The sequence below is a fragment of the Pelobates fuscus genome, chromosome 7, assembly GCF_036172605.1.
Source record: "Pelobates fuscus isolate aPelFus1 chromosome 7, aPelFus1.pri, whole genome shotgun sequence".
In the NCBI taxonomy this organism is placed as follows: domain Eukaryota; kingdom Metazoa; phylum Chordata; class Amphibia; order Anura; family Pelobatidae; genus Pelobates; species Pelobates fuscus.
In genome coordinates, this window is record NC_086323.1 from 32,790,902 (window position 1) to 32,935,080 (window position 144,179).

General features: G+C 44.4%; 2 protein-coding genes across 5 annotated transcripts; both read right to left on the bottom strand.

Moving 5' to 3' along the window:
* Positions 1 to 46,095: 46,095 nt before the first annotated feature.
* On the bottom strand, positions 46,096 to 55,487 carry DIRAS3 (DIRAS family GTPase 3). 4 transcript variants are annotated; one of them, XM_063427221.1, is made up of 2 exons: positions 55,452 to 55,487; positions 46,096 to 47,419 (listed from the first exon to the last, which is right to left on the bottom strand). In XM_063427221.1, the coding sequence occupies exon 2, from the start codon at positions 47,319 to 47,321 to the stop codon at positions 46,725 to 46,727; it is 597 nt and encodes a 198-aa protein (XP_063283291.1). In that variant the 5' UTR covers positions 47,322 to 47,419; positions 55,452 to 55,487; the 3' UTR covers positions 46,096 to 46,724. The 4 variants fall into 4 exon arrangements, with proteins under 4 accessions (XP_063283291.1, XP_063283289.1, XP_063283290.1 ...); XM_063427219.1 differs by lacking the exon at positions 55,452 to 55,487 and adding an exon at positions 47,806 to 47,891; XM_063427220.1 differs by lacking the exon at positions 55,452 to 55,487 and adding an exon at positions 47,792 to 47,820.
* A 17,170-nt stretch (positions 55,488 to 72,657) lies between these two features.
* WLS (Wnt ligand secretion mediator) lies at positions 72,658 to 118,903 on the bottom strand. The gene is made up of 12 exons (XM_063427904.1): positions 118,694 to 118,903; positions 109,888 to 110,160; positions 103,882 to 104,006; positions 103,185 to 103,346; positions 100,477 to 100,613; positions 99,736 to 99,904; positions 95,490 to 95,587; positions 94,541 to 94,604; positions 88,171 to 88,314; positions 86,893 to 86,976; positions 85,982 to 86,135; positions 72,658 to 73,141 (listed from the first exon to the last, which is right to left on the bottom strand). Exons 1-12 carry the CDS (start codon positions 118,797 to 118,799, stop codon positions 73,041 to 73,043), a joined length of 1,617 nt encoding a protein of 538 aa, XP_063283974.1. The 5' UTR covers positions 118,800 to 118,903; the 3' UTR covers positions 72,658 to 73,040.
* Positions 118,904 to 144,179: the final 25,276 nt, after the last annotated feature.

Consider the following 144,179-nt stretch of genomic DNA (forward strand, 5'->3'; position numbering starts at 1 on the left):
GCACTCATGCAGGCCCAGACCATGACACTCTCACCACCATGCTTGACTGTATGCAAGATAAACTTGTCTTTGTATTCCTCACCTGCTTGCCGCCACAAATGCTTGATACCATCTGAACCAAATAAGTTTATCTTGATGTCATCGGACCACAGGAAATGGTTTCAGTAATCCGTGTCCTTAATCTAATTGTCTTCGGCAAACTGTTTGCAGACTTTCTTGTGCATCATCTTTACTCAAGGCTTTCTTCTGGGACGACAGCCATGCCAATTTGATGCAGTGTGCGGCGTATGCTCTGAGCACTGACAGGCTAACCCCCCATCCCTTTAACCTCTGCAGCAATGCTGGCAGCACTCACTGAAAACAAATGTGAGCGTTTTAGAGCAGTAAAACATATAATGCTGATGACATTATGAGTGAAAAATATTTTTTTTGTCTGGCTACGGATTTGTTGAGTGTTGACTGCATATTAGCCATATTTCTAAGTCAAAGGAATGGTCCACAAAGTAAAGAGAAGAGATCGTTGCCCTTCACAAACAAGGAACAGGATACATAAAGATAACAAAGTCACTGAGTGTTCCTAGATACAATATTGGAAGCATCGTTCGCAAGTTCAAAGTTGAAAGAACAGTGGTTACATTACCTGGGGGTACCTGAGAGCAAATGTAGTTACAGTGTGTATTTTGTCATAGTCCCTCTCAGGTCCAGTGGGAAATGCCCCTGGAATACGTCACAGTAAACCCCTTGCTTGGTGACTTGCATATAAACTGGCCAGTTGGCCTGTTGTACCTTTGAACTAGTTTAGGCTGATGTTTGGGTATACATTTGATTGCTTGGAGAATTTACTTGGATACTGCATTATCTTCTGGAGAACGTTCGAATCAACACCCGAACTGCGAGCTATAATCACTCAGCCTTTAGCAGTTCGGGAGGAACCGGAAGCGAAAGGGTATCTGACATACCAGCGTTCCTAACATACCACTTTTGAATACCTTGTCTACTTTTGCAAATAGTAGGCCATTATGTAATAATTCTTATTTATGGGCTGCCATATGTTCTTATAGATAACATAACCTTGCAAATTTGAATGTGTAGATGGGCAACCCTTATACTTGACCCTGTAACTTTCCAAAACACTATAAAACTTTGACATGGTGGGTACTCTTGCACTTGTGAGACATCGCTGAAAGCAAATGTGAGTGTTTTAGAGCAGTAAAACATATAATGCTGATGATATTATGAGTAAAAAAGCAATTTTTTTTTGTAAAAAAATGCAAAAAATAAATATGAAAGGTAACTTTGGCCTTTGTGATTTTGTGACTAAATGGCTACTGGAAAGACTGGCAATACCTTGGGTTGTCAACTTTTGCAAATGGTAAGCCACGATGGGGTTAATTTTCATTCCTGGGCTACCATATGGTCCCAAAGGCTGCATAGGCCCAACAAATCAATTTGCAATGTGTTAAAACCAAAAATGGGGAAATCTCTTTATTTGACCATGTATGTTTCCAAAACCCCATAAAACCTGTACATGGGGAGTACTGTCCTACTCATGGGGCAAATATGTGTATGTTATTGGAGTAAAAGCTAACAGTGTTATGACATTCACAGTTAAAATGCCATGCAGAACTAAAAAAAAAAAAGAAACTTAATTTCTTACACTTGTTTTTTAGATTTTATTCATATTAAATTATGTCTCATATATAAATATTTGATGCCAAATGAAAACCCTGTTAGTGCTGAACAAAATGATATATAATAAGTGTGGGTACACTTTATATAAAAGATGTATATTGTGCAAATGCTACAGATCACTTGTCTGCAGCCCTTGCAAGCCATCCCCTTCTTCCTCCGCCCAGACTTTCTGTGGCTGTCCAATCACAGACTTCCCAATACAGCTCAATGAGAAGTCTTTGCAAGGCAGGTACTCTGACCAATTGCTGCCTCTTGCGTTTAGCTCCACTGAGCTATCAATACCAGGAAGTAACAGGACCTGTAAGCATTCTGACCAATTTATTTATGAAAGTGCCAATTACCATTTCTGTTGAAATCTGCACTTTTTGTAAAATGAAAAAGAAGAAATACTTTTCACACATAACGCAATTTAGCAAGGTAAAGTGCTTTAGTCATCCAGAGTGTCTTCTATAAGCGTACAATTATTTCTTTTTTCCAACTACTAGCAGTGATTGTCTAAGGTGTGAGTATGCCCACTCTCCCTTACAGTCAGGGCCTGCCTTAGAGGTGTGCGAGCTGTGCAGTTGCAAGGGGCGCCATGGCAGCAGGGGCCGCCATGTAGCTGACACAGCTCACACACTCCCTGGGTGAGAGGTGTGAGGGGGTGAACAGAAGGCTCTTATCATGTAGGTCGAGTTTGAGCTATATAGCGTGGCCGTACTGCACCCTGTGGGAAGGATTTAACTATCCTTCAGCAAGGACTGTCCAATAAGACAGGAGGTGGAGCTAAATTTGCTGATGGGCGGGGCTTCACTAGCAACAGGGGCGGAGCTACACAACGGAACCCGCTGCCTGGGAACTTGTGGACACTGTTGGGGAAAGCAGATAGTAGTCCATGTTCCACAGAAACCTATAGACCAGGGACTACAGTGCCCCTGCTCCCCCAGCCATCCAATAATGGAAGTGGGTACCTGTGTGTATGTGAGAGAGAATATTTGTAACTGTGTGTGTGTGTGTGTCTGTCTGTCTGTCTGTAATTATGTGTGTGAGAGAGAGGCTGTAATTAGGTGTGTGTGTGTGTGAGAAAGAGAGAAATACTGACTGTAACTGTGTGTGTGTGTATGTGAGAGAGAGAGACTGTCTGTAACTGTATGTGTGAAAGAGAGAGACTGTAATTGTGTGTTTGTGTTTAAGAAAGAGACTCTGTAATTGTGTGTGTGTGTGTGTGTGTGTGTGTGACTGTCTGTAAATGTGTGTGTATTTGTGTGTGAGAGACTATCTGCAACTGTGTGTGTGTGTGTATGTGTGGGTGAGAGACTATCTGCAACTGTGTGTGTGTGTGTGTGTGTGTGTATGTGTGGGTGAGCGAGAGAAAGAGACTGTAACTGTGTGTGTGTGTGTGTGTGTGTGAGAGAGAGAGACTATCTGCAACTGTGTGTGTGTGTGTGTGTGTGTGTGTGAGAGAGAGAGAGTGAAACTGTAAGTGTGTGTGTGTGTGTGTGTGTGTGTGTGTGTGTGTGTGTGTAAGACTAACTGTGTGTCTGAGAGAGACTGTCTAAGTGTGTGTGTTTGAGACTGTATGTAACTGAGTGACTGAGTGAGAGAGAGACTGTCTGTAACTGTGCGTGTGTGTGTATGAAAGAGAGAAACTAACTGTGTGTGTGTGAGAGAGACTGTCTAAGTGTGTGTGTGTGTGTGTGAGAGAGAGAGACTATATGTATATGTGCGTGTGTATGTGAGAGAGACTGTTACTGTGTGTGTGTGACTGACTATAACTGTGTGTGAGAGAAAGAGACTCTGTAACTGTGTGTGAGGGAGAGAGACTGTCTGTAACCATGTGTGTGGCTGTCTGCTGGTACCTGTGTGTGTGTGTGTATGTGACTCTCTGTAACTGTGTCTGCTTGTACTTTTGTGTGATACTGTGTGTTTGAGACTGTCTGTAACTGTATGTGTGTGAGACTGTCTGTAATTGTGTGTGTGTGTGTGTGTGTGTGTGACTGTCTTTACCTGTAACTGTGTGTGACTATGTGCCTGGGACTTTGTGCCTGTATTTGACAGTGTATGTGTATAACTGTGTGCATCTGACCGTGGTACTGTATGTGAATCTGCAAAAATACACACCTGCATTCACACATGGGCCTGCAAGCATATTTGTATCTGAATTAAATACCCATCATACACATCCAATAATCCCAGCACCAATATCACACACAGCCAGTGAAATATATGCATACATTTATCACACACAGCCAATACGCCCATTACAAATATAACACAGGCAGCACATAGCATACATATCACACAGAAACATCACACCTCTCGCACACATTTAATAAATCCCCTATACACTACACCCCTTTACATAAACTATACGTAAATGAGGGATATGACCGGAGAGGGGCGTAGTGATAATTTTTTGCACAGGGCATCTTAAGGTCTAAGGCCGGCCCTGCTTACAGTGTTTAAGTAAAGGAAAGTGAGAAGTCTGTTAGCATGCTGATGTTATCTCCAGTAAATATTGATGTACGTGATGTATATCTCAGGGGACATTGCACTCAGACCACTTCAATGAGCTGAAGTGGTCTGGGTGCCTATAGTGTAATTGAAATAAAATCACTTATCATTTTTTCATGATTTCGGTTTCGTATTTGACTTGTGTTTTCTGGTATCCTGACCTCGGCTTCATATTTGACTCTTGATTTCTGGTATCCTGACCCGGCTTTGTCTTGACTCTGAGTATTCCTGTTATTCCTGTCCTTGATTTATCTTGGCCCTGTTTCTTGTTTTATATTAAGTTCAGTCCGGCCATTCTAAGGCTCGGTAATACGTCTTCCGGATCAACCTTTTGTGGGTTTCCTCTCTCCTGCATGTTTGGGTACAACTCCCGTGACACCGAGGTCTCATAGCAGATATATTGCCTCTGCCGGCCTGCCTTCTTCCTATAGTGTATCCTGCTGCCATCTCTCCCCCAGGTAAATGACGCACAAGCACTCGGCCATCCACCTGATCTAAAAGAACACGTGATTCATCAGACCAGGCAACCTTCTTCCATTGCTCCATTATCCAGAGCTGATGCTCATGTCCCCATTGAAGGTGCTTTTGACTGTGGACAGGGGTCATTATGGGCACTCGGACCGGTCTGCGGCGATGCACCTCCATACGCAGCAAACTGCAATGCATTGTGTGTTCTGATACCTTTCTATCATGGCCATCATTAATTGTTTCAGTAATTATGTGATCATACCAGACGGGCTAGCCTTCACTCCCCACGTGCATCAATGGGCATTGGGCACCCATGACCCTGATGCTGTTTCACCTGTTGTCTTTCCTTGCACCACCTGTTGTCTTTCCTTGCATACCAGGAACACCCCACAAGACTTGCTGTTTTGGAGATTCTCTGACCCAGTTGTCTAGCCATCACTATTTGGCCCTTGTCAAAGTCACCCAGATCTTTCCGCTTGCCCATTTTACCTGTTTCTAACACATGAAATTCAAGAACTGACTGCTCACTTGTTGCCTTTGACAGTTGCAAATTTACATCAACAATCCTGTTCAACTCAGGCACAGCCATGGCACACAATTCAAACCAGAGAGCTAAATTCGTTAATTTCTCCTCTTCTCTGTAGGCTGAGCACTGCCAGGTGCAAGGGATTGTGCTCATAACAATGACTAATTGAGATCCAAGATGGAACTACAGTTACGGGACAGAAATAAATTCAGCGGTTGGGATTTCTACATTTAAATCTAATTTTTCATATTTTCATATTTGGTGAATGTGGAGGAAAGGTCAACATACAAATAATAAAACAAATACAAATAACAAAAAAAATAAGGAAATTTAACACAGGGTTAATCGCTAAGGTGGGATTTGTTGTGAATTTCAAATATTTCAAATATCTGAATTGAAAACATTGCTGACTTAGACTGTTGTTATAGTTGGACTATTTTGGACTTAACGTTGAACTTAAATTCAGTTTCAATTCACTTTGAATTCCTGGTAAATCTGTAAATAACCCTGGCAATGTTGAAATAACGTTTAAATATAATCTTCACAGTTTCTAGCCTGGAACTAGCTCCACATCCAGAGCCTCAAACAGACCACAATTTTTTTATGAAAAAAAAGTAGATTTTTTTTTTTTTTTTTTAAATCTATTTCTGCTCTCACTTTGCAGTAAACATACACAGAAAGAACTCTTACAGTCGGAGCGGGTATTTTGTGACAGGTGTTACTCATTTTCCGATGTCCTGGATAAATCAGTCAGCATCTCTATGAGTCAGTGTTTTTTTTATATAAAATGTTTCAGAAAATAACAGGGCTGAATTAAACCTTCTCCTTCCAGGGGAGGCTGTCACATCCGTCATGAAATATTGCTTGCTTTATCCGCTCACTCTCTCTCTTTGTGATTATTGAGTAGGAGTTAGAATAACATTGATGGGGATTCAGACAGCCTATTTACCATGGGTTTATTTAACTCCTCTCCCACGTTAAATCCCAATTGCGCACAGCTCAGTGTGCACATCAAAGGGAAATGAAAGAAATTATAATTCCAAAGGACAGATCTTCAGAGAATACATCCCAATTACTATCACTGTAGATTCTTTCCCTTCGGTTTAAAACTTGGATAGAGTTGGTTTAGATGTAGCAAAGAATCATAAAAAAAACAGAGACAACTTTATAAGAATAAGAATGTGTCAAAGAAAAAAAGCATTGCACAAAATGTAACCTGTGTTGTGTTTATTGTCTTTGAGGCCATGCTAATAGTGAAACCCAATTGATATATTTTATTTTATAGTGCCTGTGAATTCTAGAATGTTGGATAATATATCAAGGTTATAACTAACTTGACAACGTTTATGCTGGTTAAGCATCATGGGAAATGCACGTTCATACATACGTCTGTAGACATGAATGTAACCGTACAGTCCCACAATTTAAAAATACAGCTCCCCTTTGTTGCAATGGTAATTCTAAAGGATGTCTAGAATGGGGGTGGTTAGTGCATTGGATTATTTTAATCTCTTGCCCTATTACCGAACTGAATGGACGAGACAGCGTGTATTGAGTTTTGGAGACACTGACTACTTATTGTCACGGTAATATACCCCAACACGCAGGAATAGTTCACAGTCAAGAGACAAGAAACAGTGTTCGTCTTACCGGACCTTAGAATGGCCGGACTAGGACGAGAGAAAGACAGAGTCAGAACAAGCCGAGGTCAAGGGAACTGAGAGACAGCGTAACGTAGAACAAGCCGAGGACTGGTACACAGAGGACAAAACAGCGGATAAGCAAGCAAGGATAAGGAGAGAGCGGAGTCAGGAACAAAGCCAAGGTCAAGCACCAAAAAACCAACTGAACGATACAAGCACTAAAGGGAACTGGACAGAAACCACGATAGGGCAAGGAGCAAGGGGAAACAGGTGAGTATAAAAACCCTAAGGTTCACTTAGATTGGCTCCTGTCATATCCACGCCCCCAAAACGTGAGTGAATGGGGAATGTGGCCTGACAGGGGCCAATGGGAGACTGATTCTAATTTAGTCTCCCACTGTCCCTTTAAGAGCGCGCCCGAGACGCGCGGCGCGCTCTTAGTGTCGGGCGGGACATGTGACCGCTTCTCGCGGTCACTGCCCGCCTGACTGATCCCATCGTTGGCTGAGCCGCGCGCGGCTCGTGCAGGAGCAGGACCGCGCGCGGCGAGAAGGGAGGACCCCGGCCGGCCCCTGGAGAGGGTAAGTACCGCTACAGTACCCCCCCCTGAAGACACGCCCACCGGGCGGGGAGGAGCAGGCCTGGCAGGAAAACGAGCGTGGAAAGAACGCACAAGGCGAGGAGCGTGAACAGCGTCAGCGGAAATCCAACTGCGTTCCTCAGGCCCATAGCCCTTCCAATGTACCAGATATTGGAGGCGACCCCGAAGCAAGCGAGAGTCAATTACAGCCGCCACTTCAAACTCCTCATGGCCCTCCACCGAAACCGGAGGAGGAGGGGGGACATGCCGAGTAAAACGGTTGCACAGGAGGGGTTTTAACAAGGAGGTATGAAACACGTTAGGAATGCGTAGATTTTTAGGAAGATCCAATGCATACGAGACAGGATTAACCACATGCAAGATACGAAAAGGACCAATAAAACGAGGGGCCAACTTCATAGAAGGCACACGAAGACGAATATTGCGAGTAGAAAGCCAAACCCGGTCTCCCACCGCATAGGATGGAGCCGCCCTGCGATGCTTGTCAGCGTGAACCTTCTGGCGAGCAGCTGAGGCCACCAAAGAACACTGAACCTGCTCCCAAGTATTACGTAGACTAGCCAAATGTTCGTCCAGAGCTGGCATGCCCTGTAAGGAGAATGCAGCTGGAAGAACCACGGGATGCCGGCCATAAACAACGTAAAAAGGGCTGTTACCGGAGGATTCATGAGCAGCATTATTACGAGCAAACTCAGCCCAAGGAAGCAGGTCAGCCCAATTGTTCTGATGGTGGGACACGAAACAGCGAAGATACTGCTCCAGAGATTGGTTGGCACGTTCAGCAGCTCCATTAGACTGGGGGTGGTAGGCTGAAGAAAACGAGAGGGAGATACCCATCTCTGCACAAAACGCTCTCCAGAATCTGGAAATAAACTGGCTACCCCTATCGGACACGATCGAAGTGGGAATACCATGCAACCGAAACACCTCCCCGGCAAAGATAGAGGCAAGTTCCTTGGATGATGGCAATTTGACAAGAGACACAAAATGAGCCATCTTAGAAAAACGATCCACAATCATCAGGATGACAGTTTTACCATTAGAGGGAGGTAATTCAACAATAAAATCCATGGATATATTGGACCATGGCCTCTCGGGTATGGGCAACGGATGCAACAACCCACAAGGAACTCTGTGGGAGGACTTCATACTGGCACAAGTGCTACAGGCATTAACGTAATCGGTGACGTCCTTGCGCAAGGAAGCCCACCAGAAATATCTAGAAACTGCTGAGACTGTCTTAGAAATACCAGGGTGTCCAGCAGTTCTAGTGTCATGATATAATGACAAGATGTCTCGTCTCTCTGGTATATCAACGAATAGATTATCAGCAGGCCTCTCCTCAGGAGCCAAGTTTTGCTTAGCCTGAATAGTCTGTAAGAGAGAAGACGAAACAGAAAGAACAGTAGTCGCTATTATTCTGTCAGGCGGAATGACAGGGGTAACATCGACCTCGAGTTTGTCAGTAGTCTCGAATTGTCTGGACAGAGCGTCAGCTTTAGTATTACGATCACCCGGTCTGTAAGTGATTATGTAATTAAAACGAGACAAAAACAGAGACCACCTGGCCTGCCTAGAAGACAATCTTTTTGCTTCACTAAGGTATGAGAGGTTTTTGTGATCCGTTAAAATGAGGATAGGATCCCTGGTACCCTCTAGCAGATGTCTCCATTCCTTGAGCGCCAAAATGATAGCAAGGAGTTCACGATTGCCTACATCATAATTCCTCTCTGCTTTGGACATCTGTCTGGAAAAGAAGCCACAAGGGTGTAACGGCTTTTCAGGTGAATCTCTTTGAGACAAGATAGCACCTACCCCTATCTCAGAAGCATCAACCTCAAGAATAAAGGGCAGTGAAGGGACAGGATGCTGTAAAACAGGAGCAGAGGCAAATGTAGCTTTCAAGAATTCAAAGGCCTCGAGTGCTTCTGGTTTCCAGACATGAGTATTACCATCCTTCTTGGTCATTCTGGTTATAGGCGCTACAATGGCAGAAAACCCTTTAATAAAACGCCTATAATAATTAGAGAACCCCAGAAAACGCTGAATGGCTTTCAAACCCTGGGGCAGAGGCCATTCCATAATGGCAGACAGTTTCTTGGGATCCATACGAAAACCCTTGGCAGAGATTATATAACCCAAGAATTGGACTTCAGATTGATCAAATGAACATTTTTCGAGTTTGCAATAGAGACCGTTAACCAGAAGAGTTCTCAACACTAATTTAACATGCATGGGATGAGTCTGTAAATCATTAGAATAAATTAATATGTCGTCCAAGTATACTATAACGAATGTATGTATAAATTGACGTAGGACATCATTAATAAATTCTTGAAAAACTGCTGGGGCGTTACAAAGACCAAAGGGCATCACAGTGTACTCGTAGTGGCCACTCCTGGTATTGAAAGCAGTCTTCCACTCGTGATCCTTTTTGATACGTATGAGGTTGTAAGCACCCCTAAGGTCCAATTTAGTAAAAACTGTGGCCTGTTTAAGCCTATCAAAAAGTTCTGTGATCAAAGGTATGGGGTACGCATTTTTGACGGTGATTTTATTAAGGCCCCTATAGTCAATACAAGGCCTTAATTCACCATCTTTCTTAGACACAAAGAAGAACCCAGCCCCTGCCGGGGAAGAGGATCTTCTTATAAATCCCTTCTCTAGAGATTCCTTGATATATTCCTCCATAACCAGATTCTCCTGAGGAGATAAAGGATATATTCTCCCTTTGGGAGGCATCGTACCAGGTAATAAATTAATTGCACAATCGTAAGGCCTGTGAGGTGGCAATCTTTCAGCCTCCCTTTTATCAAAAACAGATTTAAGAGACAGGTACTGAGAGGGTATGACCGTAGGCACGGGAGGAATATGAGTAGAATTCAAAGGGGTGACTTTAACAACACAAGACTCTTGGCAAGAATCACTCCAAGAAACTATTTGTCCTGACTCCCAATCAATGGTGGGATTATGAGTACGTAACCAAGGATACCCTAACACGAGGTGAGAGGAAGGAGAAGTAATGATCTGAAACCGAATGGTCTCAGAGTGTAACACCCCTGTAGACATATGTAGGGGAACAGTCTCATGTGTGATAATAGGAGAGCATAATGGTCTACCATCTATGGCCTCAACGGCCAAGGGTGTCTCCTTCTCTCTGGTGGGTATGTTATTCTCCTTGACAAAACTGGAATCAATAAAGTTTTCGGCCGCTCCGGAATCAACCAGGGCTAGTATATTCCCTGCTATGCAGTTACTATCAAGGTGCAGGGAAACAGGAAGAAGTAACTTATTAAGAGGCAAATGTGAGGACTGTGATGTCACACCCAAGGCCAGTCCTCTATACGGTCTTAGGTGCGATAGTTTCCCGGACGCACGGGACATTCTTGTCTCATATGACCCCTCCTTTCTCCTATAAAGCTTTTCAGCGTCGGTAAGTTTAGCAACCCCTAACTGCATAGGTTCCTCCTCAGAACCTTTAGATCCCTCGGGAGTCTCAGCTCTGGGGGAGTTAAAGGGAACAAAATGTCTATTTCTAGACCTGGTATATAACCTGTCACGGATCCTGTTATCTATATCGATAAGATAGTCAATCAGGTCCTCCAGGGGTACAGGGAGGTCCTTAGCTGCTACCTCATCTAAGATAGTATCAGACAGACCTTCCATAAAGGCAGTAGTAAGGCCATTATTAGTCCAATCTACCTGTGAGGCAAGGGTCCGGAACTGAATAGCATAATTGGCTACAGATTTAGATCCTTGCTTTATTCTCATTAATGCCCTGGCGGCATTTTTTGACCTTTTAGTCGTGTCAAATGTTCTACGGAACGCTGTGAGGAAGCTATTAAAGTCGTGTACCATAGGCCCATTAGCCTCCCAAATAGGATTTGCCCATTCTAGTGCCTTATCCGTAAGCTGGTGCATAAGAAAACCCACCTTAGATCTGTCAGTGGGAAATGAACGTGGGTACATTTCGAAGTGGAATTCCACTTGATTAAGGAATCCCCTACATGTCTTAGCGTCCCCTCCATACCTAGGTGGCGGGGTTAGATGTGCAGAAGCATTAGACATATTAGCTGTGTCCGGTATAGGGTTTACAGGAGGCGTAGGTACAGGTACCGGAACAGATCTGGATAACAGTGTCTGGATGGCTTGAGCCATTTGATCCATACGGTGATCCTGTTCTGCGAATCTAGCCTCATGAGTGGCCATCTGTTGACCTAAACCTGCGGGGTCCATGGCCCTATCGTAATGTCACGGTAATATACCCCAACACGCAGGAATAGTTCACAGTCAAGAGACAAGAAACAGTGTTCGTCTTACCGGACCTTAGAATGGCCGGACTAGGACGAGAGAAAGACAGAGTCAGAACAAGCCGAGGTCAAGGGAACTGAGAGACAGCGTAACGTAGAACAAGCCGAGGACTGGTACACAGAGGACAAAACAGCGGATAAGCAAGCAAGGATAAGGAGAGAGCGGAGTCAGGAACAAAGCCAAGGTCAAGCACCAAAAAACCAACTGAACGATACAAGCACTAAAGGGAACTGGACAGAAACCACGATAGGGCAAGGAGCAAGGGGAAACAGGTGAGTATAAAAACCCTAAGGTTCACTTAGATTGGCTCCTGTCATATCCACGCCCCCAAAACGTGAGTGAATGGGGAATGTGGCCTGACAGGGGCCAATGGGAGACTGATTCTAATTTAGTCTCCCACTGTCCCTTTAAGAGCGCGCCCGAGACGCGCGGCGCGCTCTTAGTGTCGGGCGGGACATGTGACCGCTTCTCGCGGTCACTGCCCGCCTGACTGATCCCATCGTTGGCTGAGCCGCGCGCGGCTCGTGCAGGAGCAGGACCGCGCGCGGCGAGAAGGGAGGACCCCGGCCGGCCCCTGGAGAGGGTAAGTACTGCTACACTTATATCCTTAGATTGATAGAAATAACGCGTAGGTCAAATTCTAATGATGGGAAGAGGCAATTCAGGAAAATATCTCATAGTAAACCTAAAAAATTTCCAAAATGTCTGCCAGCAAACCTGTAATTTAAAACATTCAGGCATAGTTTCTTGGCCCGCATGCTAACGTTTGTGAAACTCGGTATTATACTATTCTAATCGTAAGGTGTAAATGAAGTCTTCAACCTGGAGTTGGGTTCTTCATCTCTGACACTCTAGATGAAGTTCTTCCAGTGTTACACCGGTTTCTTTGCTTCAAAAAAGTTATTGAGGATTAGAGTTGGGCAGTGGACCACCAGGGAACCTGATGGTTAATGCTTTCAGTGGTATCACAAAACCACACCTCCTGCCATCTTTGATCATTCTTTTCCTTCTGAATCTGCTTTCTATTCTATCAGTTGTCAGAATCGAAGCTGTAATTCAGTTAATTTATCATTGGCAGCAATCGCACCATATTCAATGGCATGCTCCCCAACTTGTAGATCAAGGTTTTCCAAACTCTGGCCCTTCAGATGTTACTGAACTACAACTCCCATGATTCATTGAATGTAATAGTAGACGTTTAGCAACATCTGGAGGGCTAGAGTTTTTAGAACCCTGATGTAGACCAAGGTGAACTCTCAACATGCCACTATCTGTATGTATCTATATATCCACACAGTTTCCTTTAATTACCCTAGTGGCTTATTGATATTTACTTGACCTATATGCAGGGCTAGACTGGGAGGGAAAAATTAGGTGAAGGAGTTTAAGCATGCATGGGAAAGGCATACGGCTATCCTAGACTTAAGATAAGGACAGGGGCTAATGAAATTACTGTATTTTTCGCTCCATAAGACGCACCACACCATAAGACGCACCTAGTTTTTAGAGGAAGAAACCCAGAAAAAAAATATTCTGAACAAACTGTCCCATAGTGTTTCTTACTATGGGACAGTTTGTTCAGAATATTTTTTTTTTCCCCTGTCCCATAGTCTTCTCCCGCCCCCTCCCATAGTCTTCTCCTCTCTCCCATAGTCTTCTCCCCCCTCATAGTCTTCTCCTCTCCCATAGTCTTCTCCCCCCCTCCCATAGTCTCCTTTCTCCCATAGTCTTCTCCCCCCTCCCATAGTCTTCTCCCCCCTCCCATAGTCTTCTCCCCCCAACCATAGTCTTCTCCCCCCTCCCATAGTCTTCTCCCCCCTCCCATAGTCTTCTCCCCCCTCCCATGTCTTCTCCCCCTCCCATAGTTTTCTCCCCCTCCCATAGTTTTCTCCCCCCTCCCATAGTCTTCTTTCCCTCCCATAGTCTTCTCTTCCCCCCTCCCATAGTCTTATCTCCCCCCCATAGTCTTCTCCTCTCTCCCATAGTCTTCTCCCCCCCTCCCATAGTCTTCTCCTCTCTCCCATAGTCTTCTCCCCCTCCCATAGTCTTCTCCCCCCTCCCATAGTTTTATCCTCACTCCCATAGTCTTTTCCCCCTCCCATAGTCTTCTCCCCCCTCCCATAGTCTTCTCCCCCCTCCCATAGTCTTCTCCCCCCTCCCATAGTCTTCTCCTCTCTCCCATAGTCTTCTCCTCTCTCCCATAGTCTTCTCCTCTCTCCCATAGTCTTCACCTCTCTCCCATAATCTTCACCTCTCTCCCATAGTCTTCTCCCCCCTCCCACAGTCTTCCCCCCCCACAGTCTTCTCCCCCCCTCCCACAGTCTTCTCCCCCCCACAGTCTTCTCCCCCCCCACAGTCTTCTCCCCCCCACAGTCTTCTCCCCCCCCCTCCCACAGTCTTCTCCCCCCCCATTCCCCCCCACAGGGCTTTGCTAACCATACATACCATGTGTACTAAAAAATAAAAATTATATTTTTTTTAAAGAAAAAGAGCACAACTCTTGCTAGCATTTTGTAAAACGCCTTACATACGATAGTTCTGCTTTAATGACGTTAGTGGAGACAAGTTATTTTCCTGCAAAAAGTAAGATAAGGTGCCAAAAAAGATTTACATCCTTATTACTTTTAATCCATCAATATTTCCTGGAATGTCTTTACTAAAAATGTACATAGAGCTAAAATCTATGGCTGCAGCTGACAGCAGAAGCACTGGTTCAGTCCATCTGCTTAATTAGGTATAAATATAACATTGAACTGCCAATCCTTTGTTCCCTTAACAAGTATCTTCTCAATTAGAACAATTTTCTCAAATTGATCAAAACGGCCTGAAAAAAATATTTCTGGTGGACCTGAAGAACAGAACAGCTGAGTAGTAGAAAATATGCTCCTACAACTGATAATGCCGGAGACATTACTATTTTTTCTAATACTCCTGAGAATGTTCCTAATCCTGTCTGTTCTAATATGTTTAAAGGACCACTATAGGCACCCAGACCACTTCAGCTTAATGAAGTGGTCTGGGTGCCAGGTCCAGCTAGGTTTAACCCTTTTTTCTATAAACATAGCAGTTTCAGAGAAACTGCTATGTTTATATTTGGGTTAATCCAGCCTCTAGTGGCTGTCTCATTGACAGCCGCTAGAGGCGCTTCTGCGCTTCTCACTGTGATTTTCACAGTGAGAAGACGCCAGCATCCATAGGAAAGCATTGTGAATATTTTAAATATCCCAAAGATATTGTACTTTAACATTTGTCCATTCTCATACTCAATGATTAAAATCTTGCAAATGCGAAAATCTTTTGTGTGGGGGCGTGGCCTGGACGCAGAGGAACATGGCAGCTTAGTCGGGGAGCTCCGACCCACAAGCACTCACAGCAAGCCTCCTTCAGTAGCAAGGCACGAAGATGGGGCGCACGAAACGCCCAGACAGCGCCCAGACACCGAGGGGCACCGGACCCTTAGAGAGGTTTCTGACACCCGCGACGAGCACGCTTCAGGAGGCCGCAGGCGCACACATGGCCGACTCACCCGCCCGCTCTGTGAGATCAGACGGTGGCGAACCCACGCTGGCGGACATCAGTGCCGACATCAGGGCACTTGCTGCAAACATGGTCACCAGGGAGGATCTCCGCGGCCTTTCTGACACCCTCCATGCTGCGATCCGCGCAGAGGTGACCACACTGCGCACAGACATGGCGGCGCATGACGGCAGGCTGCAGCGCCTGGAGGTAAGCTCACAGGCTCACACAACTCAGGCTGAGGCCTCTACCCTAGCCATAACCAGACAGGGGAACATGCTGCTAGCCCTGAGGCGCCACACAGAAGACCTGGATAACAGGGGCCGCAGGTCCAATATCAGGGTGCGCGGCCTGCCAGAGCCAGCCGGTGGGGAAGATGTGGAGGCTACCCTGTGCACACTTTTCAGGGGAATCCTGGGAGCTGAGGCACCGGCCACAATTGAATTTGACAGGGCGCATAGAGCCAACAGGTTGTGCACTACGGATGGAACGCCTCGAGATATAATTTGCTGCATGCACCAATAAAAATTAAAGGAACAGATTATGGCCAAAGCAAGATCCAGACCAACGTGGAGATACCAAGAGGCAGAAGTGGCCCTCTATCAAGATCTCTCGCCCTTGACCTTGGAGGCGCGCAGAGCGCTGCGGCCGATCACATCACAGCTTCAGGAGAGAGGAATCCCCTATAAATGGGGCTATCCTTTTGCCCTCCTAGCCAGATACCAAAATAAATGGGTCCCCCTGCGCTGGCCGGAAGAAGCACCCAGATTTCTGCAACGACTGGGGCTACCACCTACAAACGTCACCAATTGGATTCTTGGACCACCGGAGCAGAGAGCTGGCCCACAGACACCAAGACACCAACGACGCCACAGAGATGGCACACCGCCCGTAGGCAGCTGGCGCCCGCTGACCTGGAGGAATGAAAACGGCAGACCGGATCATCTCCCCTCCTGTCCTCCGCAAGACCCGACTCTGTGTACACCGATCCTTGGGAAGCCCGCAAGAGGAACCCAGTGGCCTCCGCCTGCCCGATGACGCCAGACACCAGATAAGTTTGAGACCGCACACACTTACAGACACTATCCTTGACACATAGGCTACACATCCCGGCACTCGTATGTCATTTGACTGGGGTACGGACTTTGGCTTCCTATCCCACGGCCCCTATGGATCCCTTTTGGGAGGGGGGACGGTTGGGGGGGAGAGCACCAATGGGAGGGTTACGAAGGCTTATCGGCACCTACACTACAGGGAACTTTTGGGGACAGGGACTGCCACTATTGCTAGAACGCTCACGTCCCCGACTCGGGCTGAAGTTCCAGGGAGACGCCAGATAAATTGGGTACTGCAGGAGAGATCCCATATGGCAGTTATGGCACACATCTTTGGGCGGGACTGACTGGAGGGGAAACCGGACATTCCTCAAATGTACTCTGGGACTATACGCATACATCTATGGTTTAATTGTGTTATGTAGGTTTATGTGCTGGACTAGAGTGTTGAGAGATATAGTGGCCTGACACAAAGGCAGCACACCATCACGAGGCCGTGGCGCTGGGGGGGGGGGGGACTGCTGTGTGAGGTTATGGGGTGTCTGGTGGTCTGTGGTCCTGGGGGGTGGGGGGGAGGGTGAATGATATGTACTAGAATGTGTGCAAGCTATGTTGATAATACGATGCTGCCCCCCCCACCTCCTCCGCGCCCGCGTCAGTTCTGAATGGCTCTCCTCTGCCTGGCCGCCTGGCTGCCCTGGCGTGCCTAGCTGGACGCGGCGGGCGCTCCCCTGTGCCCCCCCCCCTGCTGCCCTCCCACGGGCACTACTCCTGACCCGCTACCAAAAGTCACCACAAACTGCTCCGACAGATGACCACTGACAAGGCCTGACGGCCTCTCGCGACAAATACATACCCTAACGTGACCTTACAATAGATAAATAGAATAGGACTAGCTACCACTATTAGCTCACATAGGTGGGGTTCGGATCTCAACCTTGGGCCGACCATTCCTGACCTGACTAACATACCCACTCACACCTGCGAATTCATGAGAATTTGATAATCGGACCTCTCGTCACAATACCCCCAATTAGGACCTGTGCCTCACTGAACCACTGGAGGGAACAGATCCGCGGCCGCCCTAGGCAACTCTAGGTGACGGTGCGGTTCTGATACTCGTTCCAGTTGCACAGGTCGCCCTCATATTGAGGGACCTAGCTTCCTGAGAAAGACACCCACTGGGTGGATGCCCGGACCCGCCCGGACTCGGAAACCAGCCCCCACCCACCCACCCCCCTCCGCTCCCCACCTCCTTACCTACACACCCCCATCGCAACATTATTTAGCCTCTATACGAACCTCTCCCACAATCCGCACATAAGAGGGACCCACCCCATGCCGAGGGCAAATACACCCGGACCCCAAGCTCCACGGGGCCACAGCACCATGGCATTCACGGCCGCCCCCTTCCGAGTCATCACGCAGAACTGTAGGGGACTGAACACCCCGGAGAGGCGAACACACCTCCTTCAGGAACTGAAACACCACCGTGTTTCCATAGCACTGCTGCAAGAAACACACCTAAGAACGTCGGATACACGAAGGTTGACGGATAGGCACTTCCCGCACAACTTTCACAGCGCCCACCCAACGGCACGCAGAGCAGGAGTGGCGATTCTCCTGGCCCATAGCCTCCACTTCATCCAGAGTGATTCGATGGCTGACCCGAATGGCAGGTTCCTGTTTGTTAAGGGAACGATAGCCCAGAAGACATTCACTTTTGCGTCGATTTACGCCCCAAATACCAAACAGGCGAAATTCCTCTGCAATACTCTCCTCAAATTAGCAAGCTTCACAGAAGGAGCTCTCATACTGGGTGGAGATTTTAACACACCCCTAGACCCTATCTCGGACTCGTCCCCAGGACATAGCAGTATCCCGCAAACGGCCATCCGGACAATCCGGAGGACCCTACGCGACTTACGCCTGGTGGATGCCTGGAGGGCCCTGCACCCGGATGACAGGGACTACACGCACTACTCGGCGGTACACCGGAGGCACTCCAGGATAGACTATCTCTTTCTCCAACAAGAAGGCCTACAAAGGCTAATGGAGGCGGGTATCCACACCACTCCGTGGTCAGATCATAGTGCGGTACATATGCTCCTAGACTCGCCCCTGTACAGACCAACCCGGACCACCTGGCGATTAAACGAATCGCTCCTCTCGGACGTAACGATACAGGCACAGCTCATGGAACAACTGAATAACTACTTCACTGAAAACGACACTGCGGATATCTCTGCGCTGACCCTGTGGGAGGCTCACAAGTGCGTCCTCAGGGGGCTTCTCATCCGGATATCGGCACAAAAAAAGAGGGAGGCACAACAACAAATTGCGACACTAACGGAACAAATAGCAACACTGGAAACTCTGCACAAATGGACCCAATTGGAGGCTCACTACCACAACCTCCTGACTGCCAGGCGCCAACTGACTGACCTGATCGCCCGCAAGCGCCAGAGATCGAAGGCCTTTTTTTACAAAATCTTGCAAATGCCCCTAATCGCTATGCCGCGAGTATGGGAAATCTACTCAACGGACCTGTGGCTGGTCACTGTTGTAAAAAAACTCTCCCCTCCAATAAAGTGCCCTATGGTGGGGCACCTATTCAAATAATTAACTGGGGGACATAGTGTCCTCCTTGAACATCCACCAGTGCCCCGCATGTGGGGGCTATACAACTAAACGGTGACCTATTGTCCCCCGGTGAGCGGTGGGTGGGGGCCCTAAGTTACAGAGGGGGGGAACCACAGGCTGCTCACTGTGTAGTTGAACAGAGATGTTAAATTCCCTTGTTTACTAATACTATGTAATCTTTACTTAGTATTAGTAAAGTTGTATGAAAGACAAATTTTGGTCTTTCAGCCTATTAGTAGATAGCTTCCTAATCCTGTGGGAACAGGGGTCAAGTCCTGGGTAAAAAAGTGCAGGAACTCACCCAAGACCCACTCCCCGCCCCCTTCCCCCCGCCCCCCCCCTCACACCACAAAAAAATGATACGCTTGTATGCAGGGGCTGAGTAAGGGCACGGGGCTGAGGAGGGGGACAGGAGCTGAGGCAGAGGGACAGGAGCTTAGCAGGGGTGGGGGGCATGGGCTGAGGTAAGGGATGGGGGCTGAGGAAAGGGACAGGAACTGAGGGGCTGAGGAAAGGGACAGGAACTGAGGGGCTGAGGAGGGGGGCAGGGGCTGAGAAGAGGGAAAGGGGCTGAGGAAGGGGGACAGGGGCTGAGGAAGGGGGACAGGGGCTGAGGAGGGGGACAGGGGCTGATGCTCGTATGCAGGGGCTGAGTAAGAGCACTGGGCTGAGTAAGGTGGACAGGGGCTGAGTAAGGTGGACAGGGGCTGAGTAAGGTGGACAGGGGCTGAGGAGGGGGGCAGGGGCTGAGGAGGGGGGCAGGGGCTGAGGAGGGGGGCAGGGGCTGAGGAGGGGGGCAGGGGCTGAGGAGGGGGGCAGGGGCTGAGGAGGGGGACAGGGGCTGAGGAGGGGGACAGGGGCTGAGGAGGGGGACAGTGCTGTGGAAAAGGGACAGGAGCTTAGGAGGAGGGGGGGGCATGGGTTGAGGAAGGGGCCATGGGCTGAGTAAGGTGGCAGGGCTGAGGAAGAGGGACAGGAGCTTAGGAGGAGGGGGGCATGGGCTGAGGAAGGGGCCATGGGCTGAGGAGGGGGACAGAGGCTGAGGAGGGGGACAGAGGCTGAGGAGGGGGACAGAGGCTGAGGAGGGGGACAGAGGCTGAGGAGGGGGACAGAGGCTGAGGAGGGGGACAGAGGCTGAGGAGGGGGACAGAGGCTGAGGAGGGGGACAGGGCTTGAGGAGGGGGACAGAGACTGAGGAAAGGGACAGGGACTGAGGAGGGGGGCAAGGACTGAGGAAGGAGACAGGGCTTGAGGAGGGGGGCAGGGACTGAGGAGGGAGACAGGGACTGAGTAAGGGGACAGGGCTTGAGGAGGGGGGCAGGGACTGAGGAGGGGGGCAAGGACTGAGGAGGGAGACAGGGCTTGAGGAGGGGGGCAGGGACTGAGGAGGGAGACAGGGACTGAGTAAGGGGACAGGGCTTGAGGAGGGGGGCAGGGACTGAGAAGGGGGGCAGGGACTGAGGAGGGGGGCAGGGACTGCGGAGGGGGGCAGGGACTGCGGAGGGGGGCAGGGACTGCGGAGGGGGGCAGGGACTGCGGAGGGGGGCAGGGACTGAGTAAGGGGACATGACTTGAGGAGGGGGGCATGGACTGAGGAGGGAGACAGGGACTGAGGAGGGAGACAGGGACTGAGGAGGGAGACAGGGACTGAGGAGGGAGACAGGGACTGAGGAGGGAGACAGGGACTGAGGAGGGAGACAGGGCCTTAAATAGGGGGACAGGGACTCGAGAAAGGGACTTAGGAGGGGGACAGGGACTGAGGAGGGGGACAGGAACTGAGATGGGGGGACAGGGAATGAGGAGGGGGGACAGGGCCTTAAATATGGGGACATGGACTGAGGAGGGGGGACAGGGCCTTAAATAGGGGGACAGGGACTGAGGAGGGGGGACAGGGCCTTAAATAGGGGGACAGGGACTGAGGAGGGGGGACAGGGCCTTAAATAGGGGGACAGGGACTGAGGAGGGGGACAGGGACAGGCCTGAGGAAGGGGGACAGGGCCTTAAATAGGGGGACAGGCCTGAGGAGGGGGACAGGGACTGAGGAGGGGGACAGGGACAGGCCTGAGGAAGGGGGACAGGGCCTTAAATAGGGGGACAGGCCTGAGGAGGGGGACATTGACTGAGGAGGGGGACAGGGACTGAGGAGGGGGACAGGGAGTGGGGAAAGGGACTAAGGAGGGGGGCAGGAACTGAGGAGGGAGACAGGGACTGAGGAGGGGGACAGGGCCTTAAATAGGGAGACAGGGACTGGGGAGGGAGACAGGGACTGAGGAGGGGGGCAGGGACTGAGGAGGGAGACAGGGCCTTAAATAGGGAGACAGGGACTGGGGAGGGGGGCAGGGACTGGGGAGGGGGGCAGGGACTGAGGAGGGAGACAGGGACTGAGGAGGGGGACAGGGCCTTAAATAGGGAGACAGGGACTGGGGAGGGGGACAGGGACTAAGGAGGGAGGACAGGGACTGAGGAGGGAGGACAGGGACTGAGGAGGGAGGACAGGGACTGAGGAGGGAGGACAGGGACTGAGGAGGGAGACAGGGACTGAGGAGGGAGACAGGGACTGAGGAGGGAGACAGGGACTGGGGAGGGAGACAGGGACTGAGGAGGGAGACAGGGACTGGGGAGGGAGACAGGGACTGAGGAGGGAGACAGGGACTGGGGAGGGAGACAGGAACTGAGGAGGGAGACAGGGACTGAGGAAGGGGACAGGGCCTTAAATAGGGAGACAGGGACTGGGGAGGGGGACAGGGACTGAGGAGGGGGGCAGGGACTGAGGAGGGAGACAGGGCCTTAAATAGGGAGACAGGGACTGGGGAGGGGGGCAGGGACTGAGGAGGGAGACAGGGACTGAGGAGGGGGACAGGGCCTTAAATAGGGAGACAGGGACTGGGGAGGGGGACAGGGACTGAGGAGGGAGGACAGGGACTGAGGAGGGAGGACAGGGACTGAGGAGGGAGGACAGGGACTGAGGAGGGAGGACAGGGACTGAGGAGGGAGGACAGGGACTGAGGAGGGAGGACAGGGACTGAGGAGGGAGACAGGGACTGAGGAGGGAGACAGGGACTGGGGAGGGAGACAGGGACTGAGGAGGGAGACAGGGACTGGGGAGGGAGACAGGGACTGGGGAGGGAGACAGGGACTGAGGAGGGGGGGGCAGAGACTGAGGAGGGGGGGGCAGAGACTGAGGAAAGGGATAAAAAAAAAAAACCTAAAGTGCCTTCCCCCCTCCCTGAGGCTTACCTTGGGCCAGGAGGGGTGGGACAGGATCTGGAACCTGCAGCCTGCAGAGTAAGCCGGCCTCTCCTGATGATGTCAGGAGGAGGGGGCGTGACTTCCTCTGCTCCCCAGCGGTCCTGTGAGAAGAGCAGAGGAAGCCACGCCCCCTCCTACTGACATCATTAGGAGAGGCCGGACGACTCCACTGACTGCAGGGGGAGAGGTGAGTTTAGAAATCCGAGTCCCCAGTCAGAGGCAGGGGATTCGGATTTGTACTCCCCCTGCTCTGGCAGCCGCTTGTGCCAGCCCTGGGTCCTGCAGGACTAGTAATGGGAACGGCGTTCCTGCTGTGGAAAAAGTGCAGGAACGCCGTTCCCACGCGTTCCTGCAGGACTCGAGCCCTGTGTGGGAATAAGGTTGTTATCTACTAAGCGGCTGCAAGATGCAGCCTCGGCACTAAATGGCGCTAACTAATTCATTCGAATGAAATTCCGAATCTAACAAAGTACCGAATGTCATCCTTACACGAATGGACAAACTGTACTGATTCTGCTAAAACAAAATTCAGTCGTTTTGCCGCCATCCTGTCTATATGAAAACGGAGAATGAAGCAATGCGAGATCATGCAGGAGAGGGGAATATTGGTGGAAAATATCTTTGACCACAGAAAATGCAGCTCCTCCTTGGGTCAAAGCTGGTCTAGGGTAGGAAAAATACATAAGACAAAGTAGTCCACACGTTGTCCTGTGTTTTAAAGAAAACTAGATCAGAAAGATAGAAACGAAGAACAGATCCTGAGAGAGGAAGAGAAGAGGAAGCAATTGGGGAAAGGTGAGTTCCCTTTAAGATATCTTCTAATTGTGTGGTAATACAGATTTTTCCATAATGATTCTATCTTAATGAAAAGCTCAGAAGCAGAGCAGGATTCACTGTGAGCTGAACTTAAGCACCCACCTAGGGCAGGGGTCAGCATCCTACGGCACATGTGCCATGCACTGCACTCTAGGTGCTTTAAAATGGCACTTAAGGCTGCCATAGCTAAACTGGCTCTGTCCCATCAAGAGTCCTCAGTACAAACTGAGTGGTTAGGGGCGATCCTCAATCTACGCATTTCAGCACTAAAAGGAATTAACCTCAGATCACTTTATCCCAGTACTTGTGAATGGGAATCTGCACTGGATTAGAGCAGCCCACAGAAGATACTGCAGCTCCTGCCCTTGACCTGTACCTGGTCAGCCCTGTCCCCACTGACCGCAGGGAAACCACCCACACTGCTAGATATACACTGAACTTCCGAATAAGTCTCCCCCTCATACAAATAATACAATCATCCCCCACACACAAACACATCCCCTCAACACCACTGACAATCCACATACATGCACACAGCCCCACAAGCAGCCCCTCACATACACACACCAAACACACATTATGACATATTACACAAGCAACCCCCATACACAGCCCACTTTTACAGGGATCATATACAATACCACAAACTACTCATGAACGAATACTTTACAATATAATGGCTCACACATGCACAAGTACAATGCTACACAGTATCTGCAGCACCCATGAACAACACAAGGAAAATACGGCAACATATTACACACGTCAATATTAAAACAGAGGATCGGCACGCCGAGAGACTTCAAAATCTTATTTTGGCACAGTACTACGGAAAGCTTGCCTATCCATGACCTAGGGCTTTGGTGTTAGGGGTTCCAGAACCCTGAATTAACTCAGCCCCATTCACCATTCCTACGTAAAGTATGACAGGGGGCCCAAACCGATAACCTGCCTAGGGTTCTGTGGGATACTTCCCTGCTCCAATATAACAGTTTCACTTCATGTGTTTTTGGTAAAGGACATCATTTTAGGAACATAGATAGTTGTGATTAAACTGGCGAGAAAGATTTCCAGTTTTTGAATAAATTTTATGGTACTTGCACGTTTTGTCTGCTGAAGGCTAATAAAAAAAAAAAAATGTCAATGGAAAAAGTCTGGGGATAAAACTGTTAAATTCTTTGTTATGCTAATACAGACTTCTGAATGCGAGGCCAGCTGATTAACACGCTTCATCCAAATGACGCAGCCACAAGCAGGAAATGAAATTCTGATTTCCATGCCTCAAAGCACAGTTATTTTGGTTTGAAACAGAGATTTGTGCCTGTGGACACCCTAATAATCACCATGGAAAGGATTAGCCATTATTTTGGCACCTCTGAGATAAGCATAAATTACCGCCGTTCTGCTCTATAATCTGTAAACCTTATCCAACGAGAATCATTGCAAAATAATACAACATTCTATAAATATTTTCTGAGCAAGCTGCAATTCCATTTTTACCATGAATATTGTATCAGCTGTGACAGAAATGTATATAGATCCTCTCCTGGGGACAGATTATCACTTTATTGAAGGAAAGGCTTGTTACTCTGAATACAGTTTAATTTTTAAAATGGACCACTTGAACAATTGCTAAATAAAGAAATGAAAAGGAAATGCTTACCTACGAATGATACATGCCATTCATTGAAAGGCTTGAATTCAACGAAGAAATTGCTCTCACCCATACGTACAACCTAGGTGCAACTGAACCTACAGCCAGCACCAAGACCCAAAATGTAGTTTGTAGTCAAGAGAGGAGAAGATGGTCCAGATACTACCAAGGTTTAGAAAGGTAAATTTATTGGAACTCAAGTGTCCAGCACCAACGTTTCGACCAAATTAGTATTTTCCAATTTGGTCGAAACGTTGGTGCTGGACACTTGAGTTCCAATAAATTTACCTTTCTAAACCTTGGTAGCGCCTTGACCATCTTCTCCTCTCTTGACTACAAACTTGTTGAAAAACTGTCCGCTTAAACATAAGTAAAAATGTGTTTTTTTGTTAGAATTGTAACTTTGCTGCTGAGCTGGCAAAGTATTATGGGTGCTGTTCTACAACAGATGGACAACTTGAAGTTTATCTTCTGGCACATCTAATCAAGTATTGTCCTTCAGTACCCTCATTTCTTCATCAGCATTTTTCCCCCCCAATCACATTGCTCTTCTGCTGTGACATCACATTCAGTAATTACCCCCAATCACATTGCTCTTCTGCTGTGACATCACATTCAGTAATTACCCCCAATCACATTGCTCTTCTGCTGTGACATCACATTCAGTAATTACCCCAATCACATTGCTCTGCTGCTGTGACATCACATTCAGTAATTACCCCCAATCACATTGCTCTGCTGCTGTGACATCACATTCAGTAATTACCCCAATCACATTGCTCTGCTGCTGTGACATCACATTCAGTAATTACCCCCAATCACATTGCTCTGCTGCTGTGACATCACATTCAGTAATTACCCCAATCACATTGCTCTGCTGCTGTGACATCACATTCAGTAATTACCCCAATCACATTGCTCTGCTGCTGTGACATCATATTCAGTAATTACCCCCAATCACATTACTCTGCTGCTGTGACATCACATTCAGTAATTACCCCAATCACATTGCTCTGCTGCTGTGACATCACATTCAGTAATTACCTGTCAGGATCGGGACAGGGATCCAACACGCAGAGTACAAACAGTAGCCAGATACGTATACCGGACCTTAGAATGGCCGGACTAACGTAAGTAGTACCGTATAGAATGGTCAAAGACAAGCCGAGGTCGAGGGTAACGGAAGACAGGTAAGCGAGAGACAAGCCGAATCAAGGGTAACAGAGATAAGCAGAGTAAGGTAAACAAGCCGGGTCAAAACCAAAAGGGATAATAGAATACACAAGCACTGAGTGACTAGAACAAGCTAGAACCACGACAGGGCAATGAGCTAATGAAGGAAGCTCTGTTAAATACCCTGTTCAGAGCAGTAACCACACCTCCGAGACGTCCTGATTGGTCCTGCAGCAATTGACTGACAGGTCGATCCGGGGGAGTGTCCTGATGATGACTTCCTGCCTAGATGGTGTAAAAGGCAGTCACTCCCTCGCGGCCGGCCTTGCATGACCGGATAGACCGCGGGGAAGGGAGTCATCAGACCGTCTGGATGGTGGAACAGCTAAGTCTCTACCTCTTTTGGAGGTAGAGACCACAGGTACCCTGACATTACCCCCAATCACATTGCTCTGCTGCTGTGACATCACATTCAGTAATTACCCCAATCACATTGCTCTGCTGCTGTGACATCACATTCAGTAATTACCCCAATCACATTGCTCTGCTGCTGTGACATCACATTCAGTAATTACCCTCAATCACATTGCTCTGCTGCTGTGACATCACATTCAGTAATTACCCCAATCACATTGCTCTGCTGCTGTGACATCACATTCAGTAATTACCCCCAATCACATTGATCTTCTGCTGTGACATCACATTCAGTAATTACCCCCAATCACATTACTCTGCTGCTGTGACTTCACATTCAGTAATTACCCCCAATCACATTGCTCTGCTGCTGTGACATCACATTCAGTAATTACCCCCAATCACATTGCTCTTCTGCTGTGACATCACATTCAGTAATTACCCCCAATCACATTGCTCTTCTGCTGTGACATCACATTCAGTAATTACCCCAATCACATTGCTCTGCTGCTGTGACATCACATACTCTAATTAACTTGTCATTCCCCAATTTGACAAATACATTTTTGGATTATTTGTGGGAATTTTCACTTACTCTTGCAATTTTGGGGATAAATTTGAAAGTCAGTGTTAACTCTATGTGCTTTGTTTTTCTAGACTGGACCTTGTAGAGAAATAACAAGTGAATTGTAATATGAGGTCAGTAGTGGGGGAAAAAATAGCTGGCTTAGCCTTTAAGGGCTAAGTGTGCAATCCTTTTGTCAATTCTTCACCGTTCCCAAATTAGGAATCGATCCCATAGTAAATATTCTAATGCTACAAAGAGGTTACTTTATTTTATTTCAACTCAGCGCCCCTTGATGCCCCTGAGGGGGTTCACATTTATGTCTTTGGCGAGTGCACCCTGAAACCTTTTTATTACTGCAACACAGGATATAAGGACCTCTGTGAATAAAAAGCAAGCATCCATCTCAGATCAGTTAACTGATGTACATATAATCCTTTATAACTAGCAATGGTAGTCATGGTCGCCCGCGCATTCAAGGGAAGAGAAAGTATCAGAGCTTCAAAGAAACTACCGACAGCCTGATTGGAATAGTAATATAAAAAAATCCCAAGCGATGTTTCCTCTTTAAATACATTTCCTATAGCCTCTATTATCCAGTTTATATTTCCTGTGTTCTATGTTCATAACAAAATGCAAACACATTCTATGCATGGCATTGTTCCTCTTAACAATGAAGGGTTAAATGTCATGGATACATTTTTATTTAATTAGCTAGTAATAACTTTAGCTCAGCCTATTCCAAAACTACAAGTACAACTTTGGCCTATAATTCCCATTAAGCTTAGGAAGTGTCTGGATTAGGATAATAGGTGTTCAAGAGGACAGTAGACAGATTTCTGGAGTTTGGTATGTCAGTGAATATCATTGCATACATCTTAAAGGGAAACTATAGTCACTAAAACAACTTTAGCCTCATGAAGCAGTTTTAGCATATAGAGCCTTCGGCACTCCAGATGTTATGGACTACACTACAATGCTTTCCTATGGGGAGGTCTAATGTGCGCTCTTAGCCATTGCCGCACATGCGCATAAGGTCTCCCCCGCTGGCGGACGTCAGTGGGGGAGAAGCGTGGACGGAGCCTGACTTTTTCTAAACACCTTACACCCTGTTCCAAATTATTATGCAAATTCTATTTTTCTCATTTACCTAAATAATTGATAAATAACAGTCAATTGTAAATAACAGTCAGCATAATTCTCATGTTATCAACTATTAAGAGTACAGTTCAAATTTTATTGAACAAACCTGATAATGATAACAGTATTTTTTTTTAAACATGAAAAACTTACAATGCACTGTTCCAAATTATTACGCACAGTAAGTTTCAAAACACTTTATAGGTTGTAAAGAACTGAACATTGTCATTTGTTCTGTTTGCAGCATATTTACTGAAATCAAAAGCTATTTCAATCAAACTTATAACAACATTTTAACAGGTCACGTTACATTTTACATGCCACTGTAGTACCTATACTAAAAAAACCATCCCTCGACCCATCCACCCCCTCTAACTACCGTCCCATATCTCTGCTCCCTTTTTCCTCAAAGCTTCTGGAAAGACTTGTCTTTACCCGTGTGTCTCATTTCCTCAATTCCAACTCTCTCCTTGACCCCCTTCAATCTGGCTTCCGCCCTCTCCACTCTACAGAGACTGCCCTTATCAAAGTTACTAACGACCTAATCGCAGCTAAATCCAAAGGCCACTACTCCATACTAATTCTTCTTGACCTCTCAGCGGCCTTTGACACCGTTGATCATGCTCTCCTTCTTCAAACTCTTCAATCGCTTGGTCTCTGTGACTCTGTCCTCTCGTGGTTTTCCTCTTATCTCTCCCAACGCTCATTCAGTGTCTCTTTTTCTAATGATACCTCCTCCCCTTGCCCTGTCTCGGTTGGAGTTCCCCAAGGCTCCGTCCTTGGTCCCCTTCTATTTTCTCTTTATACTGCCTCTCTTGGCAAACTTATTACCTCTTTTGGATTTCACTACCACCTGTACGCTGATGACACCCAGCTATATCTCTCTTTCCTGGACCTCTCCCCTGCCGTCCTGCAACGTGTCACTGCTTGCCTTTCTTCCATCTCTGACTTGATGTCATCCCGCTTTCTGAAACTCAATCTCTCAAAAACTGAGCTCCTTGTCTTTCCTCCTCCTAATACTGATCCTCCTCTTTCCCTCTCCCTCCAAGTTTGTGGTACCAACATCAGTCCATCCTTGCAAGCACGCTGTCTTGGCGTCATACTTGACTCTGGTCTCACCTTTGAGCCTCACATCCAGCATGTTGCCAAATCCTGTAGATTCCATCTTAAAAACATAGCCCGCAACCGCCCCTTTCTTGCACCAGATACTACCAAGGAGCTTGTCCATGCTCTAGTAATTTCCCGCATGGATTATTGTAACCCTCTCCTGATTGGTCTTCCCAATAGCCGTACTGCACCCTTACAGTCTGTAATGAATGCTGCTGCTAGATTGATTTTCCTCTCTAGTCGTTTCTCTCACACCTCACCCCTCTGCCAGTCCTTACATTGGCTTCCTGTATGCTATAGGAGTCAATTCAAGGTACTAACTCACACCTATAAAGCACTGAACAACTCTAGCCCCTCTTATATCTCCTCACAGATCCATAGGTATGTCCCTTCTCGGTCTCTCCGCTCTGCCCGTGACCACCTCCTGTCCGTTGTCCGCACTCGTACGGCCAACTCGCGCTTGCAGGACTTCTCACGGGCGGCTCCCTTCGAATTGAATAGCCTGCCTACCGCCATCAGACTCTCCCATAGTCTTGCATCTTTTAAGAAGTGCCTTAAAACCCATCTCTTTAGGAAAGCTTATGGCCTCCAAGACTAACCCTTACCTCACATACCTGTCTCTTGCCCTCTCCTAAAGGGCAGCCCACCTTATTTGATTGTAAATTCCTGTCCTAATGTGTTTTACACCCCACCTCCTATAGAATGTAAGCTCGTTTGAGCAGGGTCCTCTTCAACCTATTGTTCCTGTAAGTTTATTTGTAATTGTCCTATTTATAGTTAAATCCCCCTCTCATAATATTGTAAAGCGCTACGGAATCTGTTGGCGCTATATAAATGGCAATAATAAATAAAATAAATAAACATAGGACCCCTTATTTGATAGCAGCTTCACAAGTCTTGCATCCATTGAACTTGTGAGTTTTTTGACAGTTTCTGCGTGAATTTGTTTGCAAGTGTCAGAATAGCCTTCCAGAGCTGCTGTTTGGATGTAAACGGCCTCCCACTCTCATAGATCTTTTGCTTGAGGATGCTCCAAATGTTCTCAATAGGATTGAGGTCAGGAGAGGATGGAGGCCGCCCCATGACTTTCTCTCCTTTTATCCCCATAGCAGCCATTGATGCGGAGGTATTCTTTGCAGCATGAGATGGTGCATTGTCATGCATGAAAATGATTTTATAACGGAAAGCATAGTTCTTCCTTCTGTACCAGGGAAGAAAGTGGTCAGTCAGAAACTCCACATACTTTGCAGAGGTCATCTTTACACCTTCGGGGACCCTAAAGGAGCCGACCAGCTCTCTTCCCATGATTCCGGCCCCAAAACATGACTCCACCACCACCTTGCTGATGTCGCAGCCTTGTTGGAACAGGGTAGCCGTCCACCAACCATCCACTACTCCATCCATCTGGACCATCCAGGGTTGCACGGCACTCATCAGTGAACAGGACTGTTTGAAAATTAGTCTTCATGTATTTTTCTGTCCAATACAGCCGTTTCTGCTTGTGAGCATTGGTTAGTGGTGGCTGAATAGAAGGTTTATGCACAGTTGCAAGACTCTGGAGGACTCTACACCTTGATGTCCGTGGGACTCAGAGGCACCAGCAGCTTCAAATATCTGTTTGCTGCTATGTAATGGTATTTTAGCAGCTGCTCTCTTGATCCGATGCATGGATCTGGCAGAAATCTTAATCAATGTGCCTTTATCTGCACGAACCCATCTGTGCTCTGAATCAGCCACAAATCTCTTAATAGTGCGATGATCACGCTTAAGTTTTCGTGAAATATCTAATGTTTTCATAGCTCGTCCAAGGCATTGAACTATTTCACTTTTTTCGGCAGCAGAAAGATCCTTTTTCTTCGCCATATTGCATGAAAATGGTGCTCTGCTTAATAATGTGGAACACCCTCCTTTAGTAGTTTTTCCTTAAATTGGGCTCACCTGGCAATCTAATTATCACAGGTGTCCGAGATTGTTTTCAGTGATCAAAAGAGCCCTGAGACACAATGCCATCCATGAGTTGAACTGAAAAACAAAATATTTAATCTTTGTGACACAAATAGAATTTGCATAATAATTTGGAACAGGGTGTAGACACACCCAGGTAATCCCTAAATCCTGGACTAGTAGGGGGTCCTTGAGGACTGGGTTGAGAACCCCTGCACTAGTGGAACTTCCGTGTTCTTAGAACACGAAAAGTGTTTTAAACTACGCTGGACGTCCTCACGCTATGCATGAGGACCTCCAGCATCACCGGAATCCCAATAGGAAAGCATTGAATAATGCTTTCCTATTGGGAGGTCTATTGCGCGCGCGGCCATTGCCGCGCATGCGCATTCGGTCTCTCCCGCCGGGGACATCGGTGCTGGATTCAGGTAAGTGGCTGAAGGGGTTTTAACCACTTCAGCAACATGGGGGGCGGGGGCAGGAGGGAGAGGGGCACTGTAGAATCCTCTAGTGCCAGGAAAACAGATTTGTTTTCCTGGCACTGGAGAGTCCCTTTAACTTCTACCGTGTCTTTATCTGTACTTCTGTACTGTTTCAGTTACCATTATTTTCCTTGCAATGTTAGACATTTTTTTCCAGCTAAAGATTATTCCATTAGATGCATGTTTATAGAGCGCCTGGCTGCGGAGTACCCAGGAGATGCTGTTAAGTGCATGGTGTTAGGGGATAAGATGTTGCCATGCAACCACAGATGCTACAAACTCCTATCATAAGAAAGCCACGGCACCTGATTCCCAAAGCAGAACAAGGACAGAGGTGTAGGGAAATAGGCCCCTTATGTGAACAGGTGATCGTTTTCATAAGTAGCAATCAAATGCAGGACAGGAGAACTGGCTTAGACAATTGTGTTATGCTGAATTCTGTGTGGTTAAGTTGATCTATTCAATAAACAGGGAATTGTGTTAACTTGAGAGCAGGTTAACATTTAGGCCCCCAAATTTTTTTGTTTCTTTCTTTTTTAATTCTCCAACTCATATTGCTTTTTTAATTTTCCAACTCATTTTGCTTATATTGTATATTCCCACAGGGGCTGTGTTCCCTTGTGTCCTGTTTCAGTACCTGTAAACTCACACGATGGGGCTTACTTACTAAACACTGAACTGTACTGAGCTAGAAAGGAATTGCAAAACTTTGGAAACATTCTGCCTCTCAGCTTGGCTACTTAAGTCTCAATTTTGCTACATGGTTATCAATTCGCTACAATATGTGTTTACTGAATAAATCCCACTGGGGCATGGAGCCCCTGTACAAGAGCATTACAACAATAAAACATAGAAGCAATGCTATATAAAGCCGGCTCTGTGTACCACTGTTCTGTGTACCACGGCTCTGTGTGTCACGGCTCTGTGTATCACTGCCGCGCAGGTGCATTAGGTCTCCCCCGCCGGCTGACGTCAGCGGGGAAGGAGCGTGGACAGAGCCTGACCCAGCGCCGAGGGACATCGGCGCTGGATTCAGGTGAGTCACTGAAGGGGTTTTAACCCCTTCAGCAACATGGAATGGGGGTGGGAGGGAGAGGGGCACTGCAAGGTCCTGCAGTGCCAACAAAACAGATGTTTTCCTGGCACTGAAGAATCCCTTTACGACTGTGAAGGTCGTATAAAGGTCCTTAATGGCAGAGAACTGAGCAGTTATACTACAGGGGCATGGTCTATATACCAAGTATCTATATACCAAAACCACTTCATTAAGCTAAAAGTAGTTTTTGTGCAAAGATAATTTTTCAAGTATGTTTTATAGCTTAAAATCATGTTCACTGTGTCACTGTGAACTTGTAAAAGTGGCAGGATTTTAGGTACTTAGCAATATACTTTTGAAAATGCTTATTGAAACGGATCACCTGGCACCCCGACTGGGTACCTCCGTTGATGGAGGCTCCTAGTGCTTCCCGAGGGTTTCAAGCACTCCACTTGACACCATAAGCACTGCAGACCCCATGAACCGCCGCAGCTTGGTTGGGTTCTCGCCGCCTCCTACCCACCCTGGACCTACGACAAGGCTCCAGGCTCCAGTGGGTGTACCTCTCTCTTCCTTCAGAGAGTGAAGCAGGAACAAGCTCTTAAAAGAGTTTAGTGATTATAGCGCGGGAGTATACAGCGTATAGCAATCCCCAGTGTAGATGCAGCCTTTTCCCCCACACATGAGACGAGGCTCTATGTTGAGGGTAAAAGAGGAACTCGGCAGTCTGAGGGTTTATTGTCTCTTATATACAGGTTTTTCCCACAACGTTACCACCCACGTGGACCTTGTGGAACACAGAATACAAAGTTACAAAGCCAATAAACAGGTTTGTACAGATAGACAATCCCAGATAATGTACACAAACCCTCCCCTCTGCCGGTGAAACAATTAACATACACAATGGACTAACTCAATTACCCACAGGCAGAAAACACACATTTTTCACAAAACACAGAAAACACCCCAAACACCACATATCCCCATATATCCCTGGATAGCCCTGTTCTGGGTGAACAACATATCTAAAAATCACCCACATCAGAGCAGGGGTTCAGGAAATTCCTGGAAGTCATATTTGACCGACCGCAAGCATGGCTTTCATGCCCAAAACAGTTCCACAGATTTAGGCTGTATGGCCGGTCTATCTCCTCCTCTATCCTGGAAATAATTGGCTTAAGTGGCTGTGGTAACTTAATTATCTCCGGTAACAGGAACTATCTCTTAGTCAAAAACTGTTACAAAAAACACATAAAAATACATAACTCTTATAATATAATGTTTAACCTATATGTCCAACATATCCTCAGATAGCTTGGATCTGAGCGCTCAATATGTCCAAAAAGCGCTCATATCTCACGAATACAGTTGGATCGCCATAGGGTTAACAATAGCAAGAGCTGATGGGAGATTGAGGAGGGACAAAACTGGTCTGGCAGTGTCCATGGGAAAACGCCCTGCTGGAGAACAATAGGACCGGAAAAGGGGGGGGGGGGGGGGGGGGGGGGAGGGGGAGAAAGAGGCACATTTCCCCATGGATTTAAAGGGTCAGAAAGAGTGTATTAAAACCCCATAAGCCCAAATAGGGTTTTTAAATGGCAATACCCCCAGGGGCCACAGTCCCAGGGCAGGAGGCTGGCAAGTAGTCCTCTCCAAAAACTGATGGCAATCTCCCTGAAAAGGGGGAGTTTGTCACACTTATTTTATGTGAACTACATTGTTTAGCTGCATTAAAAATATTACAATGCTAGACTTTCCCTTTTCTAAAATATATCGGGCAGGTAAATAATGGAAAATCTCTGATACTAACTACTCTGAAATTGTGCAGACATTTATTTTTATAAAATAAAGTAAACTTTTTATAAGGCAAATCACCAGTGGGCTCCAAAGCAGGATTAAATTATGTTAAATAAAATCATTTTATTTAACAAAGTAGGAGAGGAGTAAAAAGAATTAAAATAAATTGAAAAAAAAACAAAAAAAAAACAGTAACCAAAAGTCATACACAATCTATGTTTCTGTATATGATCACCTTAAAAGTACAAAAGTACAAACATTAAACGGGATAAGTTTGTAAAAAAGTGAAGGCACTCTTTGCAAAAATACTTTTTGCATCTAATTGCAGAAAAACTTCAAAAATGTTTTGATGTTATGGGACTAGCATATAAAATAATAAGTTCACCAGGGAATGCTGTAAACATGAGAGCAACTTAGGTAAGATGCTAAAACGGTACCCGGGGAAAACGCCACATTAGCAGGGATCTGTTATGTTCTCGATTAAGCTTTTAGAGCTGGATACAATCTATGTAGAATTTTGCAATTCTTTTTCTTCACTTCTGAATCCCAATATGTCTTTCCACTGCAGGCCTCCCAGTGTGCTGCCATTAATTTATTGGCATATGTGAATTTTCTGGGACAATGACCATAAACTAATTTCCCCTTTGTTTTAACATTGGTGTATGAAAATGCCATTCAGGCAAAATGTCATTCAAGCAACATATTTAATTTCAGTTCTTTGAATTTCCTTCTCTCTCCGACATTTCTCATTATCTACTTTATCTGCGGTAAAATGCACGCAGGTAGGTGAAACCGGAGGGGGAGGAGAGAAAGAGCCTAATGGGTGCGCGTCGCGCGTAAACATTGACAGTGGTAACCTGGAACGAGCAGGATTATTCTCTAATGGGAGAATTACTCAAAATTGAAAGTGAATTCAAAGTGAATTTCAAATTTAAGGCCGAAGGTAGCCAAGCTGTAAATGAAATTTACTTGGAAAATTATTGCAGTTTGGCTGTTTATGTCTGAATTTAGAAATTCACTTTGAATTCCTGACAATGCTCACTTTAGTGAATAACTCTGTAAGTGGTTTAGGTTGCCTTATAGTGGCAGCAATTTTTGACAGATTGCTATTCACTACTGCTGTAAGCTATTCTCAGAAATGAAAATGGGCTCAGTGTGGTCTAAGCACCAGTAATGTGAAGTGCTTATGGTGCTTAGACTCTAATTTCTGGGATGTGCATCAGGGTACCACAAAGGACAAATATGTAAACCGGTCTGAGATTTTATTATAAGCAGACAATGTGGGCTAAACACTCCAACTTTGCTAGCACAATCTATCTATATATGATCACTGTAAAAGTGCAAGCTGCCGGGGCACAAAAGCAGACATTGTGCTCACTTACTCATGTCTGAGCAACTATGCCAATTGTTTGAAAAATATTTACAGGGATATTCACTTAAAGTGGCACTATCACTGCCTGGGCCAAATTTGCAAAGGATCCGGGGAGAGGAGGTTAAAGGTGAGATTTACTCACCTGAACCTGTCCCTTATGGGTGCGGCCATCTCGTTCTAGGGGATCCTCTCCAGATCCAGAGCAGGCGTCACTGATGTACTCACGCGCATGTGTGGTAATAAAGCAATTAGGTCTATGGAGGATCCTGCAAGACCCTCCAGGGATAGAGCCAATTCCCTGCAGCTGTCACTGGTGACGCCTGTCGGGATTGACATTGTAACTCTGCCCAGTATCTTAAAAAAGTCTGGCGTAGTATCTTACTTTGTCTTTGTGGATCTCTTGACTGGGTTTGAATTTCAGTGTAATCCCAACGCAGTCAAAATGAGTATTTCATAGAGATTTTATTATTATGAAATACTTATTTTCTGGGGGGGGGAATGGGCGACAGTACTGCTTCTACTGCCAATTCCTGAGAAATTAAGGTGAATTCAAATTTCAAGTCAAAGTACCCAAACTTGGATAAATGGATCTTACCATATGTAATTTACTATAACACAGGTACTACAAAGGAAATGCAAATTTAAGGCCAGGATACATGACTTGAAAGTAATGGCTGAGGTGACCAATGTTTTCCAGTGCAGCCTAAAATGTACAATTCCTTTGTCAATTCTTCACAATTCCCAGTTTAGCGAATAAACGTCATATTAGCACTGAGATTTGAAAGACGTCTTCTCTCTGTCGTCTGACTGCTAGATTCCCCTCCCTTCTGCTCCTTTTGTTTTCCGAACAGGTGTCTGGGTGAGATTACATTCTATTTCTGAATTGATTTACATACATCCTGAAAACGTCGAAAATAAATATCAGTATTGCTTCAATTTCCTAAATTTCCACTAATGAATCAATGCAGCATCTCTAGTTTAATCCACACTCCGGATGAGCAGCAGTCACATTAGTTATCCATATGGAAGCTAAATATAAATCGCTTGTGTGGGTTGGTGTCTGCCTAGTTAGTACGTCTTAATCTCTTAAAGTGGTTCTGTCAACTCAAACGTACCTTTCTCCTATTGTTTCCTCTTCTTTTCCTCTCTCAGAATCTGTTCTTATTTTCTTCATTTCTCCTCTATTTCTCTTTGAATCATAAGACAAAATAGGGACTACTTCGTCTTATGTATTTACTCTACATCTGACAATTGTGATAAAAGGTTGGAGCTTAATGCATGTTCCACTTCCTTTGTCAAGCTAACTTTCTCACAATGCTCACCTCTATCCTGTCCTTCCTCCGTTGTGTAGTGAGAAGTTCGAGCACCGTGCAGGCCCAGTTCTATTTTCATCACTTGCGGCTTACTGGGCATGTGTGGCTGCGGCCATCTCCAATGTGTTCCCCCGTTGCATACCATGGGCAAGAAAAGACGGTGCCGTCATCTTCTAATTGCTGGCAGTGGGATTGTGTAATGTAGCAAAATGTAATTACATGGGGGTGAATAGGGAGCAAATACTGACTGGGGACACTGAGCTGTTAAGGAATTTGTTTTAAATATGTTTATTGGTTTCACAACATAAATTTCAATGCAAACTTATTTGTATTTAAGCAGGTAGGTGCCTGCGCAGAGGCGTAATTATCAATACATGTGTGGGTACGTGAGCTGTTGCCTGCGCAGAGGCATATTAATTGAGTCATTGGTTTTACAGCAAGTAGATTCATATTTAGTCATGTGCGTTTTGTAACTCTTGCTATGCTAGTTTCTTGTCTTTGTGTTCATGCTATCTGGTGTGGTTCGAAGTTATGCTTGTGTAGTTATCTTGTGTTGGCTGCTGTATGTGGTTGCTTTATGTTAGCCGGTATGTGCAGTTGTTTTGTGTTAGCTGGTTTGTGTAATTGCTTTGAGTTTGCTGGTTGTGTAGTTGTTGTTTGTGTAATTGCTTTGAGTTTGCTGGTTGTTAGCTGTTTGGATAGTTACCTTGTGTTAGCTGGTTTATGCAGTTGTTTTGAGTTAGCTGGTTGGTGTAAGAGCTTTATGTTAGCTGGTTTGTGCAGGTGCCTTGTGTTAGTTGATTTGTGTGATTGCTTAGGCGTAGTAACATACAATGCAGTAATTAGGCAGTTAAGTAGGCAGTTTTAAAACATGAAAAGCTTATGGTAATCAAAAACATGTCGTCATGTTCAGAACACATATATCAAACTGATTTGTGTTAGAGCAAGTAGTTGCCCACGCAGGGGCATATGCATTAGGGTATAAGTTGCGTTAGTACAATGAGATGGCTTTAGTAGTTTGGATCTGGTATGAACTTCAGCAGTTATATGTACTCAACATGTATATTATTGGACGGCTGTGTAACCGTTGTTTTCTGGCTTAAAATATCAAGCATAACTGGTCCCACATTCTCTGGGGGCAAAAAACGCAGAGAGTTGGAGGAAAAAAGTAACACGATAAAAGTAAAAGGTAAAATGAGGGTGAGTCACTTAGCTGGAGGTGGCGTTGTATCGCCTGGTGTATGAGAGCTGTCCGTCTTGGCTTTGTCCGCTTCCCGGGTGGCATTCGTTTAGGCTTCTCTCTGGCATATCTGTTTTACAGGCTTAGTTTAGACGGTGGGCAGGTAGTCCACAACCGAGTCCTCCCGGCACCCCCATCGTGGAAAACCCCCTTCAGTTCCCCCCAAGACGTGCTCCTGTCTGTCAGCGGGAGGCTCCACTGCACCGTGGGCACTCTGGGACAATGGCTGTCCAGCAGTCTCCACCCCTGAAAGTCCGCGGATCACCTGCCCCCTGCACCTCCCCAGCTCCTGCAGAACCTCATTTGGGCTCCAGCCCCGTTGCGCCTCGCCCTGCTCCGGTCTCATACATGGTGCCGGCGTGCGCCTCCCCGGCCACCGGTCCGCTTTTACTGATTTAAAATACATATATCTGTGTTTAGTGATGTCTCACGCGTACAATGATGCCCCCCATGTACAGGTTTAATGTTGGTTTGGAAAATTATAGGGTCAAATATAGGGCTTTCCCATTTTCGGTTTTACACGTTGAAATCTGCAGATTGGTTTGCTAGGACTAGGTTGCCTTTGAAAGCCTATAGCAGCTCAGAAATTAAAATTATTCCCATTATGGCATACCACCAGCTCAGAAATGAAAATTACTACCATTATGGCATACCACTGGCAAAAGCAGACAACCCAAGGTATTCAAAATGGGGAGTGGGCAGTTTGTTTTAGTAGCCAGTTAGTCACAAACCCTGGCCAAAGTTAGCATTTATATTTGCGTTTTGCATTTTTTACACAAAAACTACCCTTTTACTGATTATATTATCATCATTATAAATGTTACTGCTCTAAAACACTCATATTTGTGTTCAGCGATGTCTCACGAGTACACCAGTACCCCTACTGAGGTTTTGGAATGTTACAGGGTCAAATATAGGGTTTTCCACATTCAATTTCTGCTGGTATTGTCAGGCAGGTCTCTCAAATTACAATTAATAAAATCACATAATTATGTTAATACAAGAATTGATAAATATACATGTAGAATTAAATGATATACAAACTTTCAAAGCCAGTACAAACGTTCAAAATAAAGAAAAAAATATTCCCGCATATCCTTTCAAACGATGACCAGAGTGAGTACAACAGCTGCACCCCACCCACGCCCCTAAAATTAGAGTGTCCTTCTTTAACCATTTGAAATATTGAAAGGTCTGCCATGGGCTGCTCTGGGACCTCTACCTTGCTGTTTATTAACTAAACATTAAATTATGTTAAACTAAACTACTAATTTAAGAAAAAACAACTTATTTTAGAGGAGTCTCCAATTCGTGTATAGTTAAAGCTTGGCTAATTTAGGTTTTCAATTCACTACTTATTGCTGTTTAGCGAACAAACCCCGTTATGTAGCAAACCTTATTGGCATGTTCCAAGCTGTTTCACATTCATTTAACCCTATGGATGTTCAGCTGGTGAATAGTTAATTTACCCACAATGCACGTGACGTTGTGTAGGAGGGTTGGGATCTTCACTGTGCAGGCTGCGAGCCCCCCCAGGGACCCACCGCCTCAGTCTGCACAGTGTAAACAGATTAGTGTAGTCGAGCGTTTTTCAACCCAGCACTGAAATATTCAGACCAGCTTCGCATTTAATGAGCCATGAATAATAGAACCTTTTACGCCAGGCCTTTTTCATTTTTAGAATTGTAATAATCTTAGCTTCATTTCACACTATAACTCCCATCATCATCCTTACTAAAGCGTAAGGAGAGATATAGTTTATTAGACTGTAAGAATTTAATAGACCAATAGTCCAGCGTATCTTTTTTTATCAGTGATTGGCTTCACTTCTCAATTTCCATATTTTGCTAGATCATAGAATACAGTAAATTGCAGGTTTCTCCTAATGGTATGGATTCTTTTAAAAATCCTATCCCTTCCCTTGGGGAATAAAACTGACACATCTTGGTACCAATATTAGCTATATGGAATGTAACCTGTTGCATAGACCTGTTTGCTGAATGCAGAGAATAGGACAGAATCAGGGACCGCACAGCATTTATCTTAGACACAATTTATTTTCCTTGAAATCAGAACTTAACCAAAATGTAATTTATTTGTACTGATCATCAATTAAAACATTTATTTATGATGACCAATTCTTTAATAGGCAGATCAAATGTGATCAATCAGCAAAGTAAAAAGTAAGGGAAAAACTGTTGGAATTGTAGCAATTCTGCTAATACCCCACTCCCAATCATATATTATTAATACTTTAAACCCCATTACCCCAGAGGCAAAACTAAAATTAAAAGATCGATAGAAATGGACAAACAATTAGAGATGCCCTTCTATTAGTCCCAGTTTAGGACTCAAACAAGTTTTAACTCACCTGTGCAAATACACAGACGAGAACCTATGCCATTCACATATCAGACTGGTCTAACCCACGGGGACAGCCCAGAACTAAAGCCAGGGAGATCCTTCTGCACAAGAGATACAGCAATCCAAGACAATTGTGTCTATCTTCTTTGGACCTCATTAACAAGGTGCAGCTGATACAGGCACAGTGAGCATGGAGTCGATGTCTGGAGTATTCGTTAGACGTGGGGAGAACATAAAAACAGACACATAAGCCAAAACAGATTAATGGACTAAAGCGGAATATTTTACCCTATGGCAAGTTCACACTCAGGTCTCGAACGACGTCCATTACAGGGCTAGTTTTTGTTATAATGAGCTGATGAGCTTTGTTATAATGAGAAAGAATTGTGTAAGAATACCGCAAGAGAAAAAAAAAAATTATTTTTAGAACCGTACTTTTTTGTTTGTTTGTTTACAGTATAATTTTCTGTCTAAATTTCAGAAGTTGAAATGGTGTGGCACTCTTGGGAAAAGGGTATAGGAACCAATGCACTACTGGTACTGCACAGCAGAGGCCCACAACCTCTCAATAGGTAGAATACATAGAAACATAGAATGTAACGGCAGATAAGAACCATTCGGCCCATCTAGTCTGCCCAATTTTCTGAATACTTTCATTAGTCCCTGACCTTATCTTATAGTTAGGATAGCCTTATGCCTATCCCACGCATGCTTAAACTCCTTTACTGTGTTAACATCTACCACGTCAGCTGGAAGGCTATTCCATGCATCCACTACCCTCTCAGTACAGTAATACTTCCTGATATTATTTTTAAACCTTTGCCCCTCTAATTTAGGTCCTCTTGTTGTTATTTTCTCTTCTTTTAAATATAGTCTCTTCCTTTACTGTGTTGATTCCTTTTATCCACAGGTTCAACAGGTAGGTTGCAAAGTGTAATTTATTTAGACAGTGAACACAACAAACATTGTCTAAATTTCAAAGGATTTATTTTTCAAGATATCATTAAAAGCATCCTTAATTGTCTTTACCACCTCCACTTGGAGGCTATTCCATGTATGTCCAACTTTTCTTTAACCCTGTTAGGTTTTACTGCTTCCACAGGAAGGCTATATTTCAATCTTAATTTTCCCCTTTCTGATTTCAAACCATTTTTTTAATTCTATTCCTACTCTTTTTTTTTTTTAATTGAAAAATGGGACGCTATAAGCGGCAACAATCTATGCTTGTTTAGAAGATCTTCTAGTATGTAACAAGTGTCTTAAGCTGTGGTATTATAGAGTTAACCAAGACCCAAGATTACTAATTGTAATGTAGATTTTTTGACAGAACACCCCTCTCCTGATTGCCACCCCGAGGCCTAGCGGCCTTGTGGGAAATCTGGCCCTGGGGCCGTGCACTTGGTATCGTTGTATAAGAATAGAGAGACATCATGTTGGTGTGATATTGGAGGGTTGTGCATTCTTGGGGAAGTATCCCAAAGCTGGGCTTGTAATATCAAGAAAGGCCAGTGAAAAGGAGGGACTGTGGGTGAGGGTAACATACGTAACACACAGGAAGTTGCAGTGATGGCCGCCCTGTTGCTGGAGAAGAGATGAGTATTGATCCAACATCTCCTAAAGCAATTAAATAAATCATTTATCACTATGATAAATAATGTATTCAAAGTATAAAGAGATGTTAGAAGTTAAATTGAAATTGTCATGGCAGGTTCACTTTAAGCACAAGGGCTGCGTGCATCGTACCCACCTGTTACAATGAGGGAAGGTTATAGATTTTTCTAAGTGGGATTTAAATATGTGAAATGAGGTTTGAATGTGAAGTAGAGCTCTATATTGTAAATGCTGTAAAGGAGCAGATTGTGTGCATGTAGGAGGATGCGTACATATCGTAATTACAGGCTGAATGAGGTTGAGTCATCCTGATGGCTTTAATGGGGAGGTGAGGGGTTTAATGAAATTAGGGTGTAGGAGAAAAGTATATGGATTTTTACAAGAGACAGATACAGAGGATGGTCCTGAAAGGGTTGGTGTGGGAGAGAAAAAGAAATAGAGAGATGGATAAAGGGAGAAATAAATATGATAAAGAGAGAGAGGGAGAGTCAGAGAGACAGACTGGTACACATTGAGGAGAGAGAGTGAGAAAAGGCAGCGAAGAGGAGAGAAAAAGAGAGAGAAAAAATAAGGAAAGAAAACATAAGGAGGGGATTGGAGAATCTGAGAATGAAAGAGAGGTTCATCTATTCACTAAACAAGATATGGAGATGGATTGACAAGGAAGTCAGAAATTCTATGCAAAAATAGCCAAATTGAAAATATTCTCCAGTTATACATTTTTCAAGACAATTTTGGCTCAAAAGTTAATCAGGCTCAGACTGACCATACAGCCAGCAGGCTGCATTAGTCACTGGCTGGGGACCAGGAGAGCTCCCTATAAGGCTCGGCAAAAGTATACGTACATAAATTATCGCAAGCTAGATTATGCACTGCGTAACCACACTTTACTCTGTTGCCATCACAGAAATGCTGTAGGGACCATGCAAGTTTCTGCAAAAGCCTTTGCTCATTCCCTTCCAGCATTTCATACCGCTAAAGTGTATTCCCACAGTATCCGAAGTTAATTAAAGGGACACTATTATCACCCAGACCACTTCAGCTCAATGAAGTGGTCTGGGTGCCAGGTCCCTCAGGTTTTAACCCTTCAGATGTAAACATACCAGTTTCAGATAAACTGCTATGTTTAAATTTGGGGTTATGCCAGCCTCTAGTGGCTGTCTTCCGGACAGTCACTAGAGGTGCGTCTTCGACACTGGAGGCATATCATGCCTCCATCGCGCATAGCGTCCATAGGAAAGCATTGAGAAATGCTTTCCTATGGACACTTTGAATGCGCACGCAGCACTTGCTGCGCATGCGCATTCGGCTCCACTGACGTCAGACGGGGGAGCTGACGTCGGAGTGGGAGGAGAGGTCACCAGCGCTGACCCGGTGCTCGATTAAGGTAAGTGGCTGAAGGGGTTTTAAGGTGGGGGCACCCTCAGGGCACTATAGTATAGTATAGAAAACCACTTTGTTTTCCCGACACTATAGTCATCCTTTAATAAAGGCCCGTGCCTTTATTATGGGGGAGAGGACCCATTAGATCATCAGGGAAAGGTGGGTGTTGGAGGTGGTTGGGATTGCATCTGGGCTGAGCTGGTCAAAATTAGGCAGATTTTTGCTCCCAGTGCATAGTTATTGTCATTTATAGTCACAGTTCACAGGTTAGTGAGTAACACCAATGAAAGCGAGATGTGCATAGAAAAGATAGAGAGATACACTTTAAAGGGACATTATAGTCACCAAAGCAACTCTACCTTGATAAAGGAGTTTTAGTGTATAGATGATGCCATTAAAGTCTCACTGCTCAATTCTCTGCCATTTAGGAGTTAAATCACTTTTGTTTCTGTTTATGCAGCCCTAGCCACACCTCCTCTGGTTGTGACTGAAACAGCCTGCATGAAAACAAAATGGTTTCATTTTAAGTCAGATGTTACTTACTATAAAAAGTTCTCCTGCTCTGTAAATTTAACTTTAATTACATAAAGGATGCTCCTGCACCATCTATTAAGCCATTAACAGAGCAGGAGATAAAAAAAACCCCATCATTTTCAAAAAAGAAAGGTTAAACATTACATTTCTCCTTTCAGGAAGTATTTAGGACGGCAGTGCAAGTCACATGCAGGGAGGTGGGCCTAGGGCTGCATAAACAAAGTTATTTAACTGCTAAATGGCTGAGACTTGGGCAGTAAGACTGCAGGGACATGATCTATACACCAAAACTGCATCATTAAGCTAAAGTCGTTTTAGTGACTATAGTGTCCCTTTAAGAAAAAAATACTGAATTCTCACGTCCTGTGTGATGCAGGGGATTGTTCTGGCAGATTTAATAATAGTTGAACTGCACATTGGAATGAAATACAAGACATTTCAGTCCACATGCCAGCATTCTAGCAGTGCTCAGTGTATGAGCCGCCCTGCCTAGAGTGCGCATGCACATCAATAGAAGATGCCCCCTTTAAGGGAGGGCACATCATTATTGATGCCAACTGATACCATGTATTTAACATTACAGTTTATTACTCGTTACTGTATGGTCAATGATGTCACACAGGTTTCAAATGTTCTAAACTTTGGACTCCTCAGTCCTCCCCAATAAGTGCTTAGCAGACTGTGGCCTTCAATGTGTTATTAAACAAACCAGACTGTGACATCACTTACTGACAAGCGAGACAGTGATAATAATAATAAAGTGTTTAAAGAGAGTTTGTTACCAACATTTCTAATATAAATGAACCAACAATATATTTAAAGGAAAATTTATCACGTTACCATGTAATACCTAATCAATATAAAATAATAGATATTTGGCTGCAAGATTGACCACACATTTTTTTGTAAAGATAATTTAGCAGAATTTAATAATTTTTATTTTCAGCCATTTTTCTTTTATCTTGAGCCTGCTTTTAGGAATCCGTTTAACAATTTAAATTGCCAGAAGTTGAGCTACTCAAATTCTGTTGGCACTGAAGTAGTTATGATCTTTGTTTTGGACATTGCAAATTGTTTTAATCTTGCTAGTTAAGATGGTATTAGTCAATCAACAAAACATCTTTTGTAGTTATTGCTAGTTCTGAATAGGTCAATTCTGGAGATTAGTTTTAAGTGCTTGCACCACTCTTAAAAATCACAACAGAAGTGCGTAAGGGTATTTTTTATCTGGCATTAGAGAACAATAATAACATTATTATGCTCACAAATAAAGCCCTGAATGAATGAAGCCCTGAGATTTGTAAAAAAAAAAAAAAAAAAAACACGCTAGGAATGAGCATGCAATCTCATGTGTTCCTGCAATTTTTCTAAAATTGCAAATTTGACAAACCATAAAATAATCTTTTTCCTTTCAATTTTCATTATTTGTGTAATGTGAATATACTGACCTGACCCCCATCTCTCACCCTTTACAGCAGTTAAACCCAGCACACCCTGAAAGGGTTAAAAAAGGGAGTACCCAAATGGGGCTGCTTACAGCATATTTTTTTAATGAAAGCTATGAACACCAACAATAAGGGGGTTTATTCACTAAACACAGAAATGTAACCAAATTGCAAAACTTAAAATATCCACGCTGTGACTACAACTAAGCTGGTGAATTTTATTACAATTGAGTGAATAATCCACATTGGGCCTGCCTAATGCATACCATGCGATGCCAGGTAATATGATGAACACAGAACATTACCTGGCATACAGATACTTAAAAACTCGATTTAACACTAAACTTCTTCTACAGGTTGCAGTTTGGGTGCCTTGGTTCATTAAGGGGCGATATAACCACTGCAGCTTGCTCTCAAAAATACTGGTTTGGATTTAGTTATTACAAAAAACATTAGTGACATTTTTGCAAAATACTAGTTGAATATTTAAAAAAAAACTGTGAGCCCGTTCAAATTGTGACATATGTTTAATTTACAGCGGACACATTTTTCTATATTTGCAGTATACGTTGGAAGGACAAAAAGCCCACAATGGAGTTTTAGGAAAAATACGTAAACCGTGTCCTATAAGTTGGCCTCTTTATTAGTGCAATGCTTAATAAGCTTAATTAAAGAAAAACAACAACAACAACTAAAGACCTCATAGGTTCCACTATATGACATCATTTATTTAGGAAGGGCCCAACACACAAGTTAATTAATTGAGAATTATCTGGCAAACCCCATTAAAAACTTGTAAAGCACAGATAATTGACATTGTGCAATGTTCCTGGTTTATTGTGTGGGGACGTTATTAACCCTGTAAGCACAAAAGGATTCGGGACTACATAACTCACCCTCTTGGCCACAAAAAGTCTTAAAGGGAAACCCACATACTGTTAAATGAAATGTCACAGACACGTGTTCAGCGTTACTCCAATATAATATTTAATGGCTGCAGTAATGATCATTTTTGTTTTAAAAATGGTCATCTTCACCTTCATTTCAGGCCAAAAGTCTCATCTCTTTGCCAACCTCTAAGATGGTTGTGTTTGCCTCATGCAGCAATGAGAGTATCTTTATCCCAGAAAAGTCTCTTTACATTAATGAACATTTTCCTTTCAGCTTGTCTTTCTTCCTCTGCTGTTTGGATTTCTTTCCATCTACCTGCAGACTAACAGTTCTCCTCTTTTCCAAGTTTAAGAGTTCTTGGAAGAGTTCTTGGACATTATAGTTGAGCTTTGCAGACGTTTCCATAAACGAACACTTCCACTTGTTGGCTAGACTTTCTCCCTCACTAGCCTGTACTTCCCTGAGAGTTTCGTCACTCTTGTTACCCACCAACATGATAGGAATATTGTGTGTGTCACCTTTGATCTGGCAGATCTGTTCATATATTGGTTGAAGTTCTTCCATGGACTGCTTACTAGTGACAGAGTAGACTAGGATGAAAGCATGACCTTTCGAGATGGACAACCTCTGCATAGCGGGGAACTGGTGACTTCCTGTTGTGTCTGTAATTTGTAGAGTGCAGATGTTCTTGTCGCAGCTGATGACCTGCCTGTAAGTATCTTCAATAGTAGGGATATAGGTTGCCCTAAATGTTCCCCTCACAAAACGAAGAACCAAGGAACTTTTCCCAACTCCGGCAGCTCCGAAAACCACCACCCTGTAATCATTACTTTGCTCGGGCATGTTGCTTCCAAGTTGAACCTCTCCAAAGGTCTTCTGTGCTTCTAATCTTGTGTAAGAGATTCACAAGATCAACATTCCGCTTCAAGATATACGGAGGACTATGGAGAAAAACAAAAACATGAGATACCTTAAATCTGAAATCAAACAACTCACAAACAAAAATATTTTACTCTGCTCTACGCGGACCAGGTAGATTTTGAAAACTAATGGAAAGAACTAAGAGGAGATAGAAAAAATATCTAAGCTGTTACATGAACACAGTTATAAACAGTCTTTAGTGACACAGTTGAATCTCGGCATCCCTAATGCATTCAGTACTCTGTAAAGTAGGTGGATGTCCACACGCATGGATAGGAATAGTCCATAAATCTAGATAGTAGCATCCTTGGTCCATAGCTCCACCTGTCAAGAAGTAATGTACTACCATAGGGTGATGCTCCTGACTGAATGAAGGATACAGTTCATGTTACCTGATAAACATTACCTTGCTAGTCTCTTGATCCTGCTGTCTGGAGAAAGCTGGAAATGTAGATCTCGCACAAACAGAGCATCAAATTGTTCCCTCCCCACACTCTTTGTTTCTCCTTTTTTTTCTCAGTCTAGTATGAATGATGAAGATCAGTTTGTGCCACCTAGTGGATGTGCTGGAATTCTTCGGTTTGCTCGCATTTTGTCACTCTGAATGAAAAATACTGCTTTGCAATATTTCAGACAACTTTTTGGTAATGAAATTTCACCTTGATATTGTGTAGCATTTATGGACATATTACACTCTGAAAAGTCATAATGAACATAATAAACCCTTTGGTTTCAAGTATATTTTAGTTTTAAAGACACTTCATTCAAAAAAAATAAAAAATAATAAAACCTCAATGTTTTGTAGATTTGCCAGAACCATTGCTGGCTTCCAGAAACACCTGGGTTTGCAGCCCAAAAGTTGATGACCCATAGCTTCAGGCTCCACTGTAGGAGCCATATCCCCATCTGTGTACGCAAACCTTGCCAATATGCAAGCTGGTATGTCAAGGAAAAAAAATAACAGGAAAAAAAGAACATGATTCATTACTATCATTAATATTTATAAAGCGACAACAAATTCCGCAGCGCTGTACAATAGGTGGACTAACAGATACATATTTGTAACATGACGAGTTGGATGCACAGGAACAGAGGGTGCTGAGGGACCTGCTCAATGGAGATTACATTTAAGAGGGAGTGGGATAAAGTGGTACAAGGGATAAGGGTAGGATGTATTTCATATATAGGAAAAAGTAGGTTACAAGAATAGTTTAATATAAATGTTTCGTTTTTTAAATGACGCAGTTGCAGTAGAGGAAGCAAGGTGGGTTAGCTATTAACAGTTTAATTGATATGCTTTCTTAAAAACGTTTTGGTTTTTTTAATTATCTTTTGAAGGAACTTCAGACTGGGTAAGTGTCTAAAGCAGCAGGGAGGGGAGTTCCATAGTAACGGCACAGCTCTGGAGAAGTCTTGAAGGTGGGTGTCAGAGCTGCGAGTACGTACAGAGGATGGATGCAGATCTTTGACAGAGCTTACGGACCTGGACGGGACATACTTGTGTATTTAGGAGGATAGGTATAAGCATCAGAAATTCAAACTTAGTCCAAAATCTTACAGGAAGCCAGTGTTCGGACTGACAGAGGGAGGAGGAGTGGGAGGTGAGGGCAGACATGAAGATGAGCCTCGCTCAAGTGCAAGTGAGATGTGAGGGTGTAGGAGGTGAGGTGTCAGGGAACAAACCAGGTATTCAACGCAATGATAACTAGTCACACTACCTTAGCAATGGAGAAAGTTCACAGCCCAGCACCCCTGCCTAGCACCTCCTCCTGGCTGTCACTTGTAGGGAACAGTGCTTCCCTTTCAATAGCCTGGAGGAGCACTATATTAGTGGCCTTTCCCCTCCTACTATGGGAATCAGCTGCCTAATGTACAAAACAAACAAACAAACAATAATAAAAAGATCAAAACAACAGTATCCTGATGCCTTTCTACAACCTGCAGAAATCCAGTTTGATTCAGTCATTTAAAATTCAACTCCAAAGAGGATTCATGCGCAGTGCCGACCAGATAACATTGCAACTGAAGTTAGAGCCAGTTAGTTTGTGTCGGTGATGGAAAAAAGGTAAGTATTCCTTACGCTATAGTGTTCCTTTAAGCCGTAGGGGCATTTTTCAATTTTTCACTAAACCAATAATGATAACAATGTTGTTGAATCAGATCAGAAAATTGTGATTGGGATTGCACCAAAATGGCTATCCTCCCAACGGCAGCACTTAATTTATCAATAATAATCAAACAATGGATTATAATAGATGTTTTGCTCTGATTCATCAGTTTGATATTCATCCTATGTTTCAAATAAATGTTAAACTTTATTTTATTTTAGAACTTACTAGTGAAGGCATTAATATTTGCTTATGGTCCCAAATCTGTCTCTCTGGTTTGTGTTCAGCAAATAATACTAATAATAATTGTGTTCAGAGAACTCCGAAAATAAATAAAAAGATTCAGACTCAGGGAATATTATAGAAAGAGATTAGATGACGCTGATTTTTAGTGACAAAGTCGCTTCAAATGCTACATTTCTCACATACTGTTTATGTTGTGAAAGAACTGTAATATGTAAGCCAAACTCAGAACTTTTATTAAAAGACACAAACCTTGCGTAGTTCCCACACTCTGCTCCTGAACCTGCACTCACTAAATCCATTAATCCCTTCTTGTTGCAGCAAGATCTAAAAGCCTTAATAATAAATCAATAAGCGTTTACTTATCCACACCTACTCGTAAAAAAACGAACACTTTGAAGCTCCTGTCTTTCTAAACATCAAACACCACCTTTTGATAGAATGGGAAAAAGTGAAGATAGTTATAGGGAGAGTTTGAGCAATTATATAACTAAAGTAATACAAGTCATAATGAAATGAAAGCAACTAAAGTCATTTGTAGACATGTGCAATTCGTTTCGGTCCGAATAGGAATTCGGATGAATTTCGGGCAATTCGGACATTCGGGTACTTCCGAATGTCCGAATTGCTGAAGTGCCGAATTGCCGAGGTCCCAAAGTTCCGAAATTACCTAATTTCCAAAGTGCCAAAGTGCCGAAGTTCCGAAGTGTCAAAGTGCCGAAGTTCCGAAGCACAGTATTGCCTATGCCTAAGTACTAATATACTTACCCAGTGAAAGAAGAAGAACGTTACACTGTAACCAATTTTAAATAAAAAGTATACAAACATAGCCAGGATTCACCAGTAAGCATTTGCAACACTTACAACAATCAAGTAACATACATTCATATAAAATGTAAGTTACTTGGTCAGTCAATGTAATGACAGGAATGAATAAGTAGATAACTCCCTATCTACTAAAAGGCTGAAAGACCTAAATTGGTCTTTCAACCAAATTTACTAATACTAAGAAAAGATTACTTAGTATTAGTAAATTATGCCCCTACTCGCTATACCGCGAGTAGGGGCATGTCTATTAAACAGTGAGCAGCCTGTTGCTGCTGACTGTAAAAAAACAAAACAAAAAATAATAAAAATAAAAATATTGCTCCCGACCCCCACCCCTGAGCGGCGGGTGGGGGCCCTAAATTATAATAATGGGGGAGACCTAATGTCCTCCCCCCTGAGCGGTGGTTGGGGGCCCTAAACACTAGTAGGGGGGGACCTAATGTCCTCCCCCCGGCTCCCACCCCTGAGTGGTGGGTGGGGGCCCTACAGTAAAATAAGGGGGGGGCCTAATGTCCTCTCCCCTGGTCCCCACCCCTGAGCGGTGGGTGGGGGCCCTAAATACTAATAGGGGTAGACCTAAGGTCCTCCCTCCTGGCCCCCACCCCTGAGCGGTGGATGGGGGCCCTAAATACTAATAAGGGGGGGACCTAATGTCCTCCCCCCTGCCCCCCCCCATGTTCTTTGGAATTTTCGCACGCTGTGTAATTTGACTCATAACTCTCTGATTGGTTACTTAATCCACCAATCAGAGAGTTATGAGTCAAATTACACAGCATGGGAAAATTCCAAAGAACTTTCCCACGCTGTGTAAAATGACACAGAGCACTCTGATTGGTGGATTTCAAACCAACCAATCAAAGTGCTGTGACAGGTAAATGTAGAGACTTACCTGTCAGAGCACTCTGATTGGATGGCTTAAACCCACCAATCAGAGTGCTCTGAGCCTAATTGCAGGGTGGGGAAAGGCTTTATAAGCCTTCCCCCGCCCTGCAGAGCTCAGTCTGCGCGGAGCCCTCCATGGGTGAAGGAGGAATTTGTTTTTATTTATTATTTCTTTTAATTGCGTCGGTTATTATGTTTTTTTATTTGCCCTTTTTTGGGGGCTGAAAAAAGAAGATTTTAGAAGAAAGAAAACATCGAATGGTAAGTTATTTTATTTTTTTTACAGGTTCTTAGTTAAAGGTCCCCCCTCATTATTTTTAGGGTGAGGGGGGTAGGTAGAGGGATCATTTTTTTGGGGTAGGGGGTGATTAGGGGTTTGGGGACCCTTAGTCACTTGGGGGGACGACAACATTTTTTTTAGGGCCCCCACCTGCCGCTCAAGGGTGGGGGCCGGGGGGAGGACAATAGGTCCCCCCCCCTATTGGTATTTAGGGCCCCCACCTGCCGCTCAGGGGTGGGGGCCAGGGGGTAGGACATTAGGTCACCCCCTTATTAGTATTTAGGGCCCCCACCCACCGCTCAGGGGTGGGGGCCTGGGGGGAGGACCTTAGGTCCCCCCCATTATTAGTATTTAGGGCCACCACCCACCGCTCAGGGCCAGGGGGGAGGACATTAGGTCCCCCCTTATTCCAATTTTGGGCTCCCACCCGCCGCTCAGGGGTGGGGGCCAGGGGGGAGGACTTTAGGTCCCCCCCCTTATTAGTATTTTGGGCCCCCACCCTCCGCTCAGGGGTGGGGGCCGGGGGGAGGACATTAGGCCCCCCCCTTATACCAATTTAGGGCCCCCACCCGCCGCTCAGGGGTGGGGGCCAGGGGGGAGGACATTAGGTCCCCCCCCTTATTAGTATTTAGGGCTCCCACCCACCGCTGAGGGGGGAGGGCTATTTTTAAAAAAAAAATATTTAAACAGTGAGCAGCCGCAGGCTGTTTAATAGACATGCCACTACTCGCGGTATAGCCAGTAGGGGCAAAATTTACTAATACTAAGTCATTTTTACTTGGTATTAGTAAATTTGTCTGAAAGACCAATTTAGGTCTTTCAGCCTTTTGGTAGATAACTCCCTAATACCGTGGGAATTAGGGAGTTATCTACTAAGCGGCTGCAATAGAAGTCCCGAAATGCCGAAGTGCCGAATATCCGAAGTGTCGAACTGCCGAAGTGCGAAAATTCCGAATTTCGGAATGCCGAACTGAACCAAAAATGTTCCCCATGCACATGCCTAGTCATTTGGTCATGAAAAGTCATAATGAATCTACCCTACAACCAAACAGATGGCACAGCACAGATTCTGTAAGCTTGGTAAGTAGATTCGGTTGCTTTCTGAATTGAATTCAAATGGCTACTATAAGTGCTTCCTGGGGTAGTGCTGCACAGTGTGCAACACTGACATTCAGTGTCTCCACCCTCTGCATGGAGACACAGAACTTTCCTCATAGAGATGTTAGATTCAATGCATCTCTATGAGGAGATGCTGATTGGCCAGGGCTGTGTTTGACTTGTGCTGGCTCTGCCTCCTTGACAGTCTCCGCCAATCCAATGCTTTCCTATGGGAAAGCATTGTGATTGGCTTTGATCAAGACTTCTGATGATGTCAACCAAGCAGGCAGATCAGGGGCAGAGCCAGCAGCAGCAGCAGACTGGACTAAATGTATGATTTGCTATATTTAGGGTCAGGGTGGCTAGATGGTGTTTTAACACTATAGGAATACATGTTTGTGTTCCTGACCCTAAAGTGTTCCTTTAAGCTTATGGCAGCACTGGGTTACACATATCCTGGTTTCCCCTGATATTGCTGGAAGGTACACTTGTGGACAGCTGCTGCTATTAATTCAGCACCCAAGAGAGAAGCTAGGGAGACAGAATTGTGGCGTTTCTCTCTCCTCAGGGCTAAATTAAAATGACAAGAACTGCAGTTAGCTGGTCCAAAGGAGCACTATACCCAGAGTCAGATTACCCATAAGGCGACCTAGGTTACCTGCTAAGGCCTGAACTCACACAGGGGTGCAGTGGGCCTCTGTCTGAGCCTGGAGTTCTGGCTCTGATCAGGCTCCCCTTGAGCCAGCAGAGAGACCAAAAAATCTCCATGCACAGCCCCTTAAAAAATGACTCTGTGGTGGTCCGTGGTTCTGGCGCTCTGAGGGAGATCTAATGCAGGCACCGGGTTTCCCAGCCTGCGCTCTGACGTTCTCAATGAGTGCTGGGCTAGAAGGCCTCCTTTTGCTCTGGTAGCCCACTGGACCGCCAGGGAACCAACAGAGCACCAGCGAAACAGACCACCAGTGACCCCACTGGACCACCAGGGAATGCATTTTCCTGCCCAAGAGCAGGAGGGGCAAATGTTACATAAAAAAGGTATTATAGTGTGAGGAGACTGTGTTCAACACAGTCCCCCTACGTATTATCACTCCATCCACACACAGTTAGCCTACATTGTCAGTCCCTCACTCACTCTGCCAGTCATTCACCCATTCAGCCTTGTTACACTCACCACTCAATAATCCCTCAACCTGGTCACACTCACCACCCCTCACACATCCTGTCACACCTTACGCCGCTCACCCAGTTACACAAATGCCCCTCACTCTGCCACAGTCACCCCCTACGCACCCTATTACACATGAGAAATATTTTTATACCTAAGCACAGACATTAATTGTATAAATTTTGTATACATATTTTTACCCCATGGTCTCCACAGTTAGTCTGTAAGTGAGGGTAGTGGGGCTATGGGCAGTTACATTCTCATATCAACTACAGGCAACCATTAACTATGTGTGTCTAACATCATTCACTGTGAGCAGATTGCATACACAGAAAGAATCTGGGATTTTCAATATACCCCACTGTTAAAGAAGCTGTGAATATGTATGTTGAGAATCAATATACCTCGTAGGGAATTAAACTGTAATGCAGCTAATGCTTTGTAACGACATAAGGAGCCACGCTGTGTGTAAGCAGTGTGTGACCCCATGTCGGGAATATATAACTCCGTCTAACACGAAAATTTAACAGGAGGAGAAGTACACATGTGGAATATTTATCTTGAAAGGATTCATCACTTTTGGACAAGGCTGTATTTGGCCGTATTGCTCTGTTAGTGGACGAGAACACTTGATTGGCCTGTATGTGGCTTAATATTAAAGTTTTCTTAGAAAACATGTAGTTCCAGGTTACTGGCCAAGTCCCTAATGTGTTTCTGTGTCCCCAAGCTAAGTGTGGTAACCTGGATGTGTGGGTGCTCTGTGTGTGTCAGGAAGTTACAGACACTTCGTGGTCTCTGGTGACATTTGTAGTATATGATACTAAGTTACAGGTGGAGTCCCCTGTTCGTGGTCTCTGGTAATACTCCTAGTATATGACACTAAGCTGAAGGTGGGGTACCCTGTTCGTGGTCTCTGGTGACATTCCTAGTATATGACACCAAGATACAGACGGGGTCCCCTGTTTCTGACCTCTGGTGACATTTGTAGTATATGGCACTAAGTTACGGTTGGGGTCCCCTGTTCATGGTCGGTGGTGACCTTCATAGTATATGGCACTAAGTTACATTTGTGTCACCCTGTTCATTGTCTCTGATGACATTCGTAGTATATGGCACTAAGTTACGGTTGGGGTCCCCTGTTCGTGGTCTCTGGTGACATTCGTAGTATATGGCACTAAGGTACAGGTGGCACAAATGACTAGTGGCATTCATTATGTGACTCTAGGTACCCGTTGGGTATACTCTGTGTGTGTTCCAGGTTACTGACGGACTATTCTCTGTATAGGACAGGCAGCGTGGCCCCTAGTGATCTATTCTGCCGTATGTCCAGGTTACATGTGGAATACCCCGCATACCCGATATACAAATCTCTTACGTGGCCCCAGGAAAAAGGTCCCTCTCAGCCCAGGACCCCATCACACACCATTCACCATGTGGAGTTCACTTACCTACACGAGCCGGCTCAGATGCTAAATGCAGGGTGGTAGGTTTCCCAGTTACAAAGCAAAGACAGGACCATTCCATAGTGGGCTCACTGTACAGGGGGAGACGTGTTACACGAAATCACAGCACATGCATTAAATACTCCCTATTTTCAATGTTATTGCTGCCCATCACTAGTGAAATAATAAGGTTTGATTATTCTAATAAACATCTCCTTCTGTACAGCTGAGAGCTGAAGCTTTATTTTACAGAGATTGCTTGAATCCCCACACATTTCATTCATGTTTTAACCAGATGGAGTATCCCATTCATAGACCCGCAGAGAGAAAATCACCTTAACACATTCACTGCTGATGGGAATGAAGTACAATGAAAAACAGGGTTTATTTACAGTGAACTGTGTGGAATAAAATTTTTTTTAAAAAATAATTTAAAAAAACAACCAAAACCCACACATTACAGCTTTATATCAGGACTGCACAAATGTTGCTCGGTTACAATTTCACCAAACGCAAATGTAATCCAGTAACAGATAGCTAAGGCTGGAGACCCAAACATAGACAGATGGATTTGGGTAAATACAAAGCTAATCCCTTTCAAACAGCGATCAGTAAAGGGATTTCTTCTAGAGTACTATTACTAGTAACAAGATACAATTAACAAAAATGAAATGGATATATGATCAGCACAAAAACTAGACACAATTTACAGCATTTTATGGACACAGATCAATAAAGCGACCAAATGCACCTATTCTTTTCTAGGTGAAACTCTTAGTAAATGGCTTTGGTTTTGAGAATGCCAAGCCAGCTGCCCCCTGCATGACATGGGTTCTCCATCAGATCATGTGAGATGGGGACCGGTGTGTGCCGGCCATACAAACTGTTGTACACTCAGAGAAGGAACTATAAGCTCCTCCTCGGACGTATACAACTATAGGTTTTACTTATAGCGTCAGTGAATTCTGCAAATCACTACTGTGATTACAGACAGCTTTGTGCGTTAAAAGGATGACAGTCGGGGCGGGGCCAGGCCGCCGAGCAAGATGGTCGCATGTCAGACCAGCTCCTGAAAACGTAAACGAAACGAGCAAGAAACTCAGGCTTTTGGCATAAAAACGGCGGTACACCTCATCGGGTGGAGAGTACCAAACCCAGGGTGAGGCTGGCCTGACTGGTTTCAGTCCCCTGGTGGAAGAATCCTCACTGGCGCCAACGAGGCCTATTCCGGCGGTGAGTGGAGCAGACGGCCGCTGCTCCGCTATCCTGCCCATCGGTGCTCAACCAAGGGCCAGACCAGTTGGGAAATGGCCCCGCTCCCCCCCCTTGGGACCGGGGGGGTGATCCCGGTCCTCACCTCAGCATGCCCAGACCACCCAGGGAGCAACAACAGGGCCGCCCTGATCTGACATTAAGACGCAGCAGTCAAGATGGCGGAGGCCATAGGTGACGGCGCCAAAATCGGCAGCGAGGTCCGGAAGTGGCCCACTCAGCTCCCCCTGCAAAGAACATACCTGCGGGCCGACCTGGTAAGAGGCAACACTTTCATGCTGTGGCCGTCAAGGTGCATCCAGCAGGAATCACTCGCGAGAGACCCACATCCAGAGCCACAGATTACTCACCGACACAGAAACCGGTCCACGCTGAGACACCCAAGCCACACACTGCCGGTCCGAGGGAACGACAACTCACATCACGGCAGCACAGACCGGCACAGGGGGCTCCCACTCATCCCCTAAGAGGCACTGGCTGATACCAAAGAGACTGGGACGCTATGGGCTGAGTGCTCGCTACTGCTCAGGTTCCTCCACTATAACTGGACTCCCTTGCTGTCTGCCGCCATTACCTTTTCCCTCTCGGTTTCCTAGCCTGCTCACACTGGGATATGCGGGGAGAGATGTCACAGATAGGTTCAGGCTTGCTTGGATCTGAGCCAGTCCGGGCATAATTATTCCCATGTACAGCAGAGAAACTATTTATGATTTTACTGTCTGCATTCTATGTCTCATAACATGCATGTCTATATTAAGCTTTTTGCAGCACAGGAGGTCAGATAAGCATTTTATGTAGTACCATGGGCGAACTGAAAGCAAGTTAACATGCCAGCATGTACTGAAAGCGGTAAAGCTCCTGGCATATCTCTGTTGTTAACAATGAGCATACCACACCTTAAACATAAAAGCTTCCTCATATAACGATGCACCTCTATATACCTTTAAGCCTCAGCGCAACTAGCCTTGTTATGCACCTGTTTAGCCTAGCATGCTGAAAAATGTAAAACACTGAAGTCTAATTGCCTGCTATCCTTATGTTATGTTATATAAAAAATGTGCTGTCAAAAATGCCACACTTTGAAATGTTGTGAAAAATGCATGCGGATGCTGTCGTGGCTCTGCACGCTCGCTGTTAATCTTTGCACAATAAAAATAAAGAATTTAAAAAAAAAAAAAGGATGACAGTCATTACATTTTTATTTTTTTAATATAATCTTTATAATATACAATCTCTTTATTTTTTTTAATTCTTTATTTTTTCGTGCAATAGGGTTTACAAACAGGCCTGAGGTGCCACGATAGCAGGACAGGCTTATCAACAGGTACATTGTCGTGACAGGATTGAGTTGCACATTTTAGTTTTTGAAACGAACATAACATTGAAGTAGAAACATATCTGTGTAACGTAAATCCGCAGCTGAGGTAACAACGTATATGTTGGACAGAAAGCTTGTGCTCGGCTGAGGAGCCTGGGGCTAAATCTCTTTATTTTTATTCATGAATACTGAATTTTTTTAAAGATATCATTTTCCCAACTTTCCCACTCCCCCTTGACAGCCATCTTTATGCACCTTGGGTCTGACGGTCAGTTCTCAGCCAATACACACTATTATTTTGCTAATACCCATTGCTAAGATATTACCAATTCCAAGGACCGTTATCCATTAAGACAGGAAGCTCCTTGTGCTATAACCTTTGCAATAGGCGGAAGATGTTAATGGTGGTCTTTAATCCCTTAAGGACATGACGGAAGTTTTCCGTCATGTTGGCCTTTCACAGGCAACTGCAGTGGCTGAAGCACCACAGTTTGCATACGGCTATATATGACTAGGGTACAATATAGCTAGCCCCCATCATACAGCTTGTTATTCTTCTCCCAAAGAAATGGAAAAAACTAGATTTGTCCTCGATTCCCTCAAAGAGGCCCTGCAACAGCCAATCAGACGCACGTCAGGGCCTGTTGCGCACTCTAAAATAATTATCATTAGTACGGGACATCAAGCAAGGTGCCACAGCCTTATCAGCAGCATGTGTGCAGGTTACACAGCTGTGTGCATGCTCTCTTGCAATCTGTCAGGTTCCATGAATTACACACATTGTATGAAGTCATTACCCATGACGCTGCCAATTCTATAAATAGGATGCCTACATCTGCTGACAATTCTTCGTGCAGGAAGTAATTGTCTTGGTGAATTGTACATTAATATATTTCCCCTGAAAGGCTCTGGAAATGCATACAAAACATGCAGTGTAAACAGCCTCGCGTCTCCACATGCAAATACGTCGATCTAAAAAGGATAATGACTTTTAATATATATTTTTCTACGAAACAATACGGCATTAAGAACCCACGTATTTGACATCACGTACGCCATCCACTTACAAAGCAGAGAAGCTGAGCAAGATTTAAGAAGAACAAATCAATATTTTAGGACATAATTTATAACATCATTATGTTAAGTGATTTTTTTTAGCCCATTCTATATTAAATTTTAACGGAAATAAAATAAAACTGCTCATCAAATGGTATTTAAAGGACCACTATAGTGCCAGGAAAACAAACTTGTTTTCCTGGCACTATAGTGCCCTGAGGGTGCCCCCACCCTCAGGGTCCCACTCCCGCTGGGCTGAGGAAGGGGGTTAATTCCTTACCTTTTTTCCAGCGCCGGGCTCCCTCAGCGCTGGGACTCTCCTCCCTTTTCTGATGTCATCGGCTGAATGCGCATGCGTGGCAAGAGCCGCGCGCGCAGCCAGTCCATAGGAAAGCATTCTCAATGCTTTCCTATGGACGCTGGCATCTTCTCACTGTGAAAATCATGCTAGGTTTACAACAGAAAGGGTTAATCCTAGATGGACCTGGCACCCAGAAAAAAAAATATACAGATTCTTCTACAAACACACACTGTCATCACGATCACATTACAGTATCAATATAGAAATGCATTTACCCATTGTTATGGGAGCAAACCTTCTGTTTCATCAAAGAATACAATTTCCCAGTTTTGTTCCATTGTGGATAAGGACAAAACCTGGACCACTGGAGTGGCTGGAGGACTGGACAGGGAAACACTAAAAGTGCAATATGACATTTTGTGTATGATCCGACATGCACAGTGCTTAAAATGCATGGAAATCCTTCCAAGCAAGCCTTCCCAACATTGGCTGTATGCCTGTTGATTTGTAAGCAGATCAGGTCTGCTCAAAGCTGCAGTTTTGCCTTGTGAGCTTGTGCTAGAAATTTGCTGTATTTCAATGAAATGTATTTATATGTTCACAATCCCTGGAAATAGGGAACACAGGCAAATATTATAAACTTCATCCTTTTTTAAATCTGATTTTTAGGCATAAACGGTGACATTCCCTACTTTCGTTATAGACAATTTTCATTTTAGTTTAAAGCCCGGTCACGGTGGAATACATCGTTAAAAGGGGACTCTAAGCACCAACTCCAGTATAGCGCATTGCAGTGGTTATGGTGCCGCAAGTCTATAGGCTCGGTCGCCCAGTTTTGGTGTAGTTTAGAAGACAAAAAGGCCAAGGTTCTTCTCAGCATCCTCTTTAATCCAGGTTTCCTGTGCTAGAAACTAGGAAGTGACCTCTAGTGGCTGTCTAGTAGACAGCCACTAGAGGTGGAGTTAACCCTGCAATGTAATTTTTTTATTTTTAAATATATTTTTATTTTTCTCGTAAACTGTGAGACGCTCAGGTCTCCATTGGCATGTTTAGTGTGTAGACATGCGTACCACATCAAATCAACTTTGAGCTGTGAGACTCGCAGGTCTCCATTGGCATATTCAGTGTGTACCCATGCATGCAACAACAGATTTTACAGAGGTAGGGTTTGGGTCATGGGTAAGAAAGCGTCATCTGGGCTCGGAAGCCCCCTGTGCGGTTGGTTCCGTTAGATGTTTGGATCGTGGTAGAGGGTGTCAGTAGCAGATGTAGTGGCCGGTAATATTGCGTAGGCGTGAGTGAGTGTGGGCTCTCAGGCCCCATGCGCTATGTGGACCCGCCGGTCCCACCTAGACTTTGTGTGTTACATCAGGGAGTCGTCGTCCCACTGATTATGTGTGGTCAGGACTATACCAGTCTCGTCCGACCATGTGGTCCGCCTAGTCTATGTCCTGGTAGGTAGTCTAATGTCGGCCCTACCGGGCTACCCCAGTCGTCAGTGGTCTCGTAGGCCTAGATAGGCTTCGCCGACTCTTGGGTATCGCGGGTTGTGGGTGGCTAGTGGGTTCGCTAAGGGTAATGGGTTATGGCGAAGGGGTGTCAGGTGGGTCCAGGTCAGTCTGCGTCTGGGTCCTTAGGGCGTCTGGGTATCAGTCCTGTCCCCGGGTTTGCGGTTTGCCCAGTAATTTGGTTTTGTCGCTCTCAGCAGCCAGTGCATCCATGTGTTAAGGTAAGTCTGGTGTGTGTTGTTTGCGGTGGCGTGGAGATCTTCCAGTGACCTTAGTTCCTCCATTTGGGTGAACCACAAATCCAACGGAGGAGTGATCTGTTTTTTCCAGTGTGGTGGAATGATTGTTTTAGCTACATTGAGGATACGTATTGTCATTGATCTTTTGTATGCGGACCGGGTGGTTTTAGTGTGGTGTAGTAGCATTTCCGCTGGGCCGAAAGGTGGTGGGTCGTCTGTGAACTGTCCTATGATTTTGTGTATGTTCCTCCCGAACGGGGTTATCTTGCTACAGTCCCACCAGATGTGCAGTAGTGTGCCTCTTTCCGTGCCGCATCTCCAGCACTCTGGGGGGCAGTCAGGGATGAGCGCGCTCATTGCGGCGGGTGTGCAGTACCAGTGAGTTAGTAGTTTATACGCTGTTTCTTGGGTCTTACTGAAAGTGGAGCAGTGGTGCGTCAAATAGCATATTTTTTCCCATTCCGCGTTATTGAATGTGCGTCCCAGTGCCGCCTCCCATTTTCCCATAAAGCTGGGCTGTGCGGTCGGTGTTCGTGTCAGGAGCGAGGTGTACATAAGGGAGACTCCGTGGGTCAGTGGGTCCGGGGTCAGACAATGGTCTTCGAAATATGTGGGAGCTCTTGTCAGGATGGGCCCCTGTGGGAGCGTCGCGATGTATGTTTGGATTTGTTTATGTTTTAGACGCGTCAAGAGGTTGTGTTCTCCTTCCCCCCCTAGGTCCCTTAGTGTTTTAAGGCCGCTCATCGTGTAGACGTGTTTGAATCTAGGTAGTGGGTCTGGTATAAGGGATTTGAACGCTCTAGGGTCTAGTCCGGGGGGGAAGCTCGGGTTGTGTGTCAGGGGGAGGGAGCAGGGGCGATGGGTATGGTGCTAAGTCGTGCTTCCCCTTTGAGCTGTGCCACTCCTGCAGAGTGGCCTTTACGTACGGGGAGCATTTCTTGTTCTCGCGCCTTATCCCTGGGGGCAGCCATGGTAGTATTGCGACTGGGGCACCTGCGTCGTGTTCCTCTGCCTGCTTCCATTGTTTCCGGACCCCTGGTTTGGTCCATTCTATTATCCGAAGAAAGTGGCATGCCCTGTAATAGAGGGTGAAGTCCGGCAAGGCCAGGCCGCCTCTATCTTTCGGCTGTGTCAGTAGTGTGTGTCTAAGTCTCGGTCGTTTCCCATTCCAGACGTATCTTCCCAAGGCTGTGCGGAGTGTGGTGAAGAACGTGTGGGGGATCGTGATGGGGATGGTTTGGAAGAGGTACAGGAGGCGGGGGAGGAAATTCATTTTAACTACTTGTATCCTGCCTAGCCATGAGATGTGGGGGTGTGCCCATTCCTGCAGCTCAGTGCGGAACCGTGCGTGTATCGTGTCGAAATTTTCCCTGAGTATGTCGCCTGCTTTTCGTGTAAGCCAGATACCCAGGTATTTAATTTTATGCGTGGCCCACTGGAATGTGTAGTGTTGGCGTAATGGTGTCGCCCTGCGCTCCGGGATGTCGATGTTCAGTATGTATGATTTTGAGAGGTTTATTTTAAAGTTGGATATCCTCCCAAAGTCCTGAAAGGCTTTCAGAATGTTGGGAAGAGATACTTCCGGGTTCGTCACATAAAAAAGTAGATCATCTGCATACGCCGCTACTTTATGGTGGGTCGTCCCTGCCTGGACTCCCATTATGTCAGGGTTATTCCTAATCGCCACCATGAGCGGTTCGAGGGCCAGGACGAAAAGTAGCGGGGAGAGAGGGCATCCCTGTCGGGTGCCATTTAGAATGTCAAACGGTGTTGATAGCGCCCCGTTAATTATCACTTGGGCTGAGGGTTGTGAGTATAGGGCCATTATCCACCCCATGATTCCCGGGCCCAGGCCAGCGTGTGTCAGTGTCCGGAACAGATAGTTCCAGCTGACTCTGTCGAAGGCCTTCTCCGCGTCTGTTGACAGCAGGAGAAGGTTACTTCTTCTGTGTTTGTCGCCGTGTATCAGCGTGAGGGTGCGTATAGTGTTATCTCGGGCCTCTCTCCCCGTCACGAATCCCACCTGATCCGGGTGTATCAGTGTGGGTATGTGTGTCTGCAGTCTAGTGGCCAGTATTTTGGCCAATAATTTAAGGTCGCAGTTTATAAGGGATATGGGTCGGTAACTCCCGCAATGTTCTACATCTTTGCCCTCCTTAGGGAGGATGGTGATATGGCCCGCCAGCGTTTGTTTGGGGAAGCGGTGTCCCTCCCTAATGGCATTGAATGCCGCTAACAGAGGGTCGTACAATATGTCAGCATATGCCTTATAATAGCAGAGAGGAAGGCAGTCTGGGCCCGGGCTTTTGCCTGGTGCCATTCGTATGATAGCCGCGGCTAGTTCCTCCAGTGTGATTGCTTCGTCCAATAAGGTCGCCGTGTCCCTATCGAGTGTGGGTATTGTGTGGTTGGCAAGATATTCATTGATAGAATCCGATAGTCACGTGGTTGCCTGTGTCGATGTCGGGCTCGGGAGTGAGTACAGGTCAGCATAGTACAACCTGATTACTTCCTGTATCTTAGCGGGGAGTCTGTGTAGCGTATTCGTGTTGTCGCGGATGCGGTCAATATACGTCTGTTGTCTGCGTTTAGCAAGCATTCGTGCCAGGAGTCTGCCACTCTTGTTGCCATGTAGAGAGAAGAATGCCTTATGCCGCAGCGCATCTCTGTGGTATCGGGTTTGAAGCAGTTTGGTCAGGTCCCTACGTAATGAGAGCAGTTGTTCTTGTTGTGCTTGTGTCTGTTGGGTTTTGTTGAGGGTGTCTATGGCCTTTATGTCTGTTAGAAGTGTGGTCAGGCTGGGGCGTGGCTGAACTGCCGAGGACAACGGTCGCAGAAACCTTGAGCTCCTCGCCTCAAACGACGACTAAAAATCCCCCAAAAACTACCCACGGACCCCCAAACAACGACGACAGAGATCCCCCTACAGCACAGCACTATGGGGAAAAAAAATAAAAAACCGGGACCAGACAAACATACCTCTGAGCGGACGATCGGCGATATGTGGAGGCAAGCACGAAGCACGTTGGAGCCTAACATGGCGGCCCTCCACGGCGGCTGTTCCGATTTCTCGGACGATCTGTCTGGAGACGCTGAGGATGATTACATAACAGCTCCGGCCATCACAAGAAGGGCCAAACCAGCGGGTTCCGACGGGGAGTTGGTAACCACAGGGGTCATGAAGGCACTATTGGCTGACCTACAGAAAAATATTCTGGCAGATGTAACAGCCCTCAGGGGAGAATTGCAGGGCCTGACAGGCCGCATTAACACACTAGAGACAACGTCTCAGGGGCACCAGCAGGACCTAACGACCCTGCAACAGGCAGTACTGGACCTACAAAAACAGAACCAGATACATGAACGCCGCTATGCTGCCCAAGAAGACAGCAGGAGAAGGCAGAATCTAAAGGTCAGAGGGCTTCCAGACGAGATACCCGAGACCGACCTACCGCAGGTGGTACAGCGTATGATAGCCGCCATATTGCCAAACGACCAGGCCAGGACCATCACCCCGGCTGACCTATTTTGAACCCAGAAACCTCCCAAGGCTCCACCAACGGCTACGAGAGACACTGTAATCACTTTCCGAAGCGTCAAAGAAAAAGCGATGATTCTCTCGGCCCTCCGAGGTAAGACCCCTTTGCAGTTTGAAAACAGGGGTCTGACCTTTTCCGCTGACCTGTCCGGCAGCACCCTGGCCTGGCGCAGGACACTTCAGCCGCTCACCACACTGCTCCAACAGCACGGAGTGTCATACCGCTGGCGGAACTCCAGAGCTCTCAGTGTGCAGAAAGGTACGGCATCTCATTTGGTGCATGGCATAGAGGAAGCCCCTGACCTCCTGCGGACACTGGGCATACCACAGACCTTGCTCATCCGGGAACGACCTCTCCACCCAACCACCCCAGCACAGGCCTAGGACCCGGCGAAAATCAACCCCTTTGTTCCGAGAGGCTTAACCCCGGAATCCTACGCGGCGGTCACCACCTGAAGACGGCACCCCAGGAACTATACACCCTATGGACACTGCATGTAAGTTACCCCGATGATCCCTGCCGAGACATTTAACTTGAAATGTAGCCCACACATTATTTGTAACCCTGGACTGCAGCGACCCGCGCTCACCAATACGGCCAGTCTACGTGGCAACCATCCTTTCCGGGATGACTGACTCTCCCTGAAACACACTTGCGGCTTAGTCAGTTGCCCCCGCGCAGAACTCTAATTACCAAGGCTAACTGGACAGCATGTACCAGGCCACAATGGCTTACTCCCCATGCTCACCAGATGACATCACCTAACCCGCAATGCTATGGTCGGCTTTCAAATATCCTACCCACGGGACCTGACAACATAGCCCGATCCTTCGGATCTAGAGAGCTGTCCCTCCACGGACCATTTCTCCCCTATTAGTATATCGATGTAATATTCAGATAAAAAGCATACTATAGAGTCTATCCAGATATTGTCTGCCCTAAGTACATACAGCGTGCTCTCCACCTATAATAGGCATGCCAAACGTGTACCTACTCCAGCATATGTGACTCAGAAATTGTATATGTTCTATTATTGCTAAGTTTTATTTTCTTTGTCTCAACCCACACGCAGTGACCTAGCTAATTTGTTTTACAGAGTTAATATGTTACGTTTTGATATACAGTGAAAATCTTTCTGCGCACTATGAGTGCTTTGCATTATGTCCGACTAACCAGTGAAGACAACCCTTTACACGCGCCCCAGCCAGGATGTCTAAGCAGGAGGCCTCACAGGGCATACATTGCACTGTGATGTGGGTCTATTGAGGGCTCCATATCCAGAATCAGGACCATACCACACTCTTAACACATGTCGTGCTTCTATCATGCACGCCCTTTGCCTACCTGACAGGAAAACGTTGGTATCTATAAACATAGTTGGGGATGGCCTCTGGCATCCCTCTTAGCCTATGGGACTGACATATGGACACAAACCATGTTTAACAAGCAGAGCAGCGACATGCAGAGCTCCACATAAGGGGTACTACACATTATGCATACCTCACATTTGACCATAGCTTGCTTTAAGATACATTGCCCATCCTGATAACGCACCCACCCTGCCCTGACAAGCATACCGTACGAAAGGGTCTGAGCGGCAATACCATTCTCAAACAAGGCAAATGTTACTCCTGCTCATAAGCATTCGCAAACCTCCCCTGAACGCAGGTTTCTCTACTGACTACACTCCACGCACTGCACCAGCACAGGGGGCACCCCCACGACCGACACTACACAGGCACATAAACCCCAGCAGAACTCTACACGGCGCACAATCACACAGCAAACCGATACGCTACTCACTAACACCCTGCCACTCACATAATCTAGATTACAATGCAAAACAAGCTTATGTACACCTCAATCTGGACCCTCAACTACCACCCACTCATATGACTCACAAGTACCTACAGCTAGACACACAACTCCCGCTAGGAATGAACAAGTTCAGTTTGAATATTTTGCTTGCCGATAGGCTTGTATATAATTTGAATGTCCATTATTGTTATTTCATGTTATACAAAAAAAAAAAAAAAAAAGTGCTGTACTACTGACATTTCACGACAAACTTGATCTCAACCTTACTGTATTCTATCCCTTTTTTTGTCAATCTTTCTTTTATTAAGGCATGCGAGGTGGGTTACAGAATGAAGAAAGGGGAAATGTACGAGTGGTATGCAATATAGGGTTAATACAGCAACATTGAATTACATTTCCGATATAGTAATGCCTCATTTTAGTTTTTTTGTTGTTTAACGAAAACATATTATAAACAGGCTTATATTCCCCCACATGTCACCGATTTAAAGAGTTGGGTGATAAGATGAGGGGGACAAGTGTGCATGCATGTTTGTATAGGTAAACTTAATGTGCAGGTTACAGACAGGTTTAAGCTCCTCACACGTTATAATAGTTACAAGTTGGCAGACTAGTTGATTAGGACATGCATGCGTTCAAGTTGAACATGTGAGCTTAGTGTGCACATTATAAACAGGCTTAATCTTTCTAACATGTCACGAGGGTTACGAACTGTAAATATGTCTTACTCGCCTGACTAGTCACAGTGTGCTATAGCAAACAATAATGCGTAACAAATAATAGGGTGAGACGTACAATCTATCTATCACATGCAACACTCTCACATGGCGGAGACACTCCAAGTGGGCTACAGGCTGGGCCAGGAGATACTGTGTGCACTGCGGTAGGATTAGGGCGTAAGATAGTAGAATTGCGAGACCAACATGGACAATATAGAAATGAAGACTAAAGAAAAGAAAAGAAACAAATAGTAAAACGAACATGGGAGGTAGACAGCATGAAGTCATGGTCATATAACTGGCTGGTACCCTTGGTACACTGGGTCTGGAGAGAGTCCGTGTGTGGCGTTTAGCCTATGCCACTTAGAGTCCAAGTATAGTGAGGGCGCCTGAGAGCAGTCTCGGTTTCCCTCACCTGCTCACTCTGTGCGCGTTTCTGCGGCATGTGTGTCTCTGCTCCCCGGGTTGCAGCGCTCCCCCTGTGCTTCCTGGGTGTCCGTCGTCCAGGCGCCATGTTTCTTCGGCCCGAGGCCTTAGCAGGGGCCCGTGCCACATGTCCATTGACCCCATCAACAGGGTCGTGGGCCCAAAGGTCCGCCGGAGTGTGGCTGTCCCCTCGGGTGTATGGGTGGCGTGGAAGGATTGCCTCCAGGTGAACCCCCAGCTCGGAAGAAGTGTGCATGGGCCTGTCGATGGCATGGTCTCCCCGTGCGGTGCGGTGCGTTGAACGGGTAGCCCGGGATTTGCGCAGGAGTGTGCCCGGGAGGGCCTCTTTCTCAGCTCCTAGTCGGCATTTGGGTTTAGACACGGCCCGTGTTGGTAGCTTCAGCCGCCTCCCATGCCTGTCTGCGATGTGTTGTCTTCTCAGCTTTATCAGTGGGAGCTTTGGGCGGTGAGTAGGGTTCGCCGGGTGAGTTTTATGTTTTGCCCCTGTTGTTGGCGGTTGTTGTCGCTTCGGCCCACGGACTCCACGTGTCCGTTGGCTGTGGCTCACCTTGGGCATCGCCTGAGCTCGCGGTGGTGCCGGCTCTGTGTGGGTGAGTGTCAGCTGCAGTGCAGGGGTGTTAGTGCCTGCCCGTTGCTCCCTGGACGACAGCTTCGCCCAGAACTTGAACAGCTCGTCCAGTTTGGCCTCCAGCTCCGCATTCTGTGAGGGCCAGGTGCACGTGGCGGCAGCCATGTTGTCCCGTTTCATGTTACTCCGCAGCTCGCCATGAGTCTCAGCGGTTGTGGGTAGGTTGTTGCTTTGCATTGGACTGGGATAACCCCCGCCGGTCCTGGGGGGGGAGCAGGGCATCTGTTGGGTCGTGCCTCCAGTGTCTGGGCGAGGAGAGCGGCCGCCTCTCCCCGGTCCCATCCCCCGCAGGGGGGACACACAACACCAGACATTCTGGGTGTCTGATCCGTCGGGCACTCAATTAGGGTTTCAAGTTTGTTGCCGGGTCACCCCTGTTGTAGGTGGCTGATCTCGGGTGCTTTAGGCTTCGATTCAGTGGGTTTTTAGTCCGAAATTGGCAAACACAGCGGGAGCCCAGCTTTTCTGCGACTTCTCAGTTTGCTGGCTTAGCCCCGCCCCCTATTCTATCCCTTTTTCACTTGAAAATGTCACTGTGAACTTGTTAACTAAAACATGCACTGCAAAAATAAAGAATTAAAAAAAAAAAAAAAGAAGTGTGGTCAGTCTCTTCTCCCTCAATGTTTTCAGTGTGGCGACCTGTCTAATGAAGTGACCCCTAACTACACTTTTGTGTGCCTCCCATACTATTGTCGGGGTCGTTTGGTCGGGGGTGTTGATGGAGAAATACTCCGAGAGTCGATGCTATGTCCGCCTTGACAGTGTAATAAGAAAGCAGGTATTCATTAAGTCTCCACTTGGCTACCCTGGGACGGAATAGAGGGGAGGCCAGTGTGAGCGTCACCGGGGCGTGGTCTGATCACGTTGCCGTGCCATGTTCTGTCTGTAGGACCAGTGGGAGGTGATAGTGTTGAAGGAAGAAGTAGTCTATCCTAGTATATGAGTTGTGTGGGTGTGAAAAGAATGTGTAGTCCCGTTCGTCTGGGTGGAGGGCCCTCCAACCATCCACTAGTTTGTATTTAATGAGGAGAGTTTTAATTGTGGATAGGTGTTAGGTCGGGACATGTGAAGTGCCAGTGGATGAGTCCCATTTCGGGTCTAGCGCCAGGTTAAAGTCTCCACCTAGGACTAGTACGCCCTCAATGAATGCCGCCAGTTTGCGGAGGGTCTGTGAGAAAAAATCTGTGGTGTCTCTGATTGGGGGCGTACACATTGGCAAACGTGTATGTCTGGCCCGCGATTGTCCCCTTCAGGAACACATATCTACCTTCCCTATCCGTTTGAACACCCGTCTCCTGGAGGGGTACCCTTTTGTGTATGAGTATTGCAGCACCTCTCGCCTTACCGCCGTGGTAGTCGCTAAAATACCCTGTAGTGTATCGTGATCCTGTAGCTTGGGTCTGGACCCTTCTCTAAAATGTGTCTCTTGCAAGTACAATATGGACGCACTGGCCGAGTGAAAGTCCCGCAGAGCAGCTGCCCTGCGTTCAGGCTTGTTCAGGCCTCTCGCATTTAGGGATATGATCGTAAGATTGCCCGGTGCATCTCTAGAAACCGGTGCATCTCTAGAAACCGTCAGTCCGTCGGTCAATAGGGGGGTCTGTATAACGTCCGGGTTAAGGGATTAGGGGTTGGATTAGGGGGTCCGCCGCGTCAGCGGCGCTAGAGTGAGGGCGTCTGGGCGGTCCCTAAGACCTGAGCCTAGTAGAAGGCCTAGTGTCTCGCCCACCTAAGTGTGGCGCCTGTCCCTTGGGGGAATAGGAGGAAGGCCTAGGCCTCCAAGCAAGTCGTGGTCCCGCTGTGTGCGGAATGTCGTGGGCGAGTCACCTTGTGATCTCTTGTCTGCCCTATCCGTCCTACTCAGTCGGTTTCCCATGTGTCTCCTTCGTGGCTCTATTAGTTGCGGTATCATGAGTATGCGTGTCCTCGCCTGAGGTGTGTGGAGCAAGCACATTTCGGCATCAGTAATCAACAGTAATTAAAAGTAATTAAAACACAATAACAGTAAACATGGATTAGATTATACAGCGTAAAGGCCCAGCCCCTAGGCAGCCCAGCGTTGCGTTCCCGAGGTCCATGCCATGAGGCCTAGGTAGACCTCCCTGTAATGCCCCCCCACCTCTGGTGCCCTCTCAGGGCCATCGTGAATGTATTCCGGTTACCGTCCGGAGGCCCGAGCGGGCCGGGTCCCCGCACCCCCACCTGCTCCTGGGTAGGTCGTCACAGGTTGATAGGAGGATGCGGTTGCCCGGCCCGGTCTGCGACCCCCGTTCCTAAGGCTCCGCGTTCCCCCCTTAAACAGTGTTCCCGCCAAAGGCTTCCCACCTCCCCTTCCTTCCCTCCCCGTTCCCTCTCGGCGGCCCGGGCGCGCCAGGTCCCCATCCCCCCAGCCCGCTCCTGGAAAGGTCATCACGGGTTTACTGGGGGGGATTCGGTAACCCAGCCCGCCCCGCAGCCCCCGGCACCTAAACACAATTGTATCAACATAAGTAGGGATTCCCCCCCCCTCCCCGCTCCCGCCTGGATGTTCCCCTAACCTAGCCCTCCCCTCAGTCCCGCTTCAGGTGTGGGTAAGCCCCCAGGCCGCGAGGCCCGTGTCATATTGGTACTTGCGGTTCTCAGACAGCGAAACAGAGTCCCCTGGAGCCCTAGCTCCTTTCAGTCCGGGCCGGCCCCGCGGCCTGGGGTGACCTAGTGCAAGTCCGTGGCTACTCGGCAGGACCGGTGGCGGGTGAACTGCAAACCAGGGTAGTCTCCAGGGCAATCTTGATCTCGTCGTTAGTTTGGGTTAGCGCCCCGGAATCGCAGTTCCCCGCTGGGCAAGGGGGCCTGTGCTTAGGATCTGGCGGTGGTGTCTTCAATTCCATGTGTGGGGCGGAAGGTCTGTGGTAATGCGCCGGGGCTGTGGTCATCTCGGTAGAGGTTGTGTGGCACCCGAGGGGGTGGGCGCCCCGTTGCTGGGCCCGAAGTCCAAGGGACAGGTGCCGCTTGGAGATTGCGTTAGTTTATAGGCCACGTGGGCCTGTTGCCTGCTGGCGTGTGGTCCTTGGTATCTGGGATCCGGTGGCTTGTCTCCCGGTTCTCTGGGTAGGCGTATAGAGCAGTAAAGGGTCAGGCCAAGTTAGTGATGCAGGTGTTATTTGTAGCTCCCTCGCAAGAGCCTCCATGTCGATCTTCTCCCTGATTTCAAAAGGGCCTTTCGGAGTGTGCACTTGGAGTCCGTTTGGGAAGCACCAGCGGTATTTGATTTTGTTGGGTTGCAGCTGCCTGGTAAAAGGGCGCAAAGCCCTGCGGTATGCCAGCGTAGTGGGTGATAGGTCCGGGTAAAGCTGGATCTCTGTGCCCTCCAAGAGCACCTTGCTCAATTCTCTTGCTTTGCGGAGGATCTCTTCCTTTTGCTGAAAATTGGCAATGCAGCATATTATATCCCGGGGGATGCCCCCAGGCGGTCCCTTCGGTCGGAGAGCTTGGTGGGTTCTCACCATTTCAAGTGGGGCCTGTGGTGGTCTGCCCAGGAGGCTGTTGAATATGCCCATAAGGGTGTGTTGGATTGGGGCTGTCGTCCACTTCTTCCGGCACGCCGCGGACCCTAATGTTCTGCCGCCTGCCCCGGTTGTCGAGATCCTCTAAGTGGTAAGCCATCTGCCGGATTTGTTGAGTGCTAAGTTGCAGGGTTTCTGTGGTTGCGGACTGCGCCGACGACATGTGGTCGCAGTCCGCTTCGAGTTGAGAGACCCTCTGGCGTAGTCCGCAAAATTCTTCTCTCATGGCCTGCAGCTCCGACGTGATGGAGGTGCGGAGCTCATTGTTCGCTGCTCTCAGGTCATCCTTGATGGGCAGATTCCGCAGTATATCCATCCAGCCAGGGTGGGCAGCTGGGGCATCCGCTGCGGGGGTCCCGGTGAGGGTCTCCCCCCGTGTGGGGATGGCGGTAAAAACCCTTCGGAGGCCGCAGAGTCGCTGGATGCCTGCGTGTCCGGGTCCGCCGGGGTGATCAGGTATTGCCGCAGTGAATGGTGGCTGTTCCCCCTGGGAGTGTCGGCAGGCTTAGTGGCTTGTGCTGCCCTGTGAGTTTTGCCCATTGTCAGGGCAGTAAGGTGCTGTTGGCGAGGAAAAAAGCTGAGCCTGGAAGGGAGCTCAGGAATCACGCTGCCATCTTCCTCGGCTTCCAGGCCACGCCCCCAGAAACTTGCAATGTAATTATTGCAGTTTATGAAAAACTGCAATAATTACACTTGCAGGGTTAAGGGTAGTGGGAGTTGGCACCCAGACCACTCCAATGAGCAGAAGTGGTCTGGGTGCCTGGAGTGTCCCTTTAATAAAACACCCAATCTGATAAGTAATAAAATGCACAAACTAAAAAAAAAAATAGAATAAAAAAATCTTTATTGCTTATTGGATATTGCTTTTACAAGTGGAAACATGTAACTTAAAACGTATTCTAGAAATAACACTGTACATGAATAGAAATGTGTATTTTAACCATTAGTGTGAAAAATGTATAGATATAACAAAAAAGAAAACACTAATACACCTTGTTCACCAAATCTTATATATAAAAAGCTACAATACAAATGAATTCAATGATAATCCTAACTGAGAAAAATCAATCTATAAATACATTGTAAATAAGGCTATTTTATGTAACATTTTTAGTGGGAACTCAAAATGATATATTATTACATATATAATTTTTCATTGATACATAGTCTGTTAAAATGTCTACTTTTTGTCCCATTCAAGTCAAGAGTTATTCTTGTGACTCTTTGCCTGCCAATCGATAAACCTCAGTCGGTCCATCTATGTTGGGGATTGTGGTCGTTAATTGAAGTTCTTCTGCGCTTCCCATTCCTAATTTTTTTTTTAAACAAGTACATAGAGGGAAAAAAACAAACAAATTTAGACAAAAAAAAGTGCAAAAATCAAAAAAAACAATGACATCATCATAAACAGATAATTTAAACAGAGAAAAAGGAACAGCAGTCAAATCCACTTAAAACCGGGTGCATCGAAGCAGGACAATCAAATCCAAAAGACGTATAATAAAACAGGAAAAATCTTCAGGCACTCACAGAATTAAAGCCGCAGGCAGATTTATTGTATCAGTAACAATTTTTTCCTGTTTCATAAAACAGATTTATTGTCACAGAAAATCAAATGCACTAGTGAAAAGATATGGGGAACTAGTTGCTTAAACATTTGGTTACAATACAAACTCCTAACTCCGAACTCCCCTCGCACACGCTTTCCTCCTCGACATTATAAACGGCAATTCAGCAATTAAAGAGCTGACAAATGTGTGAGTGTACCTGCCCAGCATGCGATTAACCATATCCAGTTGGCAAGCACTTGGCAGTTCTACAAGTGGGCTATATTGGGTGCGGCTTAGAGAGACTGCCTCCTCTCTGCGTCCTCCACATAATAACGAAAATAGAGATGAAACACCATTCATAACTTTAGTGCCATCAAGTAGTGCACCTGCATTACATAGTGGTTTAATAGGTTATCAGGTTTGTTCACTTGGCACAGGAATTAATAAAATGTTAACTGGTGTTTTAGTGGAATGATTTTGTGAAAAAAAAAAAAAAAACACACACACACACACACACACACACCTCTCTCTCTACTTTTCAAGTATGTCCTGGGTCCACAACTTTCCATTGTTACAATATAATAAAAAAAAAATATATACAAAATAATATTGTAATAAAATGCACAAATTTAATACAGAACAGGTAAGAAAATATAATAAATCATGATTAGAGCTGCATTCTGAATTAAGATATGTTGACAATGATCTTTTATAGGACTTTTGATTGGATGAAGATTTTGATTGTGTCCATAAGATTATTCCAAAATTGCGGTGCACTGTATGAAAATGAGGATCGCGACACTTTATTTTTGTATAACGGTATGCTAACTAAAGTGCTGGATCGGAGGTTATAGGAGGTGGGAATGGCTGGGGAGAACATTCTACACGGGTACGGTGGGAAAAAAAAGCTTCCCAGATAAGCTCTTAAGCACGAGGCTGGAAAGATGGAGGGTGCATCGGGATTCCAGCGACAGCCAGTTTAGGGTCATGTAACTACATTATAACATAAAGCAGCAGAATGAGTTATATAATGTAGTAAGTTTCTGAATTTGGGTTTGCGGCGCAGGTGCAAAGGTAAATCAAAAAAGGAGCGCAGGTGGAGTGGATGACAGCTAGGAGGTGGGTGTTAGAAGAGCAACACCCATGAAGCGGCACTCGAACAGAGGAAAAGGGAGTAGATTTTTACATCGTACATTGAATACACCATGTTGTAACCGCGGCTGGTTCCCTTATTTACCACTATAATGTCAAAGCATAGAACTTAGTAGGGCTAACCATACAGATATCTTAGCCATTATTTTATATAGTTAGTGTAAGAGATCCTCTATTTAACATATATAAATAATTGAGAATACAATATAAAATAAGGATTGTCTTGGAAGCAATAAAGTTTTGTCTTTTTAGATAGTTATTATATAAAAATATAAATATGGACATATAAAATCCATTATAGCAGAGTTTATAAGATTAAACTAAATGCTTACAAATATCATTAATAGGTTAACATACCCTTCTGAACATGTCATCATGTCAGCCTCTCAGTCATTTTAAGATGGAGCAGCATCCAAGTCTCTCCTCTGTGTCTTAACATTTAAAAGTACACCTATTTATACCTTAGGTGTCGTCATTTTAGGGTTACCGTAGTTCATATATGAAAAAGTAACACTTCTTTTACTTTATTCATTTTAGGACCTCCCTTAATACAAGGCCATAACTAAAGGGTGTATACGTCATGGAAATTTTCCTGACTTAGTTCAAGATGGCTTCCCAAAGTCTGAATAGCTTATCTGTTGTTTATACTAAGACGTAAGTGCACAGTCGTGGGAGATTCCCGGATTTGGGGAAGTTCCATTAACTTGGGGTTACCACAGTATATTGTGTACTGAAAGAGTCGTAGCATAGCCTTGAAGCTTGTTTATGCATTATTGTTATTGTAATTCGTCTGGGACAAAATGGCGCAAACATATTATGCACTGAGGTTATTGCTTAAAGAAACATGCATGAAAAACAATATGTTCCATTTCTAACACCTTGTCAGTTTGCAATCTCTTAAAGACAAAGTACACAGTTTAAGAAATACAACATTTCATTCCAAAACTTGTAATATTTGCATTTGCCCATAACAAAGTATCTTTGTGATATATGGTGTATTCAATGTATAGGAGAGCGATTTCAGGCACATGACAGCGGTGCGGATGAAATTACCATTTGAATTATATACGTAACAATATGGAGAACTGCAGAGCCAAAGATCTAAGGGGTTCATTACAGCTTCAAAACTTTCCTGCAGGTGTTTAAATATCTATGTGTGTGTGTGGTTTGAACAGACTGCTCGGCATTCCGTTCTACTGGCCGAGCAGTCTGTTCATGGTCAAGGTATAACCACCAGGATACTGTAAGAGTTAAACAGTTAGTGAATGGGTTCTTTCTAGGGGCATATCTTACTAATATGGATTCATTTATACTGTTATACCCCAACTTCAATTAGCATGTAACCAATAGGATATGGAAAAAAGTTCCACCATTTGCAGATTTTATGACTCACAAATATCTTTTTTGTTTTAGATCTTAGCCGCTCAACTTATTTTGACCTTTTTTTCCCCCGTTTGTAACCCTATGTATGTACGAGTGGGCATTTAAAAAGTAAAATAAAAAAAATAAAAAAGGTTTTCCTTGTGTTAATCTGTAGTGAATTGAACCCATGGAATGAAAGCTCATTTGAGTAGGGCCTCGGCACCCTCTGTTCCTGTACGTTCAACTGGCCTTGTTGAAAATACTATGTATACGTCTATTAGTCTACGTATTTTACAATGCTGCACAATTTATCGCATTATAAATAATAACATTATAGGTTTGAAGGAACATTTTTGCCTTTTAATTTTTTGTGATATGGATTCGATCCAGTCCATTTAAAACATGCATGAAAAGGAAAAGTATTGCTTTCATTAGTCCTATGGTTGGAGCAGAATCAGGTTATGCAATTTAGACCTTTCTGGCAGTAGATAGGAATGTAGGTGTTGTGTGGTTTTCCAATGAGGGGGAAGGACAAAGTAATCGAACTGTATTGCAGTGTTGGGAGTGAGAGAGACGTGTGAACGGTTAACTCGAGGATTCCATAATTGCCATACGTCTGTTAAATAGACGTGTTAAGTCAGCAGATATAGCAAGTGCGTGTGGACAGCTACATGTGATGGAGAGGAGTCACACTGGTCCACTGCATTGCCCAAGACCTCTTTGTGGTCATTATAGAATCAGCAAAGTTTCCATCAATTTACTATAAAATGGAGCATTTGAGACAGTCGGAGCAGAAACATTTACCAATACCTAATGAGTACGATCAAGATTAAATATTGGCCCACAGGGTCAGTGAATGGTTGCAAGATGAGTATATCTACTCCATGAAAGTTGGACTGGTAAGAGGCAGTAACACAGTGGCCAGTCCACCTGGCCATGGGTGTCAGGAAAAATCTAGGGTGTATAGTGTATTAATATTATTTTCCATTTAAAATGTGTGTATCTCGGCCTATGTTCCAAGAAACAAGGGTTTGTTAATTGGAAGCGGGTTGGTGTGTTGGACTGATAGCTATCCAGGGTCAATACAAAAGGTAATGGGGTAATGTGGTTGAAGATATTTAGAGAAAGGAGGTCCCACCCTATCCCAGCTGCTGGAAGGGACCCTTCCTATATTTCATAGAAGAGTCATGAGGATGAAGGGCAACCCAAGCAAATAAACTAGTCCTATATAGCAATAATAATAATAATAATGCAAAAAAAACAAAAAAGCACAGTAACAAAGAATAACCACTTAATCCAAAAAGAAGGACCAATGCTGGGGGTGTAACGTTTGTGGCATCTGCCAAAACCTAGAAAGCTTGTATGAGGGGAGAAAAAGAAATAAAAAAGCACGTAAACGTGACATTTCAACTGTGTCTACAAAAGGTTGTTCAGGGTTGTGCCTAAATTTAAGGGGAGATCAAGTTCTCAGATTTTGGCCTTAGCTGCTTGTGGGAATTCTAGCAGGTAGGTATGGTCTTAGCAAGTCAGGTAAGAGTATCATGAATTTGATTTTCTTCTCCAAGAGCCTTATTGCAAATGGTGTTTGTTGGTTACAGCGGTTAAGTAGTCCTGGACGATTAAGACTTTAGAGTCCTGGTGGTTTAGGGTTGTGGTGCTTCTAGAAGCCTTTATCCAACTTCCTTTATAAGGAAGCCATTCTAATCTGATGATTACTGGTTTAGGTCTATCATGATTATTGTTTAGATGTTTTGGGCCATCCCGGCCTCCAACAAGCGAGAACGAACCCCCAGAAAACTCCTGGGCAACACTAGTGAAAGGCGCCTACACGCAGTCCCCCCCCAAAACGGCCGCCGGCAACACTACACAAACCTGGGAAGCAGAATTCCAACAAAGATTCTATGCTATATGCCAGCGGTACTGGAGCACCTGGGAGAATCAACAAAAGCCACCAGAAATGCCTGAACCCTCACTCCTGAGCGGAAGACCCAGAAAGCCCACCCACAGCCCACGCGTCAGAATGCACCGCCGCCGCCCGAGATTCCGCAACCTTCCACCAAAGTCAGCGAAAGCGGCTCATGGACATGATAATCTGGGACCGGGCAAAACCTGAGGCCGTAATGATGCGGCACGTCAACGAGGGAGATCTCCCAACATGGCAGCAGTTCCAACACCGTTCCTCACCCAGACGCAAAGTGGCACCATGGAGGTCACTCAGGAGAGTGCACACAAGGGCACAGCAGCAGCCGGAGGAAAGGAACCCCAAAAACGAACAAAGCATCGACCTACTTGCCCGCAATTAATGGCTCCATCACGCAGGGTGACTGCTTGAGGTGGGACTGTGCTGTACCCCTGGCTGGCATAGGCTGACCGGGGCTCCGGGACTGAGCTGTGAGTAAAGCCTCTGGCTGCTCGCTATCAAAACTTGCCTGCACACCTATACACTTAAGTACAACTAGCATGGTTACACGCAAATATAGTCTAGCCTGTGATGCTATAAAATAATGTCAAGCATATCTTTTAACATTTACTTCTATCTTTAGTATTTTTACAATGCTATGTAGGCATACACCCAAATAACCAGCCTGCTAAATAGACATGACATGTGACCTCACAGTCTAACTGCAATAACGATAGCTCAGGTCTTGTACTGCATATCTTAGATAGGTACAGACGATTAACACATATTTTGCAATCATTTTGCAATGTTATGCCTAATGCACCTACTATACACGTCTTATCACTAATCATTCTCGCTCTAAATATAAAACGTGCACGCGTCTCTGTATACCCCACTGTAACAAATGTCATTGATAAGCGAGTGGAATGCCTTTGGGCAGGGCTGGACTGGCCCACCGGGATACCGGGAAATTTCCCGGTGGGCCGCGGCACCTGGGGGCTGCAGAGGTATGTGCCACCGGATGGCCGGTCCGGTGGCACACTGAGGGGGGCGGCCGCTTTCCACGCTGGAGCTGCCGCAGCCTCGCCGGTCCGGCGGCACTTCGAATGCTGGGGACGGAAGGAGGAGGAGGGAGGAGCATGTGTCTGTACCATGCTCCCTCGCAGTTCCTGTGCTGTGAATTGTGGGAACCGCGAGGGAGCATGGTACAGAAACATGCTCCTCCCTCCTCCTCCTCCTCCTCCTTCCGTCCCCAGCATTAGAAGTGCCGCCGGACCGGCGAGGCTGCGGCAGCTCCAGCGTGGAAAGCGGCCGGCCCCCTGACTCCTCTCAGGTAAATGGGGGGGGAGGGAGGGGAGAGAGAGAGAGACACGAGAGAAAGAGAGAGACACAAGAGAGAAAGAGAAGAAGAGAGAGACACAAGAGAGAAAGAGAAGAAGAGAGAGACACAAGAGAGAAAGAGAAGAGAGAGACACAAGAGAGAAAGAGAAGAGAGAGACACAAGAGAGAAAGAGGAGAGAGACACAAGAGAGAAAGAGAGAGAAAAAGAAAGACACAAGAGAGAAAGAGAGAAATAGAGAGACACAAGAGAGAAAGAGAGAGACACAAGAGAGAAAGAGAGAGACACAAGAGAGAAACAGGAGAGACACAAGAGAGAGACAGGAGAGACACAAGAGAGAAAGAGAGAGACAGAGAGAAAGAGAGAGACAGAGAGAAACACAAGAGAGAAAGACACAAGATAAAGAGAGAGACAGAAGAGAGAGAGACACAAGAGAGAGAGAGACAGAAGAGAGAGACAAGAGAGAGAGAGAAAGAGACACAAGAGAAAGAGAGACAAGAGAGAGACAAGAGAGAGAGAGACACGAGAGAGAAAGAGACACAAGAGATATATATATATATATATATATAAATAATTATGCCTTTAATATTTACACATATATTCATGTAGATTTATATATGCATAATACACAGAGACATGTCATTGATATGTACTATATGTAATAAGCAGATTTTGGCCCAATCTTGTTGCTAGGTGCACACTCCAGCACAATAACATATTTAAAGTGAAGAGCGCACCCACAGGACTTCAAAATAAACAAGATAACGTAATTTTTTACAGTTGTGCCCTACATACATTCACCATTTCAGTCCCATTACCAAGCTTTCCTTAATATGTCATGGTAGTTGGACTGAAACATTGATTACATGCAAAGGCACGTCTGCTTAAAATAAATCTGCACTTTTTTAAAGCTTATATGTGCTTTTTTCCACGTTGGAGTAATAATTTTTAATTTTGTTATATTTTCTAACTCTGTATCTGCACACTATGCTGGCGCAACGCATTATGGGGCTGGTAAATATTTTTTTTCCAGGGCTGCTTTTAATTCCCAGTCCGGCCCTGCCTTTGGGGTACCACAAGCATGTCTGTTAAGCCTATATGCATGAAAAAATAAAGAATTTAAAACATAAAAAAATAAAAAAACACAAACACACTGTCACATCAAGTGTACATAATTAATTGTTACACAATTGAATATTGCTATTTACCTGGATTTGTGTAGTGCATACATTTTTGGGCTACCTAGTAGAAGGGATATGGCCAATTTCAGCATTAGAGTGGTTTATTTGATTGTATAGGATTGTGATCGATGTCAGGTTTAGAACATGAATTCCATTTTTTTTGAAGCGGTGACTCCAACATGAGCTCCCCGGCCAGTAATGAAATGTTACACATGAGTTGCCTCCAAATCTAGCTTCAATGTGAACTAACTGGATAATCTACCATGTTCCTCTATCCCCTCACAAACAGTGGATTCTTTTCATATACTAAGTGACCATTAACAGTCAGGAGACGATGGTCTTCCAGTGTGATATCTAAAAGAAACATTACTAATAACTCACAGATTAATAATCATGCCTCCGTTTGTGCATATTCAGAACGGTGAAAGCAAAGCCTACAAAAAGAGTATGAAGTTATGTGAATTTAGCCTATTTATTTTTTTTACTTGTTGCTGGTGTAAATAATTTGTCATTGGTTCTTATATGCGCGGTGACGGTTTTGTTCATAATAAATATTCCTTTATTAAGTTCTGTCTTTGTCTAGTAAAGACTCACATTACCGCATTAGAGCAATTTATTAGTCATTTGAAGTCATGTAGCTATTGTATCACATTTTGTGGGGGGTTTTAGTGTAATGGGAGACAAAGGAACTCCATTTATTGTCTTGGTGGTGGTTGTGGTGTTCTAAAATATTAACATTTAAATTCATATAATTATGCGTGGGTGGTGTTACAACAAATGCTTATCATTATTTCTGGTCTAGTGCAGATAAATTGTGAATGTTAACCCTTTCACCATCACTCCACCATCTACGAATTAGACACGTTCACCTAACTTTTTACAACAAAGATACACTACACACAAAATTAGTATTATCCTTATAAATAAAATTGTCGATTTTCAAAAAGAGGTGGAGAAGGTTCCTTGCACGGCCCATGCACCCGCACATTATGGACAAATTTTTTTTTTTTTTTTTAAACAAAGGTCGATTTTAATCCATTTGACATATGGCATGCAAGTCCTGTATGGAGTCCAGTGCACTGGTTATGTATTTTATGCATAGTGAGAGCAAAACTTATTTTTTTAAAAATAAATAAATATTGCTTTTTAATTTATTCTATTCAATAAAATGTATTAATTTGTTCATCCCCGGTATTTTATTTCCATTGTATGTAATGGTCATGTTTCATTGGCTTTTATACTTTTGTACATATGCTCATAGGAGAGTGGATGTCCTTTATGGAAGATTATTATAGGAATTACGTTTGGCCATAGTCCTTTGGTTTGTATGCAGTTTTGGTCATATTAAATTGCGTTGTTTTTGTTTACATTGTGTCATCATTCATTGGTTTGTATAAATTGGTGAAACGTTTTGTATGTTGATTGATGTGATTTGTTTTGATATTCATTTTTATTTACAAATGTTTATTTTGCATTATTTTGCTGCCTCATGATATACTTGTACATGACTTGAATTATATTATACGTGTATGTTATATTCAAATCCTGTTGCCGTTGGTGATTTTGACTACTTCTCTCCATTGGTGTTTGTTTAGTAGCCATGGAGATCAGAACCATTTGAAGCTGTACATCAAGGGTCTTCTTCCTTTGCCCTCAAGTAGTCCATTGAACGATATATGTTGGTCTTTACTTCCTGTAGTCCTTCACTGTTGCTATTTATTCAGAACACAAGCACTCCATGCTACTTCTGTAAATACTCGCTGGGTGACCAATAAACATACTCCTTGACTGCACCAGCACTTAATATCCCCACCAACTGAAAGCCAACCAAACCGCAACACCTGGTGGCCGAGTTAGAATCACTGGAGCTGTATCTTCTAGGGCCAGGTGAGTCTGCTTCTATCATAAAGCTAGCATACTCTACCCAGCCACCTCCCAAGCGTGTTCCTGTTAATACATCGTTTGGACTTTGTCCTAGAAAGAGGTTATCATGCAACCTGTCACCCAGTGAACCCATTTCACTTCCTTTGAGGTATTAAGATGATGCCATAGTTTTGATATATGCGTTTTTTACTGGACCATCAGTTTTTGTTTTATGTACATCATTAGTATTAGGCAACTTTTATTTTTTTTAATCAAATTTTATTGTCTTTTAACAAAAAATAGAATTTATTTTCCATACACGGTATAGTGAATACATACTGTGTTATTACATTAATATTTACAGATTTAATTTACTTTAATTGCTGCGGTTATTACAAAACAAAAACCCAAAAATACGAAATTTGGCAAAGGGCGTGTAAGATTTCTGTACCACTAGAGGGTAGCTGCATCAGCAGAGGATTGTTTTGAGCGGCTGTTTTGTGGATATAGCACAAGACTATTTAGGCTTTTTGTTTTATTACCAATAGCATAGTTACAATTATATCTAGTTATGCAAAAATGTATGTATAAAAACGAGTAATGCTTTCTCCCTCAAGATATTGATATCTCGCTCTGGATATCAAGAGTTAAAAGCTTGTTTACAAAATATAGTGTTAAGAGAATTTGGTTGTACTTTATTTTTATGACAGACAAATCTTAAAAAGATCAGTGCTGGTGTCCAGGCTTTGAATTTTGGCAAAAATCAGACAGCTACTCTGCTCCAGAGTCACCATTCAGGTGCCACTGATAAGAGTACATATTTTTTTTCGCACTCCATTTTGTGAATAGGGACCTACTGATAGGCTGGGAACCTCAGAGGCAGAGCTGGTTGGCGCTGGACAGAACCCTTTGTGGTTTAATTTTTCCACTGATGGTTTAATCCTAGAAGTTAAGCCAGCACCAGGGATCTCCTGGCACCATAACTTCAGAGTGCTGCTTTAGCTTCGGCAAGTTCAACAACAAAAGGTGATCCAACCTGATTAACAAACATGGCAGAAGTGTACATTTTCGATAGCATACTAAATAAAATAGTCTGACATCTGCTAAAAAGCACTGTTGGTCCTTAGAATGGTCCTCGGATCTAGATACTTTTAGTTCTCTACAAAATTAGCTTGCAACAGCCACCAAGCAAGTGGAAGATTAGAGAAACAGGGTTAGTAAGTAAAGTGAAAATTGCTGCGGGGGTGTACCAAACAGAAATATTGTTTGATTTAATAATAAAAAATAAAATTTAACATTTTGATTAGCTATTGAAGTGCATAGAGAATCTATAGTTTTCTGTAAGGAGAATTATGAACTTGAGCTGTATGGAATTATCAAGGGAGTAGCAACATTTGTCAAATATGGTATTGTTCTACAACAAAAGTCATTGACGCAAACTAAGTTTGAATCTCAGTGGGACCCCCATACCAGTAAGTGTCCTTGTGCAAAACACCCAATGATAGAACCCCCCTAACTCAAATCATCAGATTGTAAGCTTGTTTGAATAGGACCATCTTTATATCTCCTTTCTATTAAGATTTAAGTGCTGCGGAATATGTTGGAGCTATAGAAATTATAATAGGCAAATTAAAGCAGCACTGCAGGCACCATAACCACAACAACTCCCTGTAGTGGCTATGGTACCAGGTGTCCCTTAGTACCCACTATTCTAATACGTCAAGTAGTTGTATTTTTATAAATTGGTTTGACCTCTTACCTGGGAACTGGCAGAAGCCACTGCTATCTATCTCCTGAGTGCTGACATTTCTGTAGCACAAACTTCCATTTACTCTCCTGCAATGGCTGCTGAGAAACTTCTGGCTCTCAGGAGACAGTAGAGGAGGGGAAGCAGTGCTAAGTGAAATATGGTAAGATATCAAATGGTTTTAAATGACAAAAAACAAAAACAATTTGTTCACGTTAACAAAAGGAGCGGGTTATTAGTGGTTATGGTGTCGGAGTGTTTAAGTTTGAAAATCACTGCCTGGACCACAAAGTATTGTATTTCAGTAGTTTATCTTTTCAGTTTTCTTGTAAGTCTGTATTTAGAAGGTCCGACTAGCCCTAAATACCCAGCATAAAAATGGGGTCAGTCTAGTTATTGATTTGTGTATATTTGATTCCAATAATCAAGTCTAATCCGGTACGGAATTATTTCTCGATTCATACAGATCTAACAGATTGAGCGGAAGCTTTCCTTTACTTCCCTTAATAATGCTGGTGTCTGTACGTGTGAAATTATGGTCTGTGAATCTAGAAGTGCAAGATTGTGCCATTGTTTTGTTTATCATTTGTGAGGTGTGAGTGTATTTGGCAAGAGACAGGTATGTGATATGAAGTTATGAAGAGATGGTTTTGAGGGACTTGTTAAAAGATTGAAGACTAGTGGAGAGTCTGATGGCGATAGGCAGGCTGTTCCAAATTAAAGCAGCTGCCCGCGAGAAGTTCTGCAAGCGCGTGTTAGCAGTAAGGGTGCAAGCAGCGGACCGGGTGAATGTCACCAGCATAGCAGAGACCACAAAGAGGCGTACCTACAAAATTTGTGAAGAAATATAACAGGGGTTAGAAGTGTTTAAAGCTTTTTAGATAATGGTTAGTATTTCTAAATGATACCTATAGGATACAGGAAGCCAGTGTAAGGATCGCCAGAGGAGCAAGGTATGGGAGGAACGGGCGAGAAAGATCAGCCTGGCAGCAGCATTCATTACGTATTATAGCGAGGCAGTTCGGCTTTTGGGGAGACCAATTAGGAGAGAATTACAGTAATCCATGCGAGAGATTACCAGAGCATGAACAAGCTCCTTGGCAGCATCTTGCGTGAGAAAGGGGTGTACACAGGAAATGTTTTTAGGCTGAATTGATAGGTTTTTAGCAACAGATTGGACGCAAGGGTGAGACCAGAATTAAAGAGAACACGAAGGCTGCAAGTACGGACTGATTCGGGTACCATAAAGTTGCATGGAGAGGGAGAGAAGCATTATTATTATGATATCATAAAATTCATAATAGTATTACGAGGAGAAAAAATAAGAAGCTTTGTTTTAGAGAGATTGCGTTTAAGAAAGCGTGAGGACATCCAATAAGAGATGGAAGAAAGGCCACCGGTGACACATTGTAGGACTGCAGGGGAGGAGATGGATATATAGTTGGGAGAAGGTAATCTGATCAAAGTGATCATGCAGAGCAGGATCCTATGTCCGATCGCTCTCCTGTTCCTGTCATTAGTGTACTGGTCTAAGAATGAGAAGAATTGAGAAGAAGGAAGGCAGGGGTCAATGGATGGTGAGGCTGAAGAAACTCCTCACATAACTTGCCAAGTGACGCATGTTCCTTTATGTTACTGTTCTGTTTCAAATCTTCTTCAAACCAAAAGATTAGCCGTAAAAGGTTTCAATAAAAACTACTTCACATATTTGGTTCCAGAGATGTCCAACCATTAGCTAGTAGAGAAAAAATACATTATTATTGATAGTTAAAATTTGCTAAACTCTAATTTAGTTATCAAGGACAATATTATGGCAGATTCCCTTGGGTAAATACACTATATTAAAAACAGGAAGGAATGTGTGTCACAAACTGCTGTGAATGTCTTCCCTGTATTGGTTTCTCTTGTGTGGGTTACGGCCCTTTACTCAGTGGAATTTATTGGACTTTGAGAAAATTGGGGATATTATTTGCTACTTCGTAACCGGTATAGAGCAACCATAGAATTTCAATTTCCAGTTGTATACAAATAAACTGTGCAAACAGGAGTTCTCACCGTTTGACTGGTCTTCTCCATAGTTCTTGTGCGACGGCGCATACAGGAACATGAGGGCAAACACGTAGACATTCCACATGCCGTACACGCCAGTGAAAAAGGCACTGTTCAGTTCAATTGTTACTTCACCCCATTTCCAATTTCCTTCTGAAATCTGCAGGACAAAAAAAATAAAAAATAAAAATAAATAAAAATGTATAACCCTTAACGTTCCAATAAACACAGCAGATGTAAAAAGATTTTTGTTGAGGTATTATTTATAAAATGTACTTTTTTTTTTTTTTTTTTAATATAGATGTAACCCAGCTCTGCTTTAATCCCCTGCAGTTTGCGATGTGATCACAGACGATGGAAGGTTGCCAAGCCCAACATTTCTAGTTAACATTATTACTAGTAACTAGACCAACAGAGGTAACATCAGACAGTATCAGAGGGCCAATAAGGGGAGCCCCTGGATTTTTTTTTTTTTTTTAAATATAAAAATAATTTCTAAGCATTTAGACCACACACGTTACAGTAAGTTATAGCATTTTTATGAAGATTTATATTCAGGTTAAAGATTCACTCCATATGTGCTCCTTTCTGCCCTCTCCCCATCCGGCAGTTTTTAACGTGTTGCTGCGATCGCACATGTGGTCATGTCTAAGGTCTCTGGGAGTTTAATTTCAATTATTGACCTATAATTCCCAGAAACCATTGCTGTACACATAAAGCCCTGCTTATGTTAGAAGTTCACCAGTTCTACACAATGTTAACTGGTTACTCCTTAGTTGGATGTTCTACGTACATTGTGGTTATCTAGAGTAAGTTTGTCTTTAGTGGAAGCAAACAGGAGGGAGGAATGTATTTTAGAGTTATATTGTAACTCTCTCTGAACCTAGGTTCAAAGACCCAATGCAACATGGCCATACCTGGGTGGTGATGAAAAAGATAACTGTGATAGCGGCACAAGCCAAGGTTATGATCATCAAAAATCTAAACCGGAATATCAGACCCTGCGCAGGAGAAAAAAAAAAAAAAAAAAATTGAATTAAATGAGAATTATTCAACGACATGCAAAGTAACAACATGCAAAATAGGATACATCGTCTAGACCAGACGGTCCATTCCTGCTGGTTTACATGCGTGTTCTTTATTTGTTTAGTGCTGTCAACACTTAAAATGTCACAAGATGTTCAACTATTCCCCATTTCTCATTTTTACTAGGCAAGCAGGTTGGTTGCATTAACACTATTGACCAGCAGGTGGCGACATACAATTCAGGCAGGAATGTGCGATGGTTCTGTTCCGAATGATACTTACAGGAGATCTGTGACTTCCTGGGATAAAATTTATCTGCCAGCACTGAACTGCTTAATCTATTATATAAACATTTAAAAGTAAACAGAGCATCTCAGGAAAAGGGTTCACAAACCTATTAGGGGATTTTCAAAGAAAATTTGTGAATTATTCCAAATCAATCATTGATAGACTCAAAGATAGGGTTTCCATTCACCAAAAGTTAGGGCTTTTTTTTTTTTAAATGGTGTGCGTGTTTTTTTTTTGGTTTTTTTTTAAACTCATGTATATTGTTGTTTTAAGAAATCAACTGCCAACCATTCTGCGCTTTCTATTAGGTGCTCCTACCTACTACAAGTCGGGCAGAATGAACACTCAATATTGGACAAAACAGAATAGCAAGCATTGGGTCAGATAACTGCTAATCCAAGCAAGATTCAGAAAGGGGGAAGCGGGGAAGGCAGGCAAATACCCCAAACTCTTCATTTTGAAAGGAGAGAATTTGCCCATTCAAACAAAAGGCACTCTTGCCTAGTCTCTATGTACTTTCCTGATTCTCAGTCTTGATGGGCTCAAATTTTTACATAGACTTCATGTAAAAATAAATCAGTTTCATTACATGTTAAAAGGGTTATTCTATTAAAACATAGTTTTGAGGGGACAGTTGCCTTTAATTAGTGCAATATTGATCATGTGATCCAATATACTTCAGAAAGGCAGGAATGGAGAGGAGGTCGTTCTCCACATTCTAACAGCCTTGTAGGCGAGGACACAGAATTGTCACAGATCAATTATTATGCAGTCATATTTACATGGGATATTATATTTTAAACTGGCAGATTACCACCGATTCCTGGTTTCTGGCACTCAAACAGTTAACAAAAGGAGCATAGAGGGTTAAGCCTGCTCACCTCATAGTGCAGCCTGCGCGCCTTGTTCATGGCTGGCAACGTGGAGCGTTTGCCGCTAATATTCCGGAAGACTTGGTAGACCATAAAACAGAGAAACAAGAAATAAAGACAAGCACAGATTCCGGCTACAATAATGAAAGCCATCTGAACAACCGGGTCAAGGAAAAAAAAAAAAAAAAAAAAAAACGGCACTCTGTGTTCTGGTTAAAACAATATAAAAACGATCCATATTCAGCAATTTACAAAAATAGAAAGAGCATCTCTGACGGACAATGCAGTATTTACAACTCATCACACAACTGATGTATACATGTAGCAAATGGTCTAGTTGAAGGGTAAACAGAAACTGAAAGAGGGAGGAAAAAAATAAAAAAAAGGATAGAGATATATATTTACAAAGAACCGCTCTGCTATATTACAGAAATACTGAGAGGGCACCAAAGGTGAGAGGAGAGTAAGCAAGCTTTACATTATGGAAGGCAGTTAGGACTTTAATAGAAGCCCTGAAAGCTCACCCTTTGTCCAATATTAGAAGGGAAGTTACCAGCAATTATGGCCCTAGTACAAAGCATTTAATGCGTGTGACTCTGGAGCAATGATACATTTAAAGGGACACTGTAAGTACTGTAACATTAAATGGAGGGACAATGCCAGGAGACTCCAGGCACTATAAACCAACTCAATGAGATGAAATGGTTAAACTATTTTCCAGCAATTTAACACTGAAGGATGGTTAATGGCTTCACATAGCTTCGCCCCTACTGGAGGTATGGCTAGGGCAAAGATTACACACTTCCTTCTAGCTGTACCAATTCATACCATCAACAGGCGCTTTGATTGGCTGAGCGTGCCAGCTGTCCACTTTCAGCCTATCACAGCCTCCAATTACTGCTCAGGCCAATACTTCCTCATTATCCCAAACAGCACAGAGTGGAGGAGTTTATGGGGACTTTTGTTTAGTAGTAAAAACAATTTAATGCAGAATAAATGGACAGCACCAGGGGACTCTAGACACTTTAACCATTTAAATGAGATCATACCGTTATGATGCCTACAGTTTGAGAAGGGCACATTCTATTTCTCAGGATCCATAAAAATGCTCACCAATTGTTCTGTCCCTTTAGCAGCCCTGCCTTGCACAGTGCAACAGAGACTTAATTTAACAGAAGGTGCTTGCATCAAGATTTCTCAGTTTCTGTGCACAAGTGGAACTTTTCCGAGTCCAACTTGAGATATACAGGTGATGCACAACAGTAATTATATTTCAGAAATGAAGAATGGGTCACTTAGCTAGTTTTTCAGCTGAAGGACGAGTTGCCAAACTACAGTTAAGAACATCTGCTCTAGATCTTGTAACTCCATTAATTACCAACAGACTACACTTGCAAGGACATTATAGGCACCCAGAACTATCCAGTCTTTTTTTTATTCCCTCTAGGTGGTGCCTGGAGACAAAAGGTCTCCCGGGGCAATGTAGTGTTCCTTTAGTTTGGTTTTCGGTACTCTTTATCCTCATGGTTTTATTTATTTCACAGATCAAGTTTTAACGATTTCATTTTTCTGAATAGGATTGCATCTTTTCCTTGATTTTAGTTTTGCTTTAGGTTTTATTTGTTGTTGGTTTTCCAGGGCTATTTGTGGAACATAGATTTCTTTCCCCAAAGGGTTACGGCAGCCTTCAGCCAACACTGGGCAGGACTGTCTGATAGAACAGAGGAAATCACAGAAACCAATGGAACACACCCATATCCATGACGGCAGCCAATATTCCACTATTGTGCACTGCACATAGAGAAACCCTTTACAAAAACACTGCTGTAAGCCATTACACTGACCATCAAGAATATTATTTTATTAGTCATTAAAAAAAAAAAAAAAACTAATTAAACAGGAGAAGATTAATACTGGTTTAGAACTTCTACTATAGGTCTAACCGTCCATGATTTGTAAGCGATTTTGTCTGGCAAATGCGGAATTGATAGGCTATTGATGTATTGTGTTTCATTTAGTTACATAGTTACATAGCTGAAAAGAGACTTGCGTCCATCAAGTTCAGCCTTCCTCATATGTTTTTTGCAGTTGATCCAAAAGAAGGCAAAAAAAAAAAAAAAACCAGTTTGAAGCACTTCCAATTTTGCAACAAGCTAGGAAAAAAATTCCTTCTTGACCCCAGAATGGCAGTCAGATTTATCCTTGGATCAAGCAGTTATTACCCTACATTTAATTCACCTTCCTTACAATTTTTGCTTTCTGTACCCAGCTTTCAATAAAATACAATAAAAATAATAATTAAAAACCAAGATGGTTTATATGTCGCACTTTAGGCTCTAAAATACACCAATGACAGGGCGTTCTAGGTGTAAACGTCCAATTGAACATCACAAAAAAAAAAAAAAAAAAAGAATTTTGCCAATGGTTCTAAAGAGGTTAAATATATGCTGCCCCCATCGTTCCTGTGTGCACTCCAGGGGCACATCAGTTGCCAAGCACTTGACATTAAATCAGTGTAACTGCGGATGGTATCAACAAGTCATAAAATATTAAAGGCATTAAGTACAGTTATATGGAGTTGAGAGACTTGTCACTTCTGCTCGGCTGGTGTAAAAAGAGAACTCGGGAAGAGGGGGCGGGGTGAGAATGTTCCTTGCAGAGAGAATTGAATGAGGAGAAGCAATATCTATATTTGCTTTAAAGAAAAGGGATTCATAGTGCAGAGATAGGAAATATATAAGGGGGGGAGGAGGGGCATGGAAGAGAATCTTAAAATAACTACACCGTAAGGAACACAGAACATGTATTCCCAAAGCTATAGCGTATAATATATATATATATATATATATATATATATATATATATATATATATATATATATATATATATAGGGGTGTAAAAGGCCATGTTTACTTGCCTTACATCCCGTGGTGTGCTGATCTCTTTGCCTCTTCAATGTTAATGGTCTCAGCCAATCCAATACTCTTCTCCGGGAATCATTAGGGGCTGATGCGCATGCGCTGTGAAATTCTGTGCCAATTAAATGCTCTCATTGAGAGTCATGTGAGCTGAAACGGACTCTAAATTCAGTTATAGACAGCCACTAGAGACATGTTAATCAGCCAGGGACATGGCACACAGATCATGTAATTGAGAGGTCTAGGTGTCTATAGGAGTACCTTCAAGAAGCAGACCTGGTGGGTCAGAGAGAATAGGGCGCCCCCTAGTGAATATCCATACATATATACAGGGAATAAAACGTAACTTTTAATAGTTGCGGCATAAAAATATGCCTATAGTGAGGACACAACAAGAACACAAACAAAAAAATAATAATAAGAAACAGAAAAAAGAAAACAGAAATGAAAAAATGGGAGGATGTAAATCAATGTGAGAACGTGCTGGATGGGGATAAGTGACCTAAGGTAATATCCTAAAGGTAACTATTTGGATAGTCCCCCCAACATCTATACTGTGTCTCACACGTACACTGTCACCTCTCTGTTATATAATGCGATTGTCCCTCCGTGTAATACCCACTGACCGTATCCAAAAAACAAAGCGGAATCTGATGGGGTGGAAAAAGTGGCAAACAGTAATCTGCCTATAAAGGGACTGTAGCAACAACAGAATAACACGAGAAATGAGTGTACCATATAGTTGAGACCTGATCTGGATGGTTATAATGTATCTAGAAACGATACAGCTGTTTGAGCACAACCTCAGGGGGTACGGGAACGAATTCAGCGTGGAGAGAGCAGCCACTATTTGACATGCGGCGCTAGAAAAAACTAGCTAGCAGCCGTACAGCGGTGTCTTTGGAATTGCTCAGTACACAGCACTTGTCCCCTTGTCGCCACCCCTCTTGTTTAGAGACGATACAGCTGTTTGAGCACAGCCTCAAGGGGGTACGGGAACGAACTCAGCGTGGAGAGAGCACCCAATATCTGACATACGGTGCTAGAAGAAGCTAGCTACCAGCCGTACAGCGATGTCTTAGGAATTAGGAACACCAATTGCTCAGTACACACCACTTGTCCCCTTGTCGCCACCCCTTGTATCTCTAGTGAAACCTGCTCAAAATTGCTAAGCTTACTAGCTACTCATCCATAAGATCAGTCTCGTAGCATATCCTCCCTAACTGCCTGCCTGACACGTGTTTCGGCGCCACTACATGCGCCTTCTTCTGAGGCTAAACATAAAATGAGCAACGGGAGCCCCTTAAATATCCCTAAACACTGAATCCAAGCTATGGGCGTGTACACCACTTTCGCGCCCAGACTGGCCGGGATCAAACAAGTTACACCCCTTAGTGACGTGTCGGAATCGAATAGGATTATGCTAATAAGGTGCCCGAGACCTGGTTAACTCCTTCAGTGCCATTATGATAATATAACTACGGCTAATCTCGTCCGTGTATGTGAAATCCTTTATTAGGAGTACCTTCAGCATACACTATTTTTACATCAGGTTACTTTGGCTCTCATGGTGCTCAGTCACCCATCACACTCCACAGTAGATATATTGCCAGTGCTTTGTGATTTCTTAATGATCCAGTGATTGAAAAAAAAAAAAAAAAAAAAAAAAAAAAATGCATTGGGCATGCTACATGTGGAGGATGTTCCACTGTATGGATTTTGTTTCCTTTCAAAAATAAAAGCAATTTTCTGTGTTACACGGAGGCAGTGGCGTACACACAACCCATGGGGCCCCGGTGCGAAAACTGATCCGGGGCCCCCTCCTCCCCCCGCGCGAGCGCTTACTCTGCGCAGGCTGGGGCCGCAACACATGGCGGCGGGCACCTGGTCGCAGGGCTGCGACCCGTGTGACCGCGGTATGTACGCCAGTGCATGCATAAACACATACACTTAAAGGACCACTACAGACACCCAGATCACATCAGCTCAATGAAGTGGTCTGGGTGCCAGGTCTCTCTAGTTTTAACCCTGCAGCTGAAAGCATAGCAGTTTCAGAGAAACTGCTATGTTTCACTGAGGGTTAATCCAGCCTCTAGTGGCTGTCTCATTGACAGCCGCTAGAGGATTTTCTGCGATTCTCACTGTGAAAATCACAGTGAGAAGACGCTGAACGTCCATAGGAAAGCATTGAGTAATGCTTTCCTATGGGCGGTTTGAATGCGCGCGTGGCTCTTGCCACGCATGTGCATTCGGAGCTGAGAGGCGGATGGGGACGGAGAGATCCCCAGCGTTAAGGGAGTCCGGCGCTGGAGAAAGGTAAGTGCTTAAGACACACACACACACACACACACACACACACACACACACACACTCTCATGAACAGACGCACACATTTACTGACAGACACACACAAACATACTCAGTAACAGACACACACACTAACACTAACACACACACTCACTAACACACACACTCACTAACACACACACTCACTCACACACACACTCACTAACACACACACTCACTCACACACACACTCACTCACACACACACTCACTCACACACACACTCACTCACACACACACTCACTCACTCACTCACACACACACTCACTCACTAACACACACACACTCACTAACACACACACACTCACTAACACTAACACACACACTCACTAACACTAACACACACACTCACTCACTAACACACACACACACTCACTAACACTAACACACACACTCACTAACACACACACACACTCACTAACACTAACACTAACACTAACACACACACACTCACTAACACTAACACACACTCACTAACACTAACACACACACTCCCTAACACTAACACACACTCACTAACACACTCAAAACTTTTTTTTTTTTTTAAATCCCCCCAGCCTCCTTACCTGTGGGAGAGCTGGGGGGATTCCCTGGGGTCCAGTGGTGTTGCTGGCCCTGCTGTCACCCGGCTGGCTGGCGGTCGCGCGAGGGTGCTCCCTCTTCAGCTCCCTCGCGCGCCGCGTACTGATGCCGGAGCCGGAAGATGACGTCATCTTCCGGCTCCCGTTTCAGTGCGGTGCGCGAGGGAGCTGAAGAGGGAGCTGAAGAGGGAGCACCCAGGGGACAGTGCTCCCTCGCGCGCCCGCCAGCCAGCCGGGTGACAGCAGGGCCAGCCTCGGGGGGCCCGGCTCCTGGGCCCCCCAGCAGAAGAGGCTGGCCCAGTGACCTACATACCTGGGTCGCAGGGCGGCCGGGCCCCCTGGTGGGCCGGGCCCGGTCGCAGCCGCGACCCCTGCGACCCTGGTATGTACGCCACTGCACGGAGGTCTGTGGGCCAATTTTAGAGTGTTCTCATCACCCAGTGCAGTAAGCCTCTTGATTCAAGGCTAGATTTGTAACCGTTTTGCTTTCCCTATTCCCCCCCCCCCCCCCTTTTGTTTCACCAATTAAGGATACAGCAAGCTCTGCTCCAACGTCTGTCGTCCAAATGCTGTAGAATGGATTAGTCAATTGAACGCCTCTGAAATTGTGAACAAGAGGGGGGAGGAATGAGGTTAATGAGAATTTATTTTCCATTTTGTTATGTTGGTAATAAGAATTCCTCTACACACACACAAAGTAAAAATATTTTGAGCGGTTTATTGTAGATCACGCACACACTTGTGGCATGCAAGGGAGACTGCACACATTTTGAGTAAAGAATTCTTATTCAGAGCCTGTATTCAGTTTCTAGGTCATGTAATATTGTATACATAGTTTATCAATAAAACCCAAATTCTTCACATAACAACTATAGCATTTGAACGATCACAAACAACTTAAAATCTGACAAAATCAGTCTTATTTAATACTTTTAACCCCTTAAGGACACATGACATGTCATGATTCCCTTTTATTCCAGAAGTTTGGTCCTTAAGGGGTTAGTAAGGTCTAGGGTTATAAGCTATAGGCCCAATAATTTGGCACACTGGTCAAGTCACTCTCGCACCTTAAGCATATCTTGATTATACGTTGACACAGAGGCCTGGATCTAATATTATTGGATGTGCTTTTCAATTGCTCAGTCTATTAGAAAAGACTTTCAGAATGATTTACCTCCAACAATTCCCTAAGAAATAATAAAATAAAAATAGGTTTTCAAATAATTTATCTGTGGGAGTCACTGTTCAAGTCAAAAGAGATTGTGATCATTTAAAAGCTTATGGAAACTTATTAAAAACCAAGACCATAGTTGGAAGAGAAAAAACTAAATTTTAAACTCCAAAAATTCAAGATTTACTCCTTTCAACTCTGCCAGAGGCACCCAACTCCACAATCGTTTCACACCGTTATCACCGCAGGCAAGGGAGATGTAGAAATAGGTTTTATGGCTTAGAATCCAGTCATCATTGGGAAAAACACTTACCTTTCACACATGTCAAATATAAACAGACAGCATGAGCCAAAAGCAATGGGACCGACTTGCTTCCAGTAAGCAGAGATTCGGTTCCTCTCAGTCTGATCCTATAAATAGAGATTAGAAAGTCTAAAGATTGGATTCTTTAGCATAAGAATATTCTCACATGGCAGGAAGGCCCCCCTCCCCCACAAAACAAACAAAACAAAAAAAAAAAAAAAACCCCACGCCAAACAAAATCCCCCATATTTTATTGGCAATGTATGTAACGATTTGGCCTTTAAAATTATTATGATATTTTTAAATGTTCTTCATTACACTCAACCCAAAATTATTAAACTTAAGTGGGTTGGAGGCTCACACAATGTTAAAATAAAAACGAAGGACATTATAAACAGGGAACTACAACAACAAAATCCCAAAAACTGCAGGTCCAGGGAATTATTAACTGAACACATTTACTTACCAGGAAAGGTTAAATGATCTTAACATGTATTAGCTTGGAGGAAAGACGAGACAGGGGGGATATGATAGAAACATTTAAATACATAAAGGGAATCAACTCAGTAAAGGAGGAGACTATATTTAAAAGAAGAAAAACTACCACAACAAGAGGACAGAGTCTTAAATTAGAGAGGCAAAGTTTTAAAAGTAATAACTGGTCCCTCACTATACATGTGGCTACCCAGGTCACAAAGACCACTGCCCCCACCAACGGCACCAGCAATCACATACTCACTAGATCTATGGGACATGGTGAGAGACAAGTTTGACCTGTCCTTCTTGTCCCCAAATACCCCCATATGGAGAAAAACCTCTTCCCCCTGGGACTAACCCCTGCACACTTTGCAAGGAGAAACATATCCAGACTGGGACACTTGTACTCCAACAATACAATCATAGCCTATTAAGATTTACCGGACCACAATACACTAACCACTTCAGATATATCCAACTCCGAAGTTTCGCGTCCACACCCATCATAAAAACAGGCGGGCACGGCCCCTCTCACACAGTTTAAAAAAGACTGCATGACACACCCGACACGAAAGGGACAAATCTCGAACTTATACTTCACCATAGCGACACAAGTTACACTCCCATATGTAAAGGCCTGGGAAAAAGACTTGGGCCCACCGACTGGTCAGACATCTGGAATGCCACGGCTACTATATCCATTTGAGTAACGCAAAAGGAACAGGCCTACAAAATGCTGTTTCGGTGGTACCTTACGCCCCACAACCTAGCAATTATGCACATAACCCCATCGAACCTATGTTGGAAGGGATGTGGTGAAGTGGGGACCTTACTCCACTGTTGGTGGACCTGCCCCAAACTGCAGCCCTTATGGTGCAGCATTACCACCCTGATCGCTAGACTGTTCGATAGAACATGCCCAATGGACCCATGGTTGCTCTTACTGTCCAAATCCATACTCATTCTCCAGAGCAGAGAACAAACTAATCGCGAGAATAGCATTGGCTACACGCCGAGAAATTGTAGAGGTATGGGCCACACTACACATCCCCTCACACAAGATCATCGCACACAAGATACAGGAGTGCGCTAACATGGATAGCCTTACAGCCCAGATACACAAGACCACCAAACAATACCACAAGATCTGGGACCCATGGCTCGACGGAGACACCACCCTGCCCTGGTAGAGGGTACCCACAATCCAACGACCTAAACTGAACTGACCCGCTACCACTCCATCAAAGCAGCTATACTGGTTCGAAGAGAACCCGAAAACTACCACGCCCGCACCACCCAACATTTGGCCCACCACCCTGGGCCGGTGGGGGGGGTGGGCCCCTGGAAACCGGTCGATGCATACCTACCCCCTATAAACATCTACCTATTAACAGATCCCCTTGGACTGACCCTCCCCAACACACACACACAGCTTATACATTGGGGAGACCGACGCGCCAGATGATGAGCCGACGAGCACAGCAGAGATCTATAACCAAACTCGACCAAATACTAGAAAAGAAGCACATCCTCCCCCTACACTAGCAGAGACCCAGAACAACAAACACGCAACGACTCCTAGACTTAGCTGAACGCAAGCAACCCAGCCCTACTATACACTAATAAAGCACAGGAGAAGGCGGCACAGCCAACCTCAGTGCACACTAGTAAAACCGGGCCTGGGAGGCTAGGGAACGAAATACTAGACTAATGGAATTGTGCAAACCAGAAATGCTGACATTATGAAGCTGTCCTCGTAAGTACCCTTGGCATGCCTCGATGCCTGTCTTAACCTTACATAAACGCCTGATGTACAGATGTATATTGTGAGATGATACCATTGGAACTGTATCGATATTTACCCTACTTTGTACCCTCCTTCCCTTTCTGATTCTGTAACCCTCACCCCTACCAACCCACGACCAAAATTACAAATAAAGAATTTATAAAAAAAAAAAAAAATAACCGGAAGTATTACTTTACAGAGACGGTAGTGGATGCATGGAATAGCCTTCCCAGCTGAAGTGGTAGAGGTTAACACAGTAAAGGAGTTTAAGCATGCGTGGGATAGGCATACGGCTACCCTAGCTATAAGATGAGGCTAGGGACTAATGAGTCTTTAGAAAATTGGACAGACTAGATAGGCCGAATGGTTCTTATCAGCCGCCACATTCTGTTACTTCTTTAGCAATTTCAAAATAAATCTCTTTACAGCTATATATCCATAGGGGAGGAAGTCAGTTTGAGATTTTGTAACAAAGAAACATACCATAGACAGAGTCACTTCGATCAGGTGTCTTTCGCCTCATTTTAAGATCTGGTAAAAACCTCTTTTATATAAACCATGTTTATATAGGAAACTGTAGTTACATTACTTTACAGTGTGAGCATATCATTAACAAGCAGTTGAAATTAAGAGGGCCAATGATTGGTCCATATCCTGCTCTCAATACTAGGGATCGACCGAAAAAAAAAAAAATCGGTTTTACCGATATTATCGGCAATATATCGTATCGGCCAATAAAGATGCAGATATTACATACCAGGACCGCCGGGCCCATTACAAGCCCGGCGGTCCTGGGGGGGCCCGCAGCAAGCTGTTCCTTACCTTCCCAGCAGCTCCCTTCAGCTCACTGTGTAAATCCTGAGAGTCCCACGGCCGTCAGAGCGCTGCCACGGGTTACAATGGCATTGCTTCGCGCGGCACGCAGGCCGCAAGATTTGCGCAGGAAACTTAAGGAGCTGCTGGGAAGGCAAGTAAGAGCTTCTGCGGGCCCCCACTGCACAGTACATGCCACTGGACCACCAGGGAATGCTGTATCCCCCCTCCCTGGCCAAGTTACAAAGCGGGGGGGGGGAAATACAGCGTTCCCTTCAGAAACACACCCAGCATTCTCTCTCATATATATATATATATATATATATATATATATATATATATATACACACACACACACACATACATATACACACCCTGCATTCATTATATACAAACTAAACAAAATACACACAGCTTCCCTGTCTAAACACACTGCATCCACTACACGTGGCATGTATATTTTGTGCATTTACCTTTAGAAATTGTTTATTTTTTCAAAATGGGAAATGTACAGAATATCGGTAAGTTATCGGCTATCGGCCTGAAAGTTCACAGATTATCGGCTCTATAAAAAAAAAAAAAAAAAAAATCTATATCACACAACGTAAACAGACTTTAGCTATAGCACTTCACAAGTTAACAAATAGAATATTATATATATTCTATCATAGTGATAAATTATATATTCATGAGCGATTATACCTTTACCACCTGCGGCCCCTCACTCCAGCGCCTCTATTCCTAGAGGGACAGTAGATGTTCCGCTATTGCAGAACCTACTGTCTACGGCCATCCCCTATTTGCAGCAACTGGCACTGTTTAAGGACATCTCCCCAAGCAGGGCACTGCTCACAGATGCCAACACACTGGCTTCACGTGTCTTTGCATCCTGTACTCCCCCTGCAGGCGTGAGGCATGCTTGCAGGAAGAGTAGCACAGTCAAAGGGAGCTATAGATCAGCCATTGGGAGGCTTCTCCGGCTCTCCTGGTCAATCAGCCCTTGTCTTGGACCATAACTTAAAATAAGACCGCATTTAAATTCTATACATTATATTTCGTAATGATGAAATATAATGCACTTTAATTTAAGCCTGGGCAGGACTGGCACGCTTTTCAGTGTAATGGAGCAGTTCCGTTGTGTTTTGCCAATATGTTGTAATGGGGCTGTAAACCACTCACCATCATGTGCTCCCCACAGAAGATTATCCAGAAGGACAGAAGCATGGCATAGAAAATTCCTTGCCGAATATCCCCGAATAACAGCATCCAGGTCCAGTTAAAGCCAATGGAAAACCATTCAACAGGTATGTTAATGAAGGTCATGGAAATTCCCAACGCAAAAATTACTCTGACAAGGAGAAAATACAAAAAGGTAAACAGTCCTGTATGTGAAGAAAACAAAAATATAGGAAAAAAAAAAAACAACATCATGTCTCCTTTTGAGCCTCGTTGTTCATCTCAAAATGGTAAGAAGTTTATAAGAACTTTGTAGCAATAGGAGATCATTCTTCCAGCACTCAGAAGGGTCAAGAGCATTTGCAAAGTTTTACTCCAACAACATGTTGGATTTTTTTGGGGATCTACAGAGTAGTGAATTAAATCCCAACTTGTAAAGCTTAGTTTAAAAACTACCAGGTTGGAAAGATAGTGGAGGGCCTCTCTAGCTCAACTCCAACCAACCCACTTTAAACCCAATTTATGGTTTCCTAATAAGAAATCCCAAAAGCAGCTTAGTACTGGATAAAAGTAATGCCTGTACATTAAGAAGGCAGAACGTTTTGAATCTAACCAAAACATGCTAACGAATTGCAATGGGTCTGTAGATAAAGAATCCCAAAAGATGGATATTTTCAAAAGCAGGGAGAGTAAAAATAAATTAAAAAAAAAAAAAAAAAAAAGTCTTAGAAGAAATGTACTTACTTTTCCAGAAGAACTGGCGATCGAGTCATAAGGGTGATTCGTCTCCAGTACCAAATCATGATAATTAGAATGCTGGGCGTGAGAAACGTCTTCATTGCAAACCAGACCTTTGTAAAACCTCCATTCTGGAAGATGCCCTATGGGGAAAATAAATGGAAATTGTGTTTTTAAAATTTCAACGTCAAAATAATTGGAGTTTATGTTAGAGTGAACCGGTCATGACATCTGTGGTCAGTGAATATATCTGATCATAGAGATAAAAGGATATACGTGATGAAGAGACTACTGAGATATTAACCAACCTTAGCGCATGGATAGAAAGAAAGAGTGGGTGAGTGTAGTTGGACTAGCCAGCTCCCACACACTCCAAATGGGTTACTGGAGGTATATATGGGGCTTAACCCCAGATAATATCAAGAAAAGAAAAAATTATTATGAAAGCTGAATATGGAGGACACTCATAGACAATGAGTGTAGACCACATATGCCTTCAAATATATATACCTCAAAATTATGAAAGTCACATATAGAGGGAAAGGGGAGGAAAAAATTGGGGTAAACCTTTATTGAAAAAACAAATATAATTAAGGTTAAAACATGGCCGTAAAAAGATGGCCACAAAATACCAATACACACTAAGACCTAAAAGGTAGGTAACAGGAGTATCTTAGAACAGATTGTGGATGAGGAGCCGAAAGCTCTAAGGTACAAATTCTTGAAAAATATTCAAAGTGGAAGGGGTAGCCCCAGGGGGCAGGAGAGAGAAAAAAGAGGTAAACAATGTCAATAAAGACACTAAGAACCCCTAAAATCGAGGTATTAACACAACAGGTGTGTGAATAACACTATATGCATGGGGGTGTATAAACTAATCCTGGGGAGTGCAAGGGCTATAGTTTCTGCCAAGGGCGAATGTGTGGGCAGTGGGGTACACAGGAGCGAGGGAAACGCACCAACAAGAGGAGACACAGCACAGCGTAGCTAGTGTCCACACCTCTCCCACACGACACAGTACCCATAAGACATACAAAACACAGGAACGTCTCAAATCTTGCCCTAGGTTAACTGTCTAACTCACAACAGTGAGTGTCAGAACTACCTGCTACTTCGAGGCAGCCTCAAATTGTCCCTAGCTCCCCAGACAATATACCATGCAAAATTGCATCAAACTCTCTCGCACCCCTTAGTAAATAAACCCCATAACGAAAAAGTTCCCAAAATACAGAGTGTTGGCCCATCCAGATAGGCAGCTTAGAAGTGTAAATAAACCTTAGCGCATGCATTGTGGTTGCTTTGAGAGTAGGAGGACCATCCGAAGGAGGGCTAACCCGCACTCCTTGGAAGTAATTTTTTCAGCGTAGAAGTCTATGCTGATGACTTGATAGTTGGGAGGAGAAAGAACTAAATATTAAATTCGTTCTTCCTCCAAATCTATGCATCTGCTAGAACTTCTCCCAGGTCAATGCATAAATAAAAATGCTACGGTCTTCAGAATGAGAATAATTAGAGTGTTCCATAGCAGGAGTCCTTTAACAAAGACAGGGACTACAGAGGATCATACAAGGTCCTCCACAGATAAATTGCATACACTGCATTTACAAACATGCCTGTTCCAATGGCAATCTTAACAGACAGCTGAATTAGTTTAAGGCAAGGAATAGCAAGCTCTGCTTTCCGTGTTAAAATGTACAATTGGGGATGTGTGTTGGAATGTCATTGACATTCTAATTGCAATAGAGACAACTTTTTGATAAAGGCACAATCTTTATGAAAACCTCAGAGTTTACATTAGCTAGCACAGTGGGGATATTTTGTCCCAGCATCACAAGGGTTAACTGGAATTGTTTGCAGGTTTGTGTTTGGTATCCTGGGTTCACCTGAAGTCTTTTTTAGAATTAGCATTTATGTCTATTCTGGCAGGAAAGGGAAACCCCTTTGATCAAAAGACCATTTCTGGGGTTTTGTATTTTAACACCTTCACAGAGAACCCCTGCAGCCAGAAACTGGAAATAAAAGATCATCAAGTGCTTAATCAAAGAGGAGCCCAGTCCACACCAGTAATCATAGGGAACCAGGTATGATAAACTAGTCACATGGGGAGGAGGCAAAGGGAGAAAGACTCATAACTGAATGTTAAGTTTCTCTGTCTTTATACCTGAAAAACCATTGGACCGGTGTTTTTAACTCGAAGTTTTTACTTGGCCTACTGCAAGATACTTTTTGTCAGTTGTGACTTTTGTCTGTTTGTTATTAAAATATAAACAGTCCAATTCGGTCTTTGGGCTCCAGTATCTGGATTCAAAAACCTAAAGAGCCCTATTTAAATAGCAATATTGGCAGTACATGGCGAGATATTTCCAAATTGTGTGTTTTTTTTTTTATTAAAATCTGACTTTGGTGGGTAACCAAAGGCGTCCATTTATATATCGCCTTGGTGGAGGCAGCTTTACCAGTATCTACAGGTGTGGGCGATTCGGTCTAGTGCAGACAGACAAATAGTGATTTTTATAGATCCTTTTCACTCCGAGAATCAAGTCAGGAGCAATTTTGGAGTAGTGTGCTTTAGGCACTGTTTTCTCATGCGGTCTGAGCTTCTGTGGGTACCGGGGTAAGGGGGTGCTTATGCCAAATAAAAGCAATTTCAGGTGGGTTGGCTCTTGACCATCAACCTAGGATATCAGACTGCGTACACAGGCAATGACTCTTACCACAAGGTGCAAATCCTTTATTTCTCCAATTCCAAAATTAATTTTCTTCTTGTCATTGACAGGCAGTTTGATATTCAGTAGGTAGTACTTGTGTGCAACACTCCCAATCTCCAGTAGTGGTAGAACGTCACACTCATAATAGCGACCTTCATTTTCAGCCGTCTAAAAATAAATAAATAAATAAATAAATAAAATAAATAGTCTGAGGTGGAGGTGACATCAGTCAGTCTCCCAGAGAATTCGGGGAGACATCCAAAGTGCAAAAAAAAAAAAAAAAAAAAGGTATCCTGTGAGTTCCTTCTTAGTAACACAGTTTACACATTTTAACTGTATTACATTATATTATGGTGTTTTTCTGTACATTCACAGCTGTATCTCCATGGTTTACAATGTATATTGGCCATTTTGAGATGGGACATCATCTATGGATCTGTGCATTAAAATTTAAGTGTTTTGTTACAACTGACACTTATATGGTGAGGGTTTGGGATGGATAGATAATGTACCGTTTGCTTTTACTCTGACCTCCAGATCTGGCATCTAAAATGAATCAATACAGATAAGAGATATATATTCTACACAACACATAAGAAAAGAAAAATCATACACAAATATATACAATCTTGGACAAAGTTCTACAATTCTGAGTAGTCATGAAGGCAGAATTCCAAACTTTGCCAAGTGCTTGAGAACAAACCTTGGGGACCGGCAAGACACACTTCAGCTTTCTCTGTTCTACGGAGTGAGCCATTTCTGTCCACGGGTCACTTGTGTCATCACGATAAGCCATTGCCACATCCAGGGTCACCATGGCATTCTCCACTGTAACAAAGATTATATTATGGGAAACTGTACAGAGAATGGCTTTAGAGCCACTACGGTGACCTAATAGGATGTCATTTTTAAAAGGGAGAGCAAAAGGTCAGTGGTATTGCTCTCTGAGAAGGGACAGATCTTTTCCCTTCAGAAGATTTGACAATAAAGGAGTAGCCACTGAAATGTGGTTGCAATTCAGCCGTCGATCGACTATAATGCTTGTATAGTAAATACACACAGATTTCCCTGAACTTGGCAAGAGTGAGAATTCTACAATAGTTAAACATGCTCTTATTTCTCTACCACCTCGTCTGGAAGGCTGATGCTGTATATCCACCTCTTTAAGATATCCAAGCATGGATTCTTTTAAGTCCAAGACTATGAACGATCATCCAAAGCCACTTATTCAGTGGGAAAATGTTCCCATTCAAGAACACAGAAAGCAACAGGGAGCTTTTACGGACACCATTACAAAGGCAAATAGAGCCATTTTATAGCAACTCTTACTGCTGAGTGAACAGATTTCCATCTAAAAAAAAAAGCAGTTAAGGTCTTTAACCCCTTAAGGACACATGACATGTGTGACACGTCATGATCCCCTTTTATTCCAGAAGTTTGGTCCTTAAGGGGTTAAATAATAAAAAAATAATAATAAAAAAAAAAAAATATTGAAATAAGTCATGAGCCAAAATTCACAGATTACTAAATCAAGCCTCTTCAGTTTCTGGAAATCAACTTTGATTGAACAAAATTCAGGTCGGAGTCTAAAAATACAATAAACCATTCTGAATCAAAAGTAAAATGTTAAATTAATGGCCAAACTTTCTGGTACGGAGAGCAGATTAAAATTCTCTGCTGAACCATAAAACAAAATTAAAAACATAAAGTAAAAAGTCTAGCATGGAGAAAATGCAAACAAACCATAGTGAACCGTGAGGAAGAGAATATCACACATTTAGGTTAAAATACCTGACCGGAAACATTCAGCATCACAAACTGTTTTGTCTGAAAATATGCAATTCCTTGGTAAATAGTCAAGAATGCAAATTTTATTGAATAAACCCAAGTGTTCTCGGTCTCCATTAAAAGTGATCACTTGTATTAAAAATGTGTGAAGAACCACTGTGAATCCACATGTGTGGTTTCACCAAGTTTCAATCTGAGAATGCACAGCTGTAGAGATTGTGAATGTAGTGTCTGTTGAGTAATGCAAGAATTCAGGTGTCTACTGCCAGCGTGGGTGTGCATGTAATGTGAAAGTTGTGTCAGTTTGTGTTCTGTCTGTATGCAGGTTTCTAGTTGCGTTCACATGCAGGTGCAGTGTGAGATATAGAATATATATATATATATATATATATATATATATATATATGTTTTAAGGCCGTAAGGCCTGTATTTGTGGGAGGAGTTAGCGTTCCTATATAAACGCTACTCCCCCCTTCCTACCTTGCCGTACGCACGCTGTTCACCTGACCTGCTCGCCTCCCTTTCGTCAGCACGACTTCCGGGTCCTCAACAGCACTTGCGGTCCTCGCCTCATGACAGCCGAACTTCCGGGTCTCTTCCCTGCTGCTCTTCCGGTCCGCTCATGTCATCCTCGCAGATTTCCCGCCAGTCGGCTCCTTTCGTACGCACAGGATGCAATCTAGCGAACACCAGGTAATCGGTGGGAATAGCCGCATTCGGGCTATTTCCCGCCGTTCAACACATTTCATTTTCGCAATTTTTCCCGCACATACGTACAGGTCGCTTAATTCGCACGCTTTCTGTTTTATTCATTTATACTGGTAGATTCATTAAACTTTGACCAAACGAGGTCTCATGTTTTACTGCTGCCTATTTCCTCTAATTTTATACAGTCATCTACTGTAGCTGGCATAGAGAGATATGCTGCAGGTATAACTGTGTAATGGGTACAAACTACGATATCTTCACCCACAATTCCAGGTGTTTAATTGAACTGCTAAAATGCCTAGCCGGTGTGCTAGGTATTACTGCACAGACCCTTCTCACGTTGTTAGTGAGTGTGGATTTATTGATACGTTTAGCACTAACAGATTTGTGGACTGAAACGGCTTCATATGCAACTCCAGTACGGGAGGCAAATACTATTAACCCCCCTGCCTGTCAGCACAATACACTCCAGAGATTCCTTTTCTAATGATGCCATTTAATGGCTGTAGTAACGTTGTGCACACACAGTGGCAGTATATCAACGTAATAGATGAGCATTTCTCCAGCAATGCATTGCCAGGGGTTCTTTTGTTAGTGTAAATATTAGCCAAAAAAAAAAAAAGCAACTACACAGTTCCTCCCTTCCACCTACCCGCTCATACGCTAGTTCACTGGTAGGTGGTACTTATCCCTCCACAGCTCCAGAGGGATGCTAAACTTCAATCATTGTGTGCAGGGGTGTATATTGCAAGTTGAATCACCAGGGCTAAGAGTATGCATTGTCATTTATAATATCCTGTACCCCTCAAAAGTACTGTAAGTCCTAGTCATTCGGCTGGTATCTCCACCTAGTGGTTTGATGGTATTTGCTGTTTTATTCTGTATAATGTGTAGCTTCTCTGCCGTCCTGTTTTCAGGTTGTTAATGGTGATTCTTCTATTGGTGCATCCCACGTAATAACACTAATGCCTGACGCTATGCATGTACTATTTTATTGGGTCAAGTTAATCTAACTAACTAAACACTGTGTATATGTTGGATTTGTTTTATCTCCCAGATTACGCTTACACTTACGCATCTCCTGTTATACATGCATCGAATTACCTCAGGTTCAGGCGTAACCGCCATTTGACATTCCCCGCTGATTTCCATTAATGTTGCATACTGTCATTTGTTACCATTAGACAGTCACTAGGTCGCTATTATCGCCTATTTCTATCAGGTACAATTTTGTTTCATCCACACTTCAAACAACCGCCTCGACAAGGCCACGTTGTTACACGATGAGGTATCGAACCGACAATCAGTTACTATTTGTTTCATTTTGTCATCTGCTAGCAGTAGACAATTACTGGTTCACTATTGCCGCCTGTTTCTATCTGGTATAAATGTGTTTTCGTTCACATTTCCTACAATTGTTACACAATTGGCCTTTGTTACACGATTATCACCTGTTTCTATCAGGTTTAGTTTCATTGTGTTTCCTAACAACTGCCTCTACCAGGCCACGTTGTTACATGTTTGGGGTACGGGGGCTTGATTCCTGCCTTGCCTCGTCAGGCCACGGCTCCACTCCACAACTCTTCATTTCGTACTCACTACCCGTAACAATCGTTTTGTTACTCACTACCTTGCTAATTTCACCCTCCTCTCTCCGTCAGCTGCTACGACGTTTTCTTGGCACAACGCCTTCATTTCATCTCCTTTCAGGTTTATATAGTAACCATCATGAGAATCTTCAGCACCCTCGGGGTCTATCGATACTGCACTATCAGCTATATCTCCATAGTACTTCACTATTCTGCACATTATTTTCCTTCCCTCGACTTCAGTTCCTTCTTTCTTCCTCCTTTTTCTCCCTTCGTTTCCTCTGTCTCTATCTGGGAATATCCGGGTATCTATCATTTACTACAACTTGGGTTTCCAAGCACGTTATGTTACCCCCTTATCAAGCCCCCGTCTAGGGTCAGAGAACTGGCTATCTAGGGTTAGGAGCTGGCCTTAGCTGTACACCGTAGCTGGTCCCGCGAGGCCAACTCCCCAATCTCAACACAGAGATTTCGCCCCTCGGCCCAAATCATAGTTAGTGCCTCGCATTCACCCACCTATCGGGTTTATAGTTAGGGCCTCACCTGACACGGCCACACGTTTTGGATCTTTACTGTCACCGAGAGGCCACCACCCCGCCACCACGCTAGTGGCTCAAGCCCCACGCCCAAATCATAGGTAGAGCCTCTCACCAGCCGCTTGGCTACTAGCAGGGCCTCACTTGTCACGGGGTAGTGAGCTTTTCGCTTCGGCACTAGTTAGCCAGCCAGCCAGTTCTATTTTACTTAACCATATTGTTGTTGTTTGAGTTCATTGTTGTTGTCATGTTCTTTTTCAGGATGTCCTTCATGCGCAACGTCAGACGAGGGATTGCAGCATTTTCGTGTCTATTAGGGCCGACTATCCATGAGTCGCTCAGTCTCGTACCTCACCCAACTCACATCTCTCAGGCATAATCTGCATTTTGGTACTTTCCGGTCACTCGGCTGTTGGGGCTCGACACAAGTTATCATCTAGAACATTATTCGTTTGCTCTGAGATACATATAACAGAATCGTGACATTCTTCCAAGTAGCAGTGGAGCAGGACTTCCACAGGCATACTGATCACCCTGTAGTCTTTTCTACATTTATGCCACCTTTTATTCAAACCTTCATACGTACATGATCGCACTATTCCGAACTGACATACACGTTTCTGACAAGCCTTTCAAACCATACCCCATTTTTTTTTTTTTACACAAGATATCAAAGATAATTGGTTATCGCTTCACAGTAACGTACGTACACAGATGGGAATACCGGGCAGTATCAGACTCCCTAAACAGCATTCGCGCCACACAACCAGGTCTTAAATCTATGTGCCTGCAACCATACAAAGGGTTCGGGAACCCTACAACTCCACGATCACAACTAATCAGACAGGTAAGTCATGTCTCCCCAAGGAAAATTTAAGATGGTACAAACACTACACCGCGTCACGTCAACGTTCGAACCAGACAATCGAGACACTTGACCTACTAATCATTCCCCAACTACTTCTAAATACGATTCTACATTCACACTGTCATTAGAGTAAGTAGGACCACTGGCTTCTATTTTCACATCCATTCTTTAAGTACGACATCCAGTAGCAGTACGCCGGAACAATTAGAGGCACTAGGAATCGGCTATATATATTATACAGGAACATTCCCAAACGCAGGAGTAGCAAAACAATGGATTTTATATAGTGCTATAAGTGTGTTTTCTGGCATTTCCTTTTGCCCTCTTTTTCAGGCCTACCCTCTACGTCGGTTCCGGCACACCACACCGACTTAATTCCAATAATAAGGTACTTCACTATACGATATTAACCGACCACAAGTTTTAAGGCCGTAAGGCCTGTATTTGTGGGAGGAGTTAGCGTTCCTATATAAACGCTACTCCCGCCTTCCTACCTTGCCGTACGCACGCTGTTCACCCCACCCACCTCTCCCTCTTATACAATTCATTCAGGGGGGCCCTCTTTTTCAGGCCTACCCTCTACGTCGGTTCCGGCACACCACACCGACTTAATTCCAATAATAAGGTACTTCACTATACGATATTAACCGACCACAAATAAATATATATATATATATATATATATATATATATATATATATATATATATATATATATATATATATATATATACATATACACACACACACACGAATTCACAAAGTGACAATTTAAACAGAGGATGCATTTGAGGATTGTAGGCATGCAGTTTTTTGACGCCCTATTCTTCATATACTACCAGTTTTGTGTCGCCTCATCTCTTTACCCTGACTGCCTTATTTGACCACCCCCAATACTTATCTTACTACCCACAGGTCTCAGTGTTCCCCGAGTCTCCCTCCCATATCATTCAGTGCCTATGGCCATAGCCGATGCAGTTAACTTGCTTTTGCACCTTAGTAGTTATCCTTCATATTGCAAAAAATAAACCAAAACACCAACACACACACACACACACACACACACACAACACTTCACCATCGCTTGCAATCCCAAAATACACCTACATATAATGTATTAATCAGTGGTGGAAACTCAAACTGGAAGTACCGAAACATAAATGAACTGCGTCAGTCCAGGTAAACTGAGGTTATTCATTAGAGCTACAGATTCCAACTTACCAATCTCGTTTCTGAACTGGAAGGCAATGTCGAGCTGTAGGATGATCAGCATAAACTGGAACCAAGGGCTCATCTCATGGCCACTAAACGGAATGTGGACAGAGAACACGATATCGTTGGCTGCGATAAGTCGACTCGCAGCTTCGTCAAAGCCTCGGATGTGCTCACACTGGTCTTTCCCCCATGGCAAGAGCCACTTGGAACTGTGATGGCCCTTCCGGATATCAATGCATTTCACGGCTAAGAAATGAACGGATGTGGTTGGTCTTGGAGCTTTGAAAAAGAAGGGAAAAAAAATATATAAATACATCTGCAACTTGCACCAGTCATTCAGCACAAACTACAAAGTTCTAAAAATGTGTGGGGGCAGAAACTGGAAACCTTCCCAGCTTTCACAAACAAGCTTCCTTTACCTACAGTCAAAATTTCACAAACATCTACAGCACAGCCATTAGAAATAGTTTAATTCAGCTTTTCTTAGAAAGAAAAACTGCATAAAGTATACAAGTCGCGCTGAACAGGGGTTATGAGAGATTGTTAATGGGAGGACAGAGCATTAGAGAGGGGGAGGACTTGAGGTGAAATCTTTAATTTGAGGTGGGGTAGGGAATGGTTCCCTCACCAATTGGTTTACAGAGGTACTTAATATGTTGGCATTTAAATATATCGAGATTTTTTTTTTTTTTCTCCTGACTTGTTTTCTAAACATTAAATTGAAATTAACAAAACTGGAATCTACAGAATTGTCTCTTCCAGCAAACTTGGCAGGAGCAGCTTTAAACACAATAAATACAGAAAAAAAAATACTTCCAGACAACTCAACCAAAAATATAGAGGAGATATTTATCCTTTTGTGACAAAGGATGGCCATATAGTTTGGTCTACACAACGCTTGTGGGTGTTATATAATTAGTGAATACAGCGGGGGACTACAATGCTATAGAATGGCTTTGTATTTATAGCAGTGCAGATCAGTAGACGAAGGGTGCTTTTAATTGTCAGCAGACCCCTGGTCTTGCACCAAAACAAGCCCTTTACAAAATCCCAATTGCTCTGTGTCTCTGCTGATTAAAGCCTGAATCTCAATGTCCTCAGTCAGTTTCACTCCAGCACAGACAGCTTACAGCCTTTATGGACAATTACCCCCTCCTGTGAGGGGCCAGGGCTGCCCAGCTCACATCTACAATGCCTCATGCTTCATTAAACTAACCAGCAGCAGGAGTGAAATAAGCAGGCTTATTTAACTAGGGGACAGTGATCTGTATGAACCTGCAATAACACGCATGAAAGACGGCAAACACGGCTACTTCCCCCCCCCCCCCCCCCCCATATTTTACAAAAAAAACAATTCCGCACTAAAGGAGTTAATGTTACAGGTCTGCTTTTTATTTACATGCTGGGTGGGGGTGGGATAATTTACTTCCAGTTTAGGAGAGCTGCGCCAGCTACAAGTTACAACGTGTGGGCTAAGCTAGACCCAGGAAACTGAATCAGAGGCCAGACTCACACACAGCACATAAAAGCATTCCATGACGGAGCGGTCATTAGCTCAAAAGAAGAAGATGGGATATTGTTACACAAACCCAATTAGAACACGGAAAAATATTGCAAAATCCATGGATTTATTTACTAAACTCAGGAGTCATCGTGACCTGAAAATTACATTCAAACATCACAGGGCCCTATTTAGCCTTGTACTGCAGAGAGCCCCAGATGGAATTCCCCCCCCCCCCCCCCCAGTAAGTGGGTTAATCTCATAAGAGCAGACATTAGACTGTGAGAGTAGGACCTGCCAAAGATGGGGTACATTGACGTTGTGGCAGGCTTATGCAATGTATGATCATATAATGTAACTAAACCCCCATTATTTTTGCCTAGATTAGATGTTAAAAAAAAAAAAAAAAAACTAATAAAAATCTGTCAACACTGAAGTTGCCGTTTAGTGGATAGGAGAGTGCGCTGGGCAGGGGCGTATTTGCCGCGAGGCAAACAAGGCATTTGCCTTGGGCGGCATTTTCCAGGGGGCGGCAAAAAAGCCGCCCCCAAACGCCCAGGGCAAATGCCTTGTTAGCCTTGCGGCTAACAGACATCCTGGGCTGGTGGCTGCTGGGCTGGTTGCTGGGCGGGCGGCTGGCGAGGGAGCACTTCCTCTGAGCTGTCTGCTCAGCTCCCTCGCGCGCCGCAGAGTGAGGCTGGGAGCCGGAATATGACGTCATATTCCGGCTCCGCCTCCCAGCCTCACTCTGCGGCGCGCGAGGGAGCTGAGCAGACAGCTCAGAGGAAGTGCTCCCTCGCCAGCCGCCCACCCAGCAACCAGCCCAGCAGCCCGACCGGCAGCCCCACTAGACCCCAGGGAGAGGAAGAACCCCCCCAGCATTCCCAAAGGTAAGGAGGCTGGGGGGGTAAATTAAAAAAAAAAATGAGTTAATGTGAGTGAGTGTGTCTGTTAGTGTGTGTCTGTTAGTGAGTGTGTCTGTTAGTGTGTGTGAGTGTGTCTGACTGTGTGTGTCTGTTAGTGTGTGTGTGTCTGTTAGTGTGTGTGTCTGTTAGTGAGTGTGAGAGTGTGTTAGTGAGTGTGAGAGTGTGTGTGAGTGTGTCTGACTGTGTGTCTGTTAGTGTGTGTGAGTGTGTCTGTTAGTGTGTCTGTTAGTGTGTCTGTTAGTGTGTGTCTGTTAGTGAGTGTCTGTTAGTGAGTGTCTGTTAGTGAGTGTGACTGTGTCTGTTTGTCTGTTAGAGTGTGTGTGTGTGTGTGTGTCTGACTGTGTGTGAGTGTGTCTGTTAGTGAGTGTGTGAGTGTGTCTGTTAGCAACTAACAGACACTCACACACACACACTCACTAACAGACACACTCACACACAGACACACTCACACACAGACACACTCATACACTCACACACACACACACTGACAGATACGCATCCATTAGCTAACAGTTAGCTAATGGATGTGTATCTGTCAGTGTGTGTGTATTTAGAAGGCGGGGGAAGGGTTGGGTGGGGGGGGGGGGGGGCGCCTGAGTTTTGTCCTGCCTAGGGCAGCACAAAACCAGGATACACCCCTGGCGCTGGGTCTTGTGTATTGTATTTATTTATTATTTATTATTGCCATTTATATAGCGCCAACAGATTCCGTAGCGCTTTACAATATTATGAGAGGGGGATTTAACTATAAATAGGACAATTACAAATAAACTTACAGGAACAATAGGTTGAAGAGGACCCTGCTCAAACGAGCTTACATTCTATTCTGTATAAATTGGCCCCAGCAGCACCCCATTTATGCATGTTCAGGTGAGTGCAGCCCCCTGGTTATTTTTTATCTATATACCGTATATACTCGAGTATAAGCCGACCCGAATATAAGCCGAGGCCCCTAATTTTATCCAAAAAAACTGGGAAAACTTATTGACTCGAGTATAAGACTAGGGTGGGAAATGCAGCAGCTACTGGTAAATTTCTAAATAAAATTAGATCCTAAAAAAAATATATTAATTGAATATTTATTTACAGTGTGTGTATAATGAATGCAGTGTGTGCGTATGTGTGTGTGTATGAGTGCAGCGTGTGTGTATGAGTGCAGTGTGTGTATGAGTGCAGTGTGTGTGCATGAATGCAGTGTGTGAATGAAGTGTGTGCAGGGCCGGTGCAAGGATATTTGCCGCCGTAGGCAAAAAAAAATTTTGCCGCCCCCTCCCCCCCCCATATGTCCTGACTTCCCCTCCTCCTCCCTCAGTGGTCCTTACCTCCCCACCCCCGTGTTCCTTCACCCCCCCCCCAGTGGTCCTGACTCACCCCTCCCCTAGTGGTCCTTACCCTCCCCTCCCCTAGTGGTCCTTACTTCCCCCTCCCCTAGTGGTCCTTACTTCCCCCTCCCCTCCCATAGTGGTCCTTATCCTTCCCCCTCCCCTCCCATAGTGGTCCTTATCCCCCTTCTCCCTCCCATAGTGTTCCTTATCCCCCCCATCCCTCCCATAGTGGTCCATATACCCCCCCCCCTCCCTCCCATAGTGGTCCTTATACCCCCCTCCCTCCCATAGTGGTCCTTATCCCACCCCCCCTCCCTCCCATAGTGGTCCTTATACCCCCCTCCCTCCCATAGTGGTCCTTATCCCACCCCCTCCCATAGTGGTCCTTATACCCCCCTCCCTCCCATAGTGGTCCTTATACCCCCCTCCCTCCCATAGTGGTCCTTATCCCACCCCCTCCCTCCCATAGTGGTCCTTATCCCCCCCCCCCCTCCCTCCCATAGTGGTCCTTATACCCCTTTTTTTTTTTATTAATTTTTTTTTTATTATTATTATTTTTTTATTATTATTTTTTATTTTATTTATATATATATATATATATATTTTTTTTCGTCCCCCCTCCCTGCTTGATATATGGCAGGGAGGGGGGCTCCTTCCCTGGTGGTCCAGTGGTAGTTCAGTGGGGGGAGAGGGGGGCTGGCAGAGCTGTACTTACCTGTTCTGCAGCTCCTGTCAGCTCTCTCCTCCTCTGCGCCGTCCGTGCAGCTCCTTCTATCAGCTCACACTGTAAGTCTCGCGAGAGCCGCGGCTCTCGCGAGACTTACACTGGGAGCTGACCGAGGTGCTGAACGGACGGCGCAGAGGAGGAGAGAGCTGACAGGAGCTGCAGAACAGGTAAGTACAGCTCTGCCAGCCCCCCTCTCCCCCAGTCTGTATTATGGCAATGCAAATTGCCATAATACAGACAGTGACTCGAGTATAAGCCGAGTTGGGGTTTTTCAGCCCAAAAAATGGGCTGAAAAACTCGGCTTATACTCGAGTATGTTATGGTGGGGAAAAATTGTGATTGAAAACCCCTTCCACCTGAATTCTGTGGATAGTTAATATAATGTTCAACCAAAACCTGCACACCAGTCAAGCCATAAGACTTGCTTTTCCCACAGAAATCCCAAAACTGCAGCGATGTTGCAGCCGCAAAGGATTCTGGGTGGGCATATGCAAATTAGTTGCATTAACAACGAAACAGCTGTCCATGAGTGGTTCCCTGGTTTTGCATCTTTTCCTATATTGTGTTTCAAGCTGTTGTATACAGCAAACACAGATTAAAAGGAATCCATGTTTAAAATGGAATGAGGCAAAAATGTGATTCTTTGTTAAACTAATTTGCATATGCCCACCCAGAATCCTTTGCGGTTGCAACATCGCTGCCGTTTTGGGATTTCTGTGGGAAAAGCAAGTCTTATGGCTTGACTGGTGTGCAGATTTTTGTTTAACATTATATTATATATATATATATATATATATATATATATATATATATAAAAAACACAACAAAAAGTATCAACTGTACGTGGAAATTTTTTACAATATTGTATTCTGAAACCAAGATAAGTCGCACTAGGGTATACAGAGAGTTAATTAAGACAAGCATGGCCCAACTCTGGTTCTCCATGAGTTAAGTTTCACATGCCCCAGGGCCATCCTAGAATGCCAGGCTCATAGTTAAATAACTCTTCGTGTCTGAAAACAACCACAAGTGTCTGGCTTTAACCATGTGTAACCAAGATAGTATGGTACAACAAATTGCTTAGTAATGCATTGTACAGCTCTCTGGCAATCCAAGAGTTAGCCCACTTAGCACTCCACGACTGCCGGCCCTTGAACCACTCCACTAGAATCCATAAGCCCTTGTCCTATAAAAATGTAAGTCAAAAATAGACGCACCCTGAATTTGCAAACCAGAACGTAAAAACAAAATATACACGCAGACAGAGGTTTGCAAAGTTGTCGTGCAGTGCACAGAGCACGTAAATGTAAAATAAAGGTATTCAGCCCAACCTCACACATTCCTGCCTTATGATGCAATTTGTGTTTTTTTTTACTTTAGCAAAAGTCTTCTTCAAATCTATGTTTAAGTCATATGAAATACCTGAAGGTTCAAACAAGGTTCTCTAAGAATTGTAATGATTTCAGGAACCAGTCACTTCCCAGGAAGTTTAATACGCTTTACTTGTCCCCTCAGATTAGAAGATGGGTGGATTTTTACTTTTCCAGACCTCACAAGACACCTCTACCATGGGACTGGGCAGCAGGTCAGGTATTGAGATAGAAATTGCCATTTTCTACCCTAAACCATTTGCTAAATCTTTTTTAAAAAAAAAAAAAAAATAAAAAAAATAAAAAATAAAAAAAAACACCCACCACAAACCACGGCATCCAAAGATTGAGAGAACTATAACGGCTACAACGAGCTGTATTAGTTATGGTGGTTAGAGTATTCCATTAACATACAATTTGCAAGACACTTTAGACTCCCAGTATCAAAGTGGTCTCCATTAAATTTGGAGTGTGGTCTCCACATTTAGAGTAACTGTAGCTTAATGTTTGATCTTCTCAGGTGTTTACTGGGTGATTTATGAAACAGTGACTTGAACAAACTGCAAAATGCAATTGGGATAAGGAAAACAAGTCCAACTCTGCTAGAATTACAGCCTAAATATTGCAATTCATTTTCTATTCACTGCAATTCAGTGTTTAGTAAAGAAACCTTTACACTAAATTAAACGTAATTGCCTATAATTTCATCAGCAACACAGACCATTCAAGTAGTAAGTTAGGATTCTAATAAGGTCCAGTGATTAAACGTATCAAAAGGTTACCCAATCGGTATTGTATAGTCATTGGTGCCTCTACCAGTACCAGATCTTGCAGTAGAATAAATAAATAGGATAGATGGACAGCGCTAGCGACTTCTACAGTTGCACTTTCTAGAATATGATCCACACAACTACATTTTAGATCAGACAACATGCGCAGTTCATGGATGAGGTTACTGAGCGGAACAGTGTCAAACACTTCACTAAAATCCAAAACTCAATATATCAGCGGTCGTTGCTTTCTTATTGTATTGTCAAGCTCAATTTGCCTAACGTGATCTGTCCATTATAAATCAATGCTGGCTCTGGTCTTAAAATACACAGCACATGTCATAGTAAATATCACCCCACCACCACCCACACGGTTTCTCCACAAGTACATAAAAACCAGAAATTAAGAAACTACACAATCAAAAAATAAATTAAAAAAAAAAAAAATCCATTACTAATGGTTTGAAGGGGAAAAATGTAGTAAGATTGGTTCTAAGACACATTGTAAAGCAAGGGAATTAAAAAGATAAATCCTGCTGTCTCGCTTTTTGCAAAGGAAGCCTGCAAAATGGATAAGCAACTGCTGGTGTTCCAGCTGTAAATTTGCCAAGACTCAATCTCGCTGATGGGAGACACAGTCACAATAGCTAGCATCTTGCTAATCCCGTACTCTGCAGCGACAGTAAATTCCAATAGATCCAGCAGATTCGCTCAGCCTGATCACACTATGGAACAACAACATCTAATCAAAACGAAAGACGCAAACCTTTAAAACATCCCATCAGGAAGAATATGAACAATACAGATCAGGAATGCCACATCGATCTCATAATTTCACACTGAACTCAAAATGAGATAAAAAAAATTAAAATAAAAGAGAGAGATCTCTCTCACATACCAAGAGAAAAAGGAAACAAAACAACATCTATAAATATTACAACACACGTAGATTGTCCAGAGTGTCCCTTTAACATACAACACAATCTGTACAGGTTTTCCAAGACTTGGTAATTCTGTGCCCAAGAAAATTGGTTTGCTGATAATCTGAATATTTGGAGGTTATTCATTATGCTGTACTCAAAAATAAATGTCAACAGAAAAATTTAGGCCAAAAATAAATAAAGAAAAAAAAAGAAAAAAAAAAAAAAGCCTCCAAATCAGCAATTGCCACGGTTTAAATTTTAGTCTTTATTTTGCCACAAGTCATAGGTTAGTTAGTAAACCCCTTTTATTTTTGTTTGAAGGAAAGAATGGATTTGGATTCTTTCCTGTGTAATAGCTTCAGGGTTAATTAAACCATTTCCGTATTCCAGCAGAATAAAAGCTTTCTGAACTGAGTCAAGTCTTTCAGTAAAAGTATCGAATTAATGGCCATTGTTATGATTGAAATTAAAAAGACAAATATGATTGCTAGAGACCAAGTAACCACAGAGTGCTGTATTCACTGAACTATTTGAAGATTACAAGCAGGATGTAGTAAACAAAGGCTGGAGGGAATGGGACTTCAAAGGACATGTTTGAGAAGAGGTGTGAAGAATACAGAGATACAAAGAGTGTAACTATGTGATAGATTGCAAATCTTCCTGCAGGGGTTTCTAAAGACATTTTAGGATCAGATCTCCAAGTATTAGGGGGGGTCACACATGGATTGAAACTTCTGGATTATCCCCCACTGAGAGCATGAAGGAACCTGAACAGCGATTACAGAACATTCTAAACAGAAGTCTGAGAACAGAGACATTCCGAGACAACCCAGGCAGTCCCGAGACAACCCAGGCAGTCCCGATACAGATTTCTGATCATTAGATTTTACAATAAACCAAACTCTGATTGTATTCAGGATTAGTCGATGCTGGAAAAGTGGGAGTTTAAATCCCCCCAAAATGATGGGAAGTTTGAAACATTTCTGGAATTAAATAAAGGGGGAGGGAGTGAATCATCCATGATGGAGTTAAATAGGGGGGGCAGAAGGACAGATTTGGAGGGAGGAGCAATGACCCCCCCCTTAATTTCGGCTAGCTCCCAAATCAAAGCACTTTCCCGATTAACCCGTTCATTCCCTCACACACAGACTCATGGATGGGTGAGAAAAGGTTAAAGAGCTCAGGGCTGGGGGTCCATTCTGGGGGCAGTTCTGGCAGTGAGTTGGGGGTTCTGGAGGAAAGTTGGGGGGAGGGGAGAAAGTTTGCTCACCGATCAGCCCCCCGACCAGGAATGCCAGCACTTGGAAGAGCAGCAGGACGCCCCCCACCAGGCACAGCTTCTTGGTGCTCATGTTCTCTATGATAGCTCCCGCCATGGTGGCTCAGTGAGTGTGAGTGATCCGGCCCGCACTCAGGACTCACACTCCGCTCTTTGCTGCTTTCTGATTTATACGAGAAGCTGCCGCAGCCTCCGGGTCACGTGACGGCCTGAGCTCACTGCACCTCCCCTGGCTGCAGTGCTACAGCAGTGCCACTGGGGGGCAGCATGCATTGACATCAATATAGTGCAGAGCCATCCAGTGAGTGAGCACTGCAGTATGGAGGCAGGAGTGCAACCTGTACTGAAATCCAGTGAGTACAGCTGCTCTGACTTCCAGTAAGTAACATATGCCCTGACATCCAGTGAGTGTACAGCCTGCACTGACACCCAGTGAGTGTACAGCCTGCACTGACATTCAGTGAGTGTACAGCCTGCACTGACACCCAGTGAGTGTACAGCCTGCACTGACATCCAGTGAGTGTACAGCCTGCTCTGACATCCAGTGAGTGTACAGCCTGCACTGACATCCAGTGAGTGTACAGCCTGCACTGACATCCAGTGAGTGTACAGCCTGCACTGACATCCAGTGAGTGTACAGCCTGCACTGACATCCAGTGAGTGTACAGCCTGCCCTGACATCCAGTGAGTGTACAGCCTGCTCTGACATCCAGTGAGTGTACAGCCTGCACTGACATCCAGTGAGTGTACAGCCTGCACTGACATCCAGTGAGTGTACAGCCTGCTCTGACATCCAGTGAGTGTACAGCCTGCACTGACATCCAGTGAGTGTACAGCCTGCTCTGACATCCAGTGAGTGTACAGCCTGCTCTGACATCCAGTGAGTGTACAGCCTGCTCTGACATCCAGTGAGTGTACAGCCTGCACTGACATCCAGTGAGTGTACAGCCTGCACTGACATCCAGTGAGTGTACAGCCTGCACTGACATCCAGTGAGTGTACAGCCTGCACTGACATCCAGTGAGTGTACAGCCTGCACTGACATCCAGTGAGTGTACAGCCTGCACTGACATCCAGTGAGTGTACAGCCTGCTCTGACATCCAGTGAGTGTACAGCCTGCTCTGACATCCAGTGAGTGTACAGCCTGCTCTGACATCCAGTGAGTGCACAGCCTGCTCTGACATCCAGTGAGTGCACAGCCTGCACTGACATCCAGTGAGTGCACAGCCTGCACTGACATCCAGTGAGTATACAGCCTGCACTGACATCCAGTGAGTATACAGCCTGCACTGATTTCTGGTATGTGCAGCTTGCACTGACAATTAGTGAGCACAGCCTGCACTGGCATGCAGTGAGCACAGATAGAACTGACAATTAGTGAGCACAGTCTACACTGACAATCAGTAAACACAGTCTGCACTGGCATGCAGGGAGTACAGATAGCACTGACAATCAGTGAGCACAGTCTGCACTGGCAATCAGTGAGCACAGTCTGCACTGGCAATCAGTGAGCACAGTCTGCACTGGCAATCAGTGAGCACAGTCTGCATTGGCAATCAGTGAGCACAGTCTGCACTACAATCAGTGAGCACTGACAATCAGTGAGCACAGTCTGCACTGACAATCAGTGAGCACTGGCATGCAGTGAGCACAGTCTGCACTGACAATCAGTGAGCACAGTCTGCACTGACAATCAGTGAGCACAGTCTGCACTGACAATCAGTGAGCACAGTCTGCACTGACAATCAGTGAGCACAGTCTGCACTGACAATCAGTGAGCACAGCTTGCATTGGCAATCAGTGAGCACAGTCTGCACTACAATCAGTGAGCACTGACAATCAGTGAGCACAGTCTGCACTGACAATCAGTGAGCACTGGCATGCAGTGAGCACAGCCTGCACTGGCATGCAGTGAGTACCATATGCCCCGACATCTGGTAGGTGAGCAGGAAACCATTTTTCTTTTTTTACTAATGCCACATGTTCAAGGCTGGACTTACAGACATCAAGTGATGGAGAACTTGCTCTCAAACCTTCATGTTTCCGTCACAATTTAATAATGATATGCTGTTAAACAGTCTGTATATATACACCCCAAGCAGTATGTATTATTGGAAAAGGTTTGTTAGGTGGAGGACTCTGAGCCAACACTCATTTCTGACAGTAAATTATAACAGCACAAATTACCCCACTAACAAAGCACACTGGGTCTGCCAATAACTCACCCAAGACACTTACAGGCTTAGTCACCAAAATCCAAATGTCTTCACAAATTCTACTCCAGTGGAAAAACCGAGGCAAAAATATTCAAGTTGTGACCATGGTTGAATTGGAGAATTAGTCCAGGTCATCTGTCTGTTCTAGTGGCATGGAGGGGGGACCAGTGGCAGGTTCCCCGGTAATATACTGGCCTTATCCCCCTGAGATGGGATGGGGCCTTGTTAGTGACTGGGCACCAATAGCTGCCCCGTTGCTGGTTTTATTCTAATTGATTGGACGCCAATCACCAAGTTAATGATTTCGGAGAAGGAGGATCAGACTGCAGTGTGGAGTCTGTTGCAGGAGTGGAATGTAGGTAAGTTTAAGGGTTATTTTTAATTAATTCTTTTTTTGTAATAAATATATTCTAAAATACTAGGGCTGGATTGTAGGGATGGTAAAGCCATCCAAGGTTGATAAGTCATTTCTATGTTAAAGGGACACTATAGGCAAAATGAAGTGGTCTGGGTGCTATGTCCCCCCGTTTTAACTTTAGATTGTAAGCTCACAGGCAGGGCCCTCTACCTTTTGTATCGGTCTGTTCTTATTGTCTTGTCTTTCCCAATTGTACAGCGCTGTGGAATATGTTGGCGCTTTATAAATGCCAGTAATAAATAAATAAACAGTGCAGGTGTCATTCTGCAGAATCAGCAATGTTTTTATTGCAGGTTTAAATGCCTCTAGTTACTGTCTCTCAGGCAACCACTAGAGACGCCTTTGCTAAAATAGCCGGAAAACTTAGCTTTTTGACCATCTGATTGGCGCAGTGTTTTGCTGCACATGCGCACAAGCCTCCCAATGATTTAATTGGATTGGCTGAGATCATTGATCTTGATGATCTCAGCCAAGGACGTGGGATAGTAGCTCGGAGACCATCACTGTGATGTAGAAAAGTCAAGGCTATTTTAAAGTGGCTCTTTTGTATTTTTTATTGTTACAAATAATGAGCAATACAGGCCTCCCGAAGTCTGACGTGGATGCCCTGGGAAGGGCAGAGATGGAGAATTCAATCATGCGCCATATTGGATAGACCAAGTTGGTTGCGCCTAGAAAACAACACCTGTCAAGAACAGCAGGATTTGGGGGGAAAAATGATGTTTAGTGGTCCTAGGGTCACTCACAGGCATTACGGGGGGCTGCGGGACGCAAAAAATGCTCTGAGATGGGAAGGAAAAAAGTAACAGGGCCACTTTATACATGTGCTACCAGGAAAGGGAATTTGCCCTGATTACATGAGTGCGATACCATTTGGAAGCACTTTACTGTTTATAGCATGTACAACCATTTAATTTTGATTTTTCCAGTTGTTTTGTTAACGTTTTTATAATTGCCTTTTTTCCCATGTATGCTGTCCCTGAGAAGAAGCTACTGAGGATTATGCAGGTATCATATCATGTTTTTTAATTTTTCTTTTTAATTCTTTATTTATTCCAAAGTATAACATTACAGTGAAAGCACAATATATCAAAACATTGTAATATGTTGTAACATTTTGTATGACATATTCCCATTGCATCTTTAAGAACATTAGATTGACACTCCTTGCATACTTTTGCTACACCAACGTATCTTGGAGTGAGAATAACATACAGTATAACGTGGACACACTATCCTCCCTGGTATATTTTACATTTATAACATAAAAGGAAATCTGAAAAAATGTGAAAAAGCTATAAATTACCATACAGACATTTCTTTGGTCGAGAGGACATGTCTCATCCTTTCCCATGCATTCATGTGCGAATTTTAAAAATCTGAATCTTAATCTCTTAAAGATTGCTATCCGTTTGTTCCTGTGCGCACAGGTCCATGTCCTCTCGAAATGTAAGTTAGTTACATATTGAGTGGTTGTAATGCAACAATTGCTAGTAGTTCTCACGGTAAAAAAGAAGATAGGAAAAGAAAGGTAAGAGGGGTAAGTAGGAATTTAGAAAATGGGAGAAGTAGGGAAGGGAGTAGGAGGGAGGTGTAGGGAATAACCAGGCCAACCCATTTCCATTTAATCTAATCCCATCCAGGGAAGTATATTTTGTGTGTACCTCAGGCACTTGCTGCGCTGGCTTCCCAAGGGCCCCAAACTTTTTCTAACTTTTTTGTCGTGCCTCTAACCCTGGCTGTTAGGTCATCCATAAGATAATTATCTTTAATCTTACGAATTACCAGAGCAATTTCCGGAGCCTCGCTCCGTAGCCACACCTGCGCCAATGCTCTCCTAGCGGCTAGGTTCACCTTATGCAACAGGGTCTGTTCCGCTTTTGTCCAGTTCTCCATAGGTCTAGCTAGCAAGAACACCCATGGGTCCAGCTTAACCTCTCTCTCAAATATGTCTCGCAGCAACTGCGCAATCTGCCGCCAAAAGACTTGTGCTATTAAGGCATTCCCACCACATGTGAACGTAAATGCCCTTGAGCCCGCACCCCCGCCAGCATAGGTCTGTAGTAGTTTGGTTCATACGGCTTAACTTTACCGGGGTAGCATACCAATCATATCATTTTTAAGATGGTAACTAAATTGCGCACTTGGATTAATTTTTGGTTTGGGATTTTTTTGGATTGGGGTATAGGACACAATAATTAAATGCAGCGCACATAGGGCGTGATTTGGTGGAATATTAATAATACCCAAACACCATTGTATGTTTTGGGTAATAAATACGGCAAGTGTCAGATTAATAAAAGACAGTGTCGGGTTAATGACAAATCAGTTTCAAGGTGATAAAAAGCCTGTATGCTTAGCCATTTCTAGTTTGGTGAGTCAGTTCTAGGTTACTACTCTCTATGCATTTAATGCTGTTCTCTTTTAGAATGACTGGTTCATTATGATTAATGACGATTTAAAGTCACAATTTATTGCTGACCGGAGCAAGCAAGCCGCAATTGGTGTCAAGACAGCTATAACATGACAATTTATTCTTATTAAGAGTTCACGGCCCATATTTACCAAGAATAAATAGCAATATTTTTCTAGGTGTGATTTACAGCGATGAGAAAATCAATGCACTCTTCAATTATGTATAAAAATACGTACAATGCTGTCTGTGCATGGTGATTCGTACCTTTTGGAAGGAAGTGAGAAAATTATGTTAATGAAAAATCCACAATTAGGCTCCCTCTGACTCCCTCTGACTCCAGATATAGCAATATTTTTGCACATTTTGAGAAACCACACCTACCACAATGATGTATCGAGTAGCAAGAAAATACATATATCCCATAGGCAATAGCCTGTCTGCCGCCATCAGACTCTCCCGTAGTCTTCAATCGTTTAAGAAGTGCCTTAAAACCCATCTCTTTAGGAAAGCTTATGGCCTCCCAGAATAACCTCTACCTCACATACCTGTCTCTTGCTCTCTCCTAAAGGGCAGCACTCTACTCTCTCCTACAGCTCGGCTTCACTCCCACCTTATTCGACTGCTATTTCCTGTCCTAATGTGTATTATACCCCACCTCCTATAGACTGTAAGCTCGTTTAAGCAGGGTCCTATTCAACCTATCGTTCCTGTAAGTTTTCTTGTAATTGTCTTATTATTATTATTATCATTATTTTGTTATTTATATATCGCCAGCAAAATTCCATAGCGCTGTACATTATGGTTAAATCCCCCCTCTCATAATATTGTAAAGCGCTACGGAATCTGTTGACGATATATAAATGGCAACAATAATAATAATGTCCTTTCTGTGCCTCCCAAGAATTATTCACCAAAAAATTCTTCCAAAGAAGAAATCCATATGTTCTCACATTAGACTCAATTACCAGGAACAGAGTAAAAAAGTTTGAATCCACAAGTTGGTACACCTGCAAATATTACTGTGTGACAACCAGTACCAGACCTTAAAATTTGGTCTTACTCAACCCCCTCTACTATAATAATTATTTGATGGGTGGAACTCCAGGGACCAATCACATTTGCGGCCCTGGTAGCTCTGCCAGTGCCCAGAGATGACAAAATACAGAGAGCAGATATATATTAAGTAACAAAAACTTGTAATGAAATGTATAGACACATTCTCTGACTATTGTCACTGTTAAGTACGGCCATTGTAAGGACCTCTAATATTTTTCTGTCTGTTTGTTACTTTACGGTTTGCGTCTTAGGATCCTCCGCTCCTGTGACAGTCCGTGAATAATGTTTAAACCTTGAATGCGTTGGAATGATAGTGATTATGGTGTATAATAGCGTGCCAATTTAACAAAAGCAGGAAGGAGTGAACCAATAGAGCTTTGTTCCACTGCAATAAGCTGTACTAGGTATTGTAGGTGAAGTGTTTTTGTATCTGCTTTTCGGTGTTTCCAGCAAGTATAACTGACACTGGTAACGGTGTCCCCCATCAGGACAAAGTACTGGTTGTCTACCTGTCTTCTTCTTGGACCCCTTTCTCCAGCCCTCTTTGCTCTTGGTCCCATACATTGCAGTCCCACTCTCATTCGTGGACTACCCCACCACCATAGTAATGAGGCACCTATATATGCTGTACAAATTCCATAGGGACCTTCTACTGCACAAAGGGGCTCTGACATTACACCCAAGCAATTTAAATTACAGTAACTTGTTTTCAAAGTTACTATTGCTATCGTCACTTTCTATTCCTTAGTCAATTTGTCCAAGAAGTTCTGCCAATTTACCTTCATGTTCCCAACACTTGTCATGTCCTGTCCAGTGTTATTCTCTGTAGAAGAACTCACTACTCTGTCCTATACCTATAGCCCATCCCCAGATATCAAAACCAGATGGTCCAGGGGGTTCTGACAGGTTCTCAATGATTGAGCAGTTCACTCTAATAAGTCATTCAAGAGGTCAGTCTTCAATTCTTCTTCAGAATTATCTGCTGAGTTCCAGAGTCCATAGACTACTCTGTCAGAATGTCCTGGTATAACTCAACATTCCAAAACTGTACCATCTCGTAATGCTACTAAACTCTATTTCAGATAGATAGCCGGCATTGGATATACAACTCCCATGATACTTTGCCAGCCTTGAAAATGGTGAAGCATCATGGGAGTTGTAGTTGTGAACATATAGGGATCTAACCTTTTGCCATCCCTCACTGTTCTATTCAATCTCAGAGATTCAGGTCTCACACGTTGAGAGGGGGAACCAGACTGCAGGTTTTTAGAAAATTTGAAGAGGGCTTTTTGTCTCTGTCCTCATTCTTTCAAGATTAAGTGAATGCTTGTTATTGTTGCAAGGTTGGTTCCAGCTACAAAAGGGCACACATGATGAATGTTTTTTTTCAAGAATTAGAAATACTGCAATGAGATCATGTCTCAAACCTATAGGACATTGTTACATAACGCAAATACTGCAGTCACCAAAGTGTGTCTACAAAGAATGCAGACACACAATCTGTAATACTCAGCAATTGGAAGTGAACCCCCCAAAATAACGGCATCACCTTTACAATATTATTAGCAGGTCAGTTAATGCAAATAATAATTTGGGGGTAAGCGCGTGTGAAAACACATTTTACGATATCCCGTCTCACTCAAATTTATTATATAGTCATGCACCCTAATATTAAGGATTTTGTCCCTCATTTCTAACACAACCAGCTTCTACTGAGCGTGGACTTCAAGGAGAGACACTTAAACAGACCTGTGGTTTGGTATTTTCCCTTTGTGGCCCACATGCAGGCTCCATGCCTTCCCCGAGACCTTTATTTTGAGACTTCTACGGTCTTGTTATTGCACAAGATAGGCTTAAACGCAAGAAGCAGGAGATCGCATGTTAAGAAATGTCTCCTCTTGCTTCTGTATCACACACATCAAAATGTTGACCTTCTCCACATTTGACTTTGCCACATTTCCAGAGCTACATCAGCGGCATTAGCGATTCATTGACTGTTACACATTCAGTTGCCTACAGGAGTCTTATATTGCCTTAAAGTACTGCGTTAGTGATCTGGGGTGCCTTTTCACTTTACTATATCTTTCTGCCAAGGCCACCTGAGCCCACAGCTATTATACTTACCGCGGAGCGATCCTGTAATAATGAATTGATAATGATTCAATTCCTTACGATGGACCTGTGAGCTATCGCGATCCACGCATCATGTCTCCTATAACTTCAGAAATGGTCATTCCGAGAACCTTTAAGTACCTGTAACTGACTTTCTTGCACTCATTTCTAAGAATCTTTCTTGGCTCCAGCCCCCTACTGTTGTCTCCCCTGTTTCCATTCTGACCTTTTGCCTTAACCCCAGGGCTTTCTTTATTGCTGCTACCTTGACCTCTGGGCTGGTTATTACATTATGACCCTCACCGATCTTCCCCAACTCTGAACATTATTTTGGCTACAATTCCTGAATTAGCCCTTTCAACACATCACAGGCCTCCACGCAAATTTCCACTTGAGTTAAAAATACAGGTGTGGGTCACCTTGTTGGTGTGTGATTGCAGTCACAGAATGACAATCCTACATCCAACATCACTACACACCTTATAGAATGAAGATTGTTTACATTCTAACAAACTGATTTGACATTGTAACCCTGGAGACATTTGAAATCACCCAGCCCAGAGCTTGGCAAAAACAACCTTGTTTTCTTAGCACTATTATTATTTTATTATTATTATTATTTATATAGCAATATAGCGCCATCAGATTTGATAGCGCTGAAGTGATTTTATAATCATGTTGAGAAAAATATGTTTTGTTGTTTTAATTCGTATTTGCTAGCTACATATTGTTAGGGCAGAAATTCTTCCCCAGGGATTATTTACGGCTGCAGACCACCCTTGGAACTCCAACCAGCACAAACACACCTACGAGCAGCTCGGGAGAAATGACCGCTACACGACACATGGTCTCAAATCATGTCTCAAAATTTATTGGCTTCAATCACGGTTGATATAAAAAACAGGAGATGATTACTTAGCACTACGTCATATTACACAGAGTCAGCAAATATTTCGGATCATTGACAGAAAAATTAGTTCATGGTGACAAGGTAGACAGGTCACGGCCAAAGGTAGACATCACTTGATAATTTAACAAATAACTACTTTCTAAAAATATAATTGTGCATCTTTTATTTAATTGTAGACATTGTTTCATAACATATTTGATTAGATTGCCAAATGTATGTCTGTTACTTCCTCAAAGTATCTTGCTGGACATATACTTCCCCCTTTTAGAAAACATGCTGATTCAACAGAACACTTTAATTAACAAATAAATCATACTAAATATTTGATTCTGTCTTTATAAAAGAATATAACAGCTTTTTAGCAATACACTAGAAAAATAGAATCAGATTTAAAATGGCTAATGCTTATGAAATGGCAGCTGACTTTTAAAGGGACACTATAGACACCTGAACAACTTTAGCTTAATGAAGCAGTTTTGGTGTATAGAACATGCCCCTGCAGCCTCACTGCTCAATCCTCTGCCATTTAGGAGTTAAATTCCTTTGTTTATGAACCCTAGTCACACCTCCCTGCATGTGACTTGCATAGCCTTCCATAAACACTTCCTGTAAAGAGAGCCCTATTTAGGCTTTCTTTATTGCAAGTTCTGTTTAATTAAGATTTTGTTATCCCCTGCCATGTTAATAGGTTGCTAGACCCTGCAAGAGCCTCATGTATGTGATTAAAGTTCAATTTAGAGATTGAGATACAATTTTTTAAGGTAAATTACATCTGTTTGAAAGTGAAACAAGGTTTTTTTTCATGCAAGCTCTGTCAATCATAGCCAGGGGAGGTGTGGCTAGGGCTGCATAAACAGCAACAAAGTGATTTAACTCCTAAATGACAGTGAATTGAGCAGTGAAATTGCAGGGGAATGATCTATACACTAAAACGCCTTTATTTAGCTAAAGTAATTTAGGTGACTATAGTGTTCCTTTAAATGACCACTGATTATAAAATCATATCATGTATTTAAAATGAATGTGCACAGGCACGTATTCACAACATTCATGTTTTCATGTGCTAGATATTTGTCTATATATTTAAATGCTGATCTTGGGGAAATTTCCTTCTACAGTCTCTAGACATTCTTCATATTAAAACATTTGGTTTTTAATGACTTTGAGCTTTTTTGGAGGCGAAGTTGGAGAATGGTTAACTGACCTGCTCGTATTAACGAAGAAGCTTAATAATGTCTGTGTCACGATTCGGGAACCTAACACGCTAACAGGTCACAGATAGTAAAGGGTCCTTAGAATGGCCGGGTTAAGCACACTAAGAATAGTCAGGAGACAAGCCAAGTAAAGGGAGCCAGAAAACAGGAGAACGAGAAACAAGCCGAGGTCAAAGGAATGGAGAATACAGGAGAATCGGAATAACAAGCCAAATATACGGTAACCAGAGAGAAACACTAGCAAATTGCAATACAGGTATCAAAGACCACAACAGGGCACTGAGAGACAGGAAAGGTAATTATTTAAATCCTGTGCTTAATTCTGATTGGATAACTTCCAATCAGAATTAACAATCACACGTGGGGGATATCTATACCACTGTGATTATTGTGCGTGACCCCGGCGTTCAGATATTTGTGCGTGACCCCGATATTTGTGCGTGACCCCGGCCTTCAGATATTTGTGCCGGCTCCCAGCGTGCAGCGTTATACATGCTGCCGCTGTGAAGAGGGGAGGAGGACGCGAGCGGCGTGTCAAGAAGAGAGGACGCCGCTCGCTGACAGGTAAGGGGAGAGGGGACCGCGGGCGGAGACGGACCGAGGGTGAGTGCTGCGAGAGGATTGCAGCCTCCCCTCACAGCCCCCCACGGAGCCCTGACAGTCTGATTTGGCATTCCTGCCATGACTTTACCAAAGATGAGAGAATTCCTCAATGCTGGATTAAATCCAGTGCTTGAAAAGGAGACAGTGTGTGCTCCTGCCAACATTTACCATCACGCAAAAGACTTTTGTTAAAAGACGAACAGCAGTTTTAACCCCTTAGTGTAATGTACTAGGAAATATAATATGTTGTTTTTGGATTGTATACAGCAGTGATTCTCAACCTTTTACGAAGATGTACCCCCGCCTAGAGAAAGTAATTTCTATTGATTTAAATTCCAAATGAAACGTGTAGACACGTATATTTAAAGGGACAACTACAGCTTAATTAAGTTGTTATGGTGACTATAGACAGTGCTTGTAGGCTTTTTGCTGTAAACACAGTGTTTACATTATTGCCTAGTTACACCTGCAGTGGCAATCACTTAGATGGCCACTAGAGGTGCTTCCTGGGTCTGAGCAGCACTGACGTTCAGCACTCTGCATTGAGGAGCAAAACTTTTCCCATATAGATGCGTTGATTCAATGCAACTCTACGAGGAGATGCTGATTGGCCAGGGTGGCGTTTGGCTCAGCCTCCGTCCCGCCTCCTTGGCTAACATTCTATGTAAAAGCATTGAATTGGCTGAGATCATCCGTCCTGATGATTTCAGCCAAAGAGTGAGATCGGGGGTGGGGCTAGAGATGACGGACCCAGGCGGCGCTGGAATAAATGTGATTTTTAACGATTTTTAAAGATGGCAAGGGGGTCAGAGGGCTGAACTTTATTTTTAACACTATAAGGTCAGGAATACATGTTTGTATTACTGACCCTATAGTGTTTCTTTAAAAGAACACTGTAGTCCTTGTAACCATTTTATCTCTTTAAATTGGATATATATTGGCTGATATGTTTTTTACTTTTATTTCATTATTGTAGCAAATTGCTAAAAGGGCACTTTTGTCCTATGAAGTTCAAATATACAAATGAAAGCGAATCATGCCGTACATCATGCACATTATTTATTTATTGATTAATTTATTTATTTTTAAAAGCCAAATGCACATTTCGGAAGATGACCGTAACGAATATAAGAAGCAAACTCAAATTACAGATACAATTTCTACAGGTTTGTTAGTAAGTTGGCTCACATACGTCACAGTTGTTTTCTTGTTTTGTATAAAATGGCACGATGTACATTTTTCATGATATGTGTGCATTTATTAAATAACCACTTAATGGTAATTTTCTTATAACATTTATTGTTTGTTTTTAGAAACCAATTTCCCTCAAAAGACTATAATAAACCCATACATAACATCAAAAGAAGTTGGCTGTGAACCATATGATAATTCTTGAAATCAGATAGCAAAGTGCTTCATTAAAAATTTATAATATTCTTGATAAAGGAATGCCGCAGAATCCCCATTTGATATTTTGGCCACTTGGCATGCTAATTTATGTGGATTTATGCTATTCCTCTAAATAGAGAAAGGTTATTGACATACTGGAAGCGTGTGCCTGTAGAACATTGCTAATGGGTCCTAGAATAATCAAGGCAGACGTTCTCTATGTGTATGACTGCAGCATTGGCAAGGCAAGTGACTAGCGATCGACCGATATTGATTTTTTTAGAGCCGATACCGATAATCTGTGAATTTTTAGGCCAATAGTTTACCGATATTCTGTACATTTACCGTTTTGAAAAATAAACTATTTCTACCCAAATCTGTTTACTGAACATGTTTATTTAATATATATTTTTTAGCAAATCTTTTTTTTATTTTTTTTTATTAAGTGTTAAATGCACAAAATATACATGCCAGTCAGATTATTTAGTTTTCATGAATATTTTGTGTTCCTCTCCCTTCCCCTCTCCTCACTGTCCCTTAGTGTACCTCTCCCCTCCCTTCCCTATCCTTTAGTGGTCCTCTCCCCTCTCTCCCTCCCTGTCCTTTAATGTGTATGTCCATCCTTAGTGGTCCTCTCCCCTCCCTGGTGTGCCTCATTATCTCTCTTGTACCATGGTCCTCTGCACTCTGCCATGCTACAGGAGCTTCAGTTTCCTGTACCTGGCTGGACTAACTGGAAGTGCAGTCCGGCCTAGTACAGGAAACTGAAGCTCCTGTACTGTGGTCCACTCTGCTCCACTTAACCATGCTACACTAAGTGACTGGTGGGCGGGAGCGCAGTACTCTATTCTTGCGCCCCTAGAGCCAGTGCGCCCTAAGACCGCAGCCTGTGTTGCCTTATGGACACGCCGGCCCTGCGTGCGATGGGTCTCCGGCTCTCCGCCGCATCTCACATTATCGGCAATATCAGTATCAATAGTGGCCGATACCGATATTTGCCTAATTCTGGAATATCGGTCGATAATATTGGCCAAACCGATTATCGGTCTATCCCTACCACTAACCCATGTACTGTTAGCACCGCTCCAAGACCCTTCCACCAGTCCAGTACTAAACCCCTTACCCCAAAGCCCCTGTTCTATCTTTCTCGTCTTCCTGTCTTGTGCACCTAATTCTTTAATTTTTTTATTTTTTGGTTTTGCATCAGCAAAACAATAATCACAGCAAAAAATAAAAACGAACCTGTTGACACGCCAGAACAACAAACTTCAAGAAACGATCGAACTCCTGCCAGCACACGCACACACTGGCAACAACATTACTTGGAGACGATATTTCGAGATTTCAACAGTTTTTAATTTGGCGATCGGATTGTCTACACATGCACAATTAACCCGGGGCCACAGCATGTTTCATAACATGGGTTTCTGCAAATATTTGTAGAGGTGAAAAAACATGTCATTCTGAGTTGAAAATGTTCTGTACACATTACTTTAGGTGTGAGGTGGATTTTAAAAATGATGCAACGCAATTATCAGTGATTTTTATTTATTATTACTACTTTTTTTAATTTCGCACCACTAAGAATCTTGCACCCAGGGCAAACGCTGCTATCGCCCTGCCTATGTCACCAGACTACAGATAATATTAAACTGTAACTCCCGCAAGCCCCAGACAACAATTGCCATGAACACAGTTTGGCTGTGGATAATAGGAGAGGTAACTCATTGATACCCCTGTTGAGCATAGTTAACTATTAAATAATGGACCTCCCCTGGTGTTTGACCTCAGACACATTGATGATATAAACATATATAGATGTTCTAAACTGCGTTATAGTGCCAAGATGGCTATTTATATTCTCAGCCTTTCATATTTTTGTATTCAGTTTCTGACAATTCACTGTTAAGTAAACAAACCACCACATAGATGGGATCTGAGATCCTTATAGTTTCCAGCTTTTTCAATGACAAAAAGGGGCGCTTTTGCCTTACGTCCCCACTTTATTAGCCAGCGATAGCCACTTATGTAACTCAAAAAGTATTTTAGATAAACATTAAAGGGACACTATAGTCACCTGAACAACTTTAGCTTAATGAAGCAGTTTTGGTGTATAGAACATGCCCCTGCAGCCTCACTGCTCAATCCTCTGCTATTTAGGAGTTAAATCCCTTTGTTTATGAACCCTAGTCACACCTCCCTGCATGTGACTTGCACAGCCTTCCATAAACACTTCCTGTAAAGAGAGCCCTATTTAGGCTTTCTTTATTGCAGGTTCTGTTTATTTAATTCTTTATTTTTGCAGTGCGTATATTGGTCACAGGCATACATATGGTACCCCAACGGCATTCCATATGCAGGTTTCAAGACATTAGTTACAGTGGGGTTTAGACAGACAGTACACTTTTTTTTTTTTTACATATCACGTATAGATATCAAGATGTATAGATGTCGCTTTATGGCTCAACATGCTAGGTCAGGGGTGCGAGTAATTATAGTATAATAACAGGTTAGACAAGACATAGCAATGACATAGTCGTGTTCCATGCTTAAGGAGGGAACGAGTATGCAGCCAAATACTGTGAGTTATTGATTAAGCACTAGAGAACAAAGTGAAAGCAGTTAAGTCATACACTATATTATGTGCGATGTAGTTGCTTATCCAGGAGTATTCTAAGGTTGCTCACCTGAAAAGGCAGGCTACATGTCACAGGTACTGGCACAGTGGGAGAACACACAAGTAACATTAAAGATCAAAAACATTTCAGTTGCAGGTTATGCATGAGTGATGGTAGGTTAACTATCTCTGCTGTGTTAGGGTGCTAGCAATGCTATCAATCTTGTGTGGTATAGCAAAAAAGGGTTTAAGGTGGTACGGCTCAGTGTCTAAACTTAAGCATGCCAAAGTCAGACAGCAATCTGCAAGCATAACAGCACCCTGGCTGTTCAAAGTTCGTAGGTCTGCTCACACTCCAGGATCTGTCGGCATGGTGGGTCCGCTGCTGCGTGTGTGGTAGTGTACACATGGTCAGCCATTGCCTGCTCCAGCAAGTCGGCGTGACCTGGCATTAGCATCAGGTCGGCTCTAGCAATGTCTCTCCAGGTGCATCTCAGGAGCGTGACTCTGTTGGGCATCGGTTAACGCTGAGTGTTGCTCATGCTGGCGTGCTGCTGGGTGTCACTGTGTGGCTCTCCTCGCTCGGCAACCGGTTTGTGAGTGTGAAGCTGGTGCATCCGACGCCTTGGCACCAGCGGGCCTCCTCTGCTGCTTGCCAGCCTCGTGGCCAGCTGCCTACACAGGTAGGAAATTGCTTGGTGAGCTGTGATGAAGTTGAGTATCCAGCTTCTTTGACCCTGTGGGCCCTTATCTACTAGCTTTGCTGGGTGTTCCGAGCTCTGCCATTATGTGCCTCCCTCTGCTGACTCCAGCGCTCGTGGCAGCCACCATCTTAGGTGCTGGAACATGCGGTCGGGCCCTCGGGTATGGCGGTGGTGCCCCTGCGTTCCGGCTGCCATGCCTCCGGGTGAGGACCGGGATCACCCCCCCCCCCCCCCCGGTCCATGGGGGGGGGGGACAGGGCCGGGTCCGCACAGGTTCAAGCTCCAGGCTGGGCGCTGTGTGGCAGGATAGTGGTGCGGCGGCCGTCCGCCCCACTCACCGCCGGAGAAGGCCCCGGTTGAAACATCAAGGTCCTCTCCGCCAGGGGACTGCAGCGAGGTAAGCCAGCCTCTCCCTGGCCCCAGTAAGCCTTCTGCTGTGGGCACTATTGCTGACGGTCAGCTTTTTAACGAAAGACTGTTTTTTTTCCCCCAGGTTTGGTGGTATATCGCAGGAGCTCCTGCTGCTTGTGACCATCTAGCTCGGCGGCCCGGCCCCGCCCCCTGCAAGTTCTGTTTAATTAAGATTATCTTATCCCCTGCTATGTTAATAGCTTGCTAGACCCTGCAAGAGCCTCCTGTATGTGATTAAAGTTCAATTTAGAGATTGAGATACAATTATTTAAGGTAAATTACATCTGTTTGAAAGTGAAACCAGTTTTTTTTTTTCATGCAGGCTCTGTCAATCATAGCCAGGGGAGATGTGGCTAGGGCTGCATAAACAGAAACAAAGTGATTTAACTCCTAAATGGCAGTGAATTGAGCAGTGAAATTGCAGGGGAATGATATATACACTAAAACTGCTTTATTTAGCTAAACTAAGTTAGGTGACTATAGTGTTCCTTTAAAGTCTCTCAATTGCATACACTCATTTCTGAATAAATTTATTGTGGTTGATGATTGTTATTCTGGTTTTATTGCTATCAACACTAAATAGAATTAATTATTCGGAGGAAAAAAATAAAAATTAGGATTGAAAAAAAGTATAGAATGATTTGGGCCTAAAATACAGCCTGCGCTTCTAAAAAGGTAAAACCTGTGAATGTGTAGGAATAGTGAAATGTAAGACATCACTCGCGACCCTTATCGAGATGAGACACATTGTGATTGTGGTTGGTGACACAATGTAAGGCTGAGACATATTTCTGGGATGTATCTGCAAAAGCTGTGACAGGGAGGCTTCAATGCAAAGCTATTCTCTACCACCAGCTGGGAGCGAGAGAATGAGAGAGGAAGCGAGCAGTCAGTCTGTTTGATCCTCAGGTTTCCCGCTGTGAGTGAATACATTGAGCTAGGTACTCCGCGCATTAATGTAAAATATATTCTGATTCCTTTGAACCCCCTAAAGCAAAGTGATACAGATAGCGTGAAACTGGCACACACGTATTTCTGAAATGGTGTAATTAACAGAGACACATAATCTTTGTCACCTGCCCAGTAACAGATTTTTTTTATTTATTTTTTAAACATATTTTTATATAATTTTTTTTTTTTTTAATATGCTTTTTAGAGGATTATTTAAAATAATGAGATTTGATGATCAGAAAGTCTGAAAGTCAGCTGGAAACTTACTATAAAAATAGAAAGGAAAAAAAAGAAGCCAAGTTTTATATGAGGTGGACCCTTACATCTATGGGGTTATTCCCAAAACGTCCAATTATATCTATTTGAAATCCTAATGGCAAAGTTTATGCAAAAAAAATATATATATTATTTTGGGGAAATTTATCCTTCTCGGATATAGTCACTGTTTGGCTACGTTAGTCTCAATTTTGCAGATTTAAATTCATAATTTAGAGAATAAATTTACTTAGTGCCCAGATTCACCATATTTTTTTCTGGACATCAGTTTCACATGTAGAGATACAGGGCGAAACCTTTCTTATAATATGGCCTTACGGCCAGTGGCCATGGCCCCCCCTACATCATGCTGTGCCCCCCCAAATGCCAGCAACCTACTGGCTATGTATTTAAATTCTATTCCCTCGGGCTGTAACAGCCTGTTACAGCCGAGGGAATGCAGGGCAGAGCAGCTGGAGCGGTGCTGGGGGCTGTCTGGGGCTGGAGAGAGCACTGACAGGCTCCCAGGCACAGGCCCCGCCCCCAAACGAAGCCCCGCCTCCCGCACACAAGCCCCGCCCCCGCCGTATGTCTGCTGCTGGAAAGGATGAAAGATGGCTGACCCCCAGCAACAGGCTCCAGTGACAGGTAGGTGTGTGTGTTGTGTGTCTGCTAGTGAGGAAGAAGTTTGTGTGTCTGTATGTACCACTCTCCCTACCACCCTCAGCCTCCCTACCAACTTCAGCCTCACCACCCTCCCCACCACCTTCAGCCTCACCACCCTCCCCACCACCTTCAGCCTCCCCACCCTCCCCACCACCCTCAGCACCCCACAACCCTTAGCCTCAGCACCCCACACCACCCTCAGCCTCCCCACCCTCCCAAATAACCTCAGCCTCCCCAATATCTTCAGCCTCCCCACTACCCTCAGCCTCACCCCCCACCACCCTCAGCACCCCCCACCACCCTCAGCCTCAGCACCCCCACCACCCTCAGCCTCAGCACCCCCCACCACCCTCATCACCCTCAGCCTCACCACCCCACCACCCTCAGCATCACCCTCCCTCACCACCCTCAGCATCACCCTCCCTCACCACCCTCAGCATCACCACCTCACCATCCTCAGCATAACCCCCCCTCACCATCCTCAGCATAACCCCCCCCCACCCCAACCACCCGCAGCATCACCCCCTCACCATCCTCAGCATCACCCCCCACCCCCCTCAGCCTCACTCCTCACCACCCTCAGCCTCACTCCTCACCACCCTCAGCCTCACCCCCCACCCCCCTCAGCACCCCCACCACCCTCAGCCTCAGCACCCCCCACCACCCTCAGCCTCAGCACCCCCACCACCCTCAGCCTCAGCACCCTCAGCCTCACCACCCCACCACCCTCAGCATCACCCTCCCTCACCACCCTCAGCATCACCCTCCCTCACCACCCTCAGCATCACCCTCCCTCCCTCACCACCCTCAGCATCACTCACCCTCCATCACCACCCTCAGCATCACTCACCCTCCCTCACCACCCTCAGCATCACTCACCCTCCCTCACCACCCTCAGCATCACTCACCCTCAGCATCACTCACCCTCCCTCACCACCCTCAGCACCACCCTCCCTCACCACCCTCAGCATCACCCTCCCTCACCACCCTCAGCATCACCCTCCCTCACCACCCTCCGCATCACCCTCCCTCACACCCTCAGCATCACCCTCTTTCACCACCCTCAGCATCACCCTCCCTCACCACCCTCAGCATCACCCTCCCTCACCACCCTCAGCATCACCCTCCCTCACCACCCTCAGCATCACCCTCCCTCACCACCCTCAGCATCACCCTCCCTCACCACCCTCAGCATCACCACCTCACCATCCTCAGCATCACCCCCCTCACCATCCTCAGCATCACCCCCCACCCCAACCACCGCAGCATCACCCCCTCACCATCCTCAGCATCACTCCTCACCACCCTCAGCCTCACCCCCCACCCCCCTCAGCCTCATCCCTCACCCCCCTCAGCCTCATCCCTCACCCCCCTCAGCCTCATCCCTCACCCCCCTCAGCCTCATCCCTCCCCCCCCTCAGCCTCATCCCTCCCCCCCCTCAGCCTCATCCCTCCCCCCCTCAGCCTCATCCCTCACCCCCCTCAGCCTCATCCCTCACCCCCCTCAGCCTCATCCCTCACCCCCCTCAGCCTCATCCCTCACCCCCCTCAGCCTCATCCCTCACCCCCCTCAGCCTCATCCCTCACCCCCCTCAGCCTCATCCCTCACCCCCCTCATCCCTCACCCCCCTCATCCCTCACCCCCTCATCCCTCACCCCTCTCATCCCTCACCCCTTTCATCCCTCACCCCTCTCATCCCTCACCCCTCTCATCCCTCACCCCTCTCATCCCTCACCCCTCTCATCCCTCACCCCCCTCATCCCTCTCCCCCCTCATCCCTCACCCCCTCACCCCCCTCAGAGCTCTGTGGGTGTATGGACTCAGCAGTCTATGTGTGTGTGTATGGACTCAGCAGTCTATGTGTGTGTGTATGGACTCAGCAGCAGGCCCGCCATTAGGGCATAACAACCATAACGGTTGTCATGGGCCCGGCGGTCCTGGGGGGCCCGAACTACTCTGGCAGTCCGAGCCCCACATTCCTTATGTGCACTTATATATAATTTTTGCTATATATATGTGCACAGAGGGCCCCCTGCTACCTGTACATTGAAGAGGGGGCCCAGCAGTACACTCTATCCTCCTTTCCAGCTGCTCTCTGTCTAACTTCCCTACGCCCTGCAGCCGCCAGCGCGTTGCCATGGGTTACCATGGCAACGCTTCGCACAGCACGCAGGCCTGTCTCGCGAGAGTTAGTCAGAGAGGAGCTGGAAAGGAAGACAGTGTGTGCTGCTGGGCCCCTTCTTCAATGTAACGCGGCTAGCTCGCTCCACCATGCCACTGGACCACCAGGGAATGCGATCTCCCCCCTCCCTGGCACAGAAAGGAATTGAAATATACACAAATAAATAAAAAAAAATACTCCCCTCCCCCCTATTTTACACATACACTGCATCCTTACAAGTACACACTCTGCACTACATTCACTAAACACACTCTGCACTACACACACACACACACTACATTCACTAAACACACTCTGCACTACACACACACACACACTACATTCACTAAACACACTCTGCACTACACACACACACACTACATTCACTAAACACACTCTGCACTACACACACACTACATTCACTAAACACACTCTGCACTACACACACACTACATTCACTAAACACACTCTGCACTACATTCACTAAACACTCTGCACTACACACACACTACATTCACTAAACACACTCTGCACTACACATACTCACACTACATTCACTATACACTCTCTACACTCACTACAAACACTACATTCACTAAACACACTCTGCACTACACAGACTACATTCACTTTGCACTACACACACACACACACTACATTCACTATACACACGTTGCACTCACTACACACTACATTTACTAAACACACTCTGCACCACACACACACACTCACACACACTACATTCACTAAACACACTTTGCAACACACACACACTGCATTCACTTTACACACGTTGCACTCACTACAAACACACTACATTGACTACAAACACACTACATGCTCTATGCACACTACATCCACTACAAAAACACACACTCTGCATTCACTATACACACCTACATTCACTACACACACTCTGCATCTAATGCATGCATACAAACATTACATACATTACACAAAACGTACAATCTGCATCCACTATACACACTGCATCCATGACACACATACCGTATCCACTACACACATTCTACATCCACTATACACACTGCATCCATGACACACATTCTACATCCACTAAACACACACACACCCTTCATCCTTGTGGGCAGCTCGGGACTGGCCCTGGAGGCCCAGATCTTGAGCTGTGTCAGGGGCCCTAAAATTTCTGATGGCAGCCCTGCTCAGCAGTCTGTGTGTGTGTATGGACTCAGCAGTCTGTGTGTGTGTATGGACTCAGCAGTCTGTGTGTGTGTATGGACTCAGCAGTCTGTGTGTGTGTATGGACTCAGCAGTCTGTATGTGTGTATGGACTCAGCAGTCTGTGTGTGTGTGTATGGACTCAGCAGTCTCTGTGTGTGTGTATGGATTCAGCAGTCTGTGTTTGTGTGTGTGTCTTTGTGTCTGTGTGTATGGACTCAGCAGTATGTGTGTGTGTGTATGGACTCAGCAGTCTGTGTGTGTGTATGTGTGTATGGACTCAGCAGTCTGTGTGTATGGATTCAGCAGTCTGTGTTTGTGTGTGTGTGTGTGTGTGTATGGACTCAGCACTCCCTGTGTGTGTGTTTGTGTGTGTGTGTGTGTGTGTGTGTGTATATATGGACTCAGCAGTCTGTGTGTATGGACTCAGCCCACTGTGTGTGTGTGTATGGACTCAGCCCACTGTGTGTGTGTGTATGGACTCAGCCCACTGTGTGTGTGTGTGTATGGACTCAGTCCACTGTGTGTGTGTGTGTGTGTGTGTGTGTGTGGACTCGGCAGTCTGTGTGTATGTGTGTGTGTATGGACTCGGCAGTCTGTGTGTATGTGTGTGTGTATGGACTCGGCAGTCTGTGTGTATGTGTGTGTGTATGGACTCGGCAGTCTGTGTGTATGTGTGTGTGTATGGACTCGGCAGTCTGTGTGTATGTGTGTGTGTATGGACTCGGCAGTCTGTGTGTATGTGTGTGTGTATGGACTCGGCAGTCTGTGTGTATGTGTGTGTGTATGGACTCGGCAGTCTGTGTGTATGTGTGTGTGTATGGACTCGGCAGTCTGTGTGTGTGTGTGTATGGACTCAGCAGTCTGTGTGTTTGTGTGTGTGTGTGTATGGACTCAGCAGTCTGTGTGTTTGTGTGTGTGTGTGTGTATATATATGGACTCAGCAGTCTCTGTGTGTGTGTGTATGGGCTCAGCAGTCTGTGTGTGTGTGTGGACTCAGCAGTCTGTGTGTGTGTATGGACTCAGCAGTCTGTGTGTGTGTATGGACTCAGCAGTCTGTGTGTGTGTATGGACTCAGCAGTCTGTGTGTGTGTATGGACTCAGCAGTCTGTGTATCTGTGTGTGTGTATGGACGTAGCAGTCTGTGTATCTGTGTGTGTATAGACTCAGCAATGTGTGTGTGTGTATGGACTCATCAGTCTGTGTGTGTATGGACTCAGCAGTCTGTATGTGTGTATGGACTCAGCAGTCTGTATGTGTGTATGGACTCAGCAGTCTGTATGTGTGTATGGACTCAGCAGTCTGTATGTGTGTATGGACTCAGCAGTCTGTATGTGTGTATGGACTCAGCAGTCTGTATGTGTGTGTGTATGGACTCAGCAATCTGTATGTGTGTATGGACTCAGCACTCTGTGTGTGTGTGGACTCAGCAGTCTGTGTGTCTGTCTGTGTGTATATGGACTCAGCAGTCTGTGTGTCTGTCTATGTGTATATGGACTCAGCCGTCTGTGTGTGTATGGACTCAGCAGTCTGTATGTCTGCGTGTGTGTGTGTGTGTGTTGGATTCAGCAGTCTGTGTGTAAGTGTAAAAATCAGCCTGTGTGCATTCAGCAACGTCTGTGTGCATTCAGCAACATCTGTGTGCATTCAGCAACATCTGTGTGTGTGTATTTAGCAGTCTATCAATAATTACAATTTTTATTCCTGTGAGTTGTTGTGTAGGAAGGGCCCCAGTGCACTGCTTTGCCCGGGGGCCCTTAACACTGTTAAGATGGTACTGCTTGTGTGTGTCAGTGAGCTTCTATTTATTGAGCATGTGTGTGTCCCTGAACTTCTTTGCAGTGAGCCTTGTGTTTATACAAGTGAGTTTGTCTGTAGTAAGCCTGTGTGCGAGTCAGAGTTTTTTGTCTGTCAGTGAGCCTATTTGCGCATGTCAGTGAGCTTGTGTGCTCACTGTAATATATATATATATATATATATATATATATATTGACCTGTAGGAATGGCATACATTTCTTTTCCAGGGCTGCTTTCCAGTTTGGCTCTGCCAGCGAGTGCGCTTTACCGCTGAATCATCTGTGTGAGCTGCCGCACACTTTAGCCCTGTTACACGCATCTGGGAGCTGCTGTTGACAGGTACTTGTAGTCTAGAGATTGTGACATGGGGTATATGCTCAGCTATCTGTATAATTCTATAGTGCTGTTCTCTGTATAATACAGGTCTGTGTCTGTATAATATCCTGGGACAATCATTGTTCCCTGTATAGTGCTGCTCTCTGTCTTGGGATATTATACACAAACAGATCTGTATTTACAGAGAGCAGCACTATACAGGGAGCACTGACTGTCCCAGGATATTATACACACAGCCATGTATTATACAGAGAGCAACACTATACAGGGAGCACTGACTGTCCCAGGATATTATACACACAGCCATGTATTATACAGAGAGCAGCACTGTACAGGGAGCGCTGAATGTCCCAATTTCTCAAATGTTGGCAACTATGGCACTATATCAAGGGAAATGTTTGTTTTTTTAATAATCTCTGGTGGAAAATAATCCTCCACCAGGGATTAGAAAAAAAAAAACCACATTGTGTCGGGGGCGGGGCTTAACATGCGGCAGGGGCGGGGTCAAACTGCGGCGAGGGCAGGGTTAAATGTGCCCCCCTACTTTTGTCCCTGGCCCACCATGTGCCCCCCCTAAAAATGAATCCTAGAGACGCCACTGCTTATGGCAGGCAGATATATTCGGTAAGTCCAGAAAAAATTGTTGGGTCTGACATTCCTGACTACTCCCTGTGAATCCTTCTCTAGTTTGATTAGATAAGCATGAGTGGGAATTTATTACAAAATAAATAATTATACAAACAGTACTGTAAAGGTGTGAATGTAACATGAAGGAAGTGCTTATATCAAAGGAACACTATTGTCATGAATAGTGGTCCCTGCTTCCCTGTCTGTGCAGTGAAAATTGGATTTTACTCACCTTTTTTCCATGCTGCACCGGTCTGACCACAGCTGACACTTCCTGGCTCCGCCTCCATGGCTGAGTTCATCAATCTAGATGATCTCAGCCAATCCAATGCTTTCTCATAGGATATCAAGCATTGGGAATCTATTGTGAATGGCCGGCAAGACGCCGAGCTGCGCCAATCAGCAGCTCATAATAAAGATGATATGAATTAATGCATCTCTATGAGTCTAGCATGTAAAGAGCCAGGACAGTGATCAATTGGAGCATGAGGTTCTCCATCCATCGGGCCCAACCTCACTTCTTCACCCCCATCTTAGGGTGTTGTTAGAGGCGCACAATTAAGCATATTGATCTCAGAATGTTTTTCATACTGATGTTGTCAAAGAGTTATCTTTTTCTTTTAATTTTGTAATCTCTCGTTGGGGGTCAGCTAATCCTCCCGGGTACTAGACTAACCCTTAAATGGTTTTCGGCTGTATTCTAACACTCGCACTTCTATTTGCACAAAGCCATTAACTGACATGTATGCACCATCACTGCATAATGAACGCTCCAATTATAAATCCACATAGCCTGCAGAGTCCATGCTAAACACTTCCCCTGTGCTGCTAGGCATGACACTTTACCCTTCCACAAAATGGAATGTCCACAGTTATAAGCATACCCATTGACACAGTAATCCATTGTGAAGATACACTCGCATAACGTGAGGGGCCTTAATACCCCTTTTAAAAGATACAACTTTTTAAAAGGATTTAACAAAGTCCCAAGCAGACATGGTCTGCCTCCAAGAAACTCACTTTAAGAGAGACGCCCGTCCTTCCATAGGTCTTTTATTATTCCCGCATCAATTCCACGCTACATCACTTACAAAACACTAAGAGGTATCCATATAAACAGACATCTAGCAGTTCAACCTATCCCACACAACGGACCCTCAGGGTAGGTACGTTATATGAATATGTTCCATTAACAGTTCAATCTATACCCTAGTCAATACTTAGTCAATTCCATAGCCTACTAACTAAGCTTGAACAAATCGAAAGGGGCATGACCATAATCTGCATGGATTTTAACCATGTATTTTATCCAATCATGGTTACATCTGTTTCACTCAACTCCCCTAGAGTTGCTACCTTGAAAGGCCTAATGGAAGGCCCTTGTTGGGTTGTCATTTTTCAGGCTGTACGACGTGTGGT

Bases quoted from the DNA above. Each gene is read 5' to 3' on its own strand.
- WLS (XM_063427904.1), bottom strand. From the start codon at position 118,799: ATGGCGGGAGCTATCATAGAGAACATGAGCACCAAGAAGCTGTGCCTG. The intron at 100,614-103,184 runs GTAAGAGTCATT...TTTTCCCCATAG, and splicing joins TAAAGGATTTGCACCTTGTG to GGCATCTTCCAGAATGGAGG. The intron at 99,905-100,476 runs GTAAGTACATTT...TCTCCTTGTCAG, and splicing joins TCGCCAGTTCTTCTGGAAAA to AGTAATTTTTGCGTTGGGAA.
- DIRAS3 (XM_063427221.1), bottom strand. From the start codon at position 47,321: ATGCCCGAGCAAAGTAATGATTACAGGGTGGTGGTTTTCGGAGCTGCC.